This window comes from Geotrypetes seraphini, chromosome 12, assembly GCF_902459505.1.
Source record: "Geotrypetes seraphini chromosome 12, aGeoSer1.1, whole genome shotgun sequence".
In the NCBI taxonomy this organism is placed as follows: domain Eukaryota; kingdom Metazoa; phylum Chordata; class Amphibia; order Gymnophiona; family Dermophiidae; genus Geotrypetes; species Geotrypetes seraphini.
In genome coordinates, this window is record NC_047095.1 from 120,779,223 (window position 1) to 120,913,266 (window position 134,044).

General features: G+C 45.3%; 5 protein-coding genes across 10 annotated transcripts; 2 read left to right on the top strand and 3 right to left on the bottom strand.

Moving 5' to 3' along the window:
- Window positions 1–3,879: 3,879 nt before the first annotated feature.
- LOC117346027 (vesicle-trafficking protein SEC22b-B-like) lies at window positions 3,880–11,939 on the top strand. The gene is made up of 5 exons (XM_033915245.1): window positions 3,880–4,044; window positions 7,690–7,799; window positions 8,697–8,857; window positions 9,826–9,972; window positions 10,835–11,939. Exons 1-5 carry the CDS (start codon window positions 3,970–3,972, stop codon window positions 10,990–10,992), a joined length of 651 nt encoding a protein of 216 aa, XP_033771136.1. The 5' UTR covers window positions 3,880–3,969; the 3' UTR covers window positions 10,993–11,939.
- Window positions 11,940–12,558: 619 nt separating this feature from the next.
- NOTCH4 (notch receptor 4) lies at window positions 12,559–84,671 on the bottom strand. Its single transcript, XM_033915954.1, has 34 exons — window positions 84,390–84,671; window positions 78,542–78,623; window positions 77,295–77,557; window positions 68,948–69,286; window positions 68,305–68,427; window positions 65,323–65,559; window positions 64,780–64,935; window positions 61,942–62,127; window positions 60,702–60,815; window positions 59,258–59,371; window positions 58,887–59,120; window positions 58,553–58,663; window positions 58,119–58,311; window positions 56,852–56,997; window positions 55,123–55,236; window positions 54,476–54,595; window positions 50,965–51,117; window positions 50,164–50,392; window positions 45,175–45,376; window positions 39,032–39,185; window positions 38,766–38,950; window positions 37,243–37,375; window positions 29,221–29,478; window positions 27,908–28,020; window positions 27,103–27,650; window positions 24,915–25,313; window positions 24,203–24,375; window positions 21,690–21,906; window positions 21,109–21,199; window positions 18,154–18,295; window positions 17,577–17,878; window positions 16,292–16,439; window positions 15,533–15,630; window positions 12,559–14,948 (listed from the first exon to the last, which is right to left on the bottom strand). Exons 1-34 carry the CDS (start codon window positions 84,442–84,444, stop codon window positions 13,698–13,700), a joined length of 7,383 nt encoding a protein of 2,460 aa, XP_033771845.1. The 5' UTR covers window positions 84,445–84,671; the 3' UTR covers window positions 12,559–13,697.
- Window positions 31,880–34,399, bottom strand: CMC1 (C-X9-C motif containing 1). 2 transcript variants are annotated; one of them, XM_033915956.1, is made up of 2 exons: window positions 34,245–34,399; window positions 31,880–32,487 (listed from the first exon to the last, which is right to left on the bottom strand). In XM_033915956.1, exon 2 carries the CDS (start codon window positions 32,431–32,433, stop codon window positions 32,101–32,103), a length of 333 nt encoding a protein of 110 aa, XP_033771847.1. In that variant the 5' UTR covers window positions 32,434–32,487; window positions 34,245–34,399; the 3' UTR covers window positions 31,880–32,100. The 2 variants fall into 2 exon arrangements, with proteins under 2 accessions (XP_033771847.1, XP_033771848.1); XM_033915957.1 differs by lacking the exon at window positions 34,245–34,399 and adding an exon at window positions 34,179–34,200.
- Window positions 84,672–88,465: 3,794 nt separating the features above from the next.
- LOC117346703 (HAUS augmin-like complex subunit 3) lies at window positions 88,466–106,890 on the bottom strand. 5 transcript variants are annotated; one of them, XM_033916706.1, is made up of 5 exons: window positions 94,318–94,407; window positions 92,709–93,634; window positions 91,529–91,971; window positions 91,196–91,412; window positions 88,468–88,885 (listed from the first exon to the last, which is right to left on the bottom strand). In XM_033916706.1, exons 2-5 carry the CDS (start codon window positions 93,624–93,626, stop codon window positions 88,658–88,660), a joined length of 1,806 nt encoding a protein of 601 aa, XP_033772597.1. In that variant the 5' UTR covers window positions 93,627–93,634; window positions 94,318–94,407; the 3' UTR covers window positions 88,468–88,657. The 5 variants fall into 5 exon arrangements, with proteins under 5 accessions (XP_033772598.1, XP_033772597.1, XP_033772594.1 ...); XM_033916703.1 differs by lacking the exon at window positions 94,318–94,407 and adding an exon at window positions 106,843–106,890 and having other exon boundaries at window positions 88,469–88,885; XM_033916704.1 differs by lacking the exon at window positions 94,318–94,407 and adding an exon at window positions 94,521–94,547 and having other exon boundaries at window positions 88,469–88,885.
- A 782-nt stretch (window positions 106,891–107,672) lies between these two features.
- On the top strand, window positions 107,673–117,757 carry LOC117346334 (major histocompatibility complex class I-related gene protein-like; the record flags this gene model as incomplete). Its single annotated transcript, XM_033915730.1, has 4 exons — window positions 107,673–107,694; window positions 110,035–110,298; window positions 114,870–115,142; window positions 117,482–117,757. Coding segments are annotated over exons 1-4 (835 nt in total), but the record flags the coding sequence as incomplete, so codon positions are not given.
- Between the last annotated feature and the right edge of the window lie 16,287 nt (window positions 117,758–134,044).

A 134,044-nucleotide genomic window follows, 5' to 3' on the forward strand; every position in this document is an offset into this window, starting at 1 on the left:
GTATGCAGATCCCTCACTACTTGGGGTGATATGTTCTGGGGGTCTCGCGGCCCACCTGCACACGTGGGCGGAGCTACAAACAGAAAATCAGATTTCACCCATTCATGTCAATGGAAAAAATGTAAAAAGCTGCCATTCTCACAGTAATTCAAAAACGGCTTGACCGATTTGAACGAAACTTGGTATGCAGATCCTCACTACCTGGGGTGATATGTTCTGGGTGTCTCGCGGCCCACCTGCACACGTGGGTGGAGCTACAAACAGATAATCAGATTTCACCCATTCATGCCAATGGAACAAATGTAAAAAGCTGCCATTCTCACAGTAATTCACAAACGGCTTGACCGATTTGAACGAAACTTGGTATGCAGATCCCTCACTACCTGGGGTGATATGTTCTGGGGGTCTCGCGGCCCACCTGCACACATGGGCGGAGCTACAAACAGAAAATCAGATTTCACCCATTCATGTCAATGGAAAATATGTAAAAAGCTGCCATTCTCACATTAATTCAAAAACGGCTTCACCGATTTGAACGAAACTTGGTATGCTGATCCCTCACTACCTGGGTTGATATGTTCTGGGGGTCTCGCGGCCCACAACTCTATGTTGCTTGCTCAAGGGTGGGTTCACCCAAGAATTTATATGTTCTTGCTCCAGGAGGTGAAACTAAAATTGTTGTTTATAATCACGTTTTGCGTTAGCTGTATTGTATTCATTTTGTCAAATATTTAACATTATTATTTGAATATTGTACTTTTTATTAAGCTGTAAAAAAATACTTTCATTCACCACTATAAAGTATCTTTATTTGAATCCATTTACAGTGTTATTACTATAATTAAATACCCGTGCAATGCCGGGGCATCAGCTAGTATTTTATAAGGAAATATGGAATGGGTGAAGAGGAAAAGGATTAAGTCTTGGAGGCAGATTATGGACACCAAAGGGAGAATTAGACCGACAATGATCACAGCGGAATCCATTTGAATCTGTACTTAAAATCATTACAGATATCTTTGAAAACTGCTTTGAATCGACTCCCCAGTCATTAGCAACGGTATAGAAGTTTCCAAGAAAGATTATGGAATTTTACTCCTATTTAAGCGAGGGGAAGTCCAATAGGTTTAAATTCATGAGGGAGTGGGCTGAAAATCTTGTTGGAGGAGCTTTCTGGAGCCAGTGAGGATATTAATAGGTATTCTGACCAAACTACGAAGGACTGTGAGGAGAAGCGGAGGCAGCCGAGGAGAGTCAGGAGCAGGAGGGAGAGCAGAGAGAGAGGTAGGCAGGGCTAGGATTAAAGAGGACTGCGAAGATCTACAAAGGGACCTGAACAAACTAGGAGAGTTGGCGACGAGATGGCAGATGAAGTTCAATGTAGAGAAATGTAAAGTCTTGCATGTAGGAGACAGAAACCCAAAGTACAACTATATGATGGGAGGGCTGTTATTGGGTGAGAGTACCCAAGAAAGGGACTTGGGGGTAATGGTGGACAAGACAATGAAGCTGTCGGCACAGTGCGCAGCGGCCGCTAAGAAGGCGAATAGAATGCTAGGTATTATCAAGAAAGGTATTACAATCAGAACGAAAGAATATTGGAATACTGCGTCCAATATTGGTCGCCGTACCTTAAGAAGGATATGGCGATACTCGAGAGGGTTCAGAAGAGAGCGACACGTTTGATAAAAGGTATGGAAAACCTGTCATACGCTGAAAGATTGGAGAAACTGGGGCTCTTTTCCCTGGAAAAGCAGAAGCTTAGAGGGGACATGATAGGCATAGAGAAAGTGGAGAGGGACAGATTCTTCAAACTTTCAAAAACTTCAAGAACAAGAGGCCATTCGGAAAAATTAAGAGGGGACAGATTCAGAACCAGTGCTAGGAAGTTCTTCTTCACCCAAAGGGTGGTGGGCACCTGGAATGCGTTCCCAGAGGGCATGATAGGACAGAGTACGGTATTGGGGTTCAAGAAAGGATTAGACAATTTCCTGAAGGAAAAGGGGATAGAAGGGTATGGATAGAGGATTACTATACAGGTCCTGTCTAGAAGAAAGGAGAACAGACACTTGGTGGAGTGAGCTACCAATGGGTTGTTAATGAGTTAAATACAGAGAAAAGCAGAAATAAGGATTTTAAGACCCCCCCCCCCCACACTATATGTTCTGGAACAGACTCCAAGTACCAAAGGGCAAATTAAAAACAGAATCAGAACTTGTTAACCAATAAGCCCTCCAACTTACTCCAGACCATCGACAGGGTGATCCAGCTGAAAATGCCATTTCTGTCATAGAACAGTGTGAGATAGAGTTTCAAGATGCAAAACAGAGCTACCATGTTACCCAGTTCCAGAAAGGAGACTTTTAGGGCAGTCCTGATTTTGAATTTACACCCCAAAACAGTGTAGTATTTGTAATTCCTGATTCTACCCACTAGTTAGTATTGCAGATTAGAATATCAGACCTGCCAAGTCTCCCGCTTTCACAAGCTTATATTGCAAGACTGGTTTTATTAATGCATTTTTTGCTGCCCAAGGCAAAGCTACTTGCAGCAGCTGAGGTCTGTAAAAAGGATGAGCCAGGGGGTGAAGTGAGCTGGGGGTATGGCTGAGCGAAGTGGCTTCAATCTCCCTCTCAAGATTGATACTTGTCAGAAACCCAGAACTCGTCTAAATCTTCTTCCTGCAATTAAGTGACCTGCAACTCTGGAGGGGGCTCAGCCTGAGGGAAACACTTGGTGGGGGGGGGGGGGGAAGGCAAAAAAGGTCTAAAATAGAGAGCTCTGGAAAGTGCTGGAACATAAAATCCTTAAACGATGGGGGTAGCCATGGGAATCTTAACTCCAGCAACAACAAAACACAGCTAGCCTATGGCATCCAGAGTTGTTCTCCTTGTCCCATTGATTTCCCTTGGGTATAATCAAAACTACAACTCCCAGCATGCCAACGGTCAATGCCAGGCGTGGATCAGCCTGTTTTTGTTGACCTAGGCCAGGGGTAGGCAATTCCAGTCCTCGAGAACTGGACCCAAGTCAGCTTTTCAGAATATCCACAATAAATATGCATGAGATAGATTTGCATCTCAAGGAGGCAGTGCATGCAAATCCATCTCATGCATATTCATGGTGGAGATCCTGAAAACCTGACCTGGCTCCGGCTCTCAAGGACCGGAATTGCCTACCCCTGACCTAGGCTTAGTGCACAGTCCAACTAAGAAGTCTTCTTTGGGGAATCTAGTTTTTCACACTACTAGCTGATTTATCACTCTTTCAGACCCTCATTCTAAGCTTCCTGACCCATCCTCCTAACCTAAGAGAGTTACCAGGCACCTTCAGGTCATCAGGGTCAAGACTTGTTTTCACTCAATGTATGTAGGCCCTGTTTGCATACTGGGATTTGTAGTCCTTCGCCAATCACCACATCTTGAACCCAAGGGGAAAAAGACTACAAGTCCCAGTATGCAATGGAACAGTGATAACAATCCTAAAAAGTTTATGCAAAAGTACGGTAGGCAAAGCTATTGTTCTCAATGGAGGACACGCTTAGGCCTGGCTGAAGCCTTTCTGGCCCTGAGGCCGAGGAACTGAGTGATAACAAGAAACTTCACTGCCCTTCCGCATTCCATTACCTTCTCCACTGCCATCAGGGCAGCTTCGACGTCACTTCAAACCACGTGACACGGCACGTACGGCAGGGAGCGGAGACACCGCCCCGTCCGCCTTGCTTCGGCAACAAGCCCCGCCCCCGTCCCTTGGAAAACCCTCTCGCCCTGTAATCTCTCAAGTCCCGCCTACTTCGCGTCAGCGGCCAGCTCCGCCCCCCTCTCCGGAGAGCGCCGAAATCGCGTCCTGCTTCCGAAGCTGGCCGAAGGCAGCTCCGCTGTGCTGAGCCACGTCAGTAAGTGAGCTCGGGAGAGCCTCCCCCCCCCCCCCGGCTCGAATCGCGGCTCCCCCGGGCTGACTGCACCCAACATGTTGGTCCTGACCATGGTGGCGCGGGTGCAGGACGGGCTGCTGCTGGCTGCCTCCATGCAGGAGAGCGAGCAGGTGAGTGAGTGCATGAGGAGAGAGCACCCCCAAATCTGGACACCCCCCCCCCAAAAAAAAAAAAAAATCGCACTGCAGGACAGCACAGAAAATGAGCTCAAAGTAGCAGAAAAGTTTGAAAAGACTGTAAAGAAGAGGTGCAAAAGGAAAAGAGGGGGCAAAATGTCATGCAGTGGGGTGTCTAGAGGGTGAAATGGGGTGCAGTGGGGTTACCAAGGCAAAACGATGCAGGGGAGGAAATGGGGTTGCAGACTGGACAGCTGCCCTGTGTGGGTAAGAAATCAGATTCAAATAGTATTAAGGAGGGAGGGGGGTGTTATAAGTCCTGCATTTAAATCAGTAAAAAGACATATGATATGCATCATATATCACCTTTTAACTTAGTGAGAAAGTGCTTCCAAGAAAGTGGACAGCCGAGTTACAGTGAAAGGTAGTCTCTGCTCCCTGGAGCTTACGTTCAGGATAATAAAAGGAGGTCAAAGGGAAAAAAACTATATGATGGCCTCCTGGCCACTCAAGCAGCCAAACTAGACAACCAAATCGCCAATCTACTGACGGCATCCCTCGACTACAAGACTTTTAGAAAAGAAATAAAGACCATACTCTTCAAGAAAACTCTGAAAAAAAGAAATAATATTGCAAGTCTCAAACTGCACCTCTCACTAAAGCCAACTACCCCAAACAAATAGCCTTACCCATTTCTTACTCTCTTTGAAAATGACCAATTTTCTTTCTCTCTTTTTTTTGTAAGTTCTTGTTGTAATACATCCTGGATAATTCTTTTTAGAGAATGACACGGTGACAAAATTCATCACCGTCCCCGTGGGAAATAATCCCAAGTCATTTTCTAGTGACAATTTCAACCTCAGTCCTTCTACACCAGCATTCTTCAAAGCAAAGCTTGCGGGTCAGTGGTTTTGCCCAATTATACTCTGATTCTTCCCTCTCTCCTTAAAGAATGACATGAAGATGATTTCCTGCGGTTATCTGCGGGGACGGGAAGGGTGATGAATTTTGTCACCGTGTCATTCTCTAATTTTTTTGTAATCCGCCTTGAACTGCAAGGTAACGGCGGAATAGAAATCCCTAATGTAATGTAAAAGGCATTTGCAGATATGGCAAAAAGGCACCAGAGAACCCAAGTATGTGATTTAGCAGCATTTTCAAAGACGGGGGGGGGGGGAGGGGGATGCACTAGCTGCATGCCAGACTTAAGCGCAGTTGGCAGTGGGCACTGCAGAAGGGCACAGAAAGGAGCAGCTGGGCATGGGGGGGGGGAGATAGAATGAAGATGTGCAGAAGCTGGAGGTGAGAAGGAAAACTTTGGATCTCAAGAATTGTTCTGTTTTGCTTCGCATTCAGAGTGTGGTGTGTCTGCAGTTCTTGATATAAAAACCTTCCTCGGTAGGTTTACTCATTAGGTAAACCAGGCAGTTGCCTAGGGCAGCAGCTTCTTGGGTTGGGGGCAGTTGCATTGAAGACAGCGAGCTCCACAAACGCAGAGAAACTTCAGCATTTGGTCCACTTTCCTTTGGAATTTATCCTCAGTATATAAATCTGTACAAACAAAAGGTGATGTCTGTTTTTTGGGGTGTTTTTTTCCCCCCCAGAATTGACCTGGGAAGGACAGTGTTAGACTAATCATGATTTTGGAGTTTAATATCAAAATCTCATGGGGAGGGAGAAGGGCTACGGATTTGACAATAATTCAGAGATGGGGTACAAAGCTATAGGTTTACTCAGGGCTTTTGATCATCCTTGCACCAGCCCTACCTGTAAACCAACTTCAGAGTGGCCTCCAGAACTTTAATTTAGGGTGAGAAAGTGAGGCAGAGTTGAGGATTGAGTAGCTATAGCTCTGTGTACAGTATGGAGGGTGTGTGTGGAAAACCCCCTGTACATAACCCACTAAAGAGCTGCACAGGTATCCACCCCTAAGTCGCAGGAATCCCACATGGATCGTCTCCAGGGTCGCAGTAATACCACAGGGAGGGAAGTAGTTTCTCCAAATCAAGTTGGCTAAGCACCACTGCCTCCTCCTCGCTTTGATTTCAACACAGCCGCACTTGCTCTCTGCCCTTAAAAAGCAGAGGTCTTCAAGGCCGCGGGCAGTGGTTCAGACCCGCTGCCCGGATGCCTTCCCTCTGTTGCACGATGAGACCCCATTACAAAATATGTATTCTTCCCACCTAATATTTCCAATAAAGTGTGTTTGCTTATTGGAAAATATTAATTGGGAAGAATGCATACTTTGTAAACGGGTCTCTGCCAGAGCAGTAGCAAAATTAAATAACTACTCCTGAAGGTGGAGATGGAAGAGATTACTTACGGAATGGGGGATGGGCTCAGTGATATGATCCAGCCTGTCATTGTCCTCAAATTAATAATTTTTGGTCCTTGCTTCATAACTGTATTGATACCCTTTACTGTACAAATTATTATTATTATTTTTTATTTTTTTTGCTAAATCTAGGCAGAAATGCTGTTTTCTCTGTGGAGTTAAAGTTTCTGCAACTGGTTACTGCAGCAAAGCTGCTTCTTGCAACACACTGGATGGATCTAAACACCAGCACAGTTGGGAACGGCAGTGCAGCAGAGCTCATGCCATTTTTGTTATAGAAAATCTATCTGGTTACGCTAAAGGACAGATTTTTTTAGTCAAATCTGGCTGCCCTTTCCAATGTTTGATATCACTGCCCAAATAACAAACAGCTAGATATCCATTACCTAAATATCGCTCCTGTTTCTTCTCGCTTGCAAAAGAGGAGGAAATGTACATTTGTGTCCAACTTTAAACACATTAGCCCCAGTGTTTCTCAACCTTTTTGCACTTGTGGACCTTCAAATTGGCTGAGAAACTTTGTGGAGCGGGCCCCTTGTCCAATCCGTCCTCTTCCTACTCAGCTGTAAAAAAAAATACCTGAGCTGGCGGGGATCCCAAGCCCTGCTTGTTGAAGACCATTCATGGATGAAGCTGCAAACACTGCTCTCCACTTTGGCAGTCTGCGATAGGTCCGTGAGTCGCCACCAATGGCACCTGCTTAGGATGCATGCATGTCAACGACTCAGGGAGCATGTGGCATTGTCCTATGATACGATTTTATTCGGCATGTCAATGAGAGCAAAGAGCCAAATTTCATCAAAAAATAATATACTTTCAATGATAATGACAGGAGTTGCCATACAACAGATCACAAGTAATTGGAAAAATTGGAATAGACTCAATTATAATTTCTGGTGGAATTCAGTATGTCACATTTACAAAATGGAAAGTACAATAGCTGTGCAAAAAGAGAATTTTAATAAATTTAAAGAAATTTGGGGACCATTGACAAAATATTGCAATGAGTAGACGTCAGTTTATATTATATTTACAATATTAAGATAGAAGGGTTGGGAGGGGGGAATTTAAATTTATTAAAAGATTAGATTATTAGGAAAGTTTATTGATGTGATATATTGATTGAATGCTTGATTGAATGGGAGGGAGGGATGGGATAAAATCTTTATCTATGAATATCATAAATAATAAATTTCAAGAGATGTGTTTATTGCTAAATGTTTATTATATATATTTGCTATAAGATGAAAAATGAATAAAGAATTTATAGAAAAGAACATGACGCTGATTTTCTTCTCTCACAGTCCAGCCGGAACCTGCAGGAGTACCAGAATCAGGCGAAGCAGCTCTTCCGGAAGCTGAGTGAGCACTCGCCCTCCCGCTGCTCCCTCGAGGCCGGCCCCATGACTTTCCAGTACGTGCTGGTTTCCTGTAACGTTATGGGGGCAAACTGGGTGGATCGGTGTCCAAGTGGCTGGGCTGTTGGGGCGATCAGTGACTGAATGGATGGGTTTATTGGATGGAAAGCAGACAAGGAAATAGATTATAGGGCAGGTCAGCGGCCCAGTGGACTGGGCTGTAGGGTAGATGTAGTATTGGAATTATTGCATGACCTTTGACCAAGTGGCTGAGGAAGTACATAAAATGGCCACCAAACCAGAAGAGGATACAAACAGCCTACCAGAAAGTTGTATAGGAAAGGACAGACTGCCAAACAGACTGATAGGTAGATGAACCTGTTTATAGATTATCATTTGACCTGCTGCTTCAATGGTTAGTTGGCGAAAAGTTGAACGACAGACTGGAGGATCTTCAGCTGCAGCTTAGTTGTGAGAGGCAGTGGCATAGTAAGGGTAGGAGGTGCTTCCCCCCCTCCGCTCCTTCCTTTCCTCCATTCCACACTTGCACTCTCCCTCTTGCCTGTACCTCTTAATCTTCACCAGCGCCAGTGGCTGCTGCAAGCATGCTCCTCGCACCAGTGTTGGATTTCCCTCTGTCACTTCCTGGCCTCTGACCCAGAAGTGATTCCGAGGGGAACCAGGCTGGTGCAAGCAACAGGCAGAAGTTACTTGCATTAGCGAAGATAATACAGAGGTAAGGGGTGGGGTGAAGGATGGCACAAGGGTGGCATGGTGTGGCAGAGAGGTGCCAGCACCCGGGGCAATCCGCACCCCCGTTACCACTCCACGGCTGATAGATAAGGCTGGGGAAATACAGCAGATAAACAAATGTGTGTTAAATCAGTCTTAATGTCGATGGTTCCATGGGCACAGTTAAAATTCTCGTCTCCTGTCTCACACTTGCATTTCAGTTACCTGATCTCGCAGGGAGTCTGCTACCTCACACTTTGCAATGAAAGCTACTCCAAGAAATTGGCTTTCTCTTACTTGGAGGAGCTGCAGGTCGAGTTCTCCGAGGTCAACGGCAAGAAGGTGGCTTCTGTCTCTAGACCATACGCTTTCATTGAATTTGGTAAGCTGTCCTCCTTCCTCCTCTGTGCCATATCGTACCATCCCCACCCGGTCCCACACCACTTTTTCTTCCTTCTCCAGACACTCTCCCACCCCACCGCTTCCTCCTCCTGAAACTGCCCCGTAGCACTGGGATCGTCCGCTAGGGAGGACAGTGTCCCACTGGCAGCACCCTCTGGTGTGTGACGTAGAAGAGCAGTCTACTCTAAACGGTATAGCAATGGACTGAAAACCAGGGAAGCTAGGGTTCAAATCCACTTGTGATCCTAGGCAAGTCATTAACTCTCCATTGATAAATTGTAAGCTCTCAGGGGCAAGAAAACATCTCCTGTACCTGAATGTCACTCATTTTGAACCATGACTGACAGAATATGGCATAGTGGTTAAAGCTACAGCCTCAGCACCCTGAGGTTGTGGGTTTAAACCCACGCTGACCCTGGGCAAGTCACTTAATCCTCCCCATTGCTCCTGGGACAGACAGGGAAAAATGCTCCGGTACCCAAATAAATTCATCTAAATTGTTCGGAGCTCTTTTGGGAGAATAGTATAGAAAATTGAATAAAATCAAACCAAAATCCCTTCCCTTCTTTCTCTGGTGAGTTTCTGCACCCACATTAGAGCATGCTGTGTGGCCACTGGCCACAATTTGAGAAATGTCTGAAAGGGGGACTGGTTAGAGTGTAACTCGCTCCATTTTCTGGAAATAGGCTTGCATGTCATTTTCAGAGTAGTCTCCAGCAACATTAATACCAAATGCAACAGCCAGAAGATTAAATTAACCCTCTAAATACAGGTAAGGGGAAGAAGTGTGACATTCCTTTCAACACTATCCCCCACCTGCTTCTTGTTTCGGACTTGGCTTTCAGTCGGTCCTTCCAAGTGCTTTTAAAAGAACTAAGTTATGAGAGCCGGGATTTGTCATTGCCTTCCCTCACCAACTCCTGTTCCCTCATTGGCTGTGTTTTGCAGACACTTATATCCAAAAGCTAAAGAAGTCTTATCTGGATTCATGGTCCAAGCGTCACCTAAGCTCCATTAATACAGAGCTGCAGGATGTACAGAAAATCATGGTGACCAACATAGAGGAGGTGTTACAGAGGGGAGAGGCCCTCTCAGGTATGGGGAAGCTCACACAAAGGGGCTCAGTACAAAAGACAGGGGAATAGGTGCTCTCAGATATGGATAATTAGAGGAAGGGGCTCAGATATGGAGAAAGGTCTTTCAGGAATGGGTTATAGGAAGGGACTTAGATAGAAGAAACAGAGGAAAAGGAGCTTGGATATGGAGGAGGGTCTCAGGAATGGGTTATTAGAGGAAGGGGCTTAGATACAAGAGACAGGGGGAAAGGTGCTCAGATATGGAGGAGGTAGGTGGGGGGACAGGGGAGAGAAGTACCATTCCATGAGGGGGGAGGGAACAGAGAGAGAGAAAGGGGAGGGAGGGAGAAGCCCCCATTAGGGGGGTGGAGTTGGAGGGAGAGAGAGGCACCCATGGGGAAGGGTTGGAGGAAGGGAAAGAGAAGCAGGAATGGGTTATTAGAAGAAGGGGCTTAGATACAAGAAACAGAGGGAAAGTAGCTCAGGTATGGAGGAGGGTCTCAGGAATGGGTTATTAGAGGAAGAGGCTTAGATACAAGAGACAGGGGGAAAGGTGCTCAGATATGGAGGAGGTAGGTGGGGGGACAGGGGAGAGAGAGAAGTACCATCCCATGAGGGGGGAGGGAGAGAGAAACACCTGCGGGGGGGGAGGGGTTGGAGGGAGGGAGAGAGAGGCACCCATGGAGGAAGGGTTGGAGGGAGAGAAAGAGAAACAGGAATGGGTTATTAGAGGAAGGGGCTTAGATACAAGAGACAGAGGGAAGAAAGACTCCAGGAATGGGTAGCTCTGAAGTACCTGACAGAAAGGTGCATCATATGTAACCTCTTGGGTACAGCGCTCACATTTCTGATGCCTATTTTTCTGCTGTCTGCCCCCATAGCTCTGGACTCCAAAGCCAGCAACCTCTCCTCTCTTTCAAAGAAATACCGTAAGGACGCACAGTTCCTCAACACCCGCTCCGCCTACGCCAAGGTGGCCGCCAGTGGCATCTTCCTCTTCATGCTGATGATGTACTTGCGCTTCTGGTGGCTTGTTTAGCTATTGCCAAGGTGGCAGGCACAGGAAACAATCGGCAGTAGAGCAGCAACAACCACAGAAAATGATCCCCAGCACGTTTCTCAGTGGTGTGGTGGCAGCCACAGGGAATGACTTATAGTACATTGGCAGCAGCCACGGATAGCAATTCTTAGTACCGCGACAGACAACAACCGTTGCCGCTGTAGTGGTTTTCTACAGATTCCAAACGAAGGTGTTAGGAATGTTGGGGACCAGACACGTGATGTATGAAAGCTTGAGAAATAGCACCACCATAGGTGGGAATGGGTATTGCAGGTAAAATGGAAGGGGTGCCAGTTCCCATGCAGCCACAGGAAAGGGGGAGTTAAAAAAAAAATTCAGAATTTGGGGGTGGAGGCAGCTCCCGTTTGCCACACAGATGCTGAATTTGCTCCTCAGCTTTTGTATTCACGTTTTGCTTCAAATGAACCTTCAAAAATGGAAGATGAAAGGGATGTATTTCTGTGTCAGATCTGTGATCTTCTTGCCTGTCTCCTAAAGCGTCACCCAGTGGGACTCAGGGAGAATGAAGGGGATGAAGGAGTCTGAACCCTGTGGAGCACTGTTCAGATTGTTAACTTGCAGCCTCCCTCTGATCCCCAGTCAGCCTCTCTCTGCACACTCAGGATGGTAAGAGGGGAGCGATTCTCTTCTTAGCCCACACCTAGTCATGACGGTTTTGGAAAAGCAAAACTACAAGTTCCAACATGCAAAGGGAGAAAAATTGGAGTAGGGGAAAAGTAGGAAGGAAATTAGTTCATGGCCCCTTGCTGTGCTGGAACAAATGGGGTGCAGTTGACTGTAAGATAATAGAGGGTTGATACGACTAAGCCTGGAGCCTTTTTAAAAAAAAATTATTATTACAGATCCTAATGAGGCATCACAAGTAGGGTTACCCTAAGTCCAGATTTACCCAGATGTGTTCTCTTTTTTTAAGAGGATTGTTCGGGTGTCTAGACAGCTTTCTTCCCTGACCGGGGAGAAAGGGCAGACAGGTTAGGGCTCTAGACCTGATCCCGCACCCATCTCCAGCTCCGCTGAAACTGAATCTTCAGGCTAGCCGTCAGCAGCAGCAAGGGAAGTCTGCTGCCATCAGCGTGCCTCGGAAGCCTTCTCTCTGGAGCAACTTCCTGTTCCTGCATAGGCGGGATACTCTAGAGAGACGGCTTTGGGGGCTGCCTGAAGATTCAGTTTCAGCAAGGAGGTAGGTAGGGGGACAGGGGAGAGAGAGAAGTACCATCCCATGAAGGGGAGGGACCAGAGGGAGGGAGAGAGAAAGAGAAACACCTGCAGGGGAGAGAGGGAGAAGCTACCATTGGGGGGGGGGTTGGAGGGAGAGAGAGAGGCACCCATGGGGGAAGCGTTGGAGGGAAAGAAAGAGAAGTATCAAAAGGGTACAGAAGATGGGAAGTGGGACTAAGGAAATGGGTGAAAGATGGGGTGCCTTTACAAATATGGTAATCCTAATCACAAGGGCTTGTGCAGATGAGGACAGAGCTTGGAGGAGTGGGACGGGGACAAATTTGTCCCCGTGTCTTTTCCAGTCCCTTCTTATATGGAAAGCTTCTGGCCCTTTTGTCGGGTGTTCAGCTTGATACAATCCATTGCAGTTTCAAACATCGATGGCCACTAAAATTATGTACTCACCAGCTGATAACACGATAACTTCTTTTGAATGGTTTATATTTTTATCTGGCTTGAAGTGAAAGCAGAAAAACAAAACTGGAGATGACCCCCCCCCCCCCAAAGCACCACACATATACATATTTTTTTAAAATCCATCCCATTTCTAGTACCACAAGAGAGGATTTAACAAACCAGATCTTACCTTGTCCCTTGTGCTCCATGCAGCAGAATATAGATACAGAGGATAGTATTTCATGAACATTTTTATTATAAATTAACTTTATGGATTTGGAGTGGGGGCTTGGCCCTCTTCCTTGTCACCTCATTATTTTAGTTGCAGCCACAGCACGCATGAGGCAAGGTTCATTACCCAGCACCTAGTCCACTGTACAGAACACCCCCTTTCCCCCCACCCTACAAGTTATTTTAAAGGACCCTGCTACTTCTGCAATAGTATTAAAAAAATAGTCATTATCTCTCAAGATACTGCTGTAGTGACAAGCCCTAGCTTTGTACCCCCTGCTCTTGACATCATTGCAGAGGGGCGATAAAACAGTTGGTAGGGAGAGACGGGAATTATAGATCCACTGGAAGAACAACATGGGTATTGTCACTTGTGTTATTACATGCCTTGGCTTGTGCGACTCTGTTTCCCTCACTTCTGTTCTACTTTTATTTTCTCCCTCTGCTAGTGTCCAGACCAGTCTTGAAAGGGAGGAACGTCCAAATTCCTAGCCACCGACACGCTGAGAATGCATTTCTGTCATAGAATAGTGTGAAATGGAGGGGACATGTGACATAGGCAGGAATTAGTGGGAGCACACAAGGGAAAAGTGCTACATGTACAATAAAAAAAAATTCCAAAAAGAGTTTTAGTCCTGAGTGCCCTGAAACAGAGCTTGACGTATTTAAAAAGTGGTGTCAGGAGTGAGATCTTGAATCATGCCCACAAGAACACAGCAGCAACAGATCTGTGTCTGCTTTATGCAGGGGATTGTCCTTTCCTTCAAGATCCGTCCTTGAATCTGTTCCTAAAGAGGCAAGATGCAGATACCTCGCTGTCACTTCACATCTCCTGCACTTGGGCTGGCCGCACACTCAGACCAGTCTGACTTGTTGGAATGGGGTGAAGCACTGGACCATTGGTCCCGGGATTCAGGGGAAGGGGTGAGAAAGGGGTGGTGGGTGAGATTGGCTTGGATATGGTCTGCCCCAGGAGGCGATGGGTAGCTGTGCTGAGATGGAGGTGTCAGATATAAGCTGGTATCTTGGTTCCCCCCTGTTGGATCTTTGCTTGGGGGGAAGCGTCCCGCCCCTTTTTCTGGAGGCAGGGGAAGGCAATGACTGCTGAGCTCAGTGGGGGACATCACAGCAGGATCATGGTGCTGTGACATTAAAGGTTGATGCTGGTCACCTGGATATGGGACCTCATGCAGAGGCTGACCTTGGAGACACCCAGGGTGTGGTGCCTGTCGCTGGTAGCGCCTTGTAGGCATACCAGTGTATGCCACATTAGGCATGGAGCAGTGAGACCCAACGCTGCTTGCTAGGCCTTGAACTGGTGGCACTCCTGACCCACAATAATGGCCTCCGTGGTGCCCACAGCTATGAATGGATCCTTCCCTCCCTCTATGCTGGCCCAGTGCGACCCACTCACATGACCTGTTTGACCAGGGTGCTGCTGCTCCTCCAGAGATGCTGCCAGAAAAAGAACTGCTTCGGCTACCAAGGTACTGGTGACAAGGTTCGTTGGGGGTCACCGGGTCACGCTGCCCCCCAAAACCAAAGTACCCTGGAGCCTGGTGATGGTGGGGGATGGAGCCCAGGCCAGATTGGCAAAAGCGTCCATCCAGGTGATGCAGACCAAGGAATGAAGGTGTAGGCAAATCGGGACTCCTTAAAGATGGAGAGACTGGCTCATGGATGCAGTAAGACTGACTGAGGTCAATCTGCGGTGGAGGAGCCAAAGCTCCCTTCCCGGGGGTAATACTGATCGCCACCCCTGCCTTCTCACAGTTTACGTGGGCAGGGTTGCGCGAGTGCTGCTTGCGGTTCTTCTTCTGTGATGCGGCAGGTGTTTGCAGGGCTGGGAAGCCGCCTGTTCCTGGCACCCCATGAGAGGCCCCAGCACCTTGCGAGAGGCTATGGTCATCCAGCAGATAGAGGATGTCATGGTGTAAGCGCTCGTGGGCTGCATCTCGTGGTAGGCACCCCATATGGTCCGGAATCTCACGACTGGCTCGGTGCTCCAGAAGAAGCCTGGCTGTCTCATAGCTTCCTTCACGGGCAGCGAGGAAGAGTGGGGTCTGCTCCTGTAGAAGAAAGAGTGGTCTGATGTACATCTGTGTTTTTAATGTACGGTGCTTCTGTAATAATATACACTTCTCCCTCGGTATTCGCGGGGGTTGGGTGCAGAGCCGGACCATGAAGTGTGAAAAATCATGAATAAGTTTTCGGCCGGTTCTGATCCACCCCGTCTCATTCCGGACCTTCCCGCCTCCCTCCCGGCATCCAAAACCTTACCTGGTGGTCTAGGGGACTTTCAGGGCAGGAGCGATCTTCCTACGCTCCTGCCCCGTGCAGATCACTCATAGCAAATGGCTGCCGTGAGTTCCCGTAGTCTCTCGAGACTACGACGGGAACTCACGGCAGCCATTTTCTATCAGTGATCTGCATAGGGAAGGAGCGTAGGAAGATTTCTCCTGCCCCGAAAGCCTGCTAGAGGTCTGGGATGACGGGAGGGAGGCGGGGAACGTACGGAATTAGCTTTTTTTTTAAAAAAAAAAAAATTAAAAATCACAAATAATCGAATTCACGGATACTGAAACTGCGGATTTGGAGGGAGAAGGGTAACAGTGCTATGTGTATACTTCAGATTTCCTCCTACAATACTCACCCTCCCATCCTGCAAGTCCTTGTTGGCGCCGTTCCGTAAGAGAGCGTGAACTGCTCTAATGTTGTTTACAGCTGCAGCCCAGTGCAGAGCGGATTTACCTATGGGGAGAAGATGGAAAGCGCTTAGTCATTGGAGGCCTCAAACCAAACCAACCATGCATAGGACCACGGTAAAAATCACTACAGGCTCTTGACCCCAAAAGTGTTACTATGGTGACTTAGGGCAAGAGTTGATCCCCCCCTAACCTCTCTCCACCAACCAGCCTTCCATCTGTAGTTATCACACATAACCTACCATTTATGCCTTTAGGCGATTCCTTAATCTCCCTCAATTTGCTGGACCACCTTCCCTCACTAGGCACCCAAGGTACTTCTATTCCCTTGGCTATTCCTCAGAGCCTGACCCTCAGGTGACTCACATAACCACCCTCATCCCCTTGTGGGTTAGTATTCTCATAGGATCAACTCCTTGTCCCCCTTTCTTGAAGGGCATTGTTCACCTCTTGGTTCTTTCCTGCCTCTTATGGCCCTCATAGCACATTGTCCCATGCCAATGGCATCATCATTCTTTTTGCAAGCAAGACAACAAACTGATGTCATCAACCTGCGACAACACACTCCAATCAGAGCTCTCCAGTATTTTGTGGTCCCTGCCCAGATGTCATTTTGTCCCATGCCCCCCCCCCCCAGTGGCTTCTGTGAGAGAGACAGCACTATTTTCACATCTCCAATTGATTGGAGAGCGGAGGGAAGTGCGTACCCCGTCCATCGGCGGCATTAACCTCTGCGCCACAGTTTATCAGCTCCTCCACCATATTCTCCACCGCTAGGCGGGTGGCGAGGATAAGCGGTGTGGAGCCATCCTGCATCTGGGCATCCACATCTGTCTGGCGACACCTGATGAGGATCTGTAACAAAAAAAAAAAAAAAAGAGGTTCCAGGCTTAGCTACATCAACTATCTTTCAGTCAACCCCGATTCATCATGTTTCATCTCAGCAAGATGTCTTGAACCAACACTAGATTAGAGGATGTCATTCTACAAATACTGTTTCGCCTCAAAAAGATTCACCTTGCATGGCAACAAGCTCAGCCCATCATGTTTAGATCAAACTAGAAAAGGAGACACAATCACCCATCAATGTTCTTCCTCATGCTGTCAGTGACCTCTTTCTCCATACAGTCTTACATCTGTGTTACCAAGGTGCTGGGAATAAAGCCAGCCATTTATCTTTCCTGTCCATCCATGAGCTATCCCTTTGTCCTCTGCATTTCTGATTAAATCCCTCTCTCTTCACCGTCTATATTTATTATTTACTTATTTAAAAAATTTCTATTTGGATTACAAATGAACGTACAGAAAATAGGACCTACAGAAAAAAACATACTAAAATACAAATTCAGTAAAAAAATTTAATTCAGCAAATAAAATGATCCTAGATCATAGAAGGCTTTGAAATAGTTTTTTTTTTTAATGGCACAAAGTTAGAACATAATCCTAAAGGTCCATTCAATGCATTCCACAATTTCGTGCCAGCTGAAGAAATAGCTGACATCCAGGTCTTTTTATAATGGACAACCCGGACACATTCGAGTGACGGTTTCATTGACGATTGTGAATGCAATGTATGGGTTGGAACATATTTTTTCAGGGCCTGGATCAAGTATTGTGGCGCTTCCCCAAAAAGTACACGGTGTATGACTGTCAAGATCTTATACTCAATGCGATATTCAATAGATATCCATTACCTCATTCCATCTTCCCCATCCACTTATCACTGGTCTCTTCCTACTCGTCCATTTCCACCCAACCACGTTCCAGCTTTTCATCTAATGCATCTCTCTATTAGTTTACCTGTCTTTTTCCATTCATTCTTGTCATCTGTTTCTTTCTCCATCTGTCTATCCACAATCCAACTATCACTCCTACTTCCATTCTCTGGCCAAAACCCATCTCTCCATCACCAAACACCTCTAATCTCATGCCTTTTAATTTTCTGCTCTTTATTCTTCATCACTTAGCTACATAGAGTCTGCTTTGTGGTACCTGGAACACGCCCAGGGCGTCGGCAGCGATGGCGGTGTGCAAAGGGGTGCGGCCCAGCTTATCCTGCAAGTTGGTGTTGGCGCCGGCATCCAGCATGCTCTTCGCCGCATCCGCCCGGGAGAATCGAGCGGCAAGATGCAGGGCTGTCTCCCCCGTGGAGTCCTTCTGAGCATTCAGGCTGGCACCCTGCGTGATCAGATCGGCGATCGCTGTGGCTGAACCCTCCAGCACGGTCTCTTCTCCTTCACTGGCCTCCAGGCCAGCCCCGGCGCAGACTGCCGACATGAGAGGCGTAACCCCATCTGCCAGAAGAAAAAAAATTAAACACAGCCTTTGTGCTCTTAACTACTAAATACGTATCTTAACTTTGGCAACATGTACAAAATTGTCAGGTGAATAAAGTTATCTGAATTTGAACTAAGGCTCTGGATTACAAAAGTACAGGTCTAAAGTCCATCGTTCCCTTCTATACACCTTGCATTTCTTTTCTGCTTCTCTAGGAAGGTATTGTGTGCCAGAAGGTCTGTAATTCATAGAAAAGTCCATGGGAGTGGGGGCAACTAGTGATTTTGCATACCTGGACCTCTCGCATCAATGTCACGGCACTCCAATTCCTCCTGAGGAGGAGTGATAACAGGGGATTCTGGGATACGGACACCAGCTTTGATATGTTTCTGGGTCCAACGTCTACGGTCCAGGACAGATGAACCCTCTTCCAGCTGTGGGGACATAGAAGGTAGCAGAACATGAATTTTAACCTCAGACATCCTGTCACAGTTCACCTCAGGCCAGGAGAGAGTCAGTCCCACCGAAGGAAGGAAGGACGGGAATAAATAAAAGGAGTCAATATTTAGCTGCCGGCACTCGGCGTTTTGCTGATCATCACTGGCATAGAAACATAGAAGATGACGGCAGAAAAGGGCTACAGCCCATCAAGTCTGCCCACTCTGCTTACCCACCCCCTGTCTATGCCCTAATGACCCAATTTCCTTATCTTGACCCTCGTAGGGATCCCACATGGGTATCCCATTTATTCTTAAAGTCTGGCACGCTGTCTGCCTCGATCACCTGCACTGTGCCTGGAAATTCAATGGTGGGTCTGGAACACACTGTCAAGAGCTTGTGGTAAGAGCAGTTAACGTAGCTGGTTTTAAGAAAGGTTTGGGCAGCTCCTGGAGGAAAAGACAGATAACGGGGAGAGCCACTGCTCGCCCTGCATCGGTAGCATGAAATGTTTCTATTATCTGGGGATTCCGCTTGGAATGTTGCTACTCTTTTGGGGATTTTGGAACATTGCTACTATTTGGGTTTTTGCCAGGTACTAGTGAAGACAGGATACGGGCTAGAAGGTCCATTGGTCTGACCTGTAAGGCTATTCTTATGTTCTTATCCAGGCTCCAGCACTGAATTTCTGGGTTTATGGAGCCGGCTAAACCAGAGCTAGTTAAGCGCGATAATCAGCACTAAACAGACTACAGCACACCACATAAAGATAAGATTGACCTTTTTTTGTGGTCCAATTTACGTAGTCACTTTGGCCAGTTACTGTATAAACTCAAATATAAATTTAGAATTTTGAGCCCCCCAAAAAAGGCGTCTTGTTTTTTTATTTTTTAATTCTTTATTCATTTTTAAGCTTTCATCAAGTGTACAAAATTCATAATAACAATATTAAATAGACCACTTGAACATCTTATCAGTATACTTTATAAACATAAAAGCAACCCTCCCCCCACCCTCCCTCTAAGCCAGGGATCTCAAAGTCCTTCCTCGAGGGCCGCAATCCAGTGGGGTTTTCAGGATTTCCCCAATGAATAGGCATTGAAAGCAGTGCATGCACATAGATCTCATGCATATTCATTGGGGAAATCCTGAAAACCCGACTGGATTGCGGCCCTCAAGGAGACCCCTGCTCTAAGCCCATTATTAATTGTAAGATCATAAACCCTCCAATAGAAACCCTCCCCCTCCCAACACTAAGTGGTGTATAATTAATAGAAAAATGGCATTTAATCATGACAAAAATAGGTTTATGGCTCCCATATTTTTATAAAATTTTTATAATTTCCATTCTATAAAGGTGACACAACGAGTTCCACCAGAAATTAAAATTAAGTCTACTGTGGTCTTTCCAGTTATTAGTAATATGTTGGATGGCAACTCCTGTCATGATCAATAAAAATTAATTTAATTTAACTAAAGGCGTCTGTTTATATTTGAGTCTTTCCCCTCTCAGACCCATCGCAGGCCTCTCCCTGGGCCTACCTTAAGCCCTGCTGCTCCAATGGTGAGCCAAGGCAAGAGCAATCCTCCTATGCTCCCTACCCTGTGCGGTCTCGCTACTCACGATGGTTGACACGAGTTACCACAGTGGTTGCTATATTTACCACCTTTTCAGGAAGAGATTCACCCAGAGTGGTTACAATTGGTCCTGGCAAGCTCACAGTTTTAACTGTGGTACCTAGGGCGATGGATGGATTAAGTGACTTGCTCAAAGTCCACAAGGAGCATGTTGGGATTGAACTCGCAACCTCAGGGTGCTGAGGCAGCAGCTCTAACCACTAAGGTGTCAGGTCAAAAGCGCGCTGGGACAAAGGCGCACGCAGACAATTGAGCGCAGTGTGGAGGTGCGCGCCGCAGAAAATTACTGTTTTTACGGCTGCGTGGGGGGGGAACCCCCCACTTTACTTAATAGAGATCGCGCCACGTTATGGGGGCGTTGTGGGGGGCGTGGGGGCTTTTTCCCTGTTTTTAGGGAAAAAGTTAAGTTTACAGTAAAATGTGGAGGGTTACAACCCCCCAAACCCCCCACAACGCCGGCGCGATCTCTATTAAGTAAACTGGGGGGGCTCTCCAACAAAAAACCCCCGTCGGAGCCCCTAAAAACTGTAATTTTCTTCGGCGCGCACCTCCGTCTTGCGCTCAGTTGTCGGCGCGCGCCTTTGTCTTTCGCAGGGTTGTCTATGAACCGACTCGAGTTCGGTTTATATTCAAGTTAACCTTTTTCCCCTTTCGGGGGGAAAAGGGTTACCTCGGTTTATATTCGGAAGGGCTTCTAGTCGAGTATATCCGGTACATGCAGAATATTGACACTGAACTGACCAAGTGCTGGCTCCGCCCACTGAACACCCTCAGACTAGTCTATTTTGACACATACCCCGACCTCACATTTTCAGCGACACGAACTGGTTAAGTGGCACAAAAAATTAGCCCTAAACAAGCAACTGATCTGGCCAGAAGTTAGTTCTGGTTGGATTAATCTCTCCGAATATTTAACCCCTAAAAGGCAGAGACTACCGATGAGAAGGACACAGGGTCCCAAGTAGTAGCAGCATTAACTAGTCAGGGCAGAGATCTTAGGGGTTCCTGCAACGAGGATTCAGGGACCCCAGCAGAAGCATCAAGATCGGTTACTAGAATAGGAATTCTAGGCCCCCCGACAGGTAAGGGAAGGGACTCCAGCCCCAACACAAGAAGCTGCCTTATCTGAGAAGGAATGCAGGCTCTCACTTGGTAGAGAATATCTTCTCACCTTCATCTTTCTGGGGACTGGTGGCCCATCATCCTCAGGGCTGGAATAAATATCAGACTCCTCTTCGCAATCTGTGTCCTGTTTCAGCGGCCTGAGGAGAAAATTAGAAACAGGATTGACTGGCAGAAAAGATTAATGCAAGGGAGTTCTCATCTGTTGCAGCCCTAGCCTCTTCCAGCAGGGGGTGCTAAAGAGAAAGCTGAAACAATGCTGGGGAAGTTCACAGCTCCTGAAAAATCAGCCTCTCCCAGCAGGTGGCACTCTAAGACTGCTTCAAGAGCATAAGTTTTGGAGTAAAGCTGTAGGAAATGGTGGGATGAGATCTAACTATGGAAGGAGCACATGCGCACCACACCCCCTAACTTAATAATTATTTTTATAGCACTGCATATTTATGATAAAGATTTAGATACAAGATGTCCACACATCAGAGTTTACCATCTAAGTGGGTAGCTGAGGCAGTTGAAGGGAAAGTGATGCAAGTTGCCTTAGCTGGGAAATCAAGAATTGAGCCCTCGCTCCCCTAGTTCACAGGCCCTTGCTTCAACTAGCAGGCAACGTCTTATCTCCAGTGCACTCACTTCAGTCCGATGGCGTCCTCCCCCACAGGCTCCCTCCTCCGTCGGTCATTGGGGTCTCTATGTCGGGTGAAGCCAGCAGGAAACCAGAGGGCGCCGTGCTCCCGCTTGCGTCGGCGGCTCAGATGAACCCCAATTAATATCCCCAGAATCACCGCCAAGCCCACGGCAACAGAGCTCGAAATTAGCTTCCAGGGCGGCTGGGCTGAGGTGGAGGGGTCTGTGAGAAGAGGACAACAAAATCATTAGGGACCCCCTGACAAAAATGCAAAAAAAAAAAAATCAATAGGGAGAGGAGGGGGTCTGTGTCATGTCCACTGCCAGCATTCCGTGCTGAACAAGGGATCACAGCATGAATAACCCGAAAAACAGAAAGTTTTACAATTTGTTTTAACCTGGCCGTTTCCTTCTGCTTCTTTTGAAACTAGGGCTGGGATCTTAGGGATTATGCCCCATTTTATATTCCACTGCTTAGTCACTCTGCAGACAGTGCTCAGTAAGGGGGGGGGAGGTGGCGTACTGCCCTGGGCGCTCAGCAGCCCATTGTCTATGGAGTGATGCTGCCACCCTATGGCAATGCTGAATAATGCACTTGTTAAATTTTCAACTCAAACTGACATTTTGCCTAATGCAAGAACAACAACAACAAAAGACTATTTTCTTATTCCCAGTCCTTGCTCTGTAATTTTAAGCTCGGGGACATTTCCTTTCAAGCAGAGTCTAGGTCTGAAATTCCTTAAGCTGCAAATACAGTGCATTCTCTCTGATTTTCTCTGTGTTTGATGGAATTCCTGCTGCTTGCCCTATGCCTTGTTCTCATGGGGAATTAGTTTCAACAGATAACTGTATTTTAGGTTTACTAAAAGAAGAAAACCAAATAGCAGAAAGCCATAACTCTTTCAGGCCTGGCAGTCCAATGGGAATCTTTCCCAGAGGAAAGATTAATATCAATCAGAAATCTGTATGCATCAGTTCTAAGATGTGGCCATTCTCCTGGGGGTAGGTCTGTATATAATTGTGTCATTCTAAACTTGTTAACTCCGCAAGAGATTGCTGCTATTTTGAAAAATCATAGACCCAAACCTAAGCCATCAATATCCCAGCAAGGGTTGATCAATGTGGAGAGGGTTCACCCAATTCCCCAAGCAAAGGAGTGCATATTATCCTCAAATTTACAGCAGTAAATTCTCAAACCAATCACACAATCAGCATAGAAACACAGAAAAATATCAAGGCAGGTAAAGACCATATGGCCTATCCAGTCTGACCATGCATGCAATCTACTATCTATGCCTTCCTCTTCCTTAGAGATCCTACTTGTCCCAAACTTTCTTAAATTCATATAACTTGGAGGCTGTTCCACAGATTCACTATCTTTCCATGAAGAACTATTTCCTGAGGTTACTCCTGAGTCTATCCCCTTTCACCTTCATCCTATGCCCCCTCCCTTTCAATGCTTCCTTTCATAAGAACATAAGACATAAAAATATAAGAGTTGCCATATTGGGACAGAACGAAGGTCCATCAGCAGTGACCAACCGAAGTCTGAAACCCAAAGAGTAGCAACAATCCAGAGCTGAGATTGTGATGTCATAATGCCTCATTCCACCAATGCCTAAGATCCAACTATGTCAGTGATGTCACAATGGCTCGATTGTCCTATAATTGGATCATATAAGAGTTGCTATACTGGGACAGACCAAAGGTCCATCAAGTCACAAGTACCTGACAAGATCCCAAAGAGTAAAATAGATTTTATGTTGCTTAGGAATAAGCAGTGGATACCTCCACATCCATCTTAATAGAACTTCTCTTTTAGGAAATTATCCAAACCTTTTTAAACACTTCTAAGCTAATCACTTTCACTACATTCTCTGGCAATGAATACCAGAGTTTAATTACACATTGAGTGAAAAAATATTTTCTCCAGCTACTTAGTAGCTTCATTGCACCCCGTAGTCCTAGTATTTTTGGAAAGAGTAAACAAGTGATTCACTTTCTACTTGTTCTACTCAGTTTTATATAGACCTCTATCATATCAAGAAAGCATGGAAAAAGCACGTGGGATCTCTTAAGGAGAGGAGGAGATAGTGGATGCTGTGGATGGGCAGACTGGATGGGCCATTTGGCCTTTATCTGACATGGTTACAATGTTTCTGTAACCATAAAGCTCTATGACCTCACAATGCAGGTGTAAAGAGTCTTAGCCTATAGGAAGAGGAGATGCAAATGTTAAGAGCCTTAGCCTATAGGGAGAGGAGGTGATAGTGGATGCTGCGGATGGGCAGACTGGATGGGCCATTGGGCCTTTATCTGACATCATGTTTCTATATTATATTGGTAACATCAGCAAATCATTAGTAGTTAAACAGGACAGTCTGCAAATTTTAATGCATAACTTTGTACTATGCAAAGATCATCTTAGCCTCTTCTTCATTTAAAGATGCGTTAAAACATACAGCTTGACAAGGGATGCATCAATATTTGTATAGAGCCCATCTATAAAAGTTTCATACCTATTTTGTTGTGCTCTTCTTTTGCCGCCACCAGCGGGAAGGGGAGGAGCTTTTCCAAGGTGTTGGCTGCCGCCAGTGCCGCCAGGAATCGCACCATGTGCTCCGCTGACTTCAAACAGGGTGGGTTCAGGTCTACACAGAGGCTGGTGTCCACATCCAGAAACACGACAAAGCTGTGATTTGGGAGGGAGAGACATTATCAATCCCCTCAACCCCCACCACTAGTATCACAGTAAAGGATTCCTTTCCACTGACATTCGGTTTGGATGCCTGGAAGAGGGAGATCTGGAGAAGGCACGGGCAGCCTAGTACGGAGAACTTGGCGCTGCTCTCACAGTGATGTCAGGAGGCTGAAAACCAGCAGCACCAAAAGCATCTTTATAGCAGGCCGCAATCTGCTCAGCCGTGCGATAAGGAAGAAAGAAGGTGCAATGGAGCTCAAGAGAAGTTATTTTATGAAACACAGAAGGTCTGCTCATGAAAGCAAACAACAAAAAAAGGAGAAAGTGTGATGTTTGGAAATGAGGACTCCTTGACGAAAGCAGCGCAGGGAAGGAGTGAGGCGAGTGGCAGCGTGGGATTAAATCCCTGGTGAAAGCAGCATGAGGGAGTAAGGTTAAAAGGCGGTAAGCAGTGGATTCTTGTTCAAAACCGAATGGGAAGCCTTGGGAAACTCCTGGAGGGCAAAAAGTAAATAGCAGCCATTCCTCACCGCTCAGTTTGACCGCTGTCCTGTAACCCTTCGCTGCCCGTGGTTGCACTCGGTGACCTCTTCAGGTCCTCTCTGGGCCTCGGCTCCGCTTCCCATCTCTGCAGTGCCGTCCTGTTCTCCAGGTCCCCACAGGAAGAGCAGAGGAAAATCATCTCACCGGCCGCATCCTGCTTCATCCGTACCGCTGAGCGAAGAGTCACGGCGAGGCCTCGTAGCAGCGTAGTGATGTCATGGCGCAGAGATGCCGGGCGCAGCAGAACCAGCAGGAGCAGCGTCACCCTGGGGCCCGAGGTCTCCCCAATGCAATCTCCACCGTCCCATCCGCACTCCACGGAGTTGCAGCCGCCCTCGCAGTGTCCATTCCCAAAGTGATCCTGGCAGTACTGGTTATAGAAGGGGCTTAAGGCGGGAGAAGGACAGATACAAAAAGGGAGAACAGGTGAGGTGGGGGAGAGATACTTCCTGTCAATATTTTATCTATTCATTCAATTTTCTATACTATTCTCCCAAGGAAGCTCAGGTACTCAAGCATTTTCCTTGTCTATCCCGGTGGGCTCACAATCTATCTAATGCACCTGGGGAAATGGGGGGATTAAGTGACTTGCTCAAGGTCACTAGGAGCAGCGTGAGTTTGAACCCACAACCCCAGGGTGCTGAGACTGTAGCTCAGGGGTAGGGAACTCCGGTCCTCGAGAGCTGTATTCCAGTCGGGTTTTCAGGATTTCCGCAATGAATATGCATGAGATCTATTTGCATGTACTGCTTTCAATGCATATTGATTGGGGAAATCCTGAAAACCCGACTGGAATACGGCTCTCGAGGACCGGAGTTCCCTACCCCTGCTGTAGCTTTAACCATCGCGCCACGCTCTCCCAATACTGAGTAACACTCTCCTGAGAGTTCCTGTAACCACGTTGAAGACAAGAGCAAACAGCAAACTTCTACTCCATCCTCCCCACCCCAAACACAACTTCCCACCCTTCCAATTTAGGCATTCACAGAACCACTACCCCCTTAACATTCATCCCCTGGAATGAGCTTTGACGGAGAATTCAGTAGATGGAATCTAAGCACAGTACCGGGCAGAGCTTGGGGTTCTGGCCCAGATATAGCTAAGAAGGACAATAGAGAATGACACGGGGAAAAAATCTGTCCCCGTCACCGGCCCACCATCCTCTGCACCGCCCCGTCACCGCCGATCCCTTCACTGCCCCGTCACCGTCACCGCCATCCCTTTCACCGCCCCGTCACCGCCACTGCCATCCCATTCACCGCTCCGTCACCGCCGATCCCTTCACTGCCCCGTCACCGTCACCGCCATCCCTTTCACCGCCCCGTCACCGCCACTGCCATCCCATTCACCGCCCCGTCACCGTCCCCGCTGCATCCATATAAGCCTTTTTCCTTTCACTCCCTCCTTCCAATTTGAGCCGGGAACACTAGCGATCGCACGGTCCCCGCGGCCACTACCTGCCTGCCCGGTCGATCCTGGTGTTTGGCCGGCTCTCTCCCTTCTCCTCACCTTGGTTTGTGGGTTTTCTTTTTCGGCAACCTGCGCGCTTTCCCAGGGAGCCGCACACGTGCGGCTGCTCAGTGTTCGATCTTCTGCTCTGCTGCAACTTCCTGTTTCCGGTTGCGTCAGAGCAGAAGATCGAGGCTGAGCAGCGGCGGGTATGCGCGGCTCTCTGGTAGCGTGCGGGTCGCCGAGGAGGAGGATCTGCGGACTGGGGTGAGGAGAGGGGAGAGAGCTGGCTGGACACTGGAATCAATTGGGCGGGCGGGTGTGAGCTGCGGGGACCGCGCGATCCTTCATGCCTCACTGCGGGGGACAAGACCATTCACCGCCCCACGGGCGGTGAATGGCCTTGTCCCCGTCGCCGCAGCGACTGCTAGTTTTCTTCCCCGTTTTCGGCGGGCGACCCGCGGCTGAAATGCGGTGGCCGTGGGTAAACCGCCACCGTGTCATTCTCTAAAGGACAATTTAAATGAAATCAGTAATTTAAAGAGACTGGATGGACCATTCGGGTCTTTATCTGACGTCATCTACTATGTTAACATATGCAGAGGACAGATGCTGCCAGAATAGAAGGGACGATCCAAGGACAAGAACATAAGGGAGGGAGGTAGGGAGAAAGCATGGAAACAGTGAGAAACCAAGACTGATTAGATGGTCCACAGTGCCTCTTACTTGCAGTTTTTAAAGTCGATACAGTCGTGACCATCATAGAAACATTCCTCGGTGTTACAGCGCTCCTGGCACACTCCGTCTCGGAAAACGCTCCAGCAGTCGCTCTCGGGACACTCTTTCCAAGGGTCGGGGTCCTGCAGGGAGCAGTCTCCCCCGTCCCATCCCGTTTCGTGCTTACTGCACTGTGGCTCGCAAACTCCGCTCCCGGCCAGCGCCGCGCACCCGGTGCCTTTATCCTCGGGGGCCGGACGGGGCCCTTCGGAAGGCCTCCCCTCCCGAACGGGGAGCCCGCAGAGAGGCCCTGTGAAACCACGAGGACAGATGCAACGGAAGAACGGCGCGGCGGGTATTTCGCCGCAGGTCCCGTTGTGCTGGCACGGGTTCCGGCTGCAGCCGCTGGTCTTCGAAACGTGGCACTGAGGCCCTGTAAACCCGCTGGGGCAGAAACAGCGGGGAATGGGCTGTAGGGTATCACACACCCCGCCGTTGTAGCAGTGATATCCGCCACATTTTGGCAAAACGTGAGCGCAAATTGCACCTTCGTAGCCCTGGAGATAAGAGAAAAGACACGGAGAAACAACGGTGAATCCAAGTGCTGCATTAAATACTGGTAACTGCCCTGTGCACAGGAGTTTTATCATGAGCCTTGACAAAGCGTTAGCTACACGTAACAATCTCTCCAACCACAACCCAGTATGTTGTTTCTGTCCTGGAGAAGCAATAGATATCGCGTGCGGAAAGCTGGTTGTTACATGTACGCATCACTTGATATCCTGTGATCTAGCACAAGGAGAGGATTACTTACTGGTGGGCAGCGGCAGGTGAAACCCAGTGGCGTGTTAACAGTTACGGTGCAGGTTCCCTGGTTGGCACAAGGGTTCGGTTTACAGCCATCGATCGGAGCCTCGCAGCGTACTCCTGAAACACGATGGAATGAGAGTTGGTGGGAGCAAAGATTGTTCAATTCATTGTATATTACAGACTCTTCAGATCATCTGATTTTTCTTTTTTCTCATTTGCATTATTCTTATACCAGATAATGTGGTGCTTTATTATTACACTAGTCTTTAAGCCCATTACATTAACGGGTGCTAGAATAGATGTGTCTGTCTGTCTGTGTTTCTTTATCTCTCTCTCCTTGGCCGCTGTCTGTGCCCTTCTGTCTTCCCCCCCCCCCCCCGAGCAAAGCTCTCTGCCCCCAGCACACACCTCCCCCCAAAGCATCCCCCTTTCCCTCTCCCTGTCTCTCCATGGCCCTCTTCTGTCTTCCCCCCCAGAGCAACGCTGTCTGTCCCCAGCACACCTCCCCCCAAAGCAGCCCCCTTTCCCTTTCCCTCTCCCCCTGTATTGATCCCCTTCTTACCCTCCCTCCATCCCGGCGTCTTCTGGCCTGCTCCTCTTCAAAGCAGCCTGCGATCGTGGTGGCCGGCTTTAGCGAACCTCGCAGGCCGCTCTCCAACTCGGTAGCACATTCCCTCTGACGCGATCCCGTGCGTTAGAGGGAACGTGCTACTGAGGTTGGAAAGCGGCCTGTGAGGTTCTTTAAAGCCGGCCACGATCGCAGGCTGCTCTGAAGAGGAGGATAATCAGCAGCGGCAGTGGTGAGCGAGGGCGGGAGGCGTGCTCACTGCCGAGAACGCGGGCAGGGAGAGAGCTTGCCTGCGCTTCCGGTTGGTGAGTGAGGGCGGGAAGAGGGGAGTGGCCAGAATGTTCCCTGCCGCCGGGTTCTAAAATGGAACACGGCCACGGATCACACACCACAGCGGCAGGGATCACGCTGTTTTAACAGCGCATGTGCCGGTAAGCTTTTATTATATAGGATTTTCCACTGATTAAAGGAATACGGTATAAACGACAGCTCAACTCTTCTTTTGCTTACGCTGCCATTACAATTTAGAAACATGATGGCATAATCTTCCTGTTCACATTAGGACGGACATCAATTATTTAAGGTTTCGTAAAAAATGTGAAAACTTTTTTATATGACGTGTAGTATTTTCCTGTAAATTTTACAGCCTCTTTGATTGTAAATCGCCTCGAACCTTTTTGGCGTAGTGCGATTAATAAGTTGTGGATTAGATCAATTCCTGAGACCTTCGCAGGGGCTCCTGCACTTACCGGTGTAACCCTGCATACACTCGCACCGGTAGGCATTGACCAGCTGGAGGCAGCTCTGGGTACCACGGGCATCGCAGGGGTTCGAGAGACACTCATTCACATCACCTTCGCAGCGCTCACCCACGTATCCTGCGGGACAGCGGCAGGAGTAGCCTCCAATTCTGTCAACACACGTACCCCCATGGAAACACCTAGGCTCAAAGGTCACGGGGTCAGTGAAAGGGTCACAATCGTCAATGTTAATCTCACAGTGGGCTCCTAAAACACGGAGACAGAAAAGAACACTCAGCTCTACAAAGAAAGCTACAAGAAAAACATGAATGTGTCATATTAATCCAAGCCTTAGTTGCTCATCCATTGACACGCCCCCATCTTTCTCCCATCATTTTCCTGTTGATTAATATTTCCATGGACTGGATCCATTCCTCCTGCCAACCACTATGTCTCTAGGTGGTCCTCCAGAGCATTTTAATTTCTCATTTTTTTTAAATATGTGCTCAAGGAGATTTACAATTCAGGCACAGTAGGTAGGGTCCCTTCCCCAGAGAGCTTATGATCTAAGTTTGTACCCGAGACAATAGAGGGTGAAATGATTTGCCCAAAAGTCACAAACAATGCCAGTGGGGGAAGCAGGATCTGAACCTTTGACTTTCCTGGTTCTTAGCTTGCTGCTGTAACCACTAGGTCACTCCTCTTCTCACCAGCAGGAGGCAGGAAGCTCGTTTGGGGGGAAGGGGAGAAAATCCCACCTACTTTCGACTTCAGACAGTTGCCAGAAGAGGAAGTAACAGAACAGATTTGAAAAACTCTGCTCTCCTGCTGCTGGTAGGAGGGTGAGAGTGTATATGTGTGTGTGCCACTCTCCAACCCTAATCAGAAAGCAATTCAGTTTGTGCATTCAAATTACTTTTTTGGAATAAGTCTAAATTCTAACAGCATCTCCAGTTTTACGGTCTCGACCTATTCAGCTTCAAATTCTATGAAGTATTTAGGTGTTTATCTGGATTCTGCATTAACATTTCAACCACAGTTGATTTCTGTAGTTAAAATCTTGTTTCTATTCATTACGTAAGATTTGTTCAATACGCTCATATATACATTTAATTTTCCCCACTACCAAATTTCCCCGCCCCGCCCCACCCGGCTACTTTTTCATGCCACCCGGCTGGAAAAAATTTCTGGGGAAAACACTGTAGATACATCGTGTTGTGAATCTCTTGTTTTTAACATCATACTTATAAACCGCATTACTGTAAATTCAATGCGGTGAACAAAAAATGAAAAATAACATAGCCTAAAAATGATTTGAATTAGTTTACCAAGTATTTTGAGAATAGATGAGTTTTCAACTGAGTTCTACACAACAATGGCCTGAATTCCCTGTTATAAAAAGCAGCCTGAAATGCTAGTGAATGTTCCAAGGATTTCTTGCTCTTATATCCTTGAACAGATGGAAAATTAAACAATGCATGTGATTCTCTCCTATGTTTATGGAATGCTATGATGCATTAGTTACTTCAAAATTGGATTACTGTAACACTGTGTATACTGGATTACCACAGGTTTCTATCAAGAAATTGCAGACTGTGCAAAATACCGCTATCAGAGTTCTTACAAATGCTCGGAGATATGATCATGTCTCCCCACTATTTAAGGAATATCATTGGCTTCCCATTAAATATCATTTAATGCATAAAGCATTAACTATATAGTGGACAACCTGACTATCTTGCAAAATTACTTGTCCCATATAAACCAGCTCGTACTTTATGTTCATCAATTTCAAATCGATTAGCTTTACCACCAATTCATCTGGTTAGACTAACGTCAGCTCAAAATTCTGCCTTTTTTGCTTCTATACCCAATCTTTGGAACTCCCTTCCAACGGAGTTACGCTGTGAGCCTACTTATTTACAATTTAGATCTTTATTAAAGACGTATCTTTTGGGGATTGGCCTTTTCCTAATTTTAGTAAGTTAAGTATTAAGAGATTTTCAATTTTGGGGCTAACAGGCCATGCAGCGACTATTAGATTTTATTTTTTTAAATTTTATTTTTTATTTATTTAATTTTTACCTTATTGTATTAATTGCTCTTATCCTGTTCTTTAAATATTGGTGTGTTTTTTCCTTTTGTTGTAAACTGCACCAATAAACAAATATAACCAACTCCCTCTTTTATGAAGCCGCGAGAGGCCACGGCGGTATTAGCTCCGATGCTCAAAGAATTCCTATGAGCATTGGAGCTAATACCGCCAAAGCCGACAATAAAACAGCCTAACATGGTTTCGTAAAAAGATCTGCTCTAAAAAAAATTAATGCATAAATAAGTAAGCAAGCAAACAAATTGAAACACACATTCTCCCAAATCAAAAGCCTACCGTTACCTTCTTTACAACTCAAGCTAAAATGTTGCCAACTCACAATGGCATAAAATAATGTTCAGTTAATACAAAGACTCCAAAGAAATTGAAAAACAGGCATAAGAAAAATATTCAGAATCCAAAATACCAAATCTATTTTCCCAGTAACATTACAAAACCTCCCAAAGGAACATGTAAGACTTGTTACCGTTTAACTGCATTTAAAATATATAATCTGCTGTAATTCCATTCTTGAACATACATTGACCCAATCAGAGACGGGATCTTCAACTCAAGTAAAACTCAGAAATACTCTTTAATGAAAGGCCTTGTTTTTAAATTTTATTAAACAGAAAAATAAAATTTTTCAGAATCACACATGTTCATAATTTAGAAAATAAATCCAGCTGATGGAAAAAGTAATTTTTCTAAGTTCAGATAATGAGACAATACTTCATAATTAAACCATTTCAATATAGGAAAACATGTGGATTCTTAATGTAGGGAGGTGCGTTTTGCTACATGCTAGTAGGAAGTTTCTGCTGTCTCTGTTTAGTGGGTATTCCAGTCCTTCTGTATTCTTCCCTCTCTTTTAAATATTCTTCTTTACATTCTTCATAAAACGTCGGGTCTTTGTAGTAGGCAGTAAGGCAGGCTTTCAGGGCTTTATTTTCCTTTTGGCATTTCACCACCATCAGAAAACCTGTTTCTTCACAACATTTCGTAAAAGCTTCCACCTTGTCGGAGCAAAGCTCCTTTGATTTCTCCCTCATTATTTGGGGAATTAAAACATCTTTTTCCACGTGGCGTAGAAAGGGTTCCTCGCTTCCCCCTCCTTGCTTGGGCTCCATCAAGTGTCGTTGTCTGCCGGGCACTCTGCCACTGCAGAAATTCAAGTAATAGGTCTAGAACAAAAACTAGAAGTCATCAGTAAGGGAAAATTGATTTTGTTTTCTCTAGCCCAAGGGCCTCCAACCCCTTGTCAACCATCAACATATTGAAAGGCCCCAAGACTATCCCCTATCCCCCCCAAAAGCGCTCCTTCCTTCCCCCAAAGAGGGGCTGGTTTTAACAATGGCGGACCATGTAATAGTTCCACTGTTTCTTAGGGACGATAAAGAACAGCTGCAACCAATCTGGTTTTCAGGATATCCATAATGAATACGCATGATATCACTTTGCATTAGAGATTATCATTCATGGTGCCTAAAAATTTTATAGTGCACACAAACTGCTTGTATATGTGTATATCAATGAGTTAACACACATATAATTGATCTGCACCATTAAAAAATTATAGTGCATCAGAGCTGATGGCAGAAATTAGCAGTTAGCAAAATGTTTATGCACAATGCTGAGAACTGTTTCATGCAAAGATAACACTGCAGGAATCTGCTCGTAGGACGCTGGCGCACATCATATTAAAATGAATTGTAATGAAACTACAGCTATTTGACCCCAACGCAAGAACCATGAAGAAGACTTTAAAGTCAGCACAATGCTACAACATGAATGCCATGTCTGAAGAGACACAGAAGGGCTGGTTGAGATAATTTGACAATTTTTTTTTTTTCTTTTTGGTGGAAGCATGAATACCAGCAACTTTTAAGACAGAACAGGAAGTGATGGCTCTGCACACAGGTCTAAGCGTGAATCGGAATATTCTGAACATAAATATCAACACTGTAAAAGGTTTATGTTCAGAAAATTTTTGCCAAGGCTGATATTTTTGCAAGTCACTACATCAGGCTCCGCCTCTAGCTGTCCTACTTTTTCAAGGCCGCTTTCAACTCCTAGCTCCCACTCACTGTAAGTTAACAATGTCCATCCTTTCAGTCTCTCTCTGCAAGAACTCACCAACCCCTATACGTTCCGTCTGTCCTAATTAGATTGTAAGCTCTTCTGCGCAGGGGCCATCTAAATGTACAGCGCTGCGTAAGCCCTTCAGCGCTACAGAAATGATAAATAGCATTAATAACAGTAGCACGTATGCAGATGTGTGCTGACACAACCCATTCGCTTGGACACACACACAATAATAACTGCCCTTGGCGCTGAATCTCATGGGCATGCACCTGGCAGATTTACCCCCCGATTAGCGCAGAAGTTCTACAACACTTCAAATGTGCTTCTTGCATCAGCAGGCATCACTTTCTTGCTGGTGGGCTCAGCCGCTGACCTATGGCTCTAGATCAGGGGTGTCAAAGTCCCTCATCGAGGGCCGCAATCCAGTCGGGTTTTCAGGATTTCCCCCAATGAATATGCATGAGATCTATTTGCATGCACTGCTTTCGTTGTATGCTAATAGATCTCTTGCATATTCATTGGGGAAATCCTGAAAACCCAACTGGATTGCGGCCCTCGAGGAGGGACTTTGACACTCCTGCTCTAGACACAGTGGCCCCCAGTGTGTGCACAAAGACCAAACTGGTGAAATGAATATGAAAAAAAAAGGAAATACTCCCATTTGGAGAACATTTCACTTCAAGCTCCCTTTTTTGGGCACATCCCTTATTTGCATGCAAATCTCCCTCATGAATATTCATAGTATCAGAAAAACCAGACTGGCGGGGGGGGGGGAGGGAGGGGGAATTACCCCACAGCCAGCTTCCTAAGCACTGGGCCCGGTCCTGGCCTCTCTCTCTCTGCCCCGAGCTCTCACCTTCTCAGCGATCCACCAGGGTCTAACCCAGCCCACCGCCGCTCCCTTCCGCCCCGAAAGTCGGCCACTTCCGGTTTCCGCCCCGCTCCCTTCCGGCCTCTCTGCTCCCAGCCCCTCCCGCCGGCTTTTCTCCCCGGCCGCGTGAAGCCACGCCTCTCTCCCCTGGGCCGCAGCCGTTGGCGGCCTCGCGCCCTCTCCTTGCGCTCGCGCGCGAGGAGCGCTGCACAGACAGCGGCAGATTTAGCATTAAGCGGGACGAGGAGCTGGAGCGGGGCTTTCATGCACGAGCTCGAGTTGCACAGGGGTTACCCAGATTTCTTAAAGGGGAAAAAATAGGCCAGGTGGCCCCGCCCCCTAACTCGGTAGAAGCTATTGTTAAGAGCAGACTTGCAGATCAGATAAATAAAACATGAATTGCTGGGAAGGAGCCAGCCCGGGGCATGCAGAGCTGCCAAGTTCTCCAGTCGCAGGAAGGAGATTGGGAGCCAGGCCTGAATTGCTGCCAATTTCAGTCTGGTGCATTCTGGAACAAATAACCAGCATGCACTAGGATAGAAGTTGCAAACCAGGACTGGTCAAAACTGGGTAACTTGGCTGTTCTGCACTGGTGTGGCTGGGGGGGACAAGAGTTGGACTCTGATTAGGCCCCGCTGCAAGACCTTTACGGGTTTATCTCTTCTACAGGTTGGAGCAGGGGTGGGCAACGAGGACCGCAATCCAGTCCTGTTTTCAGAATCTCCCCAATGAATTTGCATGAGATCTATTTGCGTGCTTTGCCTCCCATTGTATGCAAATGGATCGCATGCATATTCATTGGGGAACTCCTAAAAACCCAACTGGATTGCGGCCCTCGTTGCCCACCCCTGGGTTGGAGCCTTACTTAAGAGGAACAGAAACGCCAAGACTGGCCCAGATGGATCTGCTAAGCAGAGCTAGACCTGTACATAGCTTTATGTAATAGGCAGTGGATCAAGGAGTCTCTAGCAGAGAAAAAGCATGACGGTAGGCCAAACAGAGGAGCCGATGCAGAAAGGTAATATGGGTAGAAACACACAGAAACATCTGCATGCTTTTCTATGGCACCGGAGTATGATACAGAGAAGTATTTCAAGCAGGAGATAAAACACTGCATGAATCCACATGTAAGACACATGTGCACACCTATTAAAATGAATTGTAATGAGACCGTTAGCTGTTCAGGCCCAGTCCAGCGAAGTACGCAGAAGATTTTAAGGTTTGGGCAGACTGGATGAACCATTTAGCTGCCGTCATTTACTATGTGAGCACGATACTCGAAACTAAACGCCAGGTCTGAGGAACGCATGTTCTTTTTATCAGCTGTTCTGTTGCCTTTGGCCCTGCACTTATCTCAAGACCTCCTCATGCTTCGACTGTCTTCTAGTCTAGCAGTTCTCCCCTCCAGATCTCTGCTGTTTCATCTGTTCCATGGCTACAAGGCTTTCCCCACCTGCTACCCGACATGTCGGCTGACATGCAATGCTCCTTTCCAGACCACTTAATGGTGTGACTCTTCCGTGGCTTTCACCACCAGGCCATTCGACAAATGCAGGCCAGAACCACATGAACACATAGCTAAGCCAAACCACTCAGTCTGGGCTGCAGTCCATCTCCCAGCCCAGGTGTTGGATTCTCCTGACCCAGGCAGCTGCTGGAATGCTCATTGCCTCTGATTTGTGCAGCAAAGAGATTTAAGTATTTTTTTTTTCACTCAGCGAACAATTCAACTGGGCTGATGCAAAGTTTAACCAGCTTTCTGGAAGCGAGGTGCTATTAGCTAGATATTGGTGGGGATCCCCACTTCTGGGAGTGAGCAACACGTGGATCGTCCTTTTTGGATCTGCAGAGTACCTTCAAATGATCAGGGCTGTCCATTTTCTGAATCGGCGCTGGGCTTGAATGACCTTTAATCTGACTTGGCACGGTACTATGTTCCATCATCCAGCACATCCATCAAAGGGACCTTCACCTTCCGTCTCCAATATGTTTTATCGATGGAACCACCACCATCATCCCTCCTTCATCTTCCATCATCCAGCATGTCCATTGATGGGAGAATGTGGCGCAGTGGTTAAAGCACAAAAAACGTAAAGGGAACAATTGTTCCCTTTACGTTTTTTGTGTTTATCACCTTTCGGAACAATCAATTATTTACATTATACCCATTTGTTGTGTTTTGGGCAGTGGTTAAAGCTACAGCTTTAGCACCCTGAGGTTGTGGGTTTAAATCCACACTGCTCCTTGTGACCCTGGGCAAGTCACTTAATCCCCCCATTGCCCCAGGTACATTAGATATATTGTGAGCCCACAGGACAGACAGGAAAAAATGTTTGAGTACCTGAATAAATTTATGTAAACTTCTGAGCTCCCCTGGGAGAATGATATAGAAAATTAAATAGGGAAAGGGGACATGGGATGGGACTCACATACCACCTTCCTTACAGTCAAAAGGGTTTACATATTATATACAAGTGCTTTTTTTGTAATGGGAGCAATGGAGGGTTAAGTGACTTGGTCAAAGTCACCATTCCTCCTCTACCCTTCTGTCAGTCAACAAGTCCATCAACAAGACTCCCATCATCCCTTTTTCACCTTCCATCATTCAACATATTGCTCATAACCTACATCAGTCCATCCATCTAGTCACCCTCCCCATTTTCATTCTAACATATCTATTCATCCACACATCCAACACCCTTCATTCATCCACACATTATCTTTCTACAAATCCATCCATCTTTGAACTGCTAACACATTTCTTGACAGCTCAATCCTTCCACTCAGCCCTTCATCATTCATCGCCTTTCTTCGTCCCTCTGCATTACCGACCTTGCCCTCCTTAAGTTCATGCCACCATCGATCTTTTCTTGCATCGTTCGCTTCCTTAATCTGTGATCCTTTGCCTCAGCTCAGCCCACCTGTCTGACGTTCCCTAAATCCCCTGCAGTAAATTATCTTGCTTCTTCCATGTAGACCTTACCCCGTGTTCCCCGGGGGCAGGAGCACTGGTACCCATCCACACGATCTATGCAGACACCGTGGTTCTGGCAAGGCTCCGACAGGCACTCGTCCGTTTCCTCCGAACAGTTCACGCCGTGGTACCCAGGGGTACACTGAAAAAGAAAACATGCAGCTTTTGCTTTGGAGCAGGACCGCAACAATATTTCAAAGCTTTCCTTTAGGTACCTTGATGCTTTGTTTTATTGGCTCAAAAATTAGAGTATTTTCTGACTTAGCTAGCTAGAGGTACACAAATGCGGCGCGAGGCCTTTTTTGGACTATCGTTCTAGGGTTTTAGCCCTGGCCGCTGAATTTGTTCTACGTGTTTGCTTTGTAACTTTTGAGGGTGATCATTTTCAATTTTTTGATCCTAAACAATTGGATAATTTTCGTAAGGCCAGAAAGGATTTTAATGCAGTAGAAGAACCTTATCATCGCTGTTAAGGGATGGCTTGGGGGAGGGGGTTGATTCTGAATAATCTCTAAGTTTTAGATATTTCCTTTGGGGTCCTTTTACTAAGGCGCCCATAGAACACTCGCTATTATTAAAACTCTATTAATTTAAATTTCAAAACATTTATTATTTTTTATGTACTTATTGTCTATGATATTATGGTATAATTTATTACATAAGTATATAAAAAATAATAAATGTTTGAAATTTAAATTAATAGAGTTTTAATAATAGCGAGTGTTGAGTGGATATATGTTGCATATATAACGCTATTTATATGGTATAATTAGCTCCGTGTTAGATGATTGCCATAGAATATAATGGGAACCTTAGCATTTAGCGTGCGTTAAATCAATTAGCGCACCTTAGTAAAAAGATCCCTTTCTTAATTAGATGGATCTTGGATCCATTACTTTACTTGTGGATAAATCAATTCTTTCTTTTTTTTTTTTCCTGGACAGGCTATCCGACAGGTAGCTTTTTCTTTTTTTCGGAATTGTCATTATTTCTATGTTTCTGTATATCTCTGTGGATTGGTGATATGTTATATTTGAAATGCAATAATGAAAAAAAAGAAAACATGTACCGAACTATTGGTTTAAGTCTTTATTATAATGTGTGTCATAAGATCTATGGACGCCTCAGCCCAGAGGTTATCACCCGGGATCAGTGAAGAAGATTGAGGGGGGGGAGGAAGGAAAGGAATGATATAAAAGGGGTTTTGGGGTGTGTATTTTGTAAAGAATATTTCTCTCAAGCGGAGTCACTAAAGACTTTACAGTGGCAACAGTTCTAAGGAATGTGCATGCAGCCGCCTCGGGGGTGGAAGCAGCATGCAATAAAGGGCTATGCAGACAGAAGAGACCACACACAGGCATGCAAAATACACGCCGCAGCATGCAGATATGTCAGAAGCACACATTACAGATGATGAGTTAAATGGGGTTGGGGTAAGATCACACTGGACTGTAGCCGTGTGCTTTATTATAAGACATTTTTAATGAGAAGCGTGCACAATTTCCATCGTCCCTTATGCATGAAACCATTACCTGGCAGGAATAGGCAGCCGTCAGATCCAGGCAGGTGGCCCCATTCTGGCATGGGTCTGGCTGGCACTCATCCACCGGCTCCTGGCAGTAGTTGCCAGTGAAGCCAGGGAGACACTGGCAGCGATGAGAATTTCCTGTATCAAAGCATCGGCCACCATTGCGACAGAGGCTATTTATATCCACACCTGTAGGGGAGGCGCAAGGAGACTTGGATGAAGTGAGGAAGAGAAAGAGGGTGCAGGTTGAGGAAAAGATGAAAGCCCCACCTTGTTTCTGGGCTGCAACCTCGCAGGACACTCGGGGGATGTCGCAGTAGGGCCCGGCCCATCCGCTCCGGCACTGGCATTGGAAGGCAGGTCCAGTTTGGGTGCAGCCGGCGTCGTTTTGACAGACATGGAGAGAGCACCAATCAATCAGTGTCTATGAAAAAGAGAGAGACACAGACAGACATTCTTAGCAAATCCCCCATCAGTTAACGAGAGAGAAAAAAAAAGGAAACTTCTCCTCGTGCCGTATAGCATGCCAAAAGTTGGGTACCAATTCAGAGCATCGCTTCCACGCCACAATGGCAGTTACGTGCCAAAACAGAGGTGGAATGGCAGGTGCGTGCATGCGTAACTGCAATGGGGGAGAGGCACGGCCAGGAGTATGTCCCCATACTGCGCCCAACTTATAGAATGCTATCCATTGCGTACGCAGCTGCCACATGTAGGCACACACATTTACACCCGATACACGGTGTCAGCGAGCGTCCCTAAGGAGCTGATTCTATAAAGGGCGACTAAATTAATTGGCAAAAATCCTTAATTGCTAAAAAAAAAAAAAAAAAAAAAATTGGGCGACAGGCACCTTTCACATGGCGTTTAGCCTAAGCCTAAGGGGGCGTTTTTATGGGTGGAGTGTGAGGTACCGCTAAACGCGATTCTCCAAAAAACTTAGGCACCTGAAATGTAGGCCTTTAAAACTCTCACCTGTTATAGGTGCTTAAGGTTTTACATAGGCGCCGCTGGCCACGATTCTGTAAATAGCATCTAAGTGTGATCGACACGCGGCAGGCGCCATTTATAGAATCAAACCTTAAATGTTGGCCACATAATCAGGGGTGGGAAACTACACGGTAACACCAGGAAATACTTCTTCACCGAAAGGGTGGTTGATCGCTGGAATAATCTTCCGCTACAAGTGATTGAGGCCAACAGCGTGCCTGATTTTAAGACAAAATGGGACCGTCACGTGGGATCTCTTCACAGGGTAAGGTAGGGGAGGGTTAATGGGGTGGGCAGACTTGATGGGCCGTGACCCTTATCTGCCGTCTGTTTCTATAATTGACGAATTCCTAGTATATAATTGATGTGACACACAAATTTGCCATTAGAGATAACTAGCTTAACTTCCAGATTTTTGGCTCTTAACCTTTCGCGCCCTCTACAGAACTGGACTCTATAGATTCCTACTCTGCCTTAACAGGCCGAGAGTTGTGCAGATACAGTTACATTTTTGTCCTAGATCCAGCATGGAGTACATACTGGGCCAGATTCAGTAAACGGCGCTCAAACACTAATTCTATAATGGACACTCAAAAGATGAGCGCCCATTGTAGAATTAGCATTGTGGATGATTTCGGCACCCAGACATGGCCGCCAGGATTTACATCTGCTGAAACCAGGTGTAATTCCCGGTGCCCAACTTGGGCGCGGACACCGTCGGCACTCTGGAATATGGTGCGCAAATGTTTGTAGCATCCTCGACCTGTCCATGCCCTTCCCATGGCCCTTTGGGTTCCACACTATGGGATTTGGGCACACATCATTATATACTAGCACACGGTGAGATGTGGGGAAGGGGTAAAACGCGGACCTGACGGACCTCGCGGATCTAAAACCGCACGTCCTTAATAATCTGAGGTCCGTGCCACTTGTAGTTAGTTTCTGGCTCTGACAGACCTCTATGACATTGTAGCGCCGACGGATCCTAATACTTTCCCCTCCCTATGCTGAGACGGATCCGTCAGCGCTAAATTGTCATCGAGGTCTGTCAGAGACAGAAGCTAACTACAAGTGGCATGGACCTCAGATTTTTAAGGACATGCGGTTTTAGATCCGTGAGGTCCGCGTTTTACCCCTTCCCTGAGATGTGTGCTTAAACATTTACGCTGGCCTGCCTGTAAAAAAAATTGTATTCAGTCTAAGGTGTGGTGTTTAATTTTCCAGAGCTTGTATTGAACTGTGCTTCTGTTTTAAATTGAATATAGGACTCTCTGATCAAGTAACCAAAACCTGCTCACTATTCCTCCGATACAAGAGCTCTTCTATGACACTCAGTTAGGGCACAAGTCTTTGACCTGGGGGCCGCCGCGTGAGCAGACTGCTGGGCGCGATGGACCACTGGTCTGACCCAGCAGCGGTAATTCTTATGTTCTTACTACCCGCAAATCCATTTTTTTCTCTTACAGCTTCCACTTTTTTTTTAAGCTACTTCAACATACAATTATAATTTATTCTAATATAGCGGATTCTTCCCTGGTTTTATATTTAAACCATATTTTTTGAAATGTAGATATCTGATTTCTTTTCATTGCAGTCAACTTAGACATGTTATAAACACATTTTAATTTACATTGTATAATCTTAATTGATGGTATATCTTTGTTTTCCTAATATGCAGCTGGCACCATACATGCTGATGTCATAATAAATCCATCTATATATATAAAATCGGAGGTATGTATGTGTGTGTGTGTGTATGTGCCGCGATCACACAAAGAGCTTGACCGATTTGAACGAAACTTGGTATGCAGATCCCTCACTACCTGGGGGTGATATGTTCTGGGGGGTCTCGCGGCCCACCTGCACATGTGGGCGGAGCTACAAACAGAAAATCAGATTTCACCCATTCATGTCAATGGAAAAAATGTAAAAAGCTGCCATTCTCACAGTAATTCAAAAACGGCTTGACCGATTTGACCGAAACTTGGTATGCTGATCCCTCACTACCTGGGGTGATATGTTCTGGGGGTCTCACGGCCCACAACTCTATGTTGCTTGCTCAAGGGTGGGTTCACCCAAGAATTTATATGTTCTTGCTCCAGGAGGTGAAACTAAAATTGTTGTTTATAATCACGTTTTGCGTTAGTTGTATTGTATTCATTTTGTCAAATATTTCACATTATTATTTGAATATTGTACTTTTTATTAAGCTGTAAAAAAATACTTTCATTCACCACTATAAAGTATCTTTATTTGAATCCATTTACAGTGTTATTGCTATAATTAAATACCCGTGCAACGCCGGGGCATCAGCTAGTTTCCTATAATGATCTAGTATTTCCAATGTAACCATAGTTTTATACACCTGAAAGACCAATACTTATGATATAAAACACATTACTTGTTCCCCCAAAATTTGGTGTCAGGTCAAAAACGCGCCGGGATAAAGGCGCGAGCAGACAACTGAGCGCAGCGCGGAGGTGCGCGCCAAAGAAAAAGACTGTTTTTAGGGGCTACGACAGGGGGTGTGGGGGGGAACCCCCACTTTACTTTATACAGATCGGGCCGCGTTGTGGGGGCGTTGTGGGGTGTTTGGGGGGTTGTAACCCCCCACATTTTACTGAAAACTTAACTTTTTCCCTGTTTTTAGGGGAAAAGTTATGTTTTCACTAAAATATGGGGGGTTATAAACCCCCAAACCCCCCACAATGCCGCCGGGATCTGTATTAAGTAAAGTGGGGGGGGGCTCCCCAACAAAACCCCCCGTCGCAGCCCCTAAAAACAGTCTTTTTCTTCAGCGCGCGTCTCCGTCTTGCGCTCAGTTGTCGGCGCGCGCCTTTGTCTTCCGCGTTACTGTCTATGAACCCAAAATTTGTATCTTGGGGCAGTCTCACCAGCTCCCACTTTATGGAATGCCCTCCCTACCGATTGCCGACTAGAAAACTCATTAGATAAATTTAAAATCAAACTCAAACCTTTTTTTTTTTTTTTTTTAAAGATGTCTATTCTTTTTCATCTCTGGCCTCCTTGACAAATCATCCTTTATTTTTGCAGAACCCTTTCGGAAATCAAAAGGCTTCTTTTGAAGGGAGCCCGCCCTCCCTAAATTTATTTCCGTTTTGTTTTATTTTCTATTTCAACGTATTTAATCACTTCCCTCTCCCCATTTCCCTCCTGTTTCATGTACGTCAGTGCGTCAATGCGTCCCTCATTTTAGCCTAGACATGATTTTAACTTTAAATGATATTTTTTGTTAACCGTTTAGACACCTGTATGATAAACGGTATATCAAAAATAAAGAAAACTTGGAAACTTGAATCTCTTTGTAGATACTGCTCTGTGACTCCTGAGGTAGTTTTTGTAGAGTGAAATATAGACCGTGTCAGGTCAGATATGTATTAATAAAGATTCATTGGAAGAACTACTCATCACTTTGAGTCTTTTCCCTCCAACCTTTTCTCCACTTTTTCAGCTTTTTGTTTTGACGCCCTGGGGATTTGGTTCCCTTTGTTTCTTTGGCTTCTAGTTTCAAAAGACCGTACAATTGGATGCTTTCAGAAGAGTTTTGAGAATCAGTGATGAAGAAAAAAGATAGCCAGACCAGATTTACGACATACGTCACACTGTGACCATTCATGGTTGCTTTTCTATGATGGGACTGCGATTGTGGAATGCTTTTCCTGGGCCACTGGGATACTGCTTCCCTTTTCAGCAGCTTAAAAGACTTTTAAAGACTCATCTCTTTGCACAGGCCGCCTTGGCCGTTTGATGGAGAATTTAATCCAAGATGTGAGATGGAAGCGTTTTTAGCAATTATGATTTTATATTTTGTGAGACTGTGTTGTTTTTGTATTTTATGTGTATTTTTTTTTATAAACCACTTACTGTATATATCTCGTATATAAAGTGAGACCAAAAAATAGGGGGGGGGGTGTCTTGGTTTATATTGAGGGCAGCGCCCCCCCCCCCCCCCTGGATCTGTTGCAGGTCTTCACTGGGCCTGCCATAAGACCTGTTAGGCTAGGACAAAAGGGATCTCTTCCACCTCTTGTCCTGGCCAACTCTTAACAACTCTCACCTCCCTGATTAGTAAAAAGTGTACTTTTAAAATCCAAGGTAGTCCAGTGGTGAATTGGGGCAGGAGCGATCTTCCTACGCTCCTGACCCGTGCAGCCATTCAGATAGCGGCTCTGCATGGGGCAGGAGTGTAGGAAGATCGCTCTTGCCCTAATTCACCGCTGGACTACTATCAATTTTAAAGGTACACCTTTTACTAATTGGGTAAGTAGAAGAGAGGTGAGGGTTGTTGGAGTCAGTCAGGGCAGGAGGCAGGAGATACGCCCTGGCCCACCAGGTCTTACGGCAGGTCTGGTGGAGGCCTGCAAGACATCGGGGGAGAGGAGGCACAGGGTGCAGAGTTTGGCAGGAGGGAGAGAGGCAGGTTGCAGAGTCTGGCAGGGGAGGGAGGGGCCTGGGTGAAGAGCCTGGCAGGGGAGGGAGGGGCCTGGGTACAGAGCCTGGCAGGGGAGGGAGGGGCCTGGTTGCAGAGTCTGGCAGGGGAGGGAGGGGCCTGGGTGCAGAGCCTGGCAGGGGAGGGAGGGGCCTGGGTACAGAGCCTGGCAGGGGAGGGAGGGGCCTGGTTGCAGAGTCTGGCAGGGGAGGGAGGGGCCTGGGTGCAGAGCCTGGCAGGGGAGGGAGGGGCCTGGGTGCAGAGCCTGGCAGGGGAGGGAGGGGCCTGGGTACAGAGCCTGGCAGGGGAGGGAGGAGCCTGGTTGCAGAGCCTGGCAGTGGAGGGAGGGGCCTGGGTGCAGAGCCTGGCAGGGGAGGGAGGGGCCTGGGTGCAGAGCCTGGCAGGGGAGGGAGGGGCCTGGGTGCAGAGCCTGGCAGTGGAGGGAGGGGCCTGGGTACAGAGCCTGGTAGGGGAGGGAGGGGCCTGGGTACAGAGCCTGGCAGGGGAGGGAGGAGCCTGGTTGCAGAGCCTGGCAGGGGAGGGAGGGGCCTGGGTGCAGAGTCTGGCAGGGGAGGGAGGAGCCTGGGTGCAGAGCCTGGCAGGGGAGGGAGGGGCCTGGGTGCAGAGCCTGGCAGGGCAAGGCACATGAATATAAAGTCCCCAGTTTATAGTCAAATAAACCTTTTTTCCTCTTATTTGGGAGGGGAAAAGGTTTCCTTGGTCTATATTCAGATCAGTTTATATTCAAATATATACAGTAGTTGTAGGTGGGTTATCAATGTATTAATTAAATAAATTAATTAGGTGCTAATTGGCAGCCATCTTGAATCAGTGCCCAGATATCAGTGTCCATTTTTAAGCGCTATGTGTAGAATCCAAGGGGACTGAGACATGCTGGGCACCTGGTTATATGGCTCCTCTGTGGCAGTCATAAGACACAAATGGGGGAGGGGGCGGAGAGTCACCGATCTACCTGGCATTGGCTCCCAGAATACCCCTCCTGGCAGATGCACCGGTAGGTCCCCAAGCTGTCATGGCAGGTGGCTCCATTCTGACACGGGTTCGAATCACACTCATTCTCGTCGAGCTGACAGTGGGTTCCGGAGAATCCAGAGGGGCAGATGCAGGTGAAGTTAGCAACTCCGTCCACGCAGGTCCCACCATTCAGGCATGAGCTGTGGGTGAGAAAACGCAGCAGGGGATCAGAGAGGAAACTCTTACGAGGTCACACAAGTGTGGAACAAATTCCATGAAACAAGTTACTGCACAAACATTTCCCAATACACAATGTCATAAGATAAAAACAGTTTTCTTTATAAGGACACTGACAGCATAATTTACTAATCACTAAATTTTTTAGACCTTAATCAATCCTACGAGTGGGTCAAAAATTATCCTTTTTTATTTCCTTCCTTTTTTTTCTTATGTGTCCCCACCAAATGTGTTCTTCCCTAAATGTTTATTTTCTTTCTCTAAAGATTGTAGTTCATCCCCCTTGCCTTCTGTACCAGTTATGTATTAGGCGCCGGAATCTTCCACACTAAGATAAAATTCTGCATTGACAATTAGCGTGAGCCCACGGTTGCGCATCTAACTTTAGGTGTGAGCGCGGTTGGTGTAGCTATCAGGTGCATAACTGCACATATTTTATAATCCAGAGCAAGACAATGGATAACATGATAGCAATTTAGAGATTCAGTGAGGTTAAAAAAAAAAAAGGATCCAAAGAGTCTAAAAGATGTGGGAAGCAGGGGCATTGCCATGGGTGGGGGGCTAACACTAATGATAAACTGAAATTCTTTGCCAGAGAATGTGGTGAAAGCAGTTAGCTTAGCAGGGTTTAAAAAAACCCAAACCCTTGGATAATTTCCTAAAAGAGAAGTCTTTAAGCCATTATTAAGATGGGTTTGGGGAAATCCACTGCTTATTCCAAAAATAAGCCGCATAAAATCTATTTTATTCTCTGGGATCTTGCCAGATACTTGTGACCAGGATTGGCCATTGTTTGGAAACAGGATACTAGACTTGATGGGCCTTGTATGGCAATATGGCAATTGTTACGTTCTTATGTGAGCCAATTATAGGACAATCAAGCCATTGTGACATCACTGCTGAGGTTGGCTCTTAGGCATTGGTGGAATGAGGTATTATGACATCACAATCTCAGCTCTGGAATGTTGCTACTCTTTGGGGTTTCTGCCAGGTACTTGGGACTTGGATTGGCCACTGTTGGGCTTGATGGGCCTTTGGTCTGTCCCAGTATGGTAATTCTTATGTTATAGCCAATTATCGATTGTTAAATCCATTATCATCTAACAATTAAGTTACGCAGTATTCTATAATTTACATTGCGTACCTTTGCGTGTTAAACGTCATCAAGTGTGCATACAAGTTTATGCCGGCTTTTAAAAGCCGGGGTAGAGGTTTCTACTGCAGGCTAGCGAGGCAAATGCTCCGGCTCTCATAAAATTCCTATGCGCTTCGGAGCCCGCAGTAGAAACTTTTTTCTGTGGCATAGTGGAAGGAGCCCTTATCAAATTAAAGAAATTGTGGCCCCTATACGTTAACATTTAAGAGACCTCCCTCGATTAAGTATAAAGTAAATGATAGATATAGTAGACAATAAATCTGAAAAAAATAAAACCCCAACCGACGACCGTGGAGAATCAGACCAATAGATGATTATTCCACATTGTCATGTTCGTTAATTAAAAATGCATTTTTAAAGTTGAATTTAGCCAATACAAGTCCCCGTTTATTAAAAAGAACAGAGCCACAGTTTATCTCACTTTGGGCCAAGGTGTCTCCCTCCATCCAAATTAAGCTATTTGGGGGGGAATGATGGCAGGGCTACCGCTAGCCCTACAGGTCATTCCCTAAAAATGCATTCTAACCTATCTCCCGCACCCTAGTAGACTTACCTCAGCAGTACCAGACCTCCTTTGTGCCAGTGGGCGAGGGCAGGGTCACCATCCTCGGTCTCTTTCCCTTCACTGATAACAGCATCCCCCCAACCCTTCGCGGCCACCCCGATCTGAGACAGGAAGAATCTGTCCCCTGCTTTGCCACGCCAAGGGCCCTCGATTCCTTCTCTCGCTGCCGCTCTCCTCTTCCTCCTCCCTTTTTCCCCCGATACCCTCTCCCTTCCCCCAGGTCCCTCTCTGTTTCTCTTTTTCTTCTTTCCTATTCAACTATTTGAGGTGGTAGGTCCTTTTGAGGGAAGATACATTGTTGCAAGAACCATAATAAGGAGAAGTCTCAGAGTCCTGTTGAGGGAAGTTACAATGTTGCAAGAACCATAATAGGGAGAAATCTCAGAGTCCTGTTGAGGGAAGTTACAATGTTGCAAGAACCATAATAGGGAGAAATCTCAGAGTCCTGTTGAGGGAAGTTACAATGTTGCAAGAACCATAATAAGGAGAAGTCTCAGAGTCCTGTTGAGGGAGGTTACATTGTTGCAAGAACCATAATAGGGAGAAGTCTCAGAGTCCTGTTGAGGGAGGTTACATTGTTGCAAGAACTATAATAGGGAGAAGTCTCAGAGTCCTGTTGAGGGAGGTTACATTGTTGCAAGAACCATAATAGGGAGAAGTCTCAGAGTCCTATTGAGGGAAGTTACATTGTTGCAAGAACCATAATGAGGAGAAGTCTCAGAGTCCTGTTGAGGGAGGTTACATTGTTGCAAGAACCATAATAAGGAGAAGTCTCAGAATCCTATTGAGGGAAGTTACATTGTTGCAAGAACCATAATAAGGAGAAGTCTCAGAGTCCTATTGAGGGAAGTTACATTGTTGCAAGAACCATAATAAGGAGAAGTCTCAGAGTCCTATTGAGGGAAGTTACATTGTTGCAAGAACCATAATAGGAAGAAGTCTCAGAGTCCTGTTGAGGGAGGTTACATTGTTGCAAGAGAGGAGGCAGTTACATAAGAATTGCCGCTGCTTGTTCAGACCAGTGGTCCATCGTGCCGGGCAGTCCGCTCCTGCGGCGGCCTTTAGGTCCAAGACCAGTGCCCTATTTGAGTCTAGCCTCACCTGCGTACATTCTGGTTCAGCGGGAACTTATCTAACCCTTTCTTAAATCCCTGGAGGGTGCTTTCCCCTATGACAGCCTCTGGAAGAGCATTCCAGATTTCTACCACTCTCTAGGTGAAGAAGAACTTCCTTATGTTTGTACAGAATCTGTCCCTTTTTAACTTTAGAGAGTGCCCTCTCGTTCTTTCCACCTTGGAGAATGGTTACATTATCAGGAGAGGTTGCAGAGGTTTATCAAATAGGTAAGTTTTCAATCTTTTCCTTAGGGCAAGGTAGTTCTGTTCAGTCTTTTTATTTGATATCTTTTAGAGTGGGGAATAGGGTCAGGTTATTAGTTTTGTTGGTCCACAGATCTACCTAATAGTTCAATAAACCTGGGGAAGGTATTAGGGGACTCACAATATAGTGTTTTAAATGCTACACAGCATAGTTTGAATTCTATTCGATTTCTGTTTTCTATTGGTAACCCGTGTAGTTCTATAAGTGGCGTGACATGGTCAAATCTTGATTTGCAGTATGTGAATTTTGCTGCAGTGTTTTGTATCAGTTGGAGGGTTTTTTCCATTAATTTCATAGAGATACCCAAGGGTAGAGCATTGCAGTAGTCTAATAGTGACAATATCATTGACTCCACTAATCCTGTTGTGCTGTTAGAAGTTATAAAGACTTTTGCAAAGCTGGGGATTTTCATTATAGTTTACAAACTGCTCATTATCCTGCCAGCCCAGTTCAAGAACATTTTCCCATCATAACTCCCTTGTATACCTGAATTTAACTCATCTTGGACCACTTCTGAAAAAAAGGCACGGAATAAATCCCAAATCCCTTTTCACTCTCATCGCGTCTCCACCTCCAAAATGAGTCTTGCAACTCTTTCCTCTCTTCTCTCTCCCTTAGGGTTCCCAGATGTCCTCTTTTTAGAGGTCTGTCTGGATGGTTTTCTGGACTGGAGGGAGTTTGTCTGGGTTCTGAACTCAGAAATAAAATATAGCTCTCCCACTAGCCTGTCCCCATGCCCATGTACCTCTCTCGACAGCTGGCAGCATTAGCAATATGATCCTGCTGCTGTCGGCCTGCCTCAGAAGCCTTCACTCTGCAGCGCCTTCCTGTTCCCGCGTAGGCAGGACGCTGCTAAGTGAAGGCTTCCAGGGCAGGCCGACGACAGCAGGATCAATTTGCTAACACTGCCGGTTGTCAGCTGCCTGAAGTTTGAAATTGCAGCACCGAGGAGGTATATAGGGACATAGGGGAGACTCAGGTGGGGGGCTGGAAAGAGAGAGAGGCTGTGCTGGGGGGGGGGGATGAGGTAGAGCAGGGATCTCAAAGTCCTTCCTCGAGGGCCGCAATCCAGTTGGGTTTTCAGGATTTCCCCAATGAATATGCATTGAAAGCAGTGCATGCGCATAGATCTCATGCATATTCATTGGGGAAATCCTGAAAACCCGACTGGATTGCGGCCCTCAAGGAGGGACTTTGAAACCCCTGCTAGTGAATCTAGCCCTGTATCTGGCAAAGGACTTATGAAGAGTTGAAGTGGTCCAGAGAAAGACAATAAAAATGGTAGGTTTGCACCAAAAAAAGGCGTATGAGGAGAGATGGAAGCCCTGAATATGTATACCCTAGATCAAGGGTGTCAAAGTCCCTCCTTGAGGGCCACAATCCAGTTGGGTTTTCAGGATTTCCCCAATGAATATGCATTGAAAGCAGTGCATGTGCATAGATCTCATGCATATTCATTGGGGAAATCCTGAAAACCCGACTGGATTGCGGCCCTCAGGGAGGGACTTTGAGACCCCTGAAGTAGAGGCAAGACAGGGTCATGTGCCCTCTTTTTTTACTTTACAAATATGGTAACCCTACTCCCTCCCTCCCACCCACCCTGACCATGTGTCAGCACCTCACTCCCCCCACTCCTGGCCACGTCCCACCTGTCTGTGCAGTCTGGCATGTCTCTCTCACAGCGGGGACCTTCGAAGCCTGGGAGGCAGGTGCAGGTGTAGGAGTCTACGCAGTCCTGGCAGAGGCCGCCATTCAGGCAGGGGTCACTGGCGCACTCGTCCACGTCCTCCTCACATTGCTGGCCGTGGAACCCCAGAGGGCAGTGGCAGAAGAAGCTCCCAAGAAGGTCAACACAGGATGCTCCATTCTCACAGGGCTCTACAGGGGTAAGAAGTCAAGAATAACCCTCTTGCTTCTAAGCCCTCCCTTACGCCTCCAGGGCTATAATAAATCATCTCCTATTACCACCAGGGGGTGCTCAGCTAATCAGAGGTTTACAGAATGAACCCTTTCCAGGCCTGCTCCCTGTGATTGTTTGGAAGCTGTCTCACTATTGGCTGACACACCCTAATTCGAGATTTCATTGACCTCCTCTTGCCTCGCCCTCCAAAATAATAAAAGTTAGGAGACTTGAAGGGATCACTGAGTGGCTCCATGTCAGCAGGGAAAGGCTGATCCAGACCTGGTTTACTCCACTGCATCCTGGGTCTTGTAGTTTCAGTTTCTATATGTACTTTACCTCCCTCCCCAGGAGCTGTGGGTCCATATGCACACTGAAGATAAAACTGGGCCTATTGTGACTTCCTTTCTGTCATGGTAGTGTTTTGAGGTCTCTCGCTCTCTCACTCAGCCTGCAATGCATTGTGGGATATGTAGTTCTTGTGTCAGCACTGAGGGTAGTTAGGAGGTGAGGCCTGGTTTTCTGGGGTCCCCGAGGCAGGGTTACTTACGGGGGGAGCAGTCATCATTATCGGTCTCACAGTGCTTGCTAGTGTAACCGTGGAGGCAGAGACAGTGGTAACCCCCATCCGTGTTCTCACATGACGCGTCGTTTAGGCAAGGGCTGGAGATGCATTCATCCACGTCTTCAGAGCACGTTACCCCTAGGAGGCGACACCCAAAAGAAAGCAGTGAGAGAAGAGGGGTGTCTTCTGACCCTTTCACAGTTTTCCCTGCCCGCTGGATCTTAGTCCCACATGCTCTCTCATGACCCCTCCCAGTGGCGTAATGAGGGAGGGAGATGCCTAGTTTGGTAGCACTCCCCTGTGCTTTCCTCTCTGCCCCCCTGCTCCTTCCACCCCCCCCCCCCCCGCCACACTTGCCCCTCCCTTCTCACCCCACCCCTCTTTAAATCTTCACCAGTGCAAGCAGGTTCTCTGGTCTGCTGAACACGCTGGCATTGGCTTTTCCTCTGATGTCACTTCCTGGCCCCCATGACCCAGAAGTGTTTTCAGAGGAAGCCAGGCTGGCGTGTGCATAAGGCTAGAGTAGTTACTCACGCTGGTGAAGATTTTAAAGAGATATCAGGGGCATTGTAAACCGACTAGATGCTAGTCAATGGTCGGTATATCAAACAGTGAATAAAAACTTGGAAACTTAGGGCACGAGCGTGGCATGGGGGGGTGGAGAGGTGCCATCCAGAGCGTTCTCCCCCCCCATGCTTCCCCTTACTGTCCCATTGACCTTTCCCATCCCCAATTGTTTCAGTGTCCTCATTTGCATATGCACCACTTTCAGGGTCATCTCCCACACTCCCACTGAGCGCTCAAACTCCCACTTAGAGGGTTTGGCGTAGTACGGTAAACCAACTTTTTCCTTGGCAGCAAAAGAGCTTTAATAAGATGTAGGACCAGCCTCACAATAAGAGCAAAATCTTCTTAACATTTCTCCTGCTGTTGATTGGAGGGAGAGGAGGCATGCAGAGACCTCAAAGAATCCGTGGATGAGAAGGGAGAGGAGAGAAACGTTTTGGATGAATCAGGGGGTGGAGCTAGGGGCAGAGTGGGTGGAGATGTGGTGGAGTGCGCACAGGTTTCAGGTTTATTTAAAAATTTGATATACCGCCTTATCAAAATTCAAAGCGGTTTTTACATAATAAAAACAAAGAATAAAGAGGGCATAAGTTAAAAACAAATTACAATTATTATTACAGACGATCAAAAACGCACAGACAAACATTAACATACCGATACAAAATGGAAAAGGGCAGAAATACATTTGTATAATGAAAAAGAGAGGGAGAAGGATCAAAACAAAAGGGAGGGGGACAAAAAATAAATAGTCTGGTACTTTGTAAGATAGGTTAAAATGATTAAAAAATGGCAAGGAACAAATTTCCATTGCAGTCCTTAGAAGGACTGTTATACTCCAAATGCGTCAAATTACTTTTAAATTTATCAAGTGATGAAATTTCTCTAATATAATTTGGTATTGGGTTCCAGATGGTAACAGAAAAGATATTAATGCACATTGTATTAATGTGTCTTAAAGAGGGAATGGATAGCAGGTTTTGATTAGATGAACGTAATGTACGATGGGGAGTGTGGGGGATTAGGAATCTGTTGATGAAATCAGTTTGGCCGGAAGTTATGGTCTTACGTGTCAGTAGCATTATTTTATAGGAAATTCGGTGATCTACGGGAAGCCAATGGGCACTGATCAAAAGTGGTGCGACATGATCGAATTTTCGAGCTTTTGAAATAATTCTAATGGCAGTATTTTGAATAATTTGAAGACGTTTTATTTCTTTCTTAGTGATGCCTTTATATAATGCATTGCTGTAGTCTACGCGTGAAATGACAAGCGAATGGATAAGAATATTGAACGAAGATCGACCTAATAAAGTGGCAAGTGATCTAATCCTTCGGAGGCGGCAGAAGCATTTGCCGGGGGGGGGGGGAGGAGCAAGGCAGAAAGCTAGAGCTCCGTGCACGGAATTCTAACGCAGACCTAAAAACGCAATCATTTTGCTCCCCAGTGCAGTAAACACGTAGTATGCAAATGAGCTGCGTGCGAAAAAAAAAAATGGCGCCGATATGGGAGAATGCACTGGGAAGCGTATGCACGGGGTTTCTCCATAGCAGCAGCAGCTAGATTTTGCGCACAGACGCACAAAAATGATGATATTGGTACTCAAGCTCCTATGTGGAATTTCGGAAACATTTAGGGCTCCTTACGCGCCGAATAGCAAGCGCTAGACGCTAACACCAGCATTGAGCTGGCGTTAGTTCTAGCCGCATAGCGCGGGGTTAGCGTGCACTAATCTGCTGCGTGCGCTAAAAACGCTAGCGCACCTTGGTAAAAGGAGCCCTTAAAGCCATATTTGTTCACTACATATTTGGGTAATTAGTTTGAATTTATACTGAGACCGCAAACTTAGTAAACCGTTCAGGCCTTATAGTTTTATTTTTTAACTAGTTTTTAAAGCTGTTACATTAACAGGTGCTAGAATATATGTCTGTCTGTCTTTCTTTCTTTCTCTCTCCCTCCCGCTGTCTTTCGTTCTGTCTATCTCCCTGGCCCCCTTTGTCTTTATTCCTTTTTTTCTGTCTCCCTCCCTCCCGCTGTCTGTCTTTCTTTCTCCTTGCCCGCTATGCAGCAGCAGCATTTTCCTCCCCCCCCCTCCCATTTTACTGTGCAGCAGCCACAGCAGCATTCCCTCCCCCAAATTCCGACTGGATAATTAGTTTGAATTTATACTGAGACTGCAAACTTAGTAAACCGTTCAGACTTATAGTTTTATTTTTTAATTATTTGCGTATTCAACTTTCCTCTAATTGTACTTTTTAATCTTTTGCAAACTGCATAGAACTTCACAGCCCTGCGGTATATAAACCGATTGTTATGTTATGTCGTAAGCACATGTGCTGGAATGCTGTTCTGCATAGAAATATCGTCTCTGCCTCACCATTTCTCTATACCAGGGGTTCTCAACCTAATCCTTGGGAGACACCTAGCCCAGTGTTGTAGTGAGGGAGGGCCGCCCTGGGTGCAGTCTTAGAGGGGACCCCGGCACCTCTCTCCCCACCCACCTACCTTTTCAAATGATCGCCGGCTGCGTCTCTAACCTGCTGATCATGCCAGACTCGGCCCTTCCCCTGACATCATTTCCTGGTAGCAGAACCTGGAAGTGATGTCAGAAGAAGAGCTGAGGCAGAAGCATGAAGTAGAATAGAGATGCTGCTCGCTGCCAGCAATCATTTGAAGATATATATTTGGGAGGAGGCGTGCCGTAGGGAAGTAATGCGGGGGAAAGGGGAGTCACTATGCCACTGACCCAGCCAGTCAGGTTTTCAGGAGACCCACACTGAATATGCATGAGGTAAGTTTGCATATCACAGAGGCAGTACATGCAGATTTCTCTCATACATAAGCCAGACTGGCTTGGTGTGTCCTGAGGAACCTTCCTTCCTTCCCCCCTCCCCCCAAAGGGCATTTGTTTTGTCCCTAACTCCAGGCTACCTTGCCAGCTCTCGGGGCAGCTACAGGTGAAGTTCCTGAGGTCATGGAGGTGACGGCAGACACCTCCGTTCTGACATGGCTCCGAACTGCAGGGGCTGACTAAAGTCTCGCATTGCGTACCTGGAGAGAAGGTGGAGAAGATCGGAGGGGAGGGGGGGAAGGGAGGAGACAAGAACGGAATCATTAGTGCATTTTCAGCCTGACGTACAGCCGTGTTTCCTGAGCTGGTCCTGGTGTACTGCCTTGCCAGTCGGGTTTTCAGGATATCTATAATGAATATGCATGAAATAAATTTGCATATCACAGAAGCAGCGAATGCAAATAAAACGACGTGCATATTCGTTGTGAATATCCTGAAAACTTGACTGGTATTTGGGAAACACTGGCATACAGCATGCGATCAGAATTTTTTAGTGCAGTTAGATTAAAGAGTACCTCACAGTGATGGGCGAGGAGGGAGGTGGAGAAGACAACATGAATCAATCAATTGCTGTGTATATCAAAGTAGATTTCAGTCAGAAATGACGGGGGGGGGGGTCCCTAAATACCTCGCTATGAAGAAAGACAAACAGTTTATGGGGGTGAGGGGTGGGGGAAGAAAGAGGGCAACAGTGCTTTAATGGAGATCCCCCCCCCACTGCACTCACCTGTATAGGGGGTATCACACTGGCAGATGTAACCCGCCAACTGGTCAATACACAGCCCTCCGTTCCTGCAGGGGTTCCCATTGCAATCATCTATGTCCAGCTCACAGTGGGGTCCTGGGGAAGGTTGAAATGGGTCATTGGTTGCAGAGCAGAGAATAAGTTACGCCTCTGGGCTACGGAGAAGTCAAACCTCTTTTCATGGACCAAGTGCTGTAGCTAAAACTCCTAAGTAATTGGGACCGTCGTGTTCAGCGCCCCCCCAACCAGCTGTATCTGCTCCTCCTCACCCTCACGTGACCTGCAATCCTGACCTCCCCAGCTCCCCTCTGTTTGCCCATTCCTCTTTCTCCAAATGCTAATTGGGTGTCCTTAAACCCCCCCTCCCCCCAATATTTTACTTATGTATCTGGTCCCTCTCTCTGAATTATTCATCTGACTCCCCCTCCTCTGTAATTTCGATGTATCTAGCCCCCCCTCCTGCGTGTTACCCACATATCTGGTGGGTCTCTTTCAGTTGCAAGGACTCTCTGGAATGAGGGCTATAGGATGAAGATGAAGATGAAGATGAAGATGAAGATGAAAGGGGATCGATTCAGAAGTAACCTGAGCAAATACTTCTGCACGGAAAGGGTGGCGAATTCGTGGAGTGGCCTCACAGTGCGAGTGGTGAAATGAAGATTGTATCTGAAGGCAAGAAAGCTTGGGACAAGTATATCAGATCTCTAAAGGAGAGAAAGGCATGGCATGGATAGGAAGACTACATCATCTTCATCTGCCATTGTTTTCTAACCCCCCCCCCCCCCCCCCCCAATATTTAGCTGGTGGCAGTTACATAAGAACGTAAGAATTCCCATACTGGGACCGACCAAAGGCCCATCAAGTCCAGTATCCTGTTTCCAACAGTGGCCAACCCAAGTCCCAAGTACCTGGCAGAAACCCAAAGAGTAGCAACATACCAGAGCTGAGATTGTGATGTCATAATGCCTCATTCCACCAATGCCTAAGAGCCAACCTCAGCAGTGATGTCACAATGGCTTGATTGTCCTATACTTGGCTCACATAAGAACGTAAGAATTCCCATACTGGGACCAACCAAAGGCCCATCAAGTCCAGTATCCTGTTTCCAACAGTGGCCAACCCAAGTCCCAAGTACCTGGCAGAAACCCAAAGAGTAGCAACATTCCAGAGCTGAGATTGTGATGTCATAATGCCTCATTCCACCAATGCCTAAGAGCCAACCTCAGCAGTGATGTCACAATGGCTTGATTGTCCTATACTTGGCTCACATAAGAACGTAAGAATTCCCATACTGGGACCAACCAAAGGCCCATCAAGTCCAGTATCCCGTTTCCAACAGCGGCCAACCCAGTTCACAAATACCTGGCAAGATCGCAAAAGAGTAAATCAGATTTTCTGCTGCTTATCTTAGGAATAAGCAGTGGATTTCCCCAAGTCCATATTAATAAAGGCTTATGAACTTTTCTTTTAGGAAGTAATGCAAACTTTTTTTTAAACCCTGCTAAGCTAACTGCTTTCACCATATTCACTGGCAATGAAGTCCGGAGTTTAATTACATGTTGAGCAATGAAATATTTTCTCCGGTTTGTTTTAAATCTACGACTTAGTACTTTCATCACATGCACCCTGGTCCTAGTATTTTTGAAAAGAATAAACAAGCGATTTACTGCTTGCCCTGGGATCAGTATCATGGCATCTTGCTACCATTTACCAGTGTATCCGGGGTCACAGGTGCAGTTGTAGCCGTCCACCAGGTTGCGGCAGTGTCCGTGGGGTTCACAGGGGTCAGAACTGCATTCGTTAATGTCCATATCGCAAAGCGGTCCGCTCCAGCCGGGGTCACAAGCACAAAGAAATCTGAAGGAAGGGTCAAGTCAGTGAGAAAAACAGTAAAATCCTAAATCACCTCTAGACCACCAGTTCTGAGACCACGCCCTCCTGCACCGTCCTCTTCCCGATGGCTGGACCTCGTGAGTTGGATTTCTAGCTGACCCAGATCATGGCCTGTCAGTTCTGACTCTTAAAAATCCAAAATGTTCTCAGCAATTACATTTATCTGCCAAAAAATGGGTGACACTAGATGCAGCCGAAGGATAGGAAAATGACCTGACCCCTAGAGCTGATTTTCAACATTTGATAACTAAGTCTCGGCTGCCAATTTTGTCCACCTGGATAAAGGAGAATTTTCAGTTGCGACTTTGTGTGGCTGAAAATTCTCCTCAGAGCGTCAGCTAAAGATGGCCCCGAAGCTCAAAAGCTTTCCGTGCCAGAAAGACTTGTTAAAGCTGTCTTATCTGCACGGAAGCTCTCCTGCCAGTGTTCAAAAGGGTCCTCGGGGGCTGCTACCGATCCTCGTACCAGCCACCGAGAACCTTATACAAACGCATCACAAGGAACTCATTAGTATTTAAATAACCTGTGTCAGTCTGCACAAAAGGGAAAGTCCCCTTTTTACAGGGCAAACGTTTCTGACAAGCCTGGGCCTGTCGGCAACACACGCACAACAGCTGTGCCCATTAAAGAAAAAAAAAAAAAAAGCTTCTGCTCTCCCTGCCGGCTCAGCTGATCGCAGCTCCAGAGCCACAATCAGCTGAGTCGGCAGGGGAAGCCCTAATCAACTGAATCACAAGACTCCATGAAGCTGCCACCAGCTTCCTCTGTCGCTCAGCTGTTCAGGGCTTCCCCTGATGCTCAGCTGATCGATGGTGGAGACGACAGGAGGGATGGGGGAGGTGGAGCTGTGCCTAGCGATTGGTCTCCTGAGCAGGTGGGAGGTACAGTTCTTCTCCTCTTTTATGGGGCTACTCTGCACCCTGTACTTTTTACCAGGTTGTCGGAGCATTGTGCATTTGGCCCTGAGCCAGAATCAAGCAATATGGTTAAGAACAAGAATCAATGAACAATTCCGCACCCCTCCTATCTCCCTTGCCTCGTCCACGCTACCTGCCCCGGTGTAAAAAAGCATTCCCGTGTCTCACCCATAGCTGGTGCTGTGGCAGGTCCCGTGGACGCAGGGGGTATCTGTGCAGTTGTCTTCCGGGAGGGAGCAGTAAGGGAGGAGGTACCCTGGGAGGCAGTGGCACGAGAAAATGTTTTCCCCATCTTCACACGTTCCCCCGTTCTGGCAGGGGTTCGAGATGCATTCATCCAGTTCCAGCTCACAGAGAGAACCTGCGCAGGAAGGAGAGGGGAGCCGGTAACCCCCAAAACTGCCACCCCAGAGAGAAAAGGAAGAGAGCGCCCAGGAATCTCTCAACAGACAGAAATCAGGGGCCGAGAAACACAGAGGTCACAGGGCCTCGGGATATGGACCAGAGATCACCTGAGGCCCGACTGTCTCTTACCAGCCAGCAGGTAATCCCAAGTCAGGGTCTGGTGCAACGCCCACCTCCCGGGACAGACATGCACTTGCCTGTGAAGCCCGCGAAGCAGTCGCACTTGAATCCCGCCGTCTCATCCTCACAGTGTCCATGCACGCAAGGATCACTGGCGCATTCGTCCACATCGGTCTCGCAGTGTTCGCCTGCCGAGAGGGGTAAGAAGAAAGGAGAAAACCTGTTACCGGTGCAGTAGGGAACGAGGACCCGGGGAGGGGATAAGAGTAGACTCCTTGGGCGCAGAGTCAGAATTTCAGTGGCCTGAGACACCGTCTAGCTGCGTGCTACTCCCACTAGGTGGCGCTGTGCCCTCTTGATGGTCAGTTGTGTCCTTTAACGCAGTGGAGGGAGAAGCGCCCAGAGACTCACCAGAGGTTCCCGTCGGACACAGACACCGATACCCATTCACTAGGTCTTTGCAACTCCCTCCATGATGACAGGGCATGCTCAGGCACTCATCGAGCTCCTCGGCACAGAGCGGGCCCACGTACCCAGGTGCACAGTCACAGGTAAAGGTTGCTACGCCATCCACACAGTGCCCGTGGTGGCAGGGGCCACTTGTGCACTCGTCGACCTCCAGGTGGCACAAGAGGCCCTTGAACCCTGGTGAGAGATAAGGAAAGGGATAACGTTAAGAGGTCAGAGCTTTGCAGCAGAAGTGGGATAGGACATGGGGTCACCAGGGGTCAACACTAGAATGTCTGTGAAAGAGTAAGAGTTGGGGGTCTCGACAGACCAACCTTCCAGACACTGGCACTCAAAGTATCCTGGCTTATCCAGGCAATGGCCACCGTTTTGGCACGGACCACTGATACACTCATCCATGTCACTCTGGCACCTGGAACCACTGAACCCTGTGAAGGTAAAGGAAAAAATCCATTATTTTAAGAAGCGCCTTTATGTAGCAGACAGTGGACTGGGGAGGGGTCACTTGGCAGCTCAGAAAAGACCGAAGTTTTTGTGCAAAGCCTTATGAGACAGACTGCCTTATACAGAGGATGCAGCCCTGTATGTGCCCAGTCTTCATAAGACAGGGTGCACTAGGACTGGGGGGAGTGGGGGGGGGGGTTATTTCATTTGTCCAGCAGATGTATTGGGCGAGGAGTCTTTGTTTGTGAATGAGTCCATAATGTAAGTATGTTTCTCTAAATTTTACTTTGCTCCCTTTATAACAGTGGTCTCAAACTCGCGGCCCGGGGACCACTTGCGGCCTGCCAGGTACTATTTTGAGGCCCTTGGTGTGTTTATCATAATCACAAAAGTAAAATAAAACGGTTTCTTGATCATACGTCTCTTTAGCTATAAATGACAATATTATTATTAAGACTTAGCCAAAAGGAAAGATTTATAAACTAAAAAGAGTTTTACCTCATGCAAAATTGTCATTTCTTTAATAAAACATTAGCTATTTTTTTTCTGAGGTCCTCCAAGTACCTCCAAATCCAAAATGTGGCCCTGCAAAGGGTTTGAGTTGGAGACCACTGGATCTAGGATGTTCTCTGCCTCCCGTTCTCTCTTCCTGCACTTCGCCCTCTCCACTCCCCGCTCCTTCCACACATAACATTTCTATAGTAGTACGAGATGTACACAGCACTGTACACATACTATATACAGGTACTTTTTCTGCCCCTAGTGGGCTCACAATCTACGTTCTGTACCCGGGTCACTAGGGCCTTCAGTGGGAATCGAATCCAGCTTCCCAGGGTCTCAGTCCACTGCACTAGAGAATGACACGGGGACACCTTTTCCCATCCCGTCCCCACAAATTATTTCTCTGTCCCCGCCCCATTCCTGCAAGCACTGTCCTCATCTGCACAAGCCTCAAACACTTTAAAATCATAAGTGTTCGAGGTTTGGGCAGTTAAGGCAGAGGTTACAGGAATGGGGCAGGGACAGCAATAGCGACAAACCTCACAGGGACGGGATGGAGATAGGTTTGTCCCCTCATCATTCTCTGCACTGCACTATAGTTTATAGTTAATAGTTTACAAAGCAAGTTGCAATAAATACATACACAATTTAAAAAAAAAAAGCCCATCAATACATACATTACAAACTAAGCACGGACCGTAAAAAGACATATCGGTGACCGGTGCTCAAATTTGCCATAAGGAACTCAATTCCCATACTTCATCTTTCAAAATAAGAATCTTAGGTTACTTGTTCTATTCCAGGGTTACTTACCTGGCGGACACTGGCACCTCACATCGTTGACTTGATCGATGCAAATGCCCCCATTCAGACAGGGATCACTGAGACACTCGTCCGTGTCAATCTCACACAGCACCCCTTCGTACCCTGTAGGGGGAGAGAACTTGTGTGAGAGAGGAGGAAAGGAAAATATACAGAGGAGGACAGAGAGAAAGGACACCGAGAGGGTGGGAAGGAAGGACGGAACAAGAGAGATAGACACAGAGAAAACTACAAGGAGAGTGTGAGAGGAAAGAGAACTATGTGAGAGAGGAAGGAACGGTAGGAAACAGAGAGGGAGAGATGGGGCATCTGAAAGGAGGACTGAAAAAGATACAGAGGAGGAGGATAGAGAGAAAGGACCCCGAGAGGGTGCGAAGGAGGAACGGAGCAAGAGAGAGAGACACAGAGAAAACAACAAGGAGAGTGTGAGAGGAAAGAGAACTATGTGAGAGAGAGAGAGGGAGGAACGGTAGGAAACAGAGAGGGAGAGATGGGGCATCTGAAAGGAGGACTGAAAAAGATACAGAGGAGGAGGATAGAGAGAAAGGACCCCGAGAGGGTGCGAAGGAGGAATGGAGCAAGAGAGAGAGACACAGAGAAAACAACAAGGAGAGTGTGAGAGGAAAGAGAACTATGTGAGAGAGAGAGAGGGAGGAACGGTAGGAAACAGAGAGGGAGAGATGGGGCATCTGAAAGGAGGACTGAAAAAGATACAGAGGAGGAGGATAGAGAGAAAGGACCCCGAGAGGGTGCGAAGGAGGAATGGAGCAAGAGAGAGAGACACAGAGAAAACAACAAGGAGAGTGTGAGAGGAAAGAGAACTATGTGAGAGAGAGAGAGGGAGGAACGGTAGGAAACAGAGAGGGAGAGATGGGGCATCTGAAAGGAGGACTGAAAAAGATACAGAGGAGGAGGATAGAGAGAAAGGACCCCGAGAGGGTGCGAAGGAGGAACGGAGCAAGAGAGAGAGACACAGAGAAAACAACAAGGAGAGTGTGAGAGGAAAGAGAACTATGTGAGAGAGAGAGAGAGGGAGGAACGATAGGAAACAGAGAGGGAGAGATGGGGCATCTGAAAGAAGGCTGAAAAAGATACAGAGGAGGAGGATAGAGAGAAAGGACTCCGAGAGGGTGCGAAGGAGGAACGGAGCAAGAGAGAGAGACACAGAGAAAACAACAAGGAGAGTGTGAGAGGAAAAAGGGAACAATTAGACATCCTGGCTGGCTCTCACCAGGCACACACAGGCACTGGAAGTGGGCCAGCAAGTCCAGGCAGGTGGCTCGGTTCTGGCAGGGCTGAGACTGGCATTCGTTCATGTCACTCTCGCAGCGGGTACCGGTGTAACCAGGCTGGCACCGGCACAAAAAGGAGCCGACGGTGTTCTCGCAGCGACCCCCGTGTTCACAGGGATCAGCACCTGCAGAGAGCGTGAAGGAGGGAGGGAGTCATCAAGCAGCACCAGGAGGATACATTCATAAGAACATAAGAAGGTGCCTCCACTGGGTCAGACCAGAGGTCCATCGCGGCGGCCCATCAGGTCCATGACCTGTCAAGTGGTCCCTGCCTCATCCTAAAACCTATCACTACTTCTATCCGTATCCCTCAATCCCCTTATCCTTCAGGAATTTATCCAAACCTTCTTTGAATCCCTGTAGTGTCTTCTGCCCTATCACAACCTCCAGGAGTGCGTCCCATGTGTCCACCACTCTCGGGGTGAAGAAGAACTTCCTGGCATTGGTTCTAAATGCTTATCGATTCTCCTATGCAAGAGGCAGCCAACAATTCAAACTCTCCCTTCCTTCAGCGAAAGGAATCAAAGGAGTCAAGAATTTCAGTCAAGTGAAAGTCGAGTGAGCAAGTTTAACATACGGACTTAGCTTGGATTTTTAAAAGGGAACGCAGGCAGGTTCTGGCCTTTGAAAATTTCTTGTAAAGATGCATTAAGAAAAAAAAAATCAGTCTTATTACAACATAAACGCGAGTTATTGATCTCCTCCGAAATGCCTCTTTCTGCTAATGTTCACACTAAATGGGCCGCTTTTACAGATTATTTGGACTCTCTTTGAGAACTCAATACATCTGAGTATATTACTGCTCTCTGTTTCCACTTTCTTCCTCTTTTCTTCCTTCTCTTCTTTTTCTCTTTGGCCTCTGGGGGATCTCTCTTTTTCCTTCCCCCCTTTTTCCCTTTTTTCTTTCCCCTGATTTAAGATCCTCTTCCCCCCCTTCGGCTTTTTCTTTATCACTCTCTCCTCTCCCTTTCTTTCCTCTTCCCCTTTTTATCACTCTCCTCCCCTATCTCTTTTTGATTATCACAAGAATCCAATGACAATATTATTGTGATATATATACACATAATTTTTTCCTTTATATATATTTCTAGAATTCTTTTGTCTTGATTATGGTAACCATTTATTGTTGACCTGTTTTGTTTATTTTTTATTTCTGTATTTTTGAAAATCTTCAATAAATTTTCAAGGAAAAAAAAAAACCTCAATAAAAAGGAATTGAAAACCAAACAGACAGAGTTCAATCTTTTCAATATACTGTAATATCAAACAAACATGCAGAAGAAACCAACTGTTATGGGACAGCCTACGATATGCAATAGAAATCACGTAAGTCGGCCCTTGGACATCCTAATAACCGGAGCATCCAAGCGCCGATATTCAAAACCAACTTTCTGGATGTCCAGCAGGACTTCTAAGCCGCTGGGTGTCCAGAGCTCAAAGGGGCATACTGGAAGGCGTGTTGTGGGCGGGCATTGGGCGGGCACAGGCCTGGACATCCTGCAGCGATAATCGAAGCTTTTCCCATGACGTCCTAGAGGGAACTTAGACCTGTTTTAGATGCGAACTGCCTCAAAGGGGCCCAAACTGAGCAGATGACCACTGCTCCCCCACCCTCCCCTAATGCTCACAGACCCTGCTCCTACTACTACTATGTATCATTTCTATAACGGTGAAAGGCGTTTGCAGCGCTGTACATTTTAACATACAATAGACAGTCCCTGCTCAGAAGAGCTTACAATCTAATTTAGACAGGACATTTCAGCAGCATCTGGTATGGGAAAGCCTAGTACAGCATCACACGGGGGGGGGGAGGGCGGCTAGTGAACCATGGAGAGGAGGACCCAAGCCCATAACCACTACATTTATGATGGAAAGTGTGAGGCCACTAAAACTTTGCTTCCAAATAGGTGTCACCTGCTATTGGGGTGGAAGACAAGTGGGAATAGTAGGTTTGGGGGGAGTTTTGGAGGGCCCAGCATAAATTGTAAGGGGTTTTTTTTTTTGGTGAGATGTACTTCTGGCACTCTTTATGTGAAGTTCACAGCAGTGTCCCGCTGCTCTGTTGTCATGTCTGTGTGGCCAGTCCGTTATAATGCTGGCCCCTCCCACATCCAAATGATCTGCATTTGGACGCTTGGACGCATTTGTGGTAGAAAATGGCGCATAAAGTTAGCCATCTTGTCGGACAAGGCGTCCATGTCGGCAATTTAAAAAAAAAAAATTGGGGGGTGGAGGGGAGACTTCCAGAACATTCCAAAATAGCTGGTTTTTTCCATATCCGACTTTGGACGTCTAGCAGGAAGCGTCCAAAGTCAGACTTAAACGCACTAACAAAAATGCCTTTCCACGTGCGTAAAACTCCCTTGCATGCTGGCATCCGCCCCTGGGCACGGTTGGCGCTAGTGCTTCCTGCCAGGCATTCTACGTTTCTCACCTTGACTGTAAATGCACCTCCGGGAATATACCTTTAAGGCGGGTAAAATGACACAGGCCGGGAACTCTGCGCCAGTTTTCAATCAAATCAATTTACCTGGGGTACGCGATTGGAAAATTAACCCCCCCTCCCTGCCCACGACAGCCTATACCCAGCTCCCTGAATTCCAGCACATTCTCATACCGGGCCCAGGGCGCCAGTGAGGCCAGCCTTCTGGCTGACCACACCGACCAGCAAACGGGAGGGGAGGGGACCGCAGCTGATTGCCTTTTCTGCCACAGCCCTGTACCCGCCCTAGGCAGGGGGTACTCCTCTCTGTCCGCGACTCTGGTGATGGGCTTACCCATGCGGCATTCATCTAGGTCCTGTCGGCAGGTGGGCCCGGTGAAGCCAGTCTGGCAGGTGCAGATAGCGGAGCCCTTCAGGGGGTTGGTGTCACAGGAGGCATCAGCGTGGCACGGATTACTGAGGCAAGCGTCGTCCAGGTGACACAGGAGACCTGGAAGGCACAGAAACACGAAAAAGGGATCAGAAGTCATGTGTTGTGCCAAGGAAGTGAACCTTCTAGGCTCAGCCGTCACCAGGAGTGGGATAAACGCTTGACTGCCCCAGGCACCGATCTGAGAGGAGGAGGCGGGGGCTTCTTGCTGCCCTTTTTAATCTGTCTATGAACCTATGACCCTAAATGAGGAGGAGGGTGTCCAAAACGACCTTTGCCCAAGGCAGCGTTCCGATGATGATACACTTAACCCCCCTCTAACATGTCAGAGACCACCCACAGAGAGGCTTCCTAGTTAGTCTATTAGCCAACCTCTCCTCCCATCACAATTATTGTACTACCTGCATGACCCCCCCATGTCTAACCAATGTTAATCACCCCACACACCTGTCTTGCCCGGTGGGCACAGGCAGGAGAAGGTGCCCACACGATCGATGCAGATAGATCCCTCGTGGCAGGTGGCGGAGGCGCAGTCGTCGATGTTCTCGCCGCAGGTGGTCCCCGTCCAACCGTTCACACACACGCACCGGAAACCCCCCGGGAGGTTGTGGCAGGTGCCCCCGTTCTGGCAGACTTTGGAGTGTAGCACTCGACACTCATCTACGTCTTGAGAGCAGTCCCAGCCTGGATGGGAGAAGATGATGGGGAGAAATAGAGAAAAAGTTATTTGGATTGAGGATTGAGGGGGGGGGGGGGGCGGGTGTCCTTGGTAGAGAGTTGCACGGGGACAGAAATCCTACTCATCCCCGCCCGTCCCCACCAGAATCCTCTTCGTCCCCGCCAGGATCCTCTCCGTCCCCACCAATCCCCGCAAGGAATTGCCTCCATCCCCGCCCGTCCCCATAAAAAGCAGCAAGTACTTCTGACAGGATCATCAATTCCACAGTTTCTTTTGTGTTGGCGCTGCTGTTTTCCTTGTGGAATCTCTTTGGTGGAACCCTTTTTTTGCTTTCTGTTCAGGTAATTAACTTATAAACCCCCTCTTTTACTAAGGTTGACGTGTCCATTATATTATATGGACGAACCCTGCTTCCAAAGCCTTTCATCCCCGTGGGAGTCCCGTGGGCTAGAGGGGGATCCCCGTGGGAGTCCCGTGTGCCAGAGGGGGGTCCTCATGGGAGTCCCGTGGGTTAGGGGGGATTCCCACGGGACCCCCACGGGACCCGCGGGATTCCCGCGCACCCCGTTCCCGTGCAGACCTCTAGTCCTTGGACATCACATGTGTTTTGTAGTGGACATGGCTCTAATGGAAACTTTCTGTGGGAAGGGGTAAAACGCGGACCTGATGGATCTGACGGACCTCATGGATCTAAACCCGCACGTCCTTAAAAATCTGAGGTCCCTGCCACTTGTAGTTAGTTTCTGGCTCTGACAGACCTCGGTGACAATTTAGCTCTGACGAATCTGTCTCAGCATAGAGAGGGAAAAGTATTAGGATCCGTCAGAGCTAAATTGTCACCGAGGTCTGTCAGAGCCAGAGACTGCCGTTGTGGGGATGGGAGAGCTTTGCCGTCCAGGAGTGACGTCTCCGGGCTTTGGTGCAGGTTGGAATTGGGGTTTGACACGTTGCAGCGGTCAGAGCTGACGCGCAGGGTGTAAGCGGAAAACAGTGGCAAGAATGAATCAGCCCAAACAGTTCTGAGGCTTTTAATCGAAATATCCTCAGACATTGTAGCAGGCACACCTATTTCTGGCGATCTGTCTTCCCATCCCTGAATAATTTACACTGACTGATTACTTATTCTGGCAAGAACTCTGGTTCCTCGGGCGCAGGAAAGACATTTTAGCTCTGACGGATCCTAATACTTTTCCCTCCCTAAGCTGAGACGGATCCGTCAGAGCTAAATTGTCACTGAGGTCTGTCAGAGCCAGAAACTTAACTACAAGTGGCACGGACCTCAGATTTTTAAAGACGTGCGGGTTTAGATTTGCGAGGTCTGTCAGGTCCATGAGGTCCACGTTTTACCCCTTCCCACTTTCTGCGCTGATCCTTGAGGTCACAGAAGCACCTTCAGCCTCAGTCATCTCCAAATTGAAGTAAAATCCATTCTTTTTTTTTTTTTATAAACAAAACCAAATTAAAAAAAAAATCCCTCCTTTTGTAATTCTCCTTGATTGGTGCATCTGCCTCCAATTATTGTATTTCTATCCTATTTATCGAATAGTCCCGTCTGTTTTGAAAGTCATGCATTTGCTATATGAACTCTTTGTTTCCCTGTGTATTGTTATAAATTATTTTTTTAGAACTGTACATTGCCCTGAATATATGATAGGGCGATTAAACAAATTTTAAATAAACTTGAAACTTATACCCAGTGGTTCTAATTTCTCTTTGTAACCCTCCAGTCTCTACTGCCTTTGTGTCACAGCAAGAAAGATATCGAGGTGGAAAACATGGTTATATCATCTTTGCTACTGTATTCATCAGTACTCTTTAAAAAAAAAAAAAATTAATATTTGTTACAAACAATAACAAAAATACAAGAAAATAAAAAAAATCAAGCAAGCCAAATAGAAACATAGAAACATAGAACATAGAAGATGACGGCAGAAAAGGGCTACAGCCCATCAAGTCTGCCCACTCTGCTTACCCACCCCCTGTCTATGCCCTCATGACCCAATTTCCTAATAGCAAAAACGAAAAAAAAAATATTTTTTTTTCTTTTTTCAGAGATAAAGGACACATTTTTGGAGTTGCCCGGTCCGTTTAGCACAGGAAATTATATTAACTTAAACATTTTTCCATCAGGAACAGGCCAATTGTCCATTTTCTTTTTCATTTGTCACAATTTATCCTCAACCTAGAAACTTTAAATAAAGCATTTGAGAAACTTTCAAAAGAGGTTTTATCTTTGAGGAAATCTTCTAACTGAATAGGACCCAGGACCAGATATTTATCACTTGGATAGGTAATCAGACATTTACATGGAAATTTGAGGAAGAAAGTTGCTCCCACTGCCAAAACCTTGGACTTAAGATGTAGGAACAACTTTCTTCTAAACTGAGTTTGCCTGGAGACGTCTGGAAACACATTCGCTTTCTGACCACATAACAACGCCTGCTTTTTCTCAAAATGCAGTTTTCATATAGCCTGCTTCTTCAATTCAGTTTTAAATACTACCCATAAGGCAGCATGTCTGGCAATTATATCAAGATTATCTGGAGAACGCATCTTATCCATTTCGGTATGGTATCCATCAGGACTCTTAAGAAAACCTATTTCAAACTAGGACTGGCAGCTTTCAATTCTCTCCTCTCCCAGAAACATTAAAACTCTCTATGTGTGATGTCCAAGGACTCCCCTAATCCTCAATCCTCAACCTAAGAATTGCCATAAGAATGGACACCCCCAGGTGACGGGGTGCTCACCTGTCCATTGTTCTGGACAGCTGCATGAATATGTGCCGACACCATCTACGCACTGTCCACCGTTCTTACAGAGGTGTCCTGAACAATCATCCACGTTCTGTTCACACTGTGGCCCCATAAAACCTGCAGGAAAAGTTGGAAAGGGCACAAATGAGACCACGGCAAGACTCGCCCTTCCACCTCGACACATTTTGCCATCACTGGCGCAAGCCACCACGCAGTAGCCATATTTATTTCTGGTTTAGAACACATTCAGGCTTGAGTCCAAGCTTACTAAGTCAGCCATGTTTGATGGGGGCAAACAGGTTATTCTCAAGTGGGTATTAGAAATCAGGATGGTCCTATTCAGGATTACCTTATGGCTCCAGAAGAAAGGAGGATGAATTGGGATATCTGGGTTTTACTTCCATTGCTTTCAGTGAAAGTAAAACCTGGATGTCTCAATCCGCCCTCATTCTGGAGAGCACATACACTGAATCCAAGCTTACCAAGTCAACCATATTTAATGAGGGCAAACAGATATTCTCAGGTGGTACCAGAAACCAAGATGGTCCTGTATGAGCTGCCAGGGGAAAAGGCAGAAGAGTAACTACACCTCGCCCACCGATTAGTTCATGAACATCATTTTATGTTGTTAGCTCACCTGGAGAGCATACACACTCGAAGAGCCCCTGGCCGATCTGTCGGCAGGTGCCCCCATTAGGGCACATAGACGGGGTACAGGACCCCAGCTGGAACTCACAACCAGAGCCAGAGAAGCCAGAAGGACAGGAACACTCATAGGAGCCCACCCAGTTCAGGCAGGCCCCACCGTTCTGGCAGGGGCTGGGGTCTCCTTGGCACTCGTCGATGTCCCGCTCGCACGCCTCACCCTCGAAGCCTGGGGGGCACTGGCAGACAAAGTCAGGGTATGTGTTGATGCATTTTCCCCCATTAGCACAGCGATTCACAGAGCAGTAATCCATCTGCTGGCAGTTCTTACCTGAAACATATCATACCATGCCCATGTTATATATCTAATATCCTACTCCTAGAAATTATCATAGCTGACTCATGATATATATCTTATATTGCATCTTATCCACAATAAGCAGTTTTATAGAACATACCAAATCATAACCCATGTCATAAAGTTTGAATTTCATATCATCTATGTTATATAACATGTAAAATCATATATCATGTATTATACTATGAAGTCAATATTGAACAGTGCAGACTGAGAATGCCTTTGTATTGCTCCATGGTGCAACTGCACCTTGAATTATGTGTGCAATTGTGGTCACTGAATCTCAAGAAAGATATGGCAGAATTAGAAAAGGTACAGAGATGGGTGATGAAAATGACAAAGAGGATGGGACAACTTCCCTATGAAGAAAGGCTAAAGAAGCTAGGGCTCTGCAGCTCAGAGAAGACACGGCTGAGGGAAGATAAGATAGAGATCTCTAAAATCCTGAGAGGAGTGGAACAGGTAGATGTGAATCACTAGCGTACTCTTTCCAAAAATACTAGGAATAGGGGGTAGAGAATGACACGGGGAAAAAATCTGTCCCCATCACTGCCCCATCACTAGACCACTGTCCCCTTCACCGCCCCATCCCTGCCGTCCCCTTCACCGCCCTGTTCTCATCCATGCAGAATCCACCCTTCCCTCTTGCCACCTCACTGCCCTTCAGCACACCTCATGCGGTCTGTGCATCTCCCTCCCTCCCCTTACCTTCGTGGAGTGTTTTAAGGTTTGAGTAGCTTGTTGAAAGCTGCCGGAGTGTTCATGCAGTCATGTGCGTGTGTGGGCGGAAGCTTCTTCTCTGACTCTCTCTTCCCCATTTTCCAGCATCTTCTCCCCATTTTCTCTTCCCCATTTCCCAGTGACTTTTCCCCACTATCTCTTCTCTATTTCCCTTCAGTGTCTTCTCCCCACTCTCTCTTCCCAGCATCTTATTCCTACACTCTTTTCCCCATTTCCCAGTGTCTTCTCCCTACTCTCTCTTCCGCATTTCCCAGCATCTTCTCCCCACTCTCTCTTCCCCATTTGCCAGCATATTCTCCCTACTCTTTCTTCCCCATTTGCCAGCGTCTTCTCCCCACTCTCTCTTCCCCATTTCCCAGTGTCTTCGCCCTACTCTCTCTTCACCATTTCCCAGCATCTTCTCCCCACTCTCTCTCTTCACCATTTCCCTGCGTCATCTCCCCACTGTTTCTTCCCCATTTCCCAGCGTCTTCTCTCCTCTCATTCTTCCCCAGTTCCCTTCAGGTTGCTTCAGGGTCTTCTCCAGTCCATCCGCCCACTCCCAGCACCCTTTGCGCGGTCCAACAGCTCCCTCCCGCCGGCCAGCCGTGCATCTCCTTTCCTCTCTTCCCCTTACCTTCTCTTTGTAGCGATTTCGCATTGTATTGCAGCTGGAGCCTTGAAGTCACATCACGTTGGCTGCTGGAAAAGTCTCCTCTGATGCAACTGGAAACAGGAAGTTGCGTCAGAGGAGACTTTTCCAGCAGCCATATGCAACGCGACTTCAAGGTTCCGGCTGCAATACAACGTGAAATCGCCACAAAGAGAAGGTAAGGGAAAGGGAGGGAGGGAGATGCACGGCTGGACAGCCGGCGGGAGAGAGGGGGCTGCCGGACTGCATGCTCGTCTGCGGAGACAAGACCATTCACCGTTCCATGGGGCGGTGAATAGCCTTGTCCCTGTACTCACGGTGACCTTTTTTTTGCACTGTTTCAGCGGGTTACCCGCAGCTAGCTGCTGGTAACAACCACCGTGTCATTCTCTGCTAGGGGGTATGCAATGAAGGTACTAAGTACAAATTTAAAACAAATCAGAGAAAATATTCCTTCTCTCAACGTGTAATTAAACTCAAATTCATTGCCAAAAAATGTGGTAGAAGCAGTTAGCTTCGCAGGGTTTAAAAAGGGGCTGGACACGTTCTAACAAGAAAAGTCCATAAACTATTATTAAGATGGACTTGGTTAAATCCACTGCTTATTCCCAAGATAAGTAGCATAAAATCTGTTTTTACCTCTTTGGGATTATGCCAGGTACTTGCAACTTGAATTGGCCACTACTGGAAACAAGATGCTGCTTGATGGACCCCTTGCTCTGACCCAGTAGGGTTACAGTTATCTTCTTATGCTCTTTTTAAATTGCAAACCTTAACTGGCCATCCAAAACTATATGTATTTTCTGCAGCAGATATGGATATTGGAAAATTTGTTCACCTCTTTAAAAGCTATTCCAAATACTGTCATGTGGTAATGATGCCTTAAGAACATAAGAACATAAGTAGTGCCTCTGCCGGGTCAGACCACAGGTCCATCCTGCCCAGCAGTCCGCTCCCGTGGTGGCCCAAAAACAGGTCAAGACTTGTCTGAATCATCAGAAGGGGCTCCCTTGCCACCTTCATACGGGAGTTTATTTTGCTTGAAAGACTCTTGTCTTCCTATGTCTGCACACAGGACCTACTTTGGTGTCTCGGCTCGTGATGAAGTTACAGAAACGGAGCTCTGTCGAGCCCTGCCAGGAACCCGCTGTGATTCAGATAAGTTTTGGTGACTTTTTGATCTTCATAGATCTTTCAGCATTTTGAATATTTTGGATGCACTCTTTTGTCCCTTCTCTCCCCTCAGCACTTATGCATTATTGATTATTAATTTAGGGACCGTATGATGGACAGGACTTAGGTTCGTTAATTTGGTGCTGCTTAGAGCATGACACGGGGACAAATTTTTCCCTGACCCCGCAGGAACTCATTTACCCATCCCATCCCTATGAGCTCTTTTCCTGCCCCTGCCCCATTCCTGCAAGCTCCATCCTCATCTGCACAAGCCTCAAAATACTTTAAAATCATAAGTGTCTGAGGCAGAGCTTACAGGAATGGGACAGGGACAGGGACAGTGACAAAACTCATGGGGACAGGAAAAAAATTATCCCTGTGTCATTCTCTACTGCTGGTCACCCATAGGTTTCCTGCCTGGAGCCTGAACAGTTATAAATTATATGCTATTAACTAATTTTTGGCCCGTACTGATGTGTCTCTTGCTTGTATTTGAAATTTAATAAATATGATTTACATTAAAAAAACAGTTAGTCACCGGCGCTGGTTCTTTGAGGGGATTTGAAATGATTTGCCAATCGGTTTCTCTCTGTTATATTAGTATTTTAGGCAGTTTTGTTTGTTTTTTTGGTAGCCATCTAGTGGAAACAGTAACAAAAGACAATCAATGTAAATGAATCGTAAAGATAAAGATATTTCAAATAAAGACGACAATGGCGCCATCTGGTGGAAACAGCGCAAAAGGACAATCAATGTGAATAAATTGCAAAGGAAAAGCTATTGCAAAAAAAGGCGGAAAAAGCGCCCTCTGGTGGAAACAGCACAAAAGGACAATCAATGTGAAAGAATTGCAAAGGAAAAGCTATTGCAAAAAAGGCGGAAAAAGCGCTCTGGTGGAAACAGCACAACAGGACAATGTTCATGTATGGCAAAGGAAAAGCAATTGCAAATAAGACAGAAATGGCGCCCTCTGGTGGAAACAGCACAAAAGCACAATGTAAGTGAAAAACTATTAAAAATAAGATGGCAATGGCGCCCTCTGGTGGAAAGAGCACAAAAGGACAATGTAAGTGCATGGCAAAGGAAAAGCTATTGCAAATAGGGCGGCAATGGCGCCCTCTTGTGGAAACAGCGCAAAAGGACAATCAATGTGAGTGCGTGGCAAAGGAAAAGCTATTGTGAATAAGGCGGCAATGTCGCCCTCTGGTGGAAAGAGTGCAAAAGGACAATCTGAATGCATGGCAAAGGAAAAGTTATTCAAAATAAGGCAGCAATGGCACCCTCTGGTGGAAACAGCACTTAAAGACAATCAATGCGAGTGCATGGCAAAGGAAAAGCTATTGGAAATAAGGCGGAAATGGCGCCCTCTGGTGGAAAGTGCGCGAAAGTATAATGTTAGTGCATGGCAAAGGAAAAGCTATTGCGAATAAAGCGGCAATGTCGCCCTCTGGTGGAAAGAGCGCAAAAGGACAATCTGAATGCATGGCAAAGGAAAAGCTATTCAAAATAAGGCAGCAATGGCGCCCTCTGGTGGAAACAGTGCAAAAGGACAATCAATGTTTGTGCATGGCAAAGGAAAAGTTATTGCGAATAAGGCGGCAATGACGCCCTCTGGTGGAAACAGGCAAAAGCACAATGTAGGTGCATGGCAAAGGAAAAACTATTCAAAATAAGATGGCAATGGCGCCCTCTGGTGGAAAGAGTGCAAAAGGACAATGTAAGTGCATAGCAACGGAAAAGGTATTCAAAATAAGGTGGCAATGGCGCCCTCTAGTGGAAACAGCGCAAAAGGACAATCAATGCGAGTGCATGGAAAAGGAAAAGCTATTGCGAATAAGGCAGCAATGGGCCCTCTGGTGGAAAGTGTGCAAAAGTATAATGTTAGTGCATGGCAAAGAAAAAAGCTATTGTGAATAAGGCGGCAATGGTGCCCTCTGGTGGAAAGAGCATAAAAGGACAATCAATGTGAGTGCATGGCAAAGGAAAAGCTACTGCAAATAAAGCGGCAATGGCGCCCTCTGGTGGAAAAAGTGCAAAAGTATAATGTTAGTGCATGGCAAAGGAAAAGCAATTGCGAATAAGGCAGTAATAGCGCCCTCTGGTGGAAAGAGCGCAAAAGCACAATGTGAGTTCATAGCAATGGAAAAGCTATTTCAAATAAGGCGGCAATGGCTCCCTCTTTTGGAAACAGTACAAAAGGACAATCAATGTGAATTAATTGCACAATACAAGTGCTACCCGATTTCCAATTCGAATCTATTCACTCTTTTTTTTTTAAATCAGCCTGGCCGATTTGGTGACCAACCCTCCTCCCTTCAGGTCTCCTAAAGCAGGAGCGACAGCGCTGCTTCTTGCTGGCCATTCACTGCAGCTCCTGCTTTGGGGGGGGGTCATTTGGAAGTGCTGCAGCACTTAGGCACTCTTTGCAGTGTCCCCCCGGCTTCCCCCTGGCCTCCCATTGTCCACCACGGTTCTCCAAGTGCTGCTCGGCTCCATTGTTGCTTTCACCTCCTTCCCAGCTGCTCTGGCACCGAGCCGCTGGTGAACTGCAGCCACCTGGGACTGAGCCACATCCCCGCCGATCTCCCTAGCTGGGCAGCGTCTGTGTAAGCGCTGTGAAAAGCCTTCTCTCATTTCCCTGTCACTATTTGCTTTTCTTTCTAATGCACTTTTTTTGTAGAATGCATCTAAGTTGCAAGGGGGGAAGAAAACTTTTGTTGCCTGTCTCCGCTCCCTCCTACCCCAGTTACCCTCCGTGCTGCATTTTGCTTTACTTGTGCCAGCTTGCAGATTGTTTTGCCTTTAGTTTTGTCTTGTAGAGTGACTTTGTTTGTGTTGCTGGGAGTGTTAAATGTGCTCTTGTTCTTTTTCAGGGCCACGATTGGTGCGGTTTAGAGGGTGAATAAATACGAAAAGCTAAAATGCCACTTGCAGTTTTGTCAAAACATTTCTTGCCAAGTGCAGTTGTGCAGGAGAGTTCCGAACTGTATTTGGCAGATGCTTTTACCTTTTATTCCCGGGTTTGGGGGTCGTCATTGGATTGTAAAAGAAACAAATGTTTCGCTTCTGCCCGGAGTACTGGAATACTGTTCTAGGACTCCCACAGAAATATCTAACTCAAGATTATCGGTGGCTTCCTTTTTGCATTAAGACACCAAAGTGAAAGGGGTCGGCCTTGTTCAACTTATCAGTCACGATTTTATCCTGGACCACTGAAATTTAAGAAAAGGTACCGGGGGAGGGAGGAATAATGGGTCTAAAAACAGAGGAGATGGTGGACAATGGGAATTAGGGAGGGAAGGAACAGAAAGGGAGAGAAGTTGGACACAAGGGATGGTGTAGAGGGGGGGAGGATAGAGATACTGGATAGGAGGGTAGTTGGGAAGAGAAAGGGAGAAATGGTGGACCCTGTGGTGGTGGGGAAGGAGGGAGAGATGCTTGATGAAAGGAGAAAAGGAGAGATGGTGGATCTAGGGATGGTGGGGTCCATTACTTCAGCTGCGGGGATGGAGACAGAAAAAAGGATAGATGTCAGACCTCTGGGAGAGGGAAGGGGAGGATGGAGATGGAAGATGGATGGTTAGCACCGGAAAAGAAGAAAATGACAAATGGGCAAGAGACCCTGGCAAGCGAGTTATCAGAAGACAACCAGAGCCTGGGACCAACAAAAAGGTAGAAAAATAATTTTATTTTCTGTTTTGCGATTACAATATGTCAGATTTGAAATGTGTATCCTGCCAGAGCTGGTGTTAGACTGCGAACGTGAGCTAGGATTTAACAGAGAGGGGAAAAGTCTTGTTTATTTTGTTTACACCACAGCACCAGTGTGGGTAGGAGAGGGCAAAGGGGGTGAAGAGGCTATAAAATAAATCCACCAGAATGTTTGAAGAAAACACCCACTTGGGCAGGAAAATCAAATTGAAGTTTTTTCCTGAATCAGGCAGCACCTATTGATACTTCAATGGATCAGTCTTATATTCAGCAGCCAAATTTCACTGCTGAAACTTTTGCCATTTTCACTCCGCCCCAGACCACTTCCCTTTTCTGGATGAATAAAACGGGTCTTTCTACAGAAAAGATGGCCAAATCTCTTTCTAGAGCCACCAGACAATTTAAGGGGAAAAAAGAGCTTAGGTGTTGCTGAATATTACCCACTATTTCTATATTATCGGGTTTCCCTGAAAATAAGACTGTCATATTAATTTTGGGCCCAAAAACGCACTAGGTCTTATTTTCGGGGTACAATGATCATATCTCCCTTCCTCTCCGCCATCCCAATTCTTCCTCTTTCCTTTCTCTCCCCCACATGTGCAGCATCTTTCCTCCCCTTTCACCCATCCCCTTGTGCCTTTCCATCCTTCCCTCCCATCCCCCTGTGCAGCAGCTTTCTATCCCTACCTCCCTTTCATCCCCCCCACCGTGCAGCCAAACGCCCACTGACCCTTCCATCTCGACCTCCCATCTGAACCCCACCGACCGCGAGACCGATACACCTTCTTCCAAATGACAGCGTCGTCAGCAATCTAAACAGGCTATGTCAGAGCTTTTACCACAGTGGCTGGCAATAACCCCCCCCCCCAGCTTGATAAAAGGGGGCCTATATTTGTAGTCACTAAACCCATGTGGAAGGCGTTCTCTACAGCACTGGTTCCCAACCCTGTCCTGGAGGACCACCAGGCCAATCGGGTTTTCAGGCTAGCCCTAGTAAATATGCATGGAGCAGATTTGCATGCCTGTCACTTCCATTATATGCAAATCCCTCTCATGCATATTCATTAGGGCTAGCCTGAAAACCCGATTGGCCTGGTGGCCCTCCAGGACAGGGTTGGGAACCACTGCTCTACAGACTGAGGCTTTCTACTTTTCTTCCCCTGCCACTAGGGGTCTCTTCATTTGTCCAACGCGAGTTTTTCCCATTTTGCCTTGCCCACATAATAATATATCTCCAAGTTTATTTAAAATTTGTTATTCAGCGTATTCAAGCTTCTAAACGGAACATAATAAAAACAGGGGCAATACATAAAATATATTTTACATACGAGATAAGACTAGTAAACAAACAAGACAGACAAAGAAGGGACGTACATATGGGAGGGGAAACCCATCAGAGATTAGGGGAAATGTATACTATGCATCCTTAATAGGACAGTTACAAGACATAAGCATCCTTGAAATGATTTTAATTTAGATTTAAAATGGTCTAGGGGGCGGCTCTTATCTTAACTGGAGTGGAGTAGCAGTCCAAGTTTGGGGGAGCAGTAATGGAGACGTTTGTCACACGTTTTGTGTTTATGTGTTGTAAAGATGGGACTGATTATAAATGATAACAATACCCGTCCTTTTCCCCCTGCTTATAGCAGCCCGGGGTGGGGGCGCCGCTAATTTTAGGATTCATTTCCTTCTCCCACCTTGTCCCCAGTATCACTGAGCTCTCACCAGTCCAGCCCGGGATACACTTGCATTGGTATTCGGTGCCGGAGAATCGCTGGCAGGTGCCTCCATTCCTGCAGGGCGGAGGGAAGCAGGCATCCCCGATCGCGCCCTGGCACTCCTCGCCGGTGAACCCCGGCAGACAGGAGCAGAGAAAGCCAGCGGATAATGGGCGGAGCAGCACGGTGCAGGTGCCTCCGTTGCGGCAGCGGCTGAGGGCACAGGGGTCGGGGAACTGGCATCTCTCGCCAACGAATCCGGAGTCACATCTGTGGAAGAAAATAGATAGAACCTTACTTAACATTGGCTCAACCAAAGCTTTATCCAACTGAAACTCAGCTAATCCTGGCTGTACTGAAGTATTACCTAGTCAGGGTCCAGGTAATCCCTGTTCTATCGAAGTATTACCTAATCAGTGTCTAGACCAGTGGTTCTCAAACTTGTCCTGGGGGACCCCTAGCTAGTCAGGTTTTGAGAATATCCCTAGTGAATATGCATGAGACAGATGTGCATGCCTATCACCTCCATTATATGCAAATCTCTCTCATGCATATTCACTAGGGATATCCTCAAAACTCACCTGGCTAGGGGATCCCCTTAGGACAGGCTTGAGAACCACTGGTCTAGTCAATCACCAGCTGTACTGGAGCAATACGCAACTGAAGCTCAGGGAATTCAAGTGGAGTGAAGTAGCAGCCTAGTAATTAGATCATCAGGCTAGCAACCAGAAATGCCTAGTTCAAATCCCACTGTGATCTTGGGCAAGTCACCTAACAGCATTACTCAACCAAAGCACAGCTAATCCCCAGCTCCCCTGGAGCATTATCCACCCAGAGCTCAGCTTATCTCTGGCTGTGTCACAGTTTGGCCGATCTCTACTGGACAATTGCCTATCCCAAAGCCTAGCTAAGGTCTGATTCTACAAAGCTCAGTTCATCTCCAGTTCTACTGGAACATTATCCAACTAAGCTCTGGTTGATACCCCAAGAGAATTTCTTATCTGGAGTCTGGCTAAGGACTGGTTCTACATAAGCATTCTTAAACCAATTAATCTCCAGTGCTACCGGAACATTATACAACCATTAACCCCAAGCTCTACCAAAGTGTTACCCATCCACATCCTAGCTTTCCTGGAGAATTTCTCAAGCAGATCCTGAATAATCCCAGCTCTATCTTAATTTAGCTCAGCTGTAGCTGAGCTTCTTCCTGGTTCTATTAAAGATCCAGAGCTAAAACCTGGTAGGTTCACTTACCGGCAAGACATAGTGCCATTCTGGAAGTTCAGGCATGTCCCACCATTGGCACAGGGATCTTTGGAGTTCAGACAGCGTAGACCTGCATAGTACAGAAAGACAAAGCTGAACTAGGGCAGGGCAATGAGAAATGGTCTTCTCTCACTTCAGGATAGGAAGTAGGAGGGATCGCACTTCCCAGAATCCTCTGCTCACTTTCCTTCAGTCAGTTCCCAGAATCCTCTACTTTCTGTGTTGGTCAGTTCCCAGAGTTCTTCACTCTGTCCCCCTCCTTTTGCTCCAATGACACCTGTTCTCTGCCCTTCACCTAGTTTCCACAACACCTTGCTCTTTATCTATCATTTAGGTCCTAGTATCGCCCTGCTCTCTCCCCTTTGCTCAGTGCCCAAGTAGGGCTGCCAACTGGATCCAGATTCATCCAACAGATTGATCTGGTCCTTAGTTTACCATGTTATATGTTTGGGGTGGGAGGAAAGATTCAGTACGCAGCAGTTTTTACACTGCTGACAGCCAGAGGTTGAATCAAGCTTCGATATTCAATGTTGGACATGTCCAGGCTTTGGTACTGATCTTGCCAGGTACTTGTGACCTGGGTTGGCCACTATTGGAAACAGGATACTGGGCTCGATGGATCTTCAGTCTGTCCCAGTATGGCAACTCTTATGTTCATATGTGAGCCAAGTATAGGCCAATCAAGCCATTGTGACATCACTGCTGAGGTTGGCATTGGTGGAATGAGGCATTATGACATCACAATATCAGCTCTGGAATATTGCTTCTCCTTAGGATCTTGCCAGGCACTTGTGACCTCGGTTGGCCGCAGTTGGAAACAGGATACTGGGCTCGATGGACCTTCAGTCTGTCCCAGTATAGCATCTCGTATGTTCTTATACTGTATCTGGGTGGGTGATGACAATTCATACTTGAAACACAGCTGACTCATGTTATATTACATATTATCCAATAAACAGTATTATAGAATGTGCCACACCACAACCCCTGTCATATAGATTGTATTACATATTATCTATGTTATATAACAACACATATAATCACATACGAGAATGTATGTGGGCACGGCCTATATTCAGTACTGTACGTGCCAGCTTAACTGGGTGAGGATTGGTCCAACTTGCTTGGTTAAATATGCAAACCCAAAAACGAACTGCAGGAAAGGTACAAGGTACAGGAATTTTTATTCAAATCAATAAAAATCAATAAAAAGCTGGTGTATATAAAATTAGTCCTTGATGTTAAATAGTACGGACCCGACACGGTCCATGTTTTGAAAAACCCTTCTTTCTCAGGGGGTCCATGAACCATTCAGCGTTTTTCTGAGCAGCATTTTTGACAGGAGAATCTTTATCGCCTGTGTTTTCAGAATCTATTATCAATATATATATATATATACTGAACATTATGGACCCCTGAGAAAGAAGCATTATCCCTGGACAGCCTACTGACCATGATTTAACCAGACACAAATCTTTCCTGCCTGGTTGACTCACTTCTGTATTAATTGCATTTGCTATGAAAAAGCAAGACTACAAGTCCCTGCATGCAATGTGGGAAAGCCAGAACTGGGTCAACATTGTTGAGTGAATCCGGAGCCATTCGACAACCCTAATGTTCCCAGTCCCCCTCTGCTCGCTCCCTTCTTGTGCCTAGACCTAGTGCTGGCCCAGGTTGGTCAGGGAAGGGCTCAGGAAATCCCAGGGGAGCTCTGAAGGGGACTCGTTTCGGACCCTTTCCTGTTTTTTTTCCTGTTTGGAGACTATGTTTGAGTTTCTGTGTAATTTGTAGAGGCCTGCATAGTCCTGGAGTGAGAGGATTTCCTGTAGGAAGTCATGGGAGCGTCAGTCTGTAGCGTGAGAATCAGAAATAGAGAAAAGGGGGGAGGGGGAAACACTCTCTCCACAGTCACAGAGAGACAGAGAGCAGTCTCTCCACAGTCAAAGAGGCATGGGCGGGGAGGTGGTCTGTTCAGGGTTATAGGAGGGCCCGAGGGGAAGGGAAGGGTGAGGGAACAGTCCCTCCAGAGCCAAACAAAGAGGTAGTGGTCTCTCCAGAACCAGCAAAAAAAAAGTAGGGGAGAAGGGTGGGGGTGATCTCTCTAGAGCAGGGTTAGGGAACTCCGGTCCTCGAGAGCCATATTCCAGTCAGGTTTTCCCCAATGAATATGCATTGAAAGCAGTGCATGCAAATAGATCTCATGCATATTCATTGAGGAAATCCTGAAAACCCGACTGGAATACGGTTCTCGAGGACCGGAGTTCCCTACCCCTGCTCTAGAGTCAGACAGAGATAGATGGAGAAGCAGTCTCTTCAATCAGAGAGAGAGAGAGAAGGTGGGGGAGTAATACAGAGCAGGGGAGAGAGGTGAGATAAGCCTCTCCCAAGTCACTGAAAAGGGTAAAGGGTTTGGGGGGCAACCAGGGCTGGCTGAACCATTAGGCAAGACTAGGAAATCACCTGGAGTAGCCACTTGACCGTGGCTGCAGTCACAAACTCACAACAAAACGTTCCACAAACTCAAAGGACCATCAGACTGTATTTTCCCCTGCACGGAGAGCAGGTATTTTCCAAACAGCCCTTTGACCCAAGTAAATGGCTTTTGAAAATTTGAGGAATGTGCTTTTGTTTGAAACCACACTGTTAAAAGGAAAATGAGCCGAAATCTCCCCCTCCCCATGTGGTTTTTGTTTTTTTTTTTTCATGTGCCATCAACAGTGCGCACTCTTAGGGGTAGAGTTGAAAAAAGAGTGCCAAAATTTAGAAACTGGAACGATGCATGCTAAGAGCAACTTCTAACACGGCGCAGAACAGATGTTCTAGTACAGTGATTCCCAACCCTGTCCTGGAGGAACACCAGGCCAATCGGGTTTTCATGAATATGCATGAGAGAGATTTGCATATGATGGAAGTGATAGGCATGCAAATTTGCTTCATGCATATTCATTAGGGCTAGGCTGAAAACCCAATTGGCCTGGTGTTCCTCCAGGACAGGGTTGGGAACCACTGTTCTAGTATACCAGCGTTAAATAAACAATTTCGACCTAATTGTAGGCGCAACCACTTATGCCGTTTCAAAGGCCGGTGCCAGTGCTCCGCATCAATGTGGGCAGTAGAGAACGACACGGGGACAAATTTGTCCCTGCCCTCGTGGGATCTCAACATCCCCGTCCCCGCAAGCTCTGCCTAAAACCGCGCGAGCCTCGAACACTTACGATTTTAAAGCGTTCGAGGCGGATGCGGACGGAGCTTTCAGGAATGGGGCAGTGGTGTAGCGAGAGAGGTTGGTGCCTGTGTACCCTCACTCCTTGAGCACCCCCTCCTCTCATGTTCTCCGGTGCGAGCGGTATCTTCCACTCGCTGTTCGCGCCAGCCTTAGCTCCCTACTGATTTCTGGTCCCGCGACCAGGAAGTGACATCAGAAGGGAGCCGAGGCTGGAGTGAGTAGCAAGTGAAAGAAGCTGCTTGCGCTGGCGAACATTTAAAGAGGTACATGGGGGGTGGAGGGGGGGTGGAGAGGTGCCAGTACCCTCTGCAAAGACGATCCCTGAGGCGGTCCACCCCCTGATCCCCTTACTATGCCACTGGGAATGGAGTAGGGACAGGGACAGAGCTCACGGGGCGGGACAGGGATAGAGAGATCCCTTGAAGACAGGGAAAATTTGTCCCCGTTGGCAGTTGGGCATGTAACTCCTAGTATTCCTCTACCTAATGTACCTGGGGCAATAGGGGATTAAGTGACTTGCCCAGGGTCACATGGAGCAGCATGGGATTTGAACCCACAACCTCAGGATGCTGAGGCTGTAGCTTTAACCACTGCGTCACTCTAGAAATCAAAATGTAGTAAAGGTGAGCCAAGTCTAGGACAATGAAGCCATTGTGACATCACCGACGAGGCTGGCTCTTATTGGTGGAATGAGGCATTATGATGTCACACTACCAGCTCTGGTTATCCAGAGGCTGAAACTTTTCACACTATTTATTTAGTCAAGTTTTCTGTACTTTTTCTCCCAGTGGAGCGCAGAATGGTTTACATGAATTTATCCAGGTATTTTTCCCTATTTAAATGTACCCGGGGCAATGGGGGGTATTAAGTGACTTGCCCAGGGTCACAAGGACCAGCATGGGATTTGATCCCACAACCTCAGGGTGCTGAGGCTGTAGCTCTGAACACTGTGCCACACCCTCCCACAAGCACTTTCTTTTTGGAGCAGAACCCGGCACTGGCACACAGCAATGCCCATCACTGGCGGCCTCCGACGGGCATAAACGTTGCTTTTGTATCAATTAGACGCACGCTTGGCCACGTTATAGATTGAAGGGGAAGACACACAAATTCCTAGAGACTTGTAGAACCTTCTGAGGCATGAAAATAGGCAAGAGGCAGTACAGACCAATGGTTCTCAACCTAGCCTGTTGGGTTATCAGGATTTCCCCAATGAATATGCATGACATCCATTTGCATGCCCTGCCTCCATTGTATATAAATAGATCTCAAACATACTCATTGAGGAAATCCTGAAAACCCAATTTGGGCAAGGATCAAGGTTGTCCCCCCCCTGCCCTAGTGGTTTGTAGAACCTCATTGGCTTGAGAAGATGGGGGGGGGGGTCCTGAAAACCTGACTGGCTGGGTGTGTCCTGAGGACTGGCTCGAGAACCCCTGCCTTGCAGTAAGTGGGAGCAGGTTGCTGTTTAGTACCTTCAAAATATGACACCCTAGGCAAGTGCCTATTTACATGTCAGCCTGCTCCAGAGTCAGCTTGGCAGAGTAGTTTCTCCCCCTCTGAGACCGAGGGGATATAGAGACCGCGATGGGAAGGGAGGGCAGTGGCTCCGGAGCTAGGGTTAGGAGAGATGCAGGAGTGATGGGGCCGGGGGAGACAGAGTCTGTGTCATAACCAGACAATTTTTCAGTGCGTTTTCAAAACAACGCCTAAAGGGGTAACGGGGCTCCCTTTTGTCTTAAAGTAGGATCCAAAAGCGAGACAGGAAGGAGCGGTCTCTTTCCTCCTCTCTGGGTCCACACAGGGACTGCATTCTGGAGATCCGGCCCCATCATTGTTCTGCCCTTATCGCTCAGCTTCCTGCCCAGGGACTAAGGGCACCTCACACAATGCCCCCATCCTCCTGCCCCCTTCTCAGGAAACGCTTTGTGGGAGAGCAGCAAGGCATCCCAGCCTGGCTCTAAGGAGAGAGCACCAGCAGGGAGCTGAAACCACTAGAGTGCATCCCTAAAATTCATGCTGGAGCCAGGGAAAACAAGCATCCGACTCGTATTCCTACCCCTGGCGTGTGTGTCAAAGATTTTGCAGCTTGCAAAGATTAAAGTTAGAAATGACGGATCATTTCTGAGCTGAAGAAGAAAGGTTACCTCTGAAAGCTAATCAAAAAACATGTATTATTATTCCAATAAAAAAAATATCATCATCTTTTTTTCTTTTTAAGTTTTGATTTATTTCTATATATTACCTTTAAAAGTGGACTAACGTGGCTACGGATCAATATCGGAAGTTTACCTCACCTTTTGGTTTGGTCCCTGGATATGGGGTTGGGATGAGTGAAAACCTCAATGCAATTGGCAGACAGGTTTGTTTTATGAAGTCATAATCGAGCAAAAAAAACATAGGTGTGACATCACAACGAAGAGCTGCTTCTGCCCTACTGCACAAAGAGGGGACAAAGAGAACATCAAGTCTCCTGCCCCCCCCCCCCCCCTCCAGTCTCTCCCCAACTCCCTGACATTACAAGGAGATGATCTCTCTCTCTCATGGAATCAAAGTAAAAGTCCCTCTTTATCTCAGTGTGAATGTGCGAGGGGAGGGTCTCTATCTTACCTTGACAAACTGGCAGGCACAGGAAGATGAGAAGAGGTAAAGGGCACAGCTTCATCCCCCGCTCAGTGTCAGTAGCTCCTCAAGCGTGGGCACATTTGTAAATCCACAAGGAGGAGAAATCGCCTGGCCCTGGCGGTATTGATGGTGGTGGCTGTTCTGCTCCCCTCTTCAGCTGGCTCGGTCCAGACAGGGGGAGGCTTTACCGAGAGGTTGCCTCAGACACAGAGCCCGTGGGGCGATGTCTGCCGTTTGCAAAACAGACCGAAGACAGAGGACCATCTCTCCAGGAGCCGCCACCCCACCCCTCCCACCCTCAGCTTTCCATCCCAACAGAGGACATGACACCAAGAGCCTGCACCTCCCCCTGGCTCCGTGGGAACCAAACTGAACCTGCTGCCAGTCTCGGTGACATTTCCTAGACACACAATGCACTAGAAAGCCTCCGGAGACTGACACCCGGACAGGGAAGAGAGGATGCTGAGAGCAATATCAGGCTTCTCCAAGACCTTTCCCTGCTCTGCCACACCTACCTCCCCCCCAAAAAAAAAGACGGGCTGACCTGCTCCTGGTTTTGCATGCATGTGAAGTCAGATTATATCACATTTCTGGACCTGTAGTTCGGAAATCCTCGCTATGAACCAGGTCCGAAATGAGCAAAAGAAACGGTTAAATAATTTTGCCTTAAATCACAAACCCAGACTTCGCTGAATTAACAGAAACCTACAGATACCACCACTTGGCAGTTCAGAAAAGATTTGAGAGAGTCAAAGAGAAAAAGTTATTACATCCAAGATAACAACCGTGAAAACATTTTTTTTCCTCAAGCACAGGCTTCTGAAGGTCAAAAGCTGAAAACTAGTGCATTTCCTATTAACCCCTTGGAAACAAGGGCTTCAGATGAGTTTTGCCACCAGGAATGGATTCAGACATAGGCACGAGCCTAGGGCATCAAATTTGAAAGTCAGTCAAAAATTGGGCTCAGGGCCTCCAATTCTGCCTTTGGGTGTTGTAACCTTACACTCAGCCCTGTTTGACACGTATAACGGGCGTAAGATCTGGTATTTGGAACACCTCATCTGTGTGCAATAAAATTCAAAAATTCACACAGAAGAGCTTACTCTGGGTGTTTTTCAAGATTTAATGCTCCCAGTTCAGTCCAAATACAGGCATTCAGATACACAGACTTGCCAAGTTACCCAGTTCTAGGAGGGCAGAAGCGGAGCTAGGTTTTAATGCGAGGAAGAGCTGATCCAGCTAGGTGCCATTTTATTTAAAATCTGTTTGGGGTAGCGGCCGCCTCTGCCAGGACAGAGATTTTTGGTCATTTTTGGATTTCCAACATCCTGGTTCATTATGGGACCCGCAGCTCTGATTTCAATGAGAAGAATTAGGGACTACAACTCCCACACTGCTGTGAGATACAAGCTCAAAACCAGGACTGGCCAAAAGTCTACCTGGAACAGTAACTTGACAGCTCTGAAGTTCTGCTTATTAGGATCCACAGAGGGTGCGTTCAAATACAGAACCGATACCATCTCATGCTTCGTTCAGCAAGGATGACTTTTGGAAATGAACATCTCTCAATAGATGCTCAGAAAAGTACAATGGTCGAGACCGCTACACTAGAACAGGAAAACAGATCAGCATGACTGTACAAGGAAATTACTGGGTGTGACACAGATCGGTGGATATTGGGCGGAGGGAGGGTATGTGAGAGCACCATGAAGGGAAAATTAATTCTACATAGATTTATATGGAGCACTAAATAAACACATTTATATGTGTAAACCGATACAATGGTGTACCGATTTGTATTCTCCACATGGCCATAGGTCCCCGGGTCTCTTCCCATTGTATTTTACTGAATTCAGTTTTGGTCCTCTTGTTCCTGGGTTTTAGCCAGGGATACTGCAGAGGCAGGGCTTCTGCCAGTTACTGTGACCTGAAATAGGCACTGATGGAAACAGGAAACTGGGCTAGATGGACCATTAGTGTGACCCAGTATGGATGTTCTTATGAGAAGGGGGCGCAGGGAGTCCCATCTATTGTATAATGGTGACACCTAGTGGTCAGACATAGGGTTTACTTAATTGTTAGAATTCTATTTTCCATCTTCCAGTTTACTTCATAGATTTTCTGGTCATTTTACTACAAATTTATGCTGTTAAGATATCTCTTCTGTTCTTAATGACGTATTAAAGTTTGATGTTGTTGTAAAGCCCTAAATTGAGGGGGTGGAATAGCAGAAAGCTGCAGCGAATCCTTGTTGAAAAATTGTGGGATACAAGAAATTTGGGGGGCAAGATTCAGATGGTGGTGACTGATGAAATTGAACAGACCAATGATATGAAGAAGACTGCAATTTATTAGATAAACCAAACCCGGACATGGCCACGTTTCGCTCTCAGGCAGCGTAAGAGGAAATCTGCTAGAAAGGGAAAAAAATAATTCACCCCCCCCCCTACTTTTGAGGCAAATCATTTTTTCATCCACAAAAGGATCTAAAGAGGCACCTCTTCTCTTTTATTTTAAACACTTTCATAGTCACCAAATCAAGCAGGATTCAAAAAGCCAAGGTGGCGCCTTTTCGCTTACTGCGAGAACTAGTAAAGCTTTCAATCCTGCTTGTTTTTGTGGATGAGAGAGCAATTTGCCTCAAAATGGGGGAGCAATTTATTTCCCCTGACGCAGCCTGAGGACGAAACATGGCCACGTCGGATTTGGTTTATCTAATAAATTGCAATCTTCTTGATATCATTGGTCGGCTCTGTGTTTCTGCCTGTGAGAATATTCGCAGACAATCATAGTAACATATACATAGTAACATAGTAGATGACGGCAGATAAAGACCCGAATGGTCCATCCAGTCTGCCCAACCTGATTCAATTTAAATTTTTTTTTTTTTTTTTTCTTCTTAGCTATTTCTGGGCGAGAATCCAAAGCTTTACCCGGTACTGTGCTTGGGTTCCAACTGCCGAAATCTCTGTTAAGACTTACTCCAGCCCATCTACACCCTCCCAGCCATTGAAGCCCTCCCCTGCCCATCCTCCTCCAAACGGCCATACACAGACCGTACAAGTCTGCCCAGTAACTGGCCTAGTTCAATCTTTAATATTATTTTCTGATTCTAAATCTTCTGTGTTCATCCCACGCTTCTTTGAACTCAGTCACAGTTTTACTCTCCACCACCTCTCTCAGGAGCGCATTCCAGGCATCCACCACCCTCTCCGTAAAGTAGAATTTCCTAACATTGCCCCTGAATCTACCACCCCTCAACCTCAAATTATGTCCTCTGGTTTTACCATTTTCCTTTCTCTGGAAAAGATTTTGTTCTACGTTAATACCCTTTAAGTATTTGAACGTCTGAATCATATCTCCCCTGTCCCTCCTTTCCTCTAGGGCACAGGTGTCAAAGTCGGTCCTCGAGGGCCAGAATCCAGTCGGGTTTTCAGGATTTCCCCAATGAATCTGCATGAGATCTATTTGCATGCACTGCTTTCAATGCATATTCATTGGGGAAATCCTGAAAACCCGACTGGATTCCGGCCCTCGAGGAGGGACTTTGACACCCCTGCTCTAGGGTATACATATTCAGGGCTTCCAGTCTCTCCTCATACGTCTTCTGGCGCAAGCCTCCTATCATTTTCGTCGCCCTCCTCTGGACCGCCTCAAGTCTTCTTACGTCTTTTCATGTTGTCCTGATTGATTAAATTATGCACCTGGATATTCAATGCTTAGCCCTGTATTAGGTACCAGTATTCAACGTCTAAGTATGTGCAGTTGGTCAACACTTAACCAGTTAAATGCAGATATGAAGCCTAAACCAATTAAACAGGTCAAAAGATAGATACCAGTCCTATTTGGCTGGCTAAATAAATTGGTTAAGGGCTGACCTGACTGGCTGGGGGTCCCCCAGAACAAGTTTAAGAACCACTTTTCTAGACCATGGCCGTCGGGTTTTCAGGACTTCCTACATGAATACGCACAAAATCTATTTACATGCATGCAAATAGATCTCGGTGCAAATTCATTGGGGAAATCCTGAAAACCCCAGCTGGATTGCGGCCCTCAAGGATCGACGCTCGACAACCCTGTTCCAGACTATTCAAGTCTCACTAGATCCCTACTCATTTACACGAGGGAGAGCTCAAAAAGTTGACCCAGGCCAGGCTCAAGAGACAAATCGCGTGCGCAAATGAAAAAAAAAACATATTTCGAGTGCTCTTGTTTATTATAGCGCCATCATTGGAAATTGTGAGGAGTTCTACCTAATCCAGCACTTCAGCGAATTCGCGGGCCCTCTGCTCCAGGGCTTCTACCTCCTCCCTCAGCCGGTCAGGGTCCCGGAAGAAGAGGGCGTAGAGATTGCGTTCTTCTCGGCGGTGGGGCTCCAGCAGCGAGCGGTTCTTCCCTTTCCGGTCAGCCAGGATACCGAGCATGGACTGATTGAGCTGCGAGACTGCGGCGCCCAGCTCTTCCATGGCCTCGGACACCTCCTGTCACAGCAAGAATTTTTGGAATTAGACACAGGGACTTACAGAACATTCCTCTGTTCTCTCCTGTTCTAGAAGCATAGATGTTCCCCCTGCCCACCCATCTCAAGCCTCACCGTTTAGGATGACCACCCCTTAATACCATAATCTAGCGTGTTTTAAAAGCAACTTGAAAAGCTTTTTATTGAAACGGACATCGCTACCCCTTCGTACCAGTCTGTTTTGTATATCTGTTTGTATTGTTCATGTTATGTACTGTTAATAGATTTTTAATTTGAACGATTTTTTTTTTTTTTAAATTATATTTCGCTTAGTAAAACACGACAGGCAATCCAATCAAATTTTAATGAAACTTAATAATAAGCCTGGCCCACACATCTTTAAAACCTCAGCCCGAGCCTCGATGCCCCACTTCACATGACCCCCTTCGCTCATAGAATCTAGGTCATTGTACAGCAGGGGTCTCAAAGTCCCTCCTTGAGGGCCGCAATCCAGTTGGGTTTTCAGGATTTCCCCAATGAATATGCATGAGATCTATGTGCATGCACGGCTTTCAATGCATATTCATTGGGGAAATCCTGAAAACCTGACTGGATTGCGGCCCTCAAGGAGGGACTTTGAGATCCCTGGTGTACAGCTTACGAGCCCCACATCCTGCCATGAACCCAAGTCTGAGGCTGGGAAACCAACAAGACAGGACCAGTGCTTTTCTCCATGCCCTTGCCAATGCCCACTTCAGATTGTCAGTTTAGGGCAGGGATGTCAAAGTCCCTCCTCGAGGGCCGCAATCCAGTCGGGTTTTCAGGCTTTCCCCAATGAATATGCATGAGATCTATTTGTACGCTAATCGATCTCATGCATATTCATTAGGGAAATCCTGAAAACCCGACTGGATTGCGGCCCTCGAGGAGGGACTTCTGACACACCTGGTTAAGGGTTAGAACAGTGGTTCCCAAACCTGTCTGGGGGACCCCCAGCCAGCCAGGTTTTCAAGATATCCCTAACGAATATGCATGAGAGAGATTTGCATATAATGGAAGTGACAGGTATGCAAATCTCTCTCATGCATATTCATTAAGGATATCTTGAAAACCTGACTGGCTGGGGGTCCCCCAGGACAGGTTTGGGAACCACTGGGTTAGAATATCCCACAGCTCCTCTTTACACCCCCCTCCCACAAACACACAAAGTGGGATAATGTAATTAGAATATGTTCACGAGAGCTGAAGATACTTGCAAAGCAGATTATAAATTAATCAAATTTAAAAGAATAAACTCCATACAATAAAGCAGCGGTTTCCAACCCTGTCCTGGAGGACCATCATCAGCCAGTCAGGTTTTCAGAATAGCCCTAATGAATATGCATGAAAGAGATGGCAGTCATGCAAATCTGCATTATATGCAAATCTCTCTCATCCATATTCATTAAGGCTATCTCGAAAACCCGACTGGCTGGTAGTCCTCCAAGACAGGGTGAGAACCACTGCAATAAAGGACAGATCTAAAAAAAAAAAAACAACAACCCCAAAACACACCAAACAATCATACAAGATATTTATAACTCAAGAAACAGCAAAAAAATCAGTGTCTCCAAGATGAGGCCCCCATCAGCACCTAAGAATTGCTTAAAAAGAAATAAAGTGGTCAATTTGAAGGCTTCACTCACCAAAAGCTTGCTGAAAATAATAATAAGAAGAAGAAGAATCGAAGGCTTTAAAATTAGACTCTAAAATGTAAACGGTTAGGAAATTGATTTCACAACCAAAGGAGACATATAGAAGAAAGCCTTAGATCTTGTGGCCTCCCATTTTGGCCTTTTAAACAGACTTTACAATGCCCTGAAACCTCATCACACCCTCACTCGACCAAGCCTCACATAGACGAGATGAAGCAAAGAAGAATTTAGTGTTTTCAGAATTAAGCTCACGAACCCCTATCCTGCCCCTAACCTCAGTCTGGAGCTAAGCTATTCCACAGCGAACTGTGAACTTCATACTCTGGGGTATCTCACAGCCTCTACTGTACACCCCCACTTCAGTTCTCAGTCAGGGGCTGTGCCACTACACCCTGGGGGAGGCCGAATCTCAACTCTTGCACCCCTGGGCTGGGAACTTCTGCAATGGTCAGGGACTGACTTTTGGGAGGTGGTAGCCAGGCCTTGATTAGGGGTAGGCAAATGGGGCCATTGCCCTGTCACTGAGAATGCCAAGCCTGTCCCTGAAGTTGAAAAAGGGACAGATAGCAAGCAAGCTTCAGGGGCTCCCCTTCCTAGCATAGGCCCTGGTGGTAGTGATAGGAGAAAGCAATCCATACCTGTGCGCTAAGCATCAGCCGCTTCGAGTCTCCGTACATCAGACTGTAGAAGGCCTCGAAGTCCCTCTCCAGAGCCGGGAGCTGTGGGACACCCTCTCTGAGCTTCTCCTGAAGGGACATCACTTCCACGCTCAGCCACACGCCTCGCAGACAAAGGCTGTCGTACTTCTGAAACAGCTGTTTCTGATCAGGGGGGTCATCCAGCATCTCCCAGAGCCTGAGAAACAGGGAGGAAGTGTGTGTGTGTGTGGGGGGGGGGGGGGGGGGGAATAGCATGAGAGGCAGGAGCGAGAGGCAGCACAGAAATTACAGGAAGAAAAAAAAAAGACTTACTTCATTGCTGTATGGTCTTGGGGTGCAATGCGGACCTTGGGTCCCTGCCTCCTGGAAAGTTTGGGGTCCCCGTAGGAGGCGAGTCTGCTCTGCAATGCCCCCTTGTGGCTGTGCAGCGTCCGCTGAAGCTCTTCCAGAAGCCCGGCCGCGAGGCGGTGGTCCCTCCACTCCAGCTGCAGGGCCAGACCGAGGATCTCTTGCCGGGACCACTGATGCAGGAGCCTGGCCGTCACCCGCTCCTGCAGAGAGGAGACGTACTGCAGCCACAAGTCCTCCCTGTCCAGGTCTCCCTGCAGGATGGGGAGGGAAAAGCAGTAGGCCTGGTCCCGGAGCAGGCGCGATAGCCTCTCTCCTTTCAGGCTTTCTAGATCCCGTTCAAGCGCCGGCAGCTGCGTCGACAGCCACGAGACTTGGCCGCTGGGATCCTCCGTGCCGGGCAGCACCTAAGGGTTATTCAAGCGTTCCTTAAAAAACTTTCTTACACAAAGATGCTTTTGGGATTTAAATCTCTGTTCGACTCGTTTTCCCTTCTTTTATTTTAAAGGACGAGAGCCTAAATTCTGAAGTACAGAGTCTATGGGGTCCTTTAACTAAGGGATGCTAACTGCTTTAGTAAAAGGACCCCTATGTTTTGGGGTTTTTTTCCTTTTTTTTTTTTCCTTCTGTATCAAGTTAGTCTTTGTCTGAGTTGGTTTAAATTTTAAGCTACAACACAATGGTTATGTTTTTATGATGTACATCGCCTAGAAGTAATAAAGGCGATATTATCAAATTTTAAATAAACCTGAAACCTGAAATCCCACACAATCAAAACAGAACTGGTTTGGACAAGTTCCTGGAGGAAAAGTCCATAGTCTGTTATTGAGGAAGACACGGGGGAAGCCACTGCTTGCCCCGGATCGGTAGCATGGACTATTGCTACTCCTTGAGTTTTGGTCAGGTACTAGTGACCTGGATTGGCCAACCACGTGTCCCAGTAAAGTTGTCGCCAGTCTTCCTCCCCCTATCAAAGGCACCCACTCTTATTACTCCCCACCTGGTTCTAATACTAAGATGACTATCTTAGTATTAGTATCTTTGGGTCATCAACGAATAACACAGCCTGAGCTTTGCACTCTACTTCTGTTCTGCAGTACCCAAGCACTCAAGTTAAGGTCTGTCATATGAGGCTGAATCGTACCTTCTCTCTCTCAGCCCACTGCAGTCCAGCCTGGGTGCTCTGCAACTCCACCTGCAGGGAGAGGCGCTGCCATTGCCCACCGACATGGCACAGCCGTAGCCGATAAAGCTCCTCCCCCAAGGCTTCTCTCTTGTGGGTGTGGCTGACATCCAGCACTTCCCTCACCGGAGTCTCCGTGCCCTCTGACGGCCAGCGCAGTCTTGCCCTGGCTTGCTGCACCATCTCCGTTGCACAATTCTGCTCCAGTTGCATGTACAGGTCCAGCGCCAGACCAGAGGTCAGTAGAAGAACAGAGCCTCCATCTGCCTCTTCTCCCTCACAGTAACAGTGCTGTGCCAGCAGGCGTACTTCCTGCTGGCACTGCAGGAGAGCTGCATCCAGCCTCATTCCCTCTTCTTCCAGGGTCCACATGACCTCTCTCAGGCCCCTGATAACCAGCTCCTCCTCAGTACTCAGCCGGCATTGTTTGTGCTTCAGCGCAGACACCTGGACCTGCAGCTTGTTTCGGTTCCTCAGCAAAAGGTTTCGGGTGGCACGGAACTGCTGCAGCTCTTCCTCCAGGGTCCCCAGTGGCTTTTCATCCTCTTCTAATGGCTGTAGGCCCCTCAGCCTTAGTGGCTCTTGGCAGGTACGCAGGACTTCCTCCAGCGCTGGCCCTTCCAGAATAGGATGTCTGCTTTCCAGCAGGGCCTCATACTCCTCTTTGTGCTGCGTGTCCAGCAAGTTCCCCTCGTCCACGCTGTGGCAGAACCACTCCAGGAAACGCTCCGCTTCCACGCATTCAAACATCCAGTCAAAATCCTGCCCACTCAGGGCGCCCGCCTTGGGATAGCCAATCTGCTGAATGGTCTCCACGAATGCTGTTCCCCTGCTGACCACATCCAATAGGAACCCCTTGGAATGCCGCCTGGGCAACATGGTGCATTCTGGGAAGAAGTGAATAAAGGTCAAAGGTTATACCATGGATGAAGGAGGAAGGGCACAAGGTGGCAGAACACAGGATTGGGTCGGGGCAGAGAGAGAAAAAGTGACTTACTTAAGAAGTACAAATTGAAAAAACGAGTAAGCGCCTTCCTTCATGATGCATAAGTTGCAATAAGCCCAGTTCTTAATACCTCAAAATGCCAGCAATGTCAGCCAATAGAGACATCCTCAGTACTTCCAGCTTTCCAAAGAAGTCTTCTCCTTGCTGTCCCTTCCTACTAGGATATCGGCCACCCCAGATCTCATACCTCCAGTATCCTCATCAACCCATGATGTATGGACCTTCTCACCCACCAGAGCTGCCCAAATTACCCAGTTTCCAGGCTGGAGATTCCTAGATTTATGACCACCCCATCCTGATGCATTAAAGGACTTGTAGCACCGATTTCAATGGACAAGACCAGGCACTACAAATTCCACAATGCTTTGGGATGCAAGTTCAAAACCAGGGCTGGCCAAGAAGTCTCCAACATGGAAGTGGGGTAACTTAGCATTTATGAAAACCCCAGATCTCATATCTCCAGTGCACTCAGTAACCCATGAGCTCCACTACTCTTCTCACCCACCACCCAAATCTCACCCCTCAACATCTCCCTTGAAGTCTTTCTTCTGTTCCTTCTCTTACTCAAAGTTATCTGCCATTCCACAACCACAGCATCTTCAGCAAACTCTTCTTCTCTCACCCACCACCCCGGATCTCGCACCCTCAACGACACATGAAGTCTACCTCCTTCTCTCTCCTCCATCACACCAGATCTCATATTCTCAAGCCACGATATCTAACCCTCTTCTCTCTCATAGAGCTACCCACCCACAGCCATTAATTACCCATTCTCCCATCCTCTATACCTTCAGTGCTTCACAAAGTCTTTCCACTCTCTTGAAGACCCAGGCTATAAGGAAAAGGGGGGGTGGGATGCCCGTTAACACCTTTACCAGCCAACATCTCAGCAACAGGTGTAGGTGGGGAGTCATGTGTTGGGTTTTTACCTAATGAGCAGTTACATTGGCTTAGCTACCTTAGCACCAGTTGATGGGAGGGGTTAGGGCAGGAGTGTCAAAGTCCCTCCTGGAGGCCGCAATCCAGTTGGGTTTTCAGGATTTCCCCAATGAATATGCAGGAGATCTATTAACAATGAAAGCAGTGCATGCAAATAGATCTCATGCATATTCATTGGGGAAATCCTGAAAACCCGACTGGATTGCGGCCCTCGAGGAGAGACTTTGACATCCCTGCCCTACAAGTAATAAAGGCAATATTATCATATTTTAAATAAACCTGAAACCTGAAATCCCACACAATCAAAACAGAACTGGCAAGCTTCCATTATTTTGATGAAGAGAGACTACAGGAAATCCCTTTGCGGAGGGAGTGCTTTAGACTGGGGCAGTGCCAGGTTCTTTACCCAGGTCATGGTCACACCTAGCCAGTCAGGTTTTTTAAATGTGCCAAGTTACCCAGTTCTGGAGGAGGAGATTTTAGGCTAGTCCCGGATTTCTGACAGCACCATCCTTGTGCATCGCAAATTGCATGAGATCTATGGCTGTGGCACTGATTTTAGTGCAGGGGTGTCAAACTTCCTCCTCGAGGGCCGCAATCCAGTCGGGTTTTCAGGATTTCCCCAATGAATATGCAGGAGATCTATTAGCATACAATGAAAGCAGGAGGGACTTTGACACCCTTGTTTTAGTGCAGGGGTGTCCAATGTCGGTCCTCGAGGGCCGCAATCCAGTCGGGTTTTCAGGATTTCCCCAATGAATATGCATGAGATCTATTTGCATGCACTGCTTTCATTATATGCTAATAGATCTCATACATATTCATTGGGGAAATTTAGTTCAGGGGTCTCAAAGTGCCTCCTTGAGGGCCGCAATCCAGTCAGATTTTCAGGATTTTCCCAATGAATATGCATGAGATCTATGTGCATGCACTGTTTTCAATGCATATTCATTGGGGAAATCCTGAAAACCTGACTGGATTGCGGCCCTCAAGGAGGGTCTTTGAGATCCCTGAATTTTAGTCCCTCCTCGAGGGCCGAATCCAGTCAGGTTTTCGGGATTTTCCCAATGAATATGCGTGAGATCTATGTGCATGTACTGCTTTCAATGCATATTCATTGGGGAAATCCCGAAAACCTGACTGGATTCGGCCCTCGAGGAGGGACTTTGGAGACCCCTGCCTCAGGGTCATCCTTGGACCAATCAGAACTACAAGTCCCAGCATGCAACGGGGGGAAAAACTAGACCGGGCTAACCTGTTCCTTATGATATGGAGCTAGCTAGATACTCTAGTCCGGGATAAACTTCTAACCCGTTCTGAGCTCTCCTGGAAGGACTGGATATAAAACCAAATTAACATACTCCCAGTCATGTTTTCAGAATGTCCAAAATAAAGATACGATTATTTTAGTGCATATTATCCAATCTTCAATCTCTCTTTACTGTATCTACCTGTAGGTTTTCCATCTCTTTCTTTTCAAACTCTGACCTTCCTTTCTCTTATCCCCAAGTTTTTCATGGACTGTTTCCTCTCTCGCACTGCTGTCCAGCATCCCAAGGCAGCTTTCTCCTCCTGCCAGCTAGCATCTGCTCCACCATCCAGTATCTCCACCATCCAGTATCTACGCTGTCTCTTTCCCTTACCAGCATCGCCCTTCCTGTCTCTTCCTTCCCCCTCATCCAGGATCTCCTCTATGTCTTCACATGCCCCATCCCATAGTGATCCAGAATTGTCCCTAATATTGTGTACAATTCTGGAGATTGCACCTTTTAAAAGATATAAACAGGATGGAGTCGGTCCAGAGGAAGGTAACTAAAATGGTCAGTGGTCTTCATTATAAGGCGTATGGGGACAGACTTAAAGACCTCATTGTGCATATTTTGGAAGAAAGGCAGGAGAAAGGAGATATGATAGAGATGTTTAAATACCTACGTGGCATCAATGTGCATGAGGCGAGTCTCTTTCATTTGAGAGGAAGCTCTGGAATGAGAGGGCTTAGGATGGTTAAGAGGGGATATGATAGAGACTTCTAAAATACTAAAAGGATTTGACAAAATAGAGCAAGAAACATCGTTATTCACATTGTCAAATGTGACAACACGGACAAGAGGTCATGGACTGAAACTGAGGGGCGACAGGCCCAGGACAAATGTCAGGAAGTTCTGTTTCACACAGCGAGTGGTGGACGCTTGGAATGCTCTATCGGAGGAGGTTGTGTCGGAGACCATCATTCCAGGATTCAAGGGCAAGTTGGATGCACACCTTCTTGCGAATCACATTGAGGGATACGGGTAAACAAGGTATTCATCAGGAACATCTAGCTTAGCCTCCGCGTGCGCGGGTCGCCGGTCTAGATGGACCTAAGATCTGATCCGGTGAAGGGATTTCTTATGTTCTTAGGTGATAGGCTCTGGAGTAATCTAAGGAAATACTTTTTTAAAGAAAGGGTGGTAGATGTGTGGAACAGTCTCCCGGAAGAGGTGGTGGAGACAGAGGCTGTGTCTGAATTCAAGAGGGCCTGGGATAGGCACGTGGAATCTCTCGGAGAGAGAAAGAGATAATGGTTACTGCGGATGGGCAGACTGGATGGGCCATTTGGCCTTTATCTGCCATCATGTTTCTGTTTCTATAACCATAAAGCTCTATGACCTCACAATGCAGGTGTAAAGAGTCTTAGCCAATAGGAAGAAGAGATGCAAATGTTAAGAGCCTTAGCCAATTGGGAGAGGAGGAGATAGTGAATGCTCTGGATGGGCCATTTGGCATTTATCTGCCATCATGCTTCTATGTTTCTATATAATGAAACAGACCAATCAGATCGAAGGTGAGTTTCATCACAGGCGAAATAACCCAGGTAATAAGCCGCAGCCAGCGAAGGCACTCCAGCAATGGCTTATAGGACTGCTCAAGGAGACGGAGGGGGAGGGGTTCCTAGTATTGGTTTTCAAACAAATAAACCCAAAAAAGGGGGAAAAAATGTCAAAAATACAAATAACTAAGAATTCCTTCCTAAAGTCTGAATAGGAAAATGGAGCGATTGAAATACTGAAAATTGTTGTGAAATGAGGGCCCTCAATATTCACAACTCACGAATGGGGACAGTGCACCTGGGGTTTTGGCCAGGTACTAGTGTCCTGGATTGGCCACCGTGAGAACGGGCTACTGGGCTTGATGGACTTTGGGGTAAAATTGCATTATTTGCCGATGATGCTAAACTGTGCAACATAGTGGGCGGAGATACCATGCCCGACGATATGACACAGGACTTACTTTTTCTGGAGCACTGGTCTACTATTTGGCAGCTGAATTTTAATGCCAAGAAGTGTAAGGTTATTCACCTTGGCAGCAGAAACCCATGCAGAACATACACCCTGAATGGTGAGACCTTAACCAGAACGGGACCTGGGAGTAATCATTAGTGAAGATATGAAGGCAGCCAATCAAGTAGAGAAAGCCTCATCCAAGGCTAGACAAATGCTGGGCTGCATTTGGAGAAGCTTTGTCAGCTGAAAGCCCGAGGTGGTAATGCTGCTGTACAGGTCCATGGTGAGACCACATCTGGAATACTGTATTCAATTTTGGAGGCCACACTATCGGAAGGATGTGCTAAGAATGGAATTGGTTCAGCGATTGGCCACCAAGATGGTCTCAGGGCTCAAGGATGTCCCTTATGAAAAACGACTAGGTAAGTTGCACCTTTACTCTCTCGAGGAACACAGAGAGAGGGGTGACATGATAGAGACGTTCAAATACGTTACTGGCCGTATTGAGGTGGAAGAAGACATCTTCTTCCTTACAGGCCCTACGGCGACAAGAGGGCATCCGCTAAAAATCAGGGGCGGGAAATTCCATAGTGACACTAGGAAGTAGTTCTTCACCGAAAGGGTGGTTGACCGTTGGAATGATCTTCCACTTCAGGTTGTTGAGGCCAATAACGTGACTGACTTTAAGAACAAATGGGATCAACACGTGGGTTCACTTCAAAGAAGAACTTAGGGGGGAGGGTTATTTGAGTGGGCAGACTTGTTGGGCCGAGAGCCCTTTTCTGCCGTCATATTCTATGTTTCTATTGGTCTGACCCAGTAAACTGGAGCTGGCGATTAGTAAACCCAATGGGGTATTTACTTGTGAAACGTCCCAGAGAGTGGTAGAAAACTGGAACGCTCTTCTGTCGTAGGGGAAAAGACCCTCCAGGGATTCAAGACTACGTTAGACACGATCCTGGTGAGCAAGAGCGCGCGCTGGTAGGGCTAGTCTCAGTTGGAGCGCTGGTCTTTGACCAGAGGGCCGCCGCGTGAGCGGACTGCTGGACCACTGGTCTGACCCAGCAGCGGCAATTCTTATGTTCTTATCAAGTTTCAAGTTTATTGATTTGTAATATACTGACCATCAACGAGTATGTAGCTGGTTTACAATAAAATACTAAAATAGAGATTAAAAAAAATAGTAGTTAAAAGAAATGTCTATGGAAAAAAAAAAAGAAGGGGAGGCGGACATTAAGGACATCGACAAGACGGACTTGAAAGTGATGATTGAAAGGGAGGAGTGGGGAAAAGTTACATTATTAGAGATAAGGAAAAAAAAGGGGGGTAGAAAGGAAATGGACAGAAAGAGGATAAAACATTAGGGATAGGATTGCTTCTTGAAAGCGATTGGTGGGTTTAAGAAACATAGAAACATAGAAATAGACGGCAGATAAGGGCCACGGCCCATCTAGTCTGCCCACCCTAATGACCCTCCCCTACCTTTGCCTAGTGAATAGATCCCACGTGTCGATCCCATTTGGCCTTAAAATCAGGCACGCTGCTGGCCTCAATCACCTGCAGTGGAAGACTATTCCAGCGATCAACCACCCTTTCAGTGAAAAAGAATTTCCTGGTGTCACCTCGTAGTTTCCCGCCTCTGATTTTCCACGGATGCCCTCTTGTTGCCGTGGGTCCCTTGAAAAAGAAGATATCTTCCTCCGCTTCAATGCGGCCCGTGAGATACTTGAACGTCTCGATCATGTCCCCCCTCTCTCTGCGCTCCTCGAGCGAGTATAGCTGCAGTTTGTCTAACCGTTCTTCGTACGGGAGATCTATGAGTCCCGAGACCATCCGGGTGGCCATTCTCTGAACCGACTCCAGAAGAGAAATTCAAGCGCGATTGAATGCGTCTTGAAATAGAAACGTTTTTAGGTTAGTCTTAAATTTATCGATAGATTTTTCATGACGGAGGTGAGATGGTAAAGCATTCCATAGGGTTGGGGCTACCACTGGAAAGTTTGTTTTCCTAGTATCGAAAAATTCCTTTACAGAAGGAATGAAGAGTAAGTTCTGATCAGATGATCTGAGAGTTCGTGAAGGACGCAGGGGAATAAGGAACTTATCGAGAAAAGAAGTTGAATTTTAAAAACCAATAGGATGGTTTTGTGGGTGATACGATGTGAAATGGGAAGCCAGTGGGCTTCTTTCAGGAGAGGTGTGACATGGTCGTATTTCCCTACTTTGTATATAAATACTCCCTAATAAGAGATGAGTGTCCAAAATACTCAAATGTGAACGAAGTTAAAAATAAGAACGTTTTTCAACCGCTACAGTCCTACACTAAGGGCTCCTTTTACTAAGGCGTGTTAACTGATTTAGCACACGCTATAGATGAGCACATGCTAAATGCAAAAGGACCCCTAAATGTAGTCATTCGGCGTTCAATCTCAAATGATCACGCTGTTCCGATTCTATCAATGTGGCAAAAGTCATCAAAATTAGCTGGAAAATTTTTAAACTGAGGCACAGCACTTATATCAAAATGATATTCCAATCCAGCTATTAGTAATTTGGTTAAAAAAAAGCCTAAAAATGGTCTGAGGGATATTTGGAGCATTGAGATTAAGCATCAGATTTCAGCATCTCAATGGCCACAAATTTGGTCTTGGAGAATGAGATGTACAATGTCAACCAACGTCTATGAAACAAACTTGGTTTTTTTTGTTACATAGAGCTTTTTGGACCCCAGTTAGATTACAGAAGTTAAATAGTACCTTGTCTAATAGATGCTGGCATTGAAATCTGGATGTAGGGACTTTGGATCATCTCTTGTTCTATTGTCCCCATATCTTAGCCTTTTGGAACTCAATCTGGGATCAAGTAAATTGTTTATTGGAAAACCATGTAGCGTTATCTTATGATACTGTGCATTTTGGTATGTCTATAAGAAAAAAGAGTCCGATATCAATGTGTAATAACAAACTTTTATTGATTTTGACCGGAGTAGCCATTCAACATATTACTAATAACTGGAAAGATCATAGTAGGCTTAATTTTAAGTTTTGGTGGAATTCAGTATGTCACATATATAGAATAGAAAGATCAATAGTGGTACAGAATGGAAATTTTATTAAAATTTGGGAGCCATTAATGTCCTTTTGTCATGATTGATGCCATTTTTCTAATATTTTTCTATTAATTATGTAAGATTTAGGGTTGGGTGGGGGGTGGGTGGGTTTCCATTATATGAAAATATAATAAGTAGAGGGATTCGAGGGTGGGAGGGTTATATTTACAATTATAAGATATAATGATAAGATGCACAAGTGCTTAGATTTATGTTTATTTATTATAAATTTTTGTACACTTGATGAAAGTTTTAAAATGAATAAAGAATTAAAAAAAAAAAATGATATTCCAATGACTGCGTGGTGTTTTGAGTTCGACGGGGCTCTGTTTCGGAGGAAAGTCCCCCTCCCCCCTCCTTCCCCGGGAACTTGAGCACTGCTTACGGTTGCCTATAATCCAATCCTGCGACCTGATGCGCCAATGACAGAGAAGGGCGACAGAAATGCTGAAGGGGATGTCTCTTTCCATTGAAAGGAAACTCCGGAATGAGAGGGTGCGGGGGGTGGGGGCACAGCTCGGCCATTCCAGATCCCTGTGTTCAAGACTAATAAGGATTCATAACAGTAGCATCGAGGATCAGTTAATGTAGAGTTCGGGCCTTGGATCGCAGTGAGAATAAATGTATCTCTACTGATTTCCTGAATTGAAGGTAACATAGAAACATAGAAAGTGACGGCAGATAAGGGCCAAGGCCCATCCAGTCTGCCCACACCAATGACCCTCCCCTACCTCTCTCTGTGAAGAGATCCCACATATTGATCCCATTTAGTCTTAAAATCAGGCACGCTGCTGGCCTCAATTACCTGTATCGGAAGACCGTTCCATCGATCCACCATCCTCTTGGTGAAGAAGTATTTCCTGGTGTCGCTATGCAATTTCCCTCCCCTGATTTTCCACGGATGCCCTCGTGTTGTCGTGGGTTCCTTGAAAAAGAAGATATCCTCCCCCACCTCGATACGCCGCGTGAGGTATTTGAACGTCTCGATCATGTCTCCCCTCTCCCTGCGTTCCTCTAGTGTGTAGAGCTGCAATTTATTTATTCCTCATACGGGAGATCCCCGAGTCCTGAGCACTGGACGGGATCTGTCGCCAGCAGGCTGGAAGGCAATTCCCTCTCATTCCAGAGTTTCCTTTCAATTGGAAGAGACTCATCTCCTTCCAGCCCTTTCATCATTTCTGTCACCCTTCTCTGCGCTGTCTCGCTAGCTTTGAATACTAATCCATAACTTTTTTTTTTCCCCCTGCCAAAAAAAAGGTCTTCATTATGGCATTTTCCAGAATCACACAACGAGGAGCCGTGAGGACAAGAATGCCAGACGTTCAGCCAAGACTGTCTAGTTCAAAAAAAATCACTTTATTGGAGAATATGTCACAAGACTCGGCCCTGGCAGTTTTGGCGAACGTACCTTTATGAAGAGTCTAAGGGACCATGTTAAAAAACAAAATAAAACATAATTCAAAACATCATAAATGAACATATATATGATTGTAAAAAGATAAGCATAAACACGCAGCATAATTTAAAACATACATGTAAGGATAACCTGAAAGGCTGAACATAAGTAAACAGGAGAGCTCGGTTTGATACCCGTTGCAGCTCTGTGTGCCTTTGGATAAATCCCATGCCCTGTTTATTTTTCCACCATTTCAAGGTGGTAAAAGTAAGAAATACTTGCATCGTACATTAGCATTTCAGGCAGCTGTTACGTAAAGCCTGTTCCTACAAACACTTTAGAACTACCTGGCTAACTAGCTTAAGGCATTTCATATGTTATTTTATTGTTAATCTTTTGCTAACTGCATTGAACTTCTGGTTACGCGGTTTAAAAGCATTGTGTTATGTTATGTCATCTCATCGCCACAGGTACAAAATGTGCATCTGTATGCTTTGATTGGAAGCCCAGAAGGGCAGTGTATCAAAGCCCTCCCCCTTACAAAGCGCCATTTCCCTCGTGTCGAAGGACCCGTTTCTCAAGGTCCCTCAGCTCGTTACAAAACCAGTTTGGCTAGGCTCTAGAACAATGGAGGTGGTTGTGCAGATGTTATGGAAAAAAAAGGTCCTTTTTATACTGTTCACCGGTGGCACAGTTCCACACAGGCCATCTAATAAATATATTTATTTAAAACATTTTTAATCCGCCTTCGTCCAAGGGCGGCTCACGACTTTCCAGACATAATAAAAGGAACATTTTAAAAGGAGACATACGTCAAGTGGAGGGAGATACAGAGTCACGATATTATGTTATCACAAATTCAGCAGGATTATGTCTGAGCATAAAAACATAAGAATAGCCTTACTGGGTCAGACCAATGGTCCTCAAGCCCAGTAGCACGGTGGACAATTCAGGTCACTAGTACCCGGTCAAAACCCAAGGTATAGCAATATTCCATGCTACCGATCCAGGGCTTCCCCCCATGTCTTTCTAAATAACAGACTATGGACTTTTCCTCCAGGAATTTGTCCAAACCTTTCTTAAACCAGCTACACTATACCCTCTTACCACGAACTCTGGCAACGCGTTACAGAACTTAACTATTTTATGAGTGAAAAAAAATTTCTTCCTATTGGTTTTAAAAGTATTTCCCTGTAACTTCATCGAGTGTCCCCTAGTCTTTGTCATTTTTGACGGAGTGAAAAATCGATCCACTTGTCCCCGTTCTACTCCACTCAGGATTTTGTACGCTTCAATCCTATCTCCCCTCAGCCGTCTCTTTTCCAAGCTGAAGAGCCCTAACCTTTTCAGTCTTTCCTCATACGAGAGGAGTTCCATCCCCTTTACCATGCCCCTGAAGATGTGGATAACGTGAGGAAGGACCTGGCGAAGCTTGAAGAAAGCTGCCAAGTTCGGAACCTAAAATGTAATGCTAAAAAAATGAAGTTCATGCATTTGAAAAGGCGACAGCGAAAGCCAGAAGGATGCTTGGAACACAGGGAGAGGATGGCTCACAAGAAAAAAAAGGGAGGTATTGATGCCCCTGTATAAGACTCTGGTGAGACCTCATTTAGAATATTGTGTACAGTTCTGGAGACCCCACCTTCAAAAAGATATAAACAGAGTCAGTGCAGAGGAAGGCTACGAAAATGGTTGGTGGTCTTCATCATAAGGCAGGGGTGTCAAAGTCCCTCCTTGAGGGCCGCAATCCAGTCGGGTTTTCAGGATTTCCCCAATGAATATACATGAGATCTATGTGCATGCACAGCTTTCAAGGTATATTCATTGAGGAAATCCTGAAAACCCGACTGGATTGCGGCCCTCAAGGAGGGACTCTGAGATCCCTGAATTTTAGTTCCTTAGGGCAGGGGTCTCCAAAGTCTCTCCTCGAGGGCCGAATCCAGTCAGGTTTTCGGGATTTTCCCAATGAATATGCATGAGATCTATGTGCATGCACTGCTTTCAATGCATATTCATTGGGGAAATCCTGAAAACCCGACTGGATTGCGGCCCTCAAGGAGGGACTTTGAAACCCCTGCCGTACAGGGACAGACTGAAGGTCCATCAAGCCTAGGGATCTCAAACTTCCTCCTCGAGGGCCGCAATCCAGTCGGGTTTTTAGGATTTCCCCAATGAATCTGCATGAGATCTATGTGCATGCACTGCTTTCAATGCATATTCATTGGGGAAATCCTGAAAACCCGACTGGATTGCGGCCCTCAAGGAGGGACTTTGAAACCCCTGCCGTACAGGGACAGACTGAAGGTCCATCAAGCCTAGGGATCTCAAACTTCCTCCTCGAGGGCCGAATCCAGTCAGGTTTTCGGGATTTTCCCAATGAATCTGCATGAGATCTATGTGCATGCACTGCTTTCAATGCATATTCATTGGGGAAATCCTGAAAACCTGACTGGATTGCAGCCCTCAAGGAGGGACTTTGAGATCCCTGTCATAAGGCATATGGGGACAGATCTCAATCTGTACACCTTGGAGCAGTGTTTTCAACCCGGTCCTGGAGTACCCCCTTGCCAGTCAGGTTTTTAGGATATCCACAATGAATATGCATGAAAGAAATTTGCATATAATGGAAGCAAATCAAATTTATGCAGAAAACCTGACTGGCAAGGGGGTATTCCAAGACCGGGTTGAGAAACACTGCCCTAGAGCAGTGTCTTCCGGCGCTTAAGTTTAGGCAAGGTTTCCAGAGTTTCCTCCTCAGCGCCAGAACCCAGATAACTCTGCAAGTATGTGAGGACCCGCTATGGCTAGACTCCTACTGACCCAAAGGCCGATGCTCAAAGCTCTGGCCCTAAAGCCATCGGCGCAAACCCTGCAACGTGACAACGGCGCAGAAGCCCTAGCTAACCAAAGCTCAAAGCAATCGACCTTCCAATTTTAGGCGCGCTTTTAAACGGAAGGCATGGGGGAAGAACGCGCCCGGCGCACACACACAAGAGTTGTGCTAGTAAGTGTAGCTGAAACAAAATCGGAAGCGCACATGCACATTGGCGCCGTTCTTCCACGCCTTTAAAAATGATTTATTAATCTACGCCGCGCTGTACATTAAAACGGCGGTTCTTACACCTGTCTTGGGGGAATCCCCTGCCAGTCGGGTTTTCAAGGTATCCCTTATTAATATGCATGAGGTGAATTTGCATATAATAGAGACAACAGGCATGCAAATCTGCCTCGGGCATATTCATTAGGGATATCTTAAAAACCTGACTAGCGGAGGGTTCCCCCAGGACAGGTGTAAGAACCACTGCTAAACTTTATAGAGACAATCCTTGCTCAGTAAGAACATAAGAATCGCCCTACTGGGTCAGACCCATGGTCCATCAAGCCCAGTAGCCTGTTCTCATGGTGGCCAATCCCAGGTCACTAGTACCTGGCCAAAACCCAAGGTGTAGCAATATTCCATGCTACCGATCCAGGGCAAGCAGTGTCTTTCTCAATAACAGACTATGGACTTTTCCTCCAGGAACTTGTCCAAACCTTTCTTACAACCAGCTACGCTATCCACTCTTACCACAACCTCTGGCAACGCATTCCGGAGCTGAACTAAGAACATAAGAATCGCCTTACTGGGTCAGACCCATGGTCCATCAAGCCCAGTAGCCTGTTCTCATGGTGGCCAATCCCAGGTCACTAGTACCTGGCCAAAACCCAAGGTGTAGCAATATTCCATGCTACCGATCCAGGGCAAGCAGTGTCTTTCTCAATAACAGACTATAGACTTTTCCTCCAGGAACTTGTCCAAACCTTTCTTAAAACCAGCTACGCTATCTGCTCTTACCACATCCTCTGGCAACGCATTCCAGAGCTTAATCAATAAACTTTCTGATCTGCCAGGACTTCGCTTAGGCCTCACCTCTTTAAGTCATTCCATTGCTACCTGTAGACAAATAACACTTATCCACTCCTCATCCCTCCTTCATACTCTGAAATTCCCTATCAATGGTACCTGTTGGGCCACTCATGAGAGTGAGAGGGACGTACCAGGATGTGTTGAAACTATTGGCTATTATTACACACGATATTTCATTAGCTCAAAGAATCCAGGTAGCAAACTGGAATTTGTGCCCGGATCTGGGAAGTCAGCTTTGCCAAAAGCAATCAGTGTCTGCCTGCACTGCCTGTCCTAGCAGTGGAATCGCCTGTACCCGTGGTTTGGGATAAAGCTCCAGCTGGTGCCTACTGGCGGCACAAGGGATCCCGGGGTGAAGGCCGCTGCGGGTGGCAGGGATCGGAGAGGGGACCCCCCTGCCGCCAGGATGAACACGCTGCTACCGTTGCTGCTTCTGGGGAGCCTCTGTGCGCAGGCAGTTTTATCCGGTGCGTACCTGGGAGAGGAAACATCTCGTGGAAAAAGTCAGTGCCCCTCTGCCAGCTCTTCCGTTCTTTTGAAGGGAGAAGAACAGGGGCAGAGAGGGTTAAAAAAAATGCATTTGAAAGGTGTCAGTGTGTAACTTTACTAGGCAGGCTTTAAATGAGTGGATTGGGGACTGATGAGAGACTGGGGTGGGAAGGGGCTGCCCGCTCATATGGGCAGTGAGAGCAGGTGGGATTTGGGCTACAGAAGGAACATTGAATGTTAATCCCAGCATTTGCCCAATTGGCCTGTGTCCAGGAGTCCCGAATTCCTAGACGCCGACTTTTAGACCTTTGTAGAGTCAAAGTGTACTGGGAGGGCAGAATTTTGTTTCTTCCTCTCCCCTCCCACCCCGAAAAGTTTCAGTAGAATGTACTTGAAATATTTTTAAAAGATCTGGTGGAACTATATTTACCTGTGTCCTCATTTGCGCCAGCCTCAAACACTTTAAAATCATAAGTGCTCGAGGCTTGTGCGGTTGAGGCCGAACTTACAGGAATGGGGCAGGGACAGCGACAAAACTCGCGGGGAGGGGACGGGGAAATGGAGTTCAAAATAAAGCGAGTCCTTGACATATTGCAGTACCAATATTACACTTCCCCCTCCCCATTCGCGGTTTCGGCAATCGCGATTTCACCTATTCGCGATTTTTTTGGGAGGGGGAAAAAAAAGAAAAGAAAAAACAAAACATTGTTAAGTCTTCCCCCCCCGGCATCCCGGCCTTAGCTGGTGGTCTAGCGGGCTTTTGGGGCAGGAGCGATCTTCCTACGCTCCTGCCCCCGTGCAGATCGCCAATAGGAAATGGCTGTGGGGAATTCCCGTCGTAAGTCTCGAGAGACTACGGGAACTCCCGGCAGCCATTTCCTCATGGCGATCTGCACGGGGCAGGAGCGTAGGAAGATCGCTCCTGCCCTGAAAGCCCGCTAGACCACCAGGTAAGGCCGGGAAGGCGGTAGGGAGGCGGGGGTGGGTCAGAGCCAGATAGTCGCAGTTTTTCGCCATTCGCGGTCCGGCTCTTCCCCTATCCCCCGCGAATCCGGAGGGAGAAGTGTAGTATTAATTTCTAATGTTTTAATACCCAAATCAATCAAGGCGCTATACAAAATTAGCAGCGAGACGGTGGTTTGAAAAGTTCAGTGAAATAGCAAGTTAACCAAAAATTTTTTAAAAATTTGACAAAACCTATTTTTTTTTCTGATGGGATGGAAAAACGGGAAACTCGCTGGGCTAAGGGGTCCTTTAATTAAGGTGCGCTAACCGATTTAGCGTGCGATCAATGCTAAGACACCCAAAGGAATATAATGGATGTCTTAGCATTTAGCACGCGCTAACTCAGCTCACCTTAATAAAAGGACCCCCTAAGGGCTCCTTTTACGAAGGCGCATTAACGGTTTAACGCTCGTCATAGCGCGCACTAAACCGCCGGCCGCGCTAGCCGCTACCGCCTCCTCTTGAGCAGGCGGTAGTTTTTCGGCTAGCACGTGATTAAAAGTCGTGCGCGCTAAAGCCGCTAACGCAGCTTCGTAAAAGGAGCCCTAAGTGTAGAGGCCTCAATGGAGACTGTTCAGAAATATAACTGGATTTAAAAAAAAAAAAAAAAATACAGTAAACCCCCGCGCATTCACGGTTCGCAAATCGCGGACTCAGTAATTCACGGTATTTTCCGACCGCCTCTTCCTGGTACTAAAGTCATGGTTACACCAATCAGGAGCAGCAATCGTGGTTACACCAATCGTGTCAAAGCAGCTCCTGATTGGTGAAACCAAGGCTTTAGTACCAGGAAGAGGGGGTCGGAAAATGTGCCTGGCTTCGAAAGTACAATTTTTAATTTTTTTTTTTAATCGTTATTGATTTTTAAACTTCGATAGTGCAGTATAAATGGTAAATCAGAAAAACTGCACAAAACACACTATTCACTATACAATTATTACATTAAACAATCATTTTCTCCCATCCTCATCTTCATTCTTAATATAATACAAAAAAATAATATATTTAAAAAAACAATTTAAGGACCTGCCGGCGCCCCAGCTGCCCTCTCCTGCCTTCGATCAGATGAAAAACCGTATTCGCGGTTTTTCAAAATTCACGGGGACAGCTAGGGAAATCCAAAGTACCATTTTATATTTATTTTATTTTAATGTATCTTTAATCTATTTTCATTGTAAACCGCTTTGAACCTCACGGTATAGCGGTATATGAGAAATAAAATCAAAATCAAATCAAAACCCCCCGCGAATTTTGGGGGAGTACTGTATTTGTTTAACTTGTTTTACGGAACTTTTCAAACCACCCTCGCAGCGGCGCAGTAAGGGTGAATGGCACTCAGGGCAATAACGCCGTTCCCCGCCCTCTTCTCTGCCCCCCCTTTCCGCACATGCACCCCCTTCCCTTTTTTAACTTCTCTGGCACGCCCACATCAGCGTTGGCTCGCCCTTTTGACTTCGCTTTCTAGGCATGGGTCCCGGATGTGAGGTCAGAGAGAACAAAGGTGTGGGTGAAGGCAAGGAGAGGAGTGGGCGGCGGGTGTTGGAGAGGAGGGGGCTCCACGCCCTTAGGAAGACCGCGCCTGGCGGAGACCATCCCCGTACCTCCTTCACTACGCCATTTCACCCTTGTAAGTGTAAGCTTGAAATCTTTTGGTGGCCCTGAGAGCTTTCTCATATTCACAATGCGAGCCTTTACGTGAAAAAGGTTGGAGAACCCACATGCCCGGCCCACGCTCTCCTGAATTCAGGTACCGTTCTCGTCTCTACCACCTCCTCATGGATTTGACGTGAAGCTGCGGACGCCTCTGTCTCTCTGTCTCGCACAATGGAATTGTCTCTCTTTAACAGTGTGGCAGTTTCACTCTCTCAGACTGTGTAAGTTCCTCTTTCAAGATGGAACATTCTCTCTGTAATGCTGTATCTGTCTCTCTCAGTGCAACAATCTCTCTTTAACTGTGTGGTAGCTTCACTGTCTCTCAGAGTGTGACTGTTCCTCTCTCAAGAGGTGACATTCTCTCCGTAATGCTGTATCTGTCTCTCTCAGTGTAACAGTCTCTCTTTAACTGTGTGGTAGCTTCACTGTCTCTCAGAGTGTGACAGTTCCTCTCTCAAGATGGGACATTCTCTTTGTAATGGAGTACTTGTCTCTCTCTGTCTCTCTCTCTCCATACCAGGGAACCATTCTCTGAGATACCTCACCACAATCATCAAGGATGCAGAGCCTAGCGCCCTGTATTTTTTCGCTGCTGTGTATTTGAATGACATCATCGTGGAATGGTATGACAGTCACACGGAGGTGCTGGAACCCCGAACCGCGTGGGTGAGGAAGGCAGTGAGTCCCTATAATTGGCGGATCAAGAACCAGTATCTGTTGCTCCTCCAGCGCAACTCGATGAATGTGATGAAGCAGATAATGCTTCTAACCAATCAGACTGAAGGTGAGTTGCACCCTGGCGCTATAACAAGATTAAATAACCCCTGCGATAAGCCGTAGTCATTAACAGCACAGAAGAGAGTCTGAGAGAGGGAAAAGTTAATCAAGTGCTTCTCTGCATCAGTTGACACGTTTTGCACGCAGGATGGGGGGTAATAACAGTAACGGTGCAAGGGTATTTGATGCCCTAGGTCAGGGCAACACAATTCCGGGCCTCGAGGTCCACAGCCAGGCCAGGTTTTCAGGCTACCTACGATGAATATGCATGAGAGAGATTTGCCTGCCCTGCCTCCTTGATAGGCAAATCACTCTCATGCATATTCATCGTGGATATTCTGAAAACCTGGCCTGCCAGTGGAGCTCAAGGAACGGAACTGGGCAGCCCTGCCCTAGGTGAACTTTCAACTTTAGGCTCCCTCGATGAACATCAAAGTCTCTAGGGACCCCCTGGGTTTCTGATAAAAGCAATAATCTCTAATTTCCTCTATGCCACGCCTCCCAAAACAAATTTGTAAAATGCAGAACTGGACACCACACATTTGGGGGCCCTTTTACTAAAAGTCATTAATCCCTAATAAGAACATAAGAGCTGCCATACTGGGACAGACTGAAGGTCCATCAAGCCCAGTATCCTGTTTCCAGCAGTGGCCAACCCAGGTCCCAAGTACCTGGCAGAAACCCAATGAGATTGTGATGTCATAATGCCTCATTCCACCAATGCCTAAGAGCCAACCTCAGCAGTGATGTCACAATGTCCTAGACTTGGCTCACATAAGAGTTGCCCCGTATCCTATTTCCAGTAGTGGTCATCCCAGGTCCCAAGTACCTGGCAGAAACCCAAAAAGTAGCAACATTCCAGAGCTGAGATTGTGATGTCATAATGCCTCATTCCACCAATGCCCAAGAGCCAACCTCAGCAGTGATGTCACAATGGCTTGATTTTAAGAACATAAGAATTGTGCGAAGGTCCATCAAGTCCAGTATCCTGATTCCAACAGTGGTCAACCAAGTAGCATGTGAAAAACAGGTTACTGCAAAACACATTAAACTATTTTCAAGTTTTATTAAAAATTTTGATATTCCACTTATCGGATTTCTAAGCAGTGTACAGGTAAATCTATATTAAAAAGTAAAATCAAGGGTCACAGACGATATGACAAACTGACCTACTGTTTTATTTTCCTGTTATTGTACGCTAAGGCCCATATTCTTTAAACGGTGCCATAACTTAAGCGACAAAACCATTTAAAACCTTCCTACAAACCCAGCGCCTAGATCACATTTACGGAGCCACCTTAGAATATATAAGGTCAAAGTAGGTGTGCCTAAAGCCAGATAAGACATGAGGCATTCTTAGGTGCTGCCGTAGATTTGAGTCATGTTAAACATAGACGTCAGAAATGTAGGCCCCAAGAACCCTGGCCTACTTTTGAGGTAGCCGTGATTCCACATACGGCACTGTTGCTTGACTGACACCAATACCAGCGCTGTTTGTAGTATGTGCGTGGGGGTTGGGGGGGGGGGGAGGCGTTAGATCAAGCCAACACGAATTCATGTTTCACCAAACCAGGCTGTTTCAAGGCGATTTTCCCCTTCAGCGTGTGACAAACTTAACCACATTTGTGTGTCGGCCATTCTACCCGATCAAATGCCTTTTCGGCGTCTAATCCAAGAGCAAGGTATGGTGTATCTATTCTCTCAACCTGTTGAAGTATGTTAAAGAAAAGTCTCGTATTGTCACTCCAAACTCCACTGGCTTCCCGTTATTTCCAGGGTCTACTTTAAATGTGCCTGCCTAACCTTCAAGATCCTCCACGGTATCCTTCCTCCTTTTATCCCTCTATCCTGGAATTCCTCAAATCCAACCTCCACTAGATCCACTCAAAAATTAAAACTATCCTACCCCTCCTTAAAAGGCATCTCCCTTGTTGGTAAACTTGGCTCTTCCCTCCCTTTCAGAATCACTCAGCTCTGGAACAGTCTCCCTTCCCCTCTCCGCAATTTGAGCCCCCTTCTACCATTCCGTAAGCATCTGAAGACCTGGCTCTTCTCCAGAACGTAACCCCGTCCCGCTCCTGGCACTCTCACACCAACCTCTCTTCTCTCATACTTATATAATTCCACTGGAGTTCCGTTCCTTCCCTAACCATGTAAACCGTGTCGAGCTCCATCTGCGGAGATGATGCGGTATATAAACCCAAGATTTAGATTAGATTAGATTAGTCACTAGATATGTGTCCATTCATGAAGCCAGTTTGTTCACTGGATATTAATTTAGGCAAGATCTTCTGTAATCGCGTAGTGAGAAGTTTAGCATACAGCATCCACATTGATTGATCATTGAGAGTGGCCTGTAGCTTTGCACAAGTTGTCTATCTTTTCCAATTTTTGGTAGAACCATTATAGTCCCTTCAGTAAACGAGCCCCTAACAAGTTTGAATCAGATAATTATAAAATGATGCTAGCTTAGGTAGAAGCAGAGATTTAAACGCCATATAAAATTCAACTGGTAAACCATCTGGGCCTGGTGTTTTGTCAAGTTTGACAAAGCATCGCATAAATCAGATTCCTTGAAAGGCGCAGTAAAGACTTCATTATCGTTAGTGTCAGTAGTAGTAGGATGTGAGATACTGTACAGAAAGCCTGGTCTGTTAAGTGTTGAAGAGGCTTGTGATGTGTATAATTCACTGTAGTAGACATGGAAGCAATCCAGAATAGCAGAATGATCTGTTAAAACACCCTTGTTAGTCTTGATTGATGAAATAAAGGTACATTCCGTTTGTGCTTTTAAACAATTGGCGGATGAGTGACCAGATTTCTCATGTTCAGCATAGTGTGACGCTTCTCTCATAAACAAAGTTTTGCCAGCTAAAATGGCACTGGAGATTACATTACATTACACACATGTCTTCTATCCCACCAATACCTTTCAGTTCTAAATGCTTTACAAGAAATTAGCCTGGGCATTCCCAGGGAGATTACAAGATTGATAGCTATAGTATGCATTGGGATCTGGGAATGGTCAATACGGTTTGGTTAGATCATTTGACAAATTTCTTCCGTAGCACATACTTGAAGAAGGACACGGTACTACTCAAAATAATAATAATTATAATAATTTTATTCTTATACTGCCATACCCATCGAGTTCTAGGCGGTTCACAACAATTACAATAGGATCCGCATTGACATGCCGATTTACAAACAATATATTGGATTTACAACACCTTCAGCCGACCATGGCTGAAGAAGCGGAAGTGGGAAGGAGAGAAGGAAGAAAGCGATCGATAGAGGGGGGGAAGGGCTGAACGGGCCGAATGGGCCGATTTACCACAATTTATTGGATTTACAACAACTTTAGCCGAACTTGGCTGATGAAGAAGGGAACGGGTGGGGGAGCAGGAAGACAGCGATCAATAATGGGGGGGGGAATGGGTTGAACGTGTGGCCAGGTAATTCCAGAAAGGGGGCGTTACGGGGCTTGTTTGTTGAATAGGTAAGTTTTGAGTGTTTTTCTGAAGTCGAGGTAAGTGGGGGCCTCGAGAATCATTTGGGCGATCCATGGGTTCATGGGTCCAGAGAAGGGTCAAGAGAAGAGCGAATAAATGTTTAAAGGGCTGGAGGAGTTGCCGTACAGTGAGAGATTGGAGAAACTGGGCCTCTTCTCCCTTGAAAAGAGGAGACTGAGAGGGGACATGATCGAAACATTCAAAATACTGAAGGGAATAGACTTGGTAGATAGAGACAGGTTGTTCACCCTCTCTAAGGTAGAGAGAACAAGAGGGCACTCTCTAAAGTTGAAAGGGGATAGATTCCGTACAAACGTAAGGAAGTTCTTCTTCACCCAGAGAGTGGTAGAAAACTGGAACGCTCTTCCGGAGTCTGTCATAGGGAAAAAACCCCTCCAGGGATTCAAGACAAAGTTGGACAAGTTCCTGCTAAACTGGAACGTACGCAGGTGAGGCTGGACTCATTTAGAGAACTGGTCTTTGACCTGGGGGCCGCCATGTGAGCGGACTGCTGGGCAGGATGGACCAGGGTCTGACCCAGCAGTGGAAATTCTTTATGTTCTTATGTTCAAGAGTTTCCACTCTACTCCGAAATTGAATAAGGTCGGTTTCTATTGTCGATATTTCTTTTTTTATATCTTCAATATCTATTTTCGTATCAAATAATAAGTCTTTCAACGCTCTAAGTTCCTCCAGTCTGAGCGCAGGCTGGTTTGCCTCAGATTTCGATCCCGCTTGTTTAGATGGTGAAGACGGGTCAGGTTTTGACCGCTTACCGCTCTTTGTGGCAGACACCCCAAAACCTACACAATTTTTAGCACCTGAGACAAAATTAAACACAATTCGATGGTATGTTCTAGATTCTTATAATTGTTTTGCCGGAGCACAAATTCAGGCAGCCATTCCTCTCGAAGCTCACTGGCGCCCCTCGTAATAAATATTTTTAATAAATATATATATATATATAAATATATAAATATAAATATTTTTAATAAATATATATATATTCAGATGCTAGTGATTGTAAAACATGTCTGTCTGACTCTGAATTGCTCCTTATTTTCAGGTGTCCACACGTACCAGACGATGGAAGGCTGTGAGCTCACAGACACGAACACCACGTTCGTCTTTTACAGGACAGCGTTTGACAGGGCGGATTTTATGCACATCAACACAGACACCATGAACTGGACAACGGAAATGCCGGAGGCTGAGAGGATAGTACAGTACCGAAATGCTAACAAAACTCTGACTCAGTGGTTCGTGAAGGGCCTGCGTACGCTATGCGACGAACTGCGATTCTTGCTTCCCTTTGCAAACCAGACCCTCCAACGCAAAGGTAAAGACTGAGAGAGGGGACGGTGGGTGGTTAATATAGCTGGGCATGAAAAAGGTTTGGACAAAGTCCTGGAGGAAAAGTCCATAGTCTGCAACTGAGGCAGACATGGGAGGGAAGCCACTGCTTGCCCTGGAATCAGCAGCATGGAATCTTGCTACTCTTTGGGGTTCTGCCAGGTACTTGTGACCTGGATTGGGGGCCACATCTGGAGTGCTTTCGAGTATGCGCGGATGTGGCGTGATGAGGTCACATGCATGCGTGCATGTGTGGATGCCCTCCAGATGTGGTTCTAGTAAATCCGGACATATGGTAACCATAATCTAAACCTCGTGCCTAAATTCTGGGAACACCCGTGGCCCGCCCATGCCCCTCCCCCTGGCCACACACCCTTTTTGAGCTACATGCCAGAAAATTTAGGCACATATGTTATCGAACAGCATAAATACTAATTAGTGCCAATTAGAAACATAGAAACATAGAAAGATGACGGCAGAAAAGGGCTATAGCCCATCAAGTCTGCCCACTCTACTGACCCACCCCGATAAGTCTAGATGCTAGTGATTCGTCCTACGTAGGGATCCCACGTACATGTCCCATTTACTTTTAAAGTCAAGCACGCCAGTGGCCTCGACCACCTGCACCGGAAGCTTATTCCAGTGATCTACCACCCTTTCCGTGAAAAAATACTTCCTGGTGTCACTACTGAACTTCCCTCCTCTGAGTTTAAGCGGATGCCCTCTTGTGGTCGAGGGTCCCCTGGGGAAGAGGATGACATCTTCCACCTCGACACGTCCTGTGATGTATTTAAATGTCTCAATCATGTCCCCTCTCTCCCTGCGTTCCTCTAGAGTGTAGAGCCACAGTCTGCTCAGTCTCTCTTCGTATGAGAGACCCTTGAACCCCAAGATCATCCTAGTGGCCATCCGCTGAACCGACTCGATTCTAATCATGTCTTTATGGTAATGTGGCCTCCAGAACTGCACACAGTACTCCAGATGAGGTCTCACCATGGTTTTGTACAGCGGCATTATGACTTCTGGTTTCCGACTGACGAAACTTCTATTGATACATCCCATCATTTGCCTTGCCTTGGATGTGGCCTTCTCTACCTGCTTGGCAGCCTTCATGTCTGCACTGATGATTACTCCCAAATCTCGTTCTACTGAGGTTCTAGCTAATGTTACTCCATTTAAGGTGTAAGTTCTGCACGGATTTCTGCTACCGAGGTGCATGACCTTACATTTCATAGCATTGAAGCCTAGCTGCCATGTCGAGGACCAGTTTTCCAACGTACGAAGGTCCTGTGTCATACTATCCTGTAAAAAGCTTTCACTTACTATGTTGCACAGTTTTGCATCGTCGGCGAATAACATTACTTTACCCTGTAGCCCTCGTGTCAAGTCCCTTATGAATATGTTAAAAAGGAGAGGACCCAGGACCGAGCCCTGCGGCACTCCGCTGGTCACCTCTGATGTTTCAGAAAGGGTACCATTGACCATCACCCTCTGAAGTCTACCACTCAGCCAATCATTGACCCGTGCATAAAACCAATACTCAAATTTAAACTGGGATTTTAACACCTACCGTATATACTCGAATATAAACTGGGATTTTAACACCTACCGTATATACTCGAATATAAACTGGGATTTTAACACCTACCGTATATACTCGAATATAAACTGGGATTTTGGGGGCTCCCAGTTTATATTTGGGCCAGCACCCACCCACCCCCCTTCCAGACTTATTTCAGGCCTCTGCAGGGCCTCCAGGCTCTGCACGCTGTCCCCCCTCCCTGCCCTGTCCATTATACCTCCTCTGCCGCTGGAATCCCTGGTGGTCCAGAGGTGTAGCGGGCAGGAGCGAGCTTTCCACACTCCTGCCCCGCTGCTAAGCCGGTCGGTCACTGCTGTGAGTTTCGGCTTCAGCCGCTGAGCAGCACCGAGCAGGAGCACGCTTTGGCGCTGCTGCTCGATGCTGAGCGGCTTCCTGAATGGCTCCCGCAGAGCCTGACAGGGGAGGGAGGGAGCGCTGGGTGCAGATCCTGGCAGGGCCCTTGAATATTAACTTATATATGAGTCAACCATTTTTCCTCCTTTTTGGGGAGAAAAATAGGGGTCTCGACTTATTTTTGGATCGACTTATATTCGAGTATATACGGTAATTGATGAAGTAGTATGCGTGCAGATCTGTCTTCCGTACCCAAAATCACGCATCCATCTTTGGGTGCCCTATACCGAATCTGGGAGATAGTCCAAACCACCCAAGCAGCATTACCGCTCTGAAGATGATCAGTTCAAACATTGTCGTTAACCAGTATCTTAAAATCTTATCTACAGATAAACCCAACGTGAGGATTACAGAAAGGAAGCTCCTGAATGACTCCGTGACCCTGTACTGCCACGCCTATGGGTTCTACCCCCGTTGCGTCGAAATGAAGTGGCTGAAGAATGGAGCGGAGACGCAGGTTAAATTGGAGGCAGAGGCGATTCTGCCCAATCCAGACGGGACCTACCAGGCCGCCGTGTCCTTAAATGTCAAATCTAACACCCGAGATGATTACGCCTGTCTGGTGTGGCACAGAAGCCTGGAGGAGGATGAGACGGTGCACTGGGGTGAGGGGCTGGAAACCAGGAGAAAAACGTACTTAAAACGTGTCATGCCGTGAAATACCAGCAAAGCATTCTGGGAAATGACTGGCACCGATCGACGCGGCCTTTTTACTGAGCTGTGCTTAAAAAGTGACCTGCGCTATGACTAGCACGCGGGTTTCCTGCGCACTGAGGCCAGTTTTAGCACGCCTGTAACATGGTTGCATTTTCTATTCCCCCCTCCATTAATGTTTGAGTGCCTGAATGCATTAATGTAAACCATTATGAGTTCCCTGGAGAGTACAGTATAGAAACTGAATTAATTCATGGCCATGTGCTAATTTCCCAGTTTGCGCGTGGCCACTAACACAGGAGCCCTAACAAATACCTATTTCCTAGACATATCCTGGACCAATATCCTGGACCAATCAGGCCTTAGGCATAGTGGGTCCGCCCATCCCCACTAATCCTAAGGCCTTATTGGCCTAGCCTGGGCCAATCAAATCTTAGGATTAGTGGGGATGGGCGGACCCGCTATGCCTAAGGCCTGATTGGTCCAGGCTTCTAGAGACTGGGCCAATCAGGCCTTAAATTTAGTGGGGATGGGCCGGGAAGGGGCGGGTCTGTCTCATTTCCATTTTTTTATCATAATACCCCCCCTTGTAACTTTTTTTATCGTAATACCCCCCCTTGTAACTTTTTTTATTTTAATACCCCCTCCTTGTAACTTTTTTATCATAATACCCCCCCTTGTACCTTTTTTTTATCGTAATACACCCCCTTGTAACTTTTTTTATCGTAATACCCCCCCTTGTAACTTTTTTTATCGTAATACCCCCCCTTGTAACTTTTTTATCGTAATACCCCCCCTTGTAACTTTTTTATCGTAATACCCCCCCCTTGTAACTTTTTTATCGTAATACCCCCCCTTGTAACTTTTTTTATCGTAATACCCCCCTTGTAACTTTTTTTATCGTAATACCCCCCCTTTTAACTTTTTTTATCGTAATACCCCCCCCTTGTAACTTTTTTTATCGTAATACCCCCCTTGTACCTTTTTTTATCGTAATACCCCCCTTGTACCTTTTTTTATCGTAATACACCCCCTTGTAACTTTTTTATCGTAATACCTCCCCCTTGTAACTTTTTTTTATCGTAATACCCCCCTTGTAACTTTTTTTTATCGTAATACCCCCCTTGTAACTTTTTTATTGTAATACCCCCCCTTGTAACTTTTTTATCGTAATACCCCCCCTTGTAACTTTTTTTATCGTAATACCCCCCTTGTAACTTTTTTATCGTAATACCCCCCCCTTGTAACTTTTTTATCGTAATACCCCCCTTTTAACTTTTTTTATCGTAATACCCCCCCCTTGTAACTTTTTTTATCGTAATACCCCCCTTGTACCTTTTTTTATCGTAATACACCCCCTTGTAACTTTTTTATCGTAATACCTCCCCCTTGTAACTTTTTTTTATCGTAATACCCCCCTTGTAACTTTTTTTTATCGTAATACCCCCCTTGTAACTTTTTTATTGTAATACCCCCCCTTGTAACTTTTTTTATCGTAATACCCCCCCTTGTAACTTTTTTATCGTAATACCCCCCCTTGTAACTTTTTTTTATCGTAATATCCCCCCTTGTAACTTTTTTTATCGTAATACACCCCTTGTAACTTTTTTATCGTAATACCCCCCCTTGTAACTTTTTTTAAATGTAATACCCCCTTGTAACTTTTTTTATCGTAATACCCCCTTGTAACTTTTTATAACGTAATACCCCCTTGTAACTTTTTTTATCGTAATACCCCCCCTTGTAACTTTTTTTATCATAATACCCCACCCTTGTAACTTTTTTTATCGTAATACCCCCCATGTAACTTTTTTTAACGTAATACCCCCCTTGTAACTTTTTTTATCGTAATACCCCCCCTTGTAACTTTTTTTTAACGTAATACCCCCCTTGTAACTTTTTTTATCGTAATACACCCCTTGTAACTTTTTTATCGTAATACCCCCCCTTGTAACTTTTTTTATCGTAATACCCCCCTTGTAACTTTTTTATCATAATACCCCCCCTTGTAACTTTTTTTAACGTAATACCCCCCCTTGTAACTTTTTTATCGTAATACCCCCCCTTGTAACTTTTTTTATCGTAATACCCCCCCATTGTAACTTTTTTATCGTAATACCCCCCCCTTGTAACTTTTTTTACGTAATACCCCCCCTTGTAACTTTTTTATCGTAATACCCCCTTGTAACTTTTTTTATCGTAATACCCCCCCTTGTAACTTTTTTTTATCGTAATACCCCACCCTTGTAACTTTTTTATCGTAATACCCCCCCTTGTAACTTTTTTTAATCGTAATACCCCCCCTTGTAACTTTTTTTATCGTAATACCCCCCTTGTAACTTTTTTTTATCGTAATACCCCCCCTTGTAACTTTTTTTAACGTAATACCCCCCTTGTAACTTTTTTTATCGTAATACCCCCCTTGTAACTTTTTTAACGTAATACCCCCCCTTGTAACTTTTTTTATCGTAATACCCCCCTTGTAACTTTTTTTATCGTAATACCCCCCTTGTAACTTTTTTTTAACGTAATACCCCGCCTTGTAACTTTTTTATCGTAATACCCCCCTTGTAACTTTTTTAATGTAATACCCCCCCTTGTAACTTTTTTTATCGTAATACCCCCCCTTGTAACTTTTTTAAATGTAATACCCCCTTGTAACTTTTTTATCGTAATACCCCCCCTTGTAACTTTTTTTTATCATAATACCCCCCCTTGTAACTTTTTTAAAATGTAATACCCCCCTTGTAACTTTTTTTATCGTAATACCCCCCCTTGTAACTTTTTTAACGTAATACCCCCCTTGTAACTTTTTTTATCGTAATACCCCCTTGTAACTTTTTTTTATCATAATACCCCCCCTTATAACTTTTTTTAACGTAATACCCCCTTGTAACTTTTTTTAACGTAATACCCCCCTTGTAACTTTTTTTATCGTAATACCCCCCCTTGTAACTTTTTTATCGTAATACCCCCCCTTGTAACTTTTTTTAACGTAATACCCCCCCTTGTAACTTTTTTAAATGTAATACCCCCCCTTGTAACTTTTTTTATCGTAATACCCCCCCTTGTAACTTTTTTAACGTAATATCCCCCTTGTAACTTTTTTTATCGTAATACCCCCCCTTTTAACTTTTTTTATCGTAATACCCCCCCTTGTAACTTTTTTTATCGTAATACCCCCCCTTGTAAATTTTTTATCGTAATAACCCCCTTGTAACTTTTTTTATCGTAATACCCCCCTTGTAACTTTTTTTATCGTAATACTCCCCCTTGTAACTTTTTTTAACGTAATACCCCCCCTTGTAACTTTTTTTATCGTAATACCCCCCTCTTGTAACTTTTTTAATCGTAATACCCCCCCTTGTAACTTTTTTTATCGTAATACCCCCTTGTAACTTTTTTTATCGTAATACCCCCCTTGTAACTTTTTTATCGTAATACCCCCCTTGTAACTTTTTTTAACGTAATACCCCCCCATTGTAACTTTTTTTATCGTAATACCCCCCCTTGTAACTTTTTTAACGTAATACCCCCCCCTTGTAACTTTTTTATCGTAATACCCCCCCCTTGTACCTTTTTTTATCATAATACTCCCCCCTTGTACCTTTTTTTTGGAAAATCATAATACCCCCCCTTGTACCTTTTTTTTGGAAAATCATAATACCCCCCCCTTGTACCTTTTTTTTGGAAAATCATAATACCCCCCCTTGTACCTTTTTTTTGAAAAATCATAATACCCCCCCCTTGTACCTTTTTTTTGGAAAATCATAATACCCCCCCTTTGTACCTTTTTTTTGGAAAATCATAATACCCCCCCTTGTACCTTTTTTTTGGAAAATCATAATACCCCCCCTTGTACCTTTTTTTGGAAAATCATAATACCCCCCCTTGTACCTTTTTTTTGGAAAATCATAATACCCCCCCTTGTACCTTTTTTTTGGAAAATCATAATACCCCCCCTTTGTACCTTTTTTTTGGAAAATCATAATACCCCCCCTTGTACCTTTTTTTTGGAAAATCATAATACCCCCCCTTGTAACTTTTTTTATCATAATACCCCCCTTGTACCTTTTTTTATCATAATACCCCCCCTTGTACCTTTTTTTATCATAATACTCCCCCCTTGTACCTTTTTTTTGGAAAATCATAATACCTCCCCTTGTACCTTTTTTTTGGAAAATCATAATACCCCCCCTTGTACCTTTTTTATCATAATACTCCCCCCTTGTACCTTTTTTTTGGAAAATCATAATACCCCCCCATGTACCTTTTTTTTGGAAAATCATAATACCCCCCCTTGTACCTTTTTTTTGGAAAATCATAATACCCCCCCTTGTACCTTTTTTTTGGAAAATCATAATACCCCCCCTTGTACCTTTTTTTTGGAAAATCATAATACCCCCCCTTGTACCTTTTTTTTGGAAAATCATAATAACCCCTTTTGTACCTTTTTTTTGGAAAATCATAATACCTCCCCCTTGTACCTTTTTTTTGGAAAATCATAATACCCCCCCATGTACCTTTATTTTGGAAAATCATAATACCCCCCCTTGTACCTTTTTTTTGGAAAATCATAATACCCCCCTTGTACCTTTTTTTTAGAAAATCATAATACCCCCCCTTGTACCTTTTTTTTAGAAAATCATAATACCCCCCCTTGTACCTTTTTTTTGGAAAATCATAATACCCCCCCTTGTAACTTTTTTTAACGTAATACCCCCCCTTGTAACTTTTTTATCGTAATACCCCCCCTTGTAACTTTTTTTATCGTAATACCCCCCTTGTAACTTTTTTTAACGTAATACCCCCCCATTGTAACTTTTTTTATCGTAATACCCCCCCTTGTAACTTTTTTTACGTAATACCCCCCTTGTAACTTTTTTTATCGTAATACCCCCCTTGTAACTTTTTTTATCGTAATACCCCACCCTTGTAACTTTTTTATCGTAATACCCCTCCCTTGTAACTTTTTTTAATCGTATTACCCCCCTTGTAACTTTTTTATCGTAATACCCCCCCTTGTAACTTTTTTTATCGTAATACCCCCCTTGTAACTTTTTTTAACGTAATACCCCCCCTTGTAACTTTTTTTAAAGTAATACCCCCCCTTGTAACTATTTTTATCGTAATACCCCCCTTGTAACTTTTTTTAAATGTAATACCCCCCCTTGTAACTTTTTTTATCGTAATACCCCCCCTTGTAACTTTTTTTAATGTAATACCCCCCTTGTAACTTTTTTATCGTAATACCCCCCCTTGTAACTTTTTTTAACGTAATACCCCCCCTTGTAACTTTTTTTATCGTAATTCCCCCCCTTGTAACTTTTTTATCGTAATACCCCCCTTGTAACTTTTTTTATCGTAATACCCCCCCCTTGTAACTTTTTAAAAATGTAATACCCCCCTTGTAACTTTTTTTATCGTAATACCCCCCCTTGTAACTTTTTTTATCGTAATACCCCCCTTATAACTTTTTTTAACGTAATACCCCCTTGTAACTTTTTTTAACGTAATACCCCCCTTGTAACTTTTTTATCGTAATACCCCCCTTGTAACTTTTTTATCGTAATACCCCCCTTGTAACTTTTTTTATCGTAATACCCCCCCTTGTAACTTTTTTTTAACGTAATACCCCCCTTGTAATTTTTTTATCGTAATACCCCCCCTTGTAACTTTTTTTATCGTAATACCCCCCTTGTAACTTTTTTTAACGTAATATCCCCCTTGTAACTTTTTTTATCGTAATACCCCCCCTTTTAACTTTTTTTATCGTAATACCCCCCCTTGTAACTTTTTTTATCGTAATACCCCCCTTGTAACTTTTTTTATCGTAATACCCCCCTTGTAACTTTTTTTATCGTAATACTCCCCCTTGTAACTTTTTTTAACGTAATACCCCCCCTTGTAACTTTTTTTATCGTAATACCCCCCTCTTGTAACTTTTTTTATCGTAATACCACCCCCCTTGTAATTTTTTTTATCGTAATACCCCCTTGTAACTTTTTTTATCGTAATACCCCCCCTTGTAACTTTTTTTATCGTAATACCCCCCCATTGTAACTTTTTTTATCGTAATACCCCCCCTTGTAACTTTTTTAACGTAATACCCCCCTTTTAACTTTTTTTATCGTAATACCCCCCTTGTACCTTTTTTATCATAATACCCCCCCTTGTACCTTTTTTTTATCATAATACTCCCCCCTTGTACCTTTTTTTTGGAAAATCATAATACCCCCCCTTGTACCTTTTTTTTGGAAAATCATAATACCCCCCCTTGTACCTTTTTTTTGAAAAATCATAATACCCCCCCCCCTTGTACCTTTTTTTTGGAAAATCATAATACCCCCCTTGTAACATTTTTTTGGAAAATCATAATACCCCCCCTTGTACCTTTTTTTGTAAAATCATAATACCCCCCCTTGTACCTTTTTTTTTGGAAAATCATAATACCCCCCTTGTACCTTTTTTATGGAAAATCATAATACCCCCCCTTGTACCTTTTTTTTGGAAAATCATAATACCCCCCCTTGTAACTTTTTTTATCATAATACCCCCCTTGTACCTTTTTTTATCATAATACCCCCCCTTGTACCTTTTTTTTATCATAATACTCCCCCCTTGTACCTTTTTTTTGGAAAATCATAATACCCCCCCTTGTACCTTTTTTTTGGAAAATCATAATACCCCCCTTGTACCTTTTTTTATCATAATACTCCCCCCTTGTACATTTTTTTGGAAAATCATAATACCCCCATGTACCTTTTTTTTTGGAAAATCATAATACCCCCCCTTGTACCTTTTTTTTGGAAAATCATAATACCCCCCCATGTACCTTTTTTATGGAAAATCATAATACCCCCCCTTGTACCTTTTTTTTGGAAAATCATAATACCCCCCCTTGTACCTTTTTTTTGGAAAATCATAATACCCCCCCTTGTAACTTTTTTTATCATAATACCCCCCTTGTACCTTTTTTTATCATAATACCCCCCTTGTACCTTTTTTATCATAATACCCCCCCTTGTACCTTTTTTTTGGAAAATCATAATACCCCCCTTGTACCTTTTTTTTGGAAAATCATAATACCCCCCTTGTACCTTTTTTTATCATAATACCCCCCCTTGTACCTTTTTTATCATAATACCCCCCCTTGTACCTTTTTTTTGGAAAATCATAATACCCCCCTTGTACCTTTTTTTTTGGAAAATCATAATACCCCCCCTTGTACCTTTTTTTTGGAAAATCATAATACCCCCCCCCTTGTACCTTTTTTTTGGAAAATCATAATACCCCCCTTGTACCTTTTTTTTGGAAAATCATAATACCGCCCTTGTACCTTTTTTTTTGGAAAATCATAATACCCCCCTTGTACCTTTTTTTTGGAAAATCATAATACCCCCCCTTGTACCTTTTTTTTGGAAAATCATAATACCCCCCCTTGTACCTTTTTTTGGAAAATCATAATACCCCCCCTTGTACCTTTTTTTTGGAAAATCATAATACCCCCCCTTGTACCTTTTTTTTGGAAAATCATAATACCCCCCTTTGTACCTTTTTTTTGGAAAATCATAATATCCCCCCCTTGTACCTTTTTTTTGGAAAATCATAATACCCCCCCTTTTACCTTTTTTTTGAAAAATCATAATACCCCCCTTTGTACCTTTTTTTTGGAAAATCATAATACCCCCTTATACCTTTTTTTTGGAAAATCATAATACCCCCCTTGTACCTTTTTTTAGAAAATCATAATACCCCCCTTGTACCTTTTTTTTGGAAAATCATAATACCCCCCCTTGTACCTTTTTTTTGTAAAATCATAATACCCCCCCTTGTACCTTTTTTTTGGAAAATCATAATACCCCCCTTGTACCTTTTTTTGGAAAATCATAATACCCCCCCTCGTACCTTTTTATTGGAAAATCATAATACCCCCCCTTGTACCTTTTTTTTGGAAAATCATAATACCCCCCCCTTGTACCTTTTTTTAGAAAATCATAATACCCCCCCTTGTACCTTTTTTTTGGAAAATCTTAATACCCCCCCTTGTACCTTTTTTTTGGAAAATCATAATACCCCCACCTTGTCCCTTTTTTTAGAAAATCATAATACCCCCCCTTGTACCTTTTTTTTGGAAAATCATAATACCCCCCCTTGTCCCTTTTTTTAGAAAATCGTAATACCCCCCCCTGTAACATTTTTTTTGAAAATCGTAATACCCCCCTTGTAACTTTTTTTTTGAAAATCGTAATACCCCCCTTGTAACTTTTTTTTTGAAAATCATAATACCCCCCCTTGTAACTTTTTTTTTGAAAATCGTAATACCCCCCTTGTAACTTTTTTTTTGAAAATCGCAATACCCCCCCTTGTAACTTTTTTTTTGAAAATCGTAATACCCCCCTTGTAACTTTTTTTATGAAAATCGTAATACCCCCCCTTGTAACTTTTTTTTGAAAATCGTAATACCCCCCCTTGTAAATTTTTTTTTGAAAATCGTAATACCCCCCCATGTAACTTTTTTTTGAAAATCGTAATACCCCCCCTTGTAACTTTTTTTTTGAAAATCGTAATACCCCCTAATACCCCCCCTTGTAACTTTTTTTTTGAAAATCGTAATAACCCCCCCTTGTAACTTTTTTTTTGAAAATCGTAATACCCCCCTTGTAACTTTTTTTTTGAAAATCGTAATACCCCCCCTTGTAACTTTTTTTTTGAAAATCGTAATACCCCCCCTTGTAACTTTTTTTTTGAAAATCGTAATACCCCCCTTGTAACTTTTTTTTTGAAAATCGTAATACCCCCCCTTGTAACTTTTTTTTTGAAAATCGTAATACCCCCCCTTGTAACTTTTTTTTTGAAAATCGTAATATCCCCCCTTGTAACTTTTTTTTGAAAATCGTAATACCCCCCCTTGTAACTTTTTTTTTGAAAATCGTAATACCCCCCCCTTGTAACTTTTTTTTTGAAAATCGTAATACCCCCCTTGTAACTTTTTTTTTGAAAATCGTAATACCCCCTCCTTGTAACTTTTTTTTTGAAAATCTTAATACCCCCCCTTGTAACTTTTTTTTTGAAAATCGTAATACCCCCCCTTGTACCTTTTTTAAAAAAAATCATAATACCCCCCCTTGTACCTTTTTTTTTGGAAAATCATAATACCCCCCCTTGTACCTTTTTTTTGGAAAATCATAATACCCCCCCCCTTGTACCTTTTTTTTGGAAAATCATAATACCCCCCTTGTACCTTTTTTTTGGAAAATCATAATACCCCCCCTTGTACCTTTTTTTGGAAAATCATAATACCCCCCCTTGTACCTTTTTTTTGGAAAATCATAATACCGCCCTTGTACCTTTTTTTTTGGAAAATCATAATACCCCCCCTTGTACCTTTTTTTTGGAAAATCATAATACCCCCCCTTGTACCTTTTTTTTGGAAAATCATAATACCCCCCCTTGTACCTTTTTTTGGAAAATCATAATACCCCCCCTTGTACCTTTTTTTTGGAAAATCATAATACCCCCCCTTGTACCTTTTTTATCATAATACCCCCCCTTGTACCTTTTTTTTGGAAAATCATAATACCCCCCTTGTACCTTTTTTTGGAAAATCATAATACCCCCCTTGTACCTTTTTTTTGGAAAATCATAATACTCCCCCCCTTGTACCTTTTTAAAAAAAAATCATAATACCCCCCCTTGTACCTTTTTTTTGGAAAATCATAATACCCCCCCTTGTACCTTTTTTTTGGAAAATCATAATACCCCCCCTTGTACCTTTTTTATCATAATACCCCCCCTTGTACCTTTTTTTTGGAAAATCATAATACCCCCCTTGTACCTTTTTTTGGAAAATCATAATACCCCCCTTGTACCTTTTTTTTGGAAAATCATAATACTCCCCCCCTTGTACCTTTTTTTAAAAAAATCATAATACCCCCCCTTGTACCTTTTTTTTTTGGAAAATCATAATACCCCCCTTGTACCTTTTTTTTGGAAAATCATAATACCCCCCCTTGTACCTTTTTTTTGGAAAATCATAATACCCCCCCTTGTACCTTTTTTTGGAAAATCATAATACCCCCCCTTGTACCTTTTTTTTGGAAAATCATAATACCCCCCCTTGTACCTTTTTTATCATAATACCCCCCCTTGTACCTTTTTTTTGGAAAATCATAATACCCCCCCTTGTACCTTTTTTTGGAAAATCATAATACCCCCCTTGTACCTTTTTTTTGGAAAATCATAATACTCCCCCCCTTGTACCTTTTTTTAAAAAAATCATAATACCCCCCCTTGTACCTTTTTTTTTGGAAAATCATAATACCCCCCCTTGTACCTTTTTTTTGGAAAATCATAATACCCCCCTTGTACCTTTTTTTTGGAAAATCATAATACCCCCCCTTGTACCTTTTTTTGGAAAATCATAATACCCCCCTTGTACCTTTTTTTTGGAAAATCATAATACCGCCCTTGTACCTTTTTTTTTGGAAAATCATAATACCCCCCTTGTACCTTTTTTTTGGAAAATCATAATACCCCCCCTTGTACCTTTTTTTTGGAAAATCATAATACCCCCCTTGTACCTTTTTTTGGAAAATCATAATACCCCCCCTTGTACCTTTTTTTTGGAAAATCATAATACCCCCCCTTGTACCTTTTTTTTGGAAAATCATAATACCCCCCTTTGTACCTTTTTTTTGGAAAATCATAATATCCCCCCCTTGTACCTTTTTTTTGGAAAATCATAATACCCCCCCTTTTACCTTTTTTTTGAAAAATCATAATACCCCCCTTTGTACCTTTTTTTTGGAAAATCATAATACCCCCTTATACCTTTTTTTTGGAAAATCATAATACCCCCCTTGTACCTTTTTTTAGAAAATCATAATACCCCCCTTGTACCTTTTTTTTGGAAAATCATAATACCCCCCCTTGTACCTTTTTTTTGTAAAATCATAATACCCCCCCTTGTACCTTTTTTTTGGAAAATCATAATACCCCCCCTTGTACCTTTTTTTGGAAAATCATAATACCCCCCCCTCGTACCTTTTTATTGGAAAATCATAATACCCCCCTTGTACCTTTTTTTTGGAAAATCATAATACCCCCACCTTGTCCCTTTTTTAAGAAAATCATAATACCCCCCCTTGTACCTTTTTTTTGGAAAATCATAATACCCCCCCTTGTCCCTTTTTTTAGAAAATCGTAATACCCCCCCCCTGTAACTTTTTTTTTGAAAATCGTAATACCCCCCTTGTAACTTTTTTTTTGAAAATCGTAATACCTCCCTTGTAACTTTTTTTTTGAAAATCATAATACCCCCCCTTGTAACTTTTTTTTTGAAAATCGTAATACCCCCCTTGTAACTTTTTTTTTGAAAATCGCAATACCCCCCCTTGTAACTTTTTTTTTGAAAATCGTAATACCCCCCTTGTAACTTTTTTTATGAAAATCGTAATACCCCCCCTTGTCCCTTTTTTTAGAAAATCGTAATACCCCCCTGTAACTTTTTTTTTGAAAATCATAATACCCCCCCTTGTAACTTTTTTTTTGAAAATCGTAATACCCCCCTTGTAACTTTTTTTTGAAAATCGCAATACCCCCCCTTGTAACTTTTTTTTTTGAAAATCGTAATACCCCCCTTGTAACTTTTTTTTGGAAAATCGTAATACCCCCCCTTGTAACTTTTTTTTGGAAAATCGTAATACCCCCCTTGTAACATTTTTTTGGAAAATCATAATACTCCCCCCCTTGTACCTTTTTTTAAAAAAATCATAATACCCCCCCTTGTACCTTTTTTTTTGGAAAATCATAATACCCCCCCTTGTACCTTTTTTTTGGAAAATCATAATACCCCCCTTGTACCTTTTTTTTGGAAAATCATAATACCCCCCCTTGTACCTTTTTTTGGAAAATCATAATACCCCCCTTGTACCTTTTTTTTGGAAAATCATAATACCGCCCTTGTACCTTTTTTTTTGGAAAATCATAATACCCCCCTTGTACCTTTTTTTTGGAAAATCATAATACCCCCCCTTGTACCTTTTTTTTGGAAAATCATAATACCCCCCCTTGTACCTTTTTTTGGAAAATCATAATACCCCCCCTTGTACCTTTTTTTTGGAAAATCATAATACCCCCCCTTGTACCTTTTTTTTGGAAAATCATAATACCCCCCTTTGTACCTTTTTTTTGGAAAATCATAATATCCCCCCCTTGTACCTTTTTTTTGGAAAATCATAATACCCCCCCTTTTACCTTTTTTTTGAAAAATCATAATACCCCCCTTTGTACCTTTTTTTTGGAAAATCATAATACCCCCTTATACCTTTTTTTTGGAAAATCATAATACCCCCCTTGTACCTTTTTTTTAGAAAATCATAATACCCCCCTTGTACCTTTTTTTTGGAAAATCATAATACCCCCGCTTGTAACTTTTTTTTTGAAAATCGTAATACCCCCCATTTGTAACTTTTTTTTTGAAAATCGTAATACCCCCCTCTTGTAACTTTTTTTTTGAAAATCGTAATACCCCCTCCTAGTAACTTTTTTTTTGAAAATCGTAATACCCCCCTTGTAACTTTTTTTTTGAAAATCGTAATACCCCCCCTTGTAACTTTTTTTTTGAAAATCGTAATACCCCCCCTTGTAACTTTTTTTTTGAAAATCGTAATACCTCCCCTTGTAACTTTTTTTTTTGAAAATCGTAATACCCCCCCTTGTAACTTTTTTTTGGAAAATCGTAATACCCCCCCTTGTAACTTTTTTTTTGAAAATCGTAATACCCCCCCTTTGTAACTTTTTATTTGAAAATCGTAATACCCCCCTTGTAACTTTTTTTTTGAAAATTGTAATACCCCCCTTGTAACTTTTTTTTTGAAAATCGTAATACCCCCCCTTGTAACTTTTTTTTGAAAATCGTAATACCCCCCCTTGTAACTTTTTTTTTGAAAATCGTAATACCCCGCCTTGTAACTTTTTTTTTGAAAATCATAATACCCCCCCTTGTACCTTTTTTTTGGAAAATCATAATACCCCCCCTTGTACCTTTTTTTTGGAAAATCATAATACCCCCCTTTGTACCTTTTTTTTGGAAAATCATAATATCCCCCCCTTGTACCTTTTTTTTGGAAAATCATAATACCCCCCCTTTTACCTTTTTTTTGAAAAATCATAATACCCCCCTTTGTACCTTTTTTTTGGAAAATCATAATACCCCCTTATACCTTTTTTTTGGAAAATCATAATACCCCCCTTGTACCTTTTTTTAGAAAATCATAATACCCCCCTTGTACCTTTTTTTTGGAAAATCATAATACCCCCCCTTGTACCTTTTTTTTGTAAAATCATAATACCCCCCCTTGTACCTTTTTTTTGGAAAATCATAATACCCCCCCTTGTACCTTTTTTTGGAAAATCATAATACCCCCCCCTCGTACCTTTTTATTGGAAAATCATAATACCCCCCTTGTACCTTTTTTTTGGAAAATCATAATACCCCCACCTTGTCCCTTTTTTAAGAAAATCATAATACCCCCCCTTGTACCTTTTTTTTGGAAAATCATAATACCCCCCCTTGTCCCTTTTTTTAGAAAATCGTAATACCCCCCCCCTGTAACTTTTTTTTTGAAAATCGTAATACCCCCCTTGTAACTTTTTTTTTGAAAATCGTAATACCTCCCTTGTAACTTTTTTTTTGAAAATCATAATACCCCCCCTTGTAACTTTTTTTTTGAAAATCGTAATACCCCCCTTGTAACTTTTTTTTTGAAAATCGCAATACCCCCCTTGTAACTTTTTTTTTGAAAATCATAATACCCCCCTTGTAACTTTTTTTATGAAAATCGTAATACCCCCCCTTGTAACTTTTTTTTTGAAAATCGTAATACCCCCCCTTGTAACTTTTTTTTTGAAAATCGTAATATCCCCCCTTGTAACTTTTTTTTGAAAATCGTAATACCCCCCCTTGTAACTTTTTTTTTGAAAATCGTAATACCCCCCCTTGTAACCTTTTTTTTGAAAATCGTAATACCCCCCTTGTAACTTTTTTTTTGAAAATCGTAATACCCCCCCCTTGTAACTTTTTTTTTGAAAATCTTAATACCCCCCCTTGTAACTTTTTTTTTGAAAATCGTAATACCCCCCCTTGTACCTTTTTTTAAAAAAATCATAATACCCCCCCTTGTACCTTTTTTTTTGGAAAATCATAATACCCCCCCTTGTACCTTTTTTTTGGAAAATCATAATACCCCCCCCTTGTACCTTTTTTTTGGAAAATCAAAATACTCCCCCCCTTATACCTTTTTTTAAAAAAATCATAATACCCCCCCTTGTACCTTTTTTTTTGGAAAATCATAATACCCCCCCTTGTACCTTTTTTTTGGAAAATCATAATACCGCCCTTGTACCTTTTTTTTTGGAAAATCATAATACCCCCCTTGTACCTTTTTTTTGGAAAATCATAATACCCCCCCTTGTACCTTTTTTTTGGAAAATCATAATACCCCCCTTGTACCTTTTTTTGGAAAATCATAATACCCCCCCTTGTACCTTTTTTTTGGAAAATCATAATACCCCCCCTTGTACCTTTTTTTTGGAAAATCATAATACCCCCCTTTGTACCTTTTTTTTGGAAAATCATAATATCCCCCCCTTGTACCTTTTTTTTGGAAAATCATAATACCCCCCCTTTTACCTTTTTTTTGAAAAATCATAATACCCCCCTTTGTACCTTTTTTTTGAAAAATCATAATACCCCCCTTTGTACCTTTTTTTTGGAAAATCATAATACCCCCTTATACCTTTTTTTTGGAAAATCAAAATACCCCCCCTTGTACCTTTTTTTTGGAAAATCATAATACCCCCCTTGTACCTTTTTTTTGGAAAATCAAAATACTCCCCCCCTTGTACCTTTTTTAAAAAAAATCATAATACCCCCCCTTGTACCTTTTTTTTGGAAAATCATAATACCCCCCCTTGTACCTTTTTTTTGTAAAATCATAATACCCCCCCTTGTACCTTTTTTTTGGAAAATCATAATACCCCCCCTTGTACCTTTTTTTGGAAAATCATAATACCCCCCTCGTACCTTTTTATTGGAAAATCATAATACCCCCCCTTGTACCTTTTTTTTGGAAAATCATAATACCCCCCCCTTGTACCTTTTTTTTAGAAAATCATAATACCCCCCCTTGTACCTTTTTTTTTGAAAATCTTAATACCCCCCCTTGTACCTTTTTTTTGGAAAATCATAATACCCCCACCTTGTCCCTTTTTTTAGAAAATCATAATACCCCCCTTGTACCTTTTTTTTGGAAAATCATAATACCCCCCCTTGTCCCTTTTTTTAGAAAATCGTAATACCCCCCCTGTAACTTTTTTTTTGAAAATCATAATACCCCCCCTTGTAACTTTTTTTTTGAAAATCGTAATACCCCCCTTGTAACTTTTTTTTGAAAATCGCAATACCCCCCCTTGTAACTTTTTTTTTTGAAAATCGTAATACCCCCCTTGTAACTTTTTTTTGGAAAATCGTAATACCCCCCCTTGTAACTTTTTTTTGGAAAATCGTAATACCCCCCTTGTAACATTTTTTTTGGAAAATCATAATACTCCCCCCCTTGTACCTTTTTTTAAAAAAATCATAATACCCCCCTTGTACCTTTTTTTTTGGAAAATCATAATACCCCCCCTTGTACCTTTTTTTTGGAAAATCATAATACCCCCCTTGTACCTTTTTTTTGGAAAATCATAATACCCCCCCTTGTACCTTTTTTTGGAAAATCATAATACCCCCCTTGTACCTTTTTTTTGGAAAATCATAATACCGCCCTTGTACCTTTTTTTTTTGGAAAATCATAATACCCCCCTTGTACCTTTTTTTTGGAAAATCATAATACCCCCCCTTGTACCTTTTTTTTGGAAAATCATAATACCCCCCCTTGTACCTTTTTTTGGAAAATCATAATACCCCCCCTTGTACCTTTTTTTTGGAAAATCATAATACCCCCCCTTGTACCTTTTTTTTGGAAAATCATAATACCCCCCTTTGTACCTTTTTTTTGGAAAATCATAATATCCCCCCCTTGTACCTTTTTTTTGGAAAATCATAATACCCCCCCTTTTACCTTTTTTTTGAAAAATCATAATACCCCCCTTTGTACCTTTTTTTTGGAAAATCATAATACCCCCCTTATACCTTTTTTTTGGAAAATCATAATACCCCCCTTGTACCTTTT

Bases quoted from the DNA above. Each gene is read 5' to 3' on its own strand.
- NOTCH4 (XM_033915954.1), bottom strand. From the start codon at position 84,444: ATGAAGCTGTGCCCTTTACCTCTTCTCATCTTCCTGTGCCTGCCAGTT. The intron at 62,128-64,779 runs GTAAGCCCATCA...CGCTCTCTGCAG, and splicing joins CCTAGATGAATGCCGCATGG to GTGCTGATCCCTGTGAACAC. The intron at 14,949-15,532 runs GTGAGTATTGTA...TTTCTTCTACAG, and splicing joins AGGACTTGCAGGATGGGAGG to GAGCAGACCCCACTCTTCCT.
- LOC117346027 (XM_033915245.1), top strand. From the start codon at position 3,970: ATGTTGGTCCTGACCATGGTGGCGCGGGTGCAGGACGGGCTGCTGCTG. The intron at 4,045-7,689 runs GTGAGTGAGTGC...CTTCTCTCACAG, and splicing joins CCATGCAGGAGAGCGAGCAG to TCCAGCCGGAACCTGCAGGA. The intron at 9,973-10,834 runs GTATGGGGAAGC...CTGCCCCCATAG, and splicing joins GAGGGGAGAGGCCCTCTCAG to CTCTGGACTCCAAAGCCAGC.
- LOC117346703 (XM_033916703.1), bottom strand. The intron at 91,413-91,528 runs GTAAGTCTTTTT...CCTGTTTCTCAG, and splicing joins CAAGACCATACAGCAATGAA to GCTCTGGGAGATGCTGGATG. The intron at 88,886-91,195 runs GTATGGATTGCT...TTGCTGTGACAG, and splicing joins GGCTGATGCTTAGCGCACAG to GAGGTGTCCGAGGCCATGGA.
- CMC1 (XM_033915956.1), bottom strand. From the start codon at position 32,433: ATGGAGCCCAAGCAAGGAGGGGGAAGCGAGGAACCCTTTCTACGCCAC.